At 44.6% G+C, this 128,376-nt stretch overlaps 10 protein-coding genes across 11 annotated transcripts; 3 read left to right on the forward strand and 7 right to left on the reverse strand.

The window, feature by feature from the left end:
* Window positions 1–3,833: 3,833 nt before the first annotated feature.
* LOC115409098 (serine/threonine-protein phosphatase 6 regulatory ankyrin repeat subunit A-like) lies at window positions 3,834–15,321 on the forward strand. The gene is made up of 29 exons (XM_030120089.1): window positions 3,834–3,989; window positions 5,594–5,677; window positions 6,382–6,460; window positions 7,071–7,141; window positions 8,067–8,267; window positions 8,378–8,465; window positions 8,543–8,685; window positions 8,840–8,947; window positions 9,030–9,134; window positions 9,546–9,624; window positions 9,701–9,815; window positions 10,046–10,128; window positions 10,218–10,281; window positions 10,410–10,478; window positions 10,567–10,707; window positions 10,820–10,931; window positions 11,025–11,051; window positions 11,335–11,409; window positions 11,942–12,143; window positions 12,229–12,316; window positions 12,418–12,535; window positions 12,617–12,836; window positions 12,926–13,013; window positions 13,105–13,188; window positions 13,274–13,422; window positions 13,511–13,593; window positions 13,705–13,787; window positions 13,859–13,950; window positions 14,034–15,321. The coding sequence occupies exons 1-29, from the start codon at window positions 3,834–3,836 to the stop codon at window positions 14,330–14,332; spliced, it is 3,306 nt and encodes a 1,101-aa protein (XP_029975949.1). The 3' UTR covers window positions 14,333–15,321.
* A 1-nt stretch (window position 15,322) lies between these two features.
* Window positions 15,323–18,348, reverse strand: btd (biotinidase). Its single transcript, XM_030120093.1, has 6 exons — window positions 18,029–18,348; window positions 16,935–17,084; window positions 16,634–16,785; window positions 16,381–16,558; window positions 15,752–16,312; window positions 15,323–15,670 (listed from the first exon to the last, which is right to left on the reverse strand). The coding sequence occupies exons 1-6, from the start codon at window positions 18,239–18,241 to the stop codon at window positions 15,398–15,400; spliced, it is 1,527 nt and encodes a 508-aa protein (XP_029975953.1). The 5' UTR covers window positions 18,242–18,348; the 3' UTR covers window positions 15,323–15,397.
* Window positions 18,349–18,635: 287 nt separating this feature from the next.
* On the forward strand, window positions 18,636–19,518 carry LOC115409102 (distal membrane-arm assembly complex protein 1). The gene is made up of 2 exons (XM_030120096.1): window positions 18,636–19,048; window positions 19,126–19,518. Exons 1-2 carry the CDS (start codon window positions 18,838–18,840, stop codon window positions 19,212–19,214), a joined length of 300 nt encoding a protein of 99 aa, XP_029975956.1. The 5' UTR covers window positions 18,636–18,837; the 3' UTR covers window positions 19,215–19,518.
* Window positions 19,519–20,986: 1,468 nt separating this feature from the next.
* Window positions 20,987–40,746, reverse strand: snx13 (sorting nexin 13). Of its 2 annotated transcripts, none has more exons than XM_030120091.1 (25): window positions 40,583–40,746; window positions 31,941–32,053; window positions 31,569–31,671; window positions 31,393–31,482; window positions 29,256–29,377; window positions 29,055–29,173; window positions 28,707–28,811; window positions 28,529–28,617; window positions 28,333–28,416; window positions 27,848–27,986; window positions 27,665–27,753; window positions 27,435–27,534; window positions 26,798–26,991; window positions 26,607–26,711; window positions 26,351–26,521; window positions 26,181–26,250; window positions 25,409–25,551; window positions 25,213–25,320; window positions 25,029–25,139; window positions 24,690–24,851; window positions 24,528–24,599; window positions 24,294–24,439; window positions 24,133–24,201; window positions 23,326–23,438; window positions 20,987–23,000 (listed from the first exon to the last, which is right to left on the reverse strand). In XM_030120091.1, the coding sequence occupies exons 1-25, from the start codon at window positions 40,628–40,630 to the stop codon at window positions 22,765–22,767; spliced, it is 2,901 nt and encodes a 966-aa protein (XP_029975951.1). In that variant the 5' UTR covers window positions 40,631–40,746; the 3' UTR covers window positions 20,987–22,764. The 2 variants fall into 2 exon arrangements, with proteins under 2 accessions (XP_029975951.1, XP_029975950.1); XM_030120090.1 differs by having other exon boundaries at window positions 22,765–23,000; window positions 25,409–25,587; window positions 40,583–40,601.
* Window positions 40,747–53,628: 12,882 nt separating this feature from the next.
* LOC115409505 (twist-related protein-like) lies at window positions 53,629–55,241 on the reverse strand. Its single transcript, XM_030120716.1, has 2 exons — window positions 54,512–55,241; window positions 53,629–54,096 (listed from the first exon to the last, which is right to left on the reverse strand). The coding sequence occupies exon 1, from the start codon at window positions 55,091–55,093 to the stop codon at window positions 54,545–54,547; it is 549 nt and encodes a 182-aa protein (XP_029976576.1). The 5' UTR covers window positions 55,094–55,241; the 3' UTR covers window positions 53,629–54,096; window positions 54,512–54,544.
* Window positions 55,242–57,225: 1,984 nt separating this feature from the next.
* On the reverse strand, window positions 57,226–57,742 carry LOC115409506 (class A basic helix-loop-helix protein 15-like). The gene has a single exon (XM_030120717.1). It carries the CDS (start codon window positions 57,694–57,696, stop codon window positions 57,226–57,228), a length of 471 nt encoding a protein of 156 aa, XP_029976577.1. The 5' UTR covers window positions 57,697–57,742.
* Window positions 57,743–68,074: 10,332 nt separating this feature from the next.
* polr1f (RNA polymerase I subunit F) lies at window positions 68,075–72,482 on the reverse strand. The gene is made up of 4 exons (XM_030120696.1): window positions 72,175–72,482; window positions 71,753–71,894; window positions 71,112–71,320; window positions 68,075–69,078 (listed from the first exon to the last, which is right to left on the reverse strand). Exons 1-4 carry the CDS (start codon window positions 72,471–72,473, stop codon window positions 68,622–68,624), a joined length of 1,107 nt encoding a protein of 368 aa, XP_029976556.1. The 5' UTR covers window positions 72,474–72,482; the 3' UTR covers window positions 68,075–68,621.
* Window positions 72,483–74,871: 2,389 nt separating this feature from the next.
* tmem196 (transmembrane protein 196) lies at window positions 74,872–79,814 on the reverse strand. Its single transcript, XM_030120944.1, has 5 exons — window positions 79,627–79,814; window positions 77,649–77,705; window positions 75,457–75,592; window positions 75,037–75,155; window positions 74,872–74,967 (listed from the first exon to the last, which is right to left on the reverse strand). Exons 1-5 carry the CDS (start codon window positions 79,789–79,791, stop codon window positions 74,896–74,898), a joined length of 549 nt encoding a protein of 182 aa, XP_029976804.1. The 5' UTR covers window positions 79,792–79,814; the 3' UTR covers window positions 74,872–74,895.
* A 20,982-nt stretch (window positions 79,815–100,796) lies between these two features.
* Window positions 100,797–115,568, forward strand: itgb8 (integrin, beta 8). Its single transcript, XM_030121174.1, has 16 exons — window positions 100,797–101,342; window positions 102,265–102,350; window positions 104,251–104,422; window positions 104,509–104,615; window positions 105,170–105,309; window positions 105,445–105,610; window positions 106,390–106,548; window positions 106,767–106,862; window positions 106,995–107,087; window positions 108,170–108,310; window positions 109,820–110,204; window positions 110,342–110,564; window positions 110,659–110,762; window positions 112,182–112,298; window positions 113,379–113,545; window positions 114,366–115,568. Exons 1-16 carry the CDS (start codon window positions 101,249–101,251, stop codon window positions 114,492–114,494), a joined length of 2,379 nt encoding a protein of 792 aa, XP_029977034.1. The 5' UTR covers window positions 100,797–101,248; the 3' UTR covers window positions 114,495–115,568.
* A 2,565-nt stretch (window positions 115,569–118,133) lies between these two features.
* Window positions 118,134–119,787, reverse strand: LOC115409780 (transcription factor Sp8-like). The gene is made up of 2 exons (XM_030121056.1): window positions 119,767–119,787; window positions 118,134–119,363 (listed from the first exon to the last, which is right to left on the reverse strand). The coding sequence occupies exons 1-2, from the start codon at window positions 119,785–119,787 to the stop codon at window positions 118,134–118,136; spliced, it is 1,251 nt and encodes a 416-aa protein (XP_029976916.1).
* Window positions 119,788–128,376: the final 8,589 nt, after the last annotated feature.

Raw genomic sequence — 128,376 nt, forward strand, 5'->3', positions numbered from 1 at the left:
AATATACGGATATTTTATGTACAATAGTCAGTTGAAAGATTTTATTTTATAATACCAAAAGTATATTCATGTGAAGTAGGTGATCATGATGACTAATCCACAATTTGCCTCTGAGTTCAAGCTTCTCAAATGATATAGCCTCAGGACTCACAGTTTTCCTCATGGTCCACTGTTTTCAGCACTTTGATACGCTCAAGTCTTTTTTTCCACCCACGAGTTTACTGCTGTAATCCACAGAGGATTCACGTACAGTTAAGAGCTGTAAAATATTCCTAAATAATGTGAGCAAAGTGCTTCTAGGCCAAACTGTTCTGAGTGTTGGAGCATGTAAATAGATCGCGTGTCAGCGTGGTGGGGTTGTGCATACCGTACGTGTCGCCTCCCGGCCGCGAGGCTCCAATATGGATCACCATCGCTTGATCTTTGAAAGCTCTGAAAACTCTAGGTGTCAGCGTCTTCATTGCTGCTGTCTATGGCAGTGTGTGTGCCAACACGCACACACACGCACACAGACACAGACACGTGCTGGCCATTGTGTTTCAGCACCGGGATTACGTTACACACAGTGCATCCTGTCGCAGGGTTAGAGCAGAGGTCGCGCAAGCCGGTACACTTTCACTCACACATGTGCTTTTTCACATCAGCTTCCCTGCTGTTACTGTGCAATTATTGTTTTATTGTATTCGTGATAATATTGTGACTGCATCTTGTTATTGTTGCAGTGAGATCAGATTCACCTTCTGTGGATTTTTTTTTTTTTTTTTTTTTTTTTATGCAAAGCCATTTCTCAGCATTAATGGAGCAGGCATTTATGTTCTGCTTACCGCACTGAAACCCAAACCCAGCACATCACTATCTCTCTCTTTTGTTTTTTCAGTTGTCATTTGTCACTGTTGGCAAATAAAACTCTTCCAGCTATTTCCGAAAGCTTCCCCAGTTTGCGTTTGCTGATTATGTTGTCAGACAGATACACAAAGAACTTGGAGAAAGACTCTTTTTGTTTGGCAAATTACAACAAATCTGCATTGTAAATATCTTTGGGCTGCGCTGCTGAGAGTATCCCCAATGCTAAGTGGGATAGACAGAGCATCGGTTGTTTGTTTATGTATTTCGCTTCTCAAACTACATTCTTTGTTTGTGGCTTTGATGCAGATCTGGACTGTCAACTCGGTTGCTGATTTAGGAGCAGAGAGATTGCAGCCCGTGTTTCATATGATGTTTCTAAATGTTTCGTCCATTTGACTCAGGGTTTAAGTTCCAGCAAAACGAGCCTCTCTCCGTCTCCTATCCCGTCGCTCCCTCAGAGTTAATAGGGTTGTGCGGCTTGGCAAGATGGCTCTTTTCAGGATCTGTGTTGAATATGAACGAGACGGAGACACACACACACACACACACACACACACACACACACACACACACACACACACACACACACAGACATGCACGTACAGACTGGTCTTGTTAGCTGCCCTCACATTCTCTGGCAAAGCCTGTTTGTTCCAGTTTTATAATGAGGAGATGGGGACTTTTGAAGTTATGCCATCGATACACTAAGTGATTACTGGAACACACACTTGCCTACACACACACACACACACACACACACACACACACACACACACACCAATCTGCTATCCATTTACTTTTATTCTTTTAAATTGAGAAAGAAAGTTCAATTTCAGAATGTGCGTACTATCTTAGTTTCATTGAGCAAATTCTAAAAACTGCTCCGCAGGGGAGCCCACGGTTTTTATTTTCACCACACTCTGAGTGAGTCACAGTTTTTTTTTTTTTTTTTTCTTCAGAAGCCCCATGCTTGACTGTTAAACTAAATATGAGGAGCCTTTCTGTGTGTGTTTTTTTCCCATCATCATAGTAATTTACAACAAACATTAGGGCTTTGTTGGATGGGCAGTAAATCTTTAAAACTGGCCTCCAAGCAGTCATATGATTCCAGTTGTAAACATCCGTAAATCCACAGTGTTAAAGCTTTCAACAAACAACACGGCACTGGTTTGTGGCGATAGTCCAGTTTCACATGGAGGAGGAGGCAGCGTTGCACCACCATTCAGTACTGGAAGACCATTATTTCACTTTTAATTTTTGTCATTACCGTCAGGTCAACTCTTGTGGTTCACTGCAGTCCGGCTCGTGACCTCGATGCAGTCGCACATCAAATCAGGGTCACAACTCTGCTTTCTCCCAGTAGGTCAGAATTAGTGCTGTGCTTGTATTTCAATTACAGTTTTTAAATTAAATCAACCCTGCACAGTGTTTTAAAACATATCCAGTTATTTTATAGTGAATTATTTTCATTGAACTGATAATTTCTCAGTATTTCTCATTGTTTTGTATGGCTATACAATGCCTAGATTTGATCAAGATGTTTCTAACTCATGGTGGTTTTAGACTGACGTTGTGTTGTGTTCAGGTTCTTATAAGTGTGCGAGCATCCTTTCTGCAGTGGCAGATTTCAGTCTTCTCCAGACGTTTTCAGGTTAGATCAGGTCAGGACTCTTTGTTCCGTGACGGTGGAGCAGGAAAACGAGGAGTGTTCTGAACTGGCCAGCACATGTACTATAGCTTTAGATGAATATAGTCTAATCTTTGCCTTGTAACCTTCAGCAGTGGGTTTGTTCTTTTGTTTTTTTTTGAGAGCAGCGTCTCTCTCTTCACAGACTTTGTCTGCTGTGCGAAAATTAACAAACATCCCTTTTTAGCGTGCAGCAATAATTCATTGATTATTTGTCACACTGAACATAGAGCCTTATTTTACTTGTGGAGCTGATTTAAATCTCAGATAACTGTCCAGCTGCATTTTAAAAAAATGAGGTTAAAAAGTGATTTATATATTAAATGTTGTTTATGTTGTACATTTCATATTTTGAATGTATCTAAAGAGAAACAAGAATATAGCACTTAAAAGTAACAGTGTGACAAATAATGATCAGCACAGTGTATTCTTTCTTTCATTTTTTCCACTCTTACTCTTTCTTTATTGTCTGTGTTGACCTCCTGCTTCCTGCCAATTGGCATTCTTTTCTTTTTTCAGCGCCGAGTTTATTTTTGCTGTGGTCCCCTGCAAGTTTTGTCGATGCGTAGTTCTTGCCGTGCCTGCATTCATTCTCTAGTTTCACCCCCTTGTATCCCTGTTTGCCCCTTTCCTTTCATTTTCACTGTGTCTCTCTCACTCCCTCTCTCCCCTCCCCTCCATCTCTCTCTTTCTCTCTCTCTCTCTCTTTCTCTCGCTCTCTCCTTTTTGAAAGAGCTGCCTTCAGCAGTCTGCATGAACTGAGCGATGCATACCCACGCATACATTGGGTGCTGCTGCTGCCCCCGTCCACGCTAACCACAGAGTCTGCGTGCGTGTGTGTGTGTGTGTGTTTGTGTGTGTGTGTGTGTGTGTGTGTTCCTGGCTGCAGCACAGCAGCGAGGATATGTAGCTTCCTGTGTGCTGCTAGGCAGCCCAGGCTCATTCTGCCGCATGCCTCGCACCGCCACCATTACGCAGAGGAATTCCCTGCCGTCTCGGCCGCCGCCGCTCGCTGAGAGTGTGAGTGCTGGTTAGAGAGACGGCGCCGGAGGAGAGGGGGACATGCAGCGCAGCAGCACTGGCTGATAAAGGACAGAAGTGGATTTCACGTTGGATTTTAAATGGAGATGAGCGGTGTGTGTTTGCAGGGAAAACACCATGTGAATGGGATTTATTTCTGACCCCTGCACTCCGGGACTGCGCGCATATGGAAAAAGGGAACACAGTGTATTTACGTGTCTGAATGAGTGAGCGCGGGAGTGCGTGAGCGACCGTGCCGCCTTGTGAGCGTCTGTTCCTGATGCGGTCAGAGCGGGCTAGCCGTGTGTGTATCGTGGTGCTGGAGGAGGTAGAGGAGGATGAGCCCTCCTCTTCATCCCCACCTCCTCGGCCTAAATATTCCCCAGACCGCAGATCCCATCATGCCTCTCGAAAGGCGGCCGCTCAGGATGACAAGGTGAGATGGGCCGTGCTACCGGCTCCTTTGTTGGTCAAATTCCAGTTTGCTGAATTTTGATGTGATGGAGGACTCGCCTTGCATCAAGGCTCACCCACAATGACTGTGGCCACTTCACGTTTCATACCTGGGGTTAAGTTTGAACCTGTGAAGTGCACGGTTACATGTTCCATTGCATAAAAATGCCAAACACTGCCAACACATGTTATCCAGCCCTATATATAGCAGCAGCATAATCACCAGCGTAGACCTGCTGTGTGGAAAGACTATTGGTTTATATAGCTTATTAGCAAGTCGTGGTCTTTGTAGTCTCCAGTGTTGCCTGTATGAAGGACAACCCCACCCTGTAGAGATGGGAGTAAGTCTTTTCTGTTGATGAAATTGGCTTTTTTAAGCATATACTAATGAACAGGAGGAACTGATGTGCTGTCTCCTCCAGTCTCTTCCTTTGTGTTCGTGGTCATCAGTGTAATAGGTCAGAAACAGATGCCAGCATGATGCATAAGCTCATTTATTTTTAGTTGAGGCAAAATGAAAGAGAGGATCGGTCAGGGAAAACAGAACAGTCTATGAAGAATGTGCGGGTCGACATCGCAGTGTTTGCATTACACATACTGTATGTTGGCACCACTTTATGGAACTAGGATGAATACAGTGTTGCTTGTTCAGTTTTTCAGTTAATTTTCAAAATCATTACATCTCTAAACAAAGAAGATTGTTTCATTGATACTGTTCTATTGCAAAAGTGTTGAACTAATTGCTTTTCAAAACATAATAAAGCCATTATGGTTCACTAATGGTCATAGAGATGTTTGTCAGATTCATGGTTCTGCTGTTCCTTGCTCATCATGAAAAATCAATTATCAGTTGTGCAACAGTACATCAGTTTTTAGATTATGGTGTGAAAATAGAGAAACTGGATAAACCTATGAAGCTGTTCTGTTAAGTCTGCATTTGATAAGTGTTCAAAAGTTTGTTGTGAACGATATATTTAATTACTTTTGACCGTATCAGCTGCTGTCAATATTGATCTGAAAATAATTTTACTTTTTGAATCAAATGAAGTGCTGACTCTTCGAGTAGTGTTTGTTTTTTTTTTTTTTTTTAGTTTGTGTTGACTGCTGTGTGCACTTTTTCTTCCCTCATGATTACACTGCACCAGTGTTTACAGATCCCACACAGTATCAGCACGATGCTCTTACGCTCATGCCAACTGTTTGCTTTCACGCACTTGAGCATTGAGGAAACATGGCCCAGGCCAGGGAACATGTGTTTGCAGTGCAGTTTGTGCCGGTCGTTCAGTCGCAGCGTCTTCTTCCTGGGAAAGTTTCTAATCGCTTCATGGACGTGCACCTTGTTTGAATTATCCGCATGTTGTGAAACAGAGGAAATGCCTCTGTTTACGATGCCCTCAGTAATTTTTTTTTCAGCTCAATATTTATATTCTGATTCTCTCTCCTGTGCTAACTGTGTGCAAAGTGGTCTCATATGTTAAAAGGCACAACTCTGGTAACACAGCTGTCGGCAGAGGCATTGACTGTCCTGCAAATTGAAGCTCATGCACTGAAAATGGTCTCCTTATCTTTTTTTTTTTGACTCCAAAGCCATCTCTGTTAAAAGCCATCTTCAACGTGGACCCAGATGAAGTTCGCTCCCTCATATTCAAGAAAGAGGATGTCAACATTCAGGTGAGTCACGGCCTCGCTCTATATTACTTTCTCTGAAGCAGCAGTCGGGAGTGCAGGCTGCAATCGATCCGGGCTCCTCCTGATCGATCACCTGTCTAAGTGCACCTCGTGTCAGCACACTTTATTTTTAATTTTATATAACTGTCCGTCAAGCAAGGCATGTGGATTGTTTATAACATTACTCAGCTGATTTTTTTTTCTTTTTTGACCTACTGTGCTCTCTCTGAATCAAGGATATTCTGAATTTCGTTCTCTTCTCTGGTTTCCTGTTGATGCTCTCTGCCTTTCTGTTGGACTTAATTGCTCGGGTTGACACACTGCATCCCACTGGAGTCAGCAACACTGGCCCAAGCGTATTGCAGTCACGTGACATTTGTTTATAGCCCCAATTTGCTGATTGCTCTCGGCCGAGCTTAAAGAGTACGGGGGTGAAGCCGAGGGGTGTGCTGGGAGTGATGGAGTGAAATGAAGAGTCAGTGTGAGCAGATGATGGACTTTTTTTTTTCTCTTCTTGGCACTAGTGTCATGTTTCCTGTGGTCTGCAACAGTGTAAGGTCAATAGATTTTGTTTTGACACGTCACGTGTTCTCTCTGATCTATGAGTCTGCGTGACCTGCGTTCGTGTTGCATTAAAGACGAAGAGCTGACACTAAGGATTCTGTTTTTCTGATTTTTTTTTTTTTTTTTTTGCGATGTCCTCTCAGGACAATGAGAAGCGGACGCCGCTGCACGCCGCAGCCTATCTGGGAGATGCAGAGATCATTGAACTGCTCATCCTCTCAGGTACACACTGCAACCTTTCACCTGTTTCTCATCAGAATGTGGAGCAGTCCATTCCTGGTCCTTACACAACAGCAAATCAAGCTGCAAATAAAGACACGAAATTAAAGCTTCTCTCCAAATATCATTCTCGCGTAACGCCAAGCTCCCTGCTCTCTCAATGATCTCATTATGCTGCTCGCTGTTTTACAACTGCTGCAGTGTCACAGCGACTCTCCCCCCTCCAATTCATCCGTCATCTGAAAGAAGTCTTTTTCTGTGTTGCGGGGGGAGGAGGGGCTCACTGCAGCGTGGGGCGGAACGCATGTGCGCGAGTGTGCGTTCAGTGTTTTTCAATAACGTGAAGGGCTTGCAACAGGTGCAGCTTCAGGGCTATTTTAACCCTCGAGCTGTGCCAAAGAGGATCAGGGCCGTTTTATATCTTCCAGGCACTGTCGGCTCGCCCGCGTTTCCCATAAGTCACGTGAAAAGCCCTTTTAAATGTTTGCCTTCAGGCCAGAGACGAATATCCATGTTGTTTTTGTTTTTTTCCTGTATCTGCTGTTGTTAAATTTTACATTCATAATTTCAGCATGTCCTCTCTGCTGTGTGTTTTTTTTTTTTTTATTCAAAGGAGCCCGAGTTAATGCCAAAGATAACAAGTGGTTGACTCCTCTTCACCGAGCAGTGGCTTCTTGTAGCGAGGTAACACTTCACACCAGCACACACACGTCTTAACGTCTACTATACTGGCTTCGCTGCAACTCCAAGTCACAAGCAGTGAAATCCTGCGGATGAGCCAATGCTCATATAAATAAATTCAAGGCCTTTTAAATAACCTTGAGTTATGTTTCCACTTTAAGAAGATATACTTCATAATCTATTTTATCTTTTGTGACTAGAGTAAGGGATCATTGTTGTGAAGCGTTCATAACCTGGATCCATGACCTCCATAAAGTATAAATAAATGTCTTTTAATTTGTATTTGTGCCTGTAGGTTAAATATGTTTACGTTGTGTGACATAACACTGAACAGTTCAGACACTGAGAAGACAAGAGGGCAGCTTTGGTTGGGATAAAATGGGAATTAGATGTTAAACTCCTCTCAGACAGGTGATGTGTCTAAACTGAATCAAAACACTTTTGTCCCAAGTGTCAACAACTGCCATCCAAAAATAGACAGACTGTAATTATATTATACACACACACACACACACACACACAAGCAAATATCTTTATATTGTACAACACACCATAACTCGGAGACAGAAGTTACAGTTGGGGTAGAAATTCGAGACTTGGAGCTTTGACAGCTTCTATGGATCCGTTTCCACGAATGCAAGTTAGTGAAGTTACCGAGTGTAAAGTGATCGCAGCAGTTCCGGCTGGAGCTACGAACCACAAAAGGATGTTCTTCATCAACCTTCCACATCTCTACCTGATCTTCTTGGTCCTGGGCGACATGCCCAAACCGACTGTGTCTCCTCTGTTGTTTCACCCGCTCGGTGCTATTTTCAGCCCGAACGTCCTCTAAGAATAGCAAAGAATATTTTTCGGGCATCACCCAGCCGCCTGCGAACACTGCCATGTGCGTTAAAGCAGTCTGACCCTGGACTCCGTGTCGGTGCAGGATGCGGTGGCCGTGCTGCTGAAGCACAGTGCGGATGTTAACGCTCGGGACAAGAACTGGCAGACGCCGCTCCACGTGGCAGCTAGCAACAAGGCGGTCCGCTGCGCCGAGGCTCTGGTCCCGCTGCTCAGCAACGTCAACGTGTCTGACCGTGCGGGCCGCACCGCCCTGCACCACGCTGCCTTCAGCGGTCACGTAGAGGTCGGTCGCTTTCTCTTCCACACACACACACACACACACACACACACACACACACACACACACAGGGATTCATGCATGAGCATCTATCAAGTTCCATTTTTTTGTGTCAGATGGTGAAGCTGCTGCTGTCCAGAGGGGCCAACATCAACGCCTTCGACAAGAAGGACAGGAGAGCCATCCACTGGGCAGCGTACATGGGTGAGACTGTGGGGATCAGTAGATCAGACGAGCGAACTTGCGTGAATTAGCCTCATCTCCCGTTTCTTTCGGATCAGGTCACCTGGAGGTGGTGAAGTTCTTGGTGGCCAGCGGCGCCGAGGTGGACTGTAAAGACAAGAAGGCATACACACCACTACATGCTGCCGCGTCCAGCGGCATGAGCAGCACAGTGCACTACCTGCTGGGCCTCGGCGTCCACGTCAGTACACACACTTAACGTTAATGTACATCAGTCAGAGGAAATGTTTATTTTTTTTTTTTTATTTTGGAAGGTAACCATAGTAAATGAGGGGGTTTATAATAGAAATGTTGTTCCTCACCACTGCTTAAACCCAGAGTTCCTCTCTGTGTAGGTAAATGAAGTGAATGCCTATGGCAACACGCCGCTCCACCTGGCCTGCTACAACGGACAGGACGTGGTGGTCGGCGAGCTCATCGAAGCCGGAGCCAACGTCAACCAGGTGTGTGTGTGTGTGTGTGTGCGCCGCTCTGCCGGGCGATGCGCTCGGGACGGCCGTGTCTAACCGCACCGGGTGGTTTCAGGTGAACGAGAGAGGCTTCTCTGCTCTCCACTTTGCTTCCTCCTCCCGCCAGGGGGCGCTGTGCCAGGAGCTGCTTTTGGCCCACGGAGCTCACATCAATATGCAGGTATGTCCTCACGCTAATGCACTCCAATAAAAACACTGAAACACGTCCAGATAGCTGAGAAACAGGGTTTCATTTCAAAGTGATGTGGCTGAAGTGAATGTTCATACAGTGAAAATGATTAAAACACAGTTTATGAAGCTCTCATCTCCTCACCAACATGCATCCTGCTCTGTGAAGCACCAACAGTGTGGTTAACACTTTTGGAGCAGTGATGGAAACTGATATTAGGCCCCCACAGCCTCAAGATGCAAGGCCATATGGAAGATGGGGGAGGAGATGGGACACCCTAAGGCAGCAAGCTGCTCACAGATTTTGTGTGTGTGTGTGTGGTGTTAGCTTTCATGTGACTATACATGTTATGCAGCTCTGATAACCATGCTTCCCAAATATTTCTTCCATCTATCCTCGCAGAGTAAGGACGGTAAGACTCCCCTCCATATGGCAGCTACACATGGAAGGTTCTCCTGCTCCCAGGCGCTCATTCAAAATGGTGAGCGCACACGTGTATGAATTTAAAGCAATTTCAGCTGTTTTACGGCTAATGTCTTGTTCTTGTGTCGGCGCAGGAGCCGAAATCGATTGTGAGGACAAAAGCAGAAACACTGCCCTTCACATTGCTGCGCGCTACGGCCATGAACTCATCATCACAGCGCTCATCAAGCACGGAGCCAACACCGCCAAGTCAGTCTCTGACATTTTACCATCTGTTTATCTTCCCACTTCGTCCACTTGGTGTCTTAGTAATAAAACCCGCAGATAAATATGCAGAATGTTGATGACTTGTCCATGTTTGGAGTCCCATTAAACTGGTGTTTGTGTCTCCCTGTCATTAGAGATGCCCCCCCTCACTCTCCCACCCTGATCCTCCTGTCTTGTAACGACTTGTCTTCCCTGCCGTTGGTTTCTTTCAGAAGAGGCGTTCATGGGATGTTCCCGCTCCACCTGGCAGCTCTCAGCGGCTTCTCGGATTGCTGCAGGAAGCTGCTGTCCTCAGGTGCGTTCACGCTTTCATGCCGAGACTCTTCCTGCCAGCAGAATCACCCAGTTGACATCCAAATTGACGCTCCTTGCATATTTGTGCAGGGTTTGTCATAGACACCCCTGATGACTTTGGAAGGACCTGTCTCCATGCTGCTGCGGCTGGAGGGTGACTATTTCTGGCTTACTGCTTTTACCGTTACTTTAATTAGGATCTTGCTTTTGTCTTTTTGTTTGCAAATTGTGAATTTAAAGTGTCAGTGTGTAATTGTAAATTGAAATCGTTCCTCCAACCAGAAATCTGGAGTGTCTGAACCTGCTTTTGAACATCGGAGCCGACTTTAACAGGAAAGACAATTTCGGAAGGTGAGTTTCATTGTCTCATCCCACTGCGATTCATCTTTCGACGGTGACATTTTGAAAAGGTTCAGATACTCTCTTCATCCCTCTGCAGGGCTCCGCTACACTATGCATCGGCCAACTGTAACTACCAGTGTGTGTTTGCCCTGGTGGGCTCCGGGGCGAGTGTGAATGAGCTGGACCAGCGGGGCTGCAGCCCTCTGCATTACGCCGCCGCTGCTGACATGGATGGAAAGTAAGCTCGCCGCTCTCTCTCTCTCTCCCTCTCTCTCTCTGTTCTCAGCCGATCTCGGATGTCGGATGAAAGCATTAGAGTGAGCCAGACGTCCCCCTCTTGTCTCCGTCAGGTGCGTGGAGTACCTGTTGAGGAACGACGCCGATCCAGCGGTGAAAGACAAGCAGGGTTTCAGTGCGGTGCACTACGCCTCGGCGTATGGACGCACGCTCTGCCTGGAGCTGGTGCGCACAGCAGCCGCGCCAAAAATAACCGCAGTTACATAGACGATAAACAAGTTTTCGTGATTTTTTTTTTTTCTTTCTTTTGTTTTCCAGATGGCGAGTGAGACACCTCTTGACGTGGTGAGAAAAACATAATCATCTACTGTAACATGGATTCCTCATATTGCATCTGATGTTTCAGTTCTGAGTCAGCTGCTAAGCAGATGAAGCTACTGTGAAATCTTGGGAAAAAAAAAACCTCAAAACTGAGCCAACTTTAAACTTTTTGTGGATTTTAAAGGTTTTACTCGTCTCTCTCGCAGCTGTTTCATATTTTCTTAATAAAAACCTCCAAAGAGGCTCTGTTGAAGTGAGAGGTTCTACCCCGGATCTGGTAAACGTGCGGACCCCCTTCTTGTTTCAGTTAATGGAGACATCAGGAACAGATATGATGAGCGATGCGGAGAGCCAGGCCCCCGTCAGTCCGCTCCATCTGGCGGTGAGTTCTCGGATTGATCCGTCTGCGGTGATGACTGCAGTCAGCACATTTCAGACCAATTCACTGTTTGAGCATCTTGGAACGGCTTTAGTCTTTATAACAATGATTTAAATGTGCCGGGTGCAAAATCTTTTTGTTTCTGACGTATGAGAGCCGAACAATGGGATTTGATCTCCTAAATATCACACATGGTGTTCATTCTCTATAAATTCATCTGTTCTACATCAGATTGACTACGGTGTATGAAGATGTTTTAAATCTAAAGTGTTTTTATATAATTTTCAGTAACTATTCCAGAACTTTTGCTGCAGGTTGACAATAAAAACATCTTCCAGTCGACAACAGTCCCTCAGCGTTTCAGTCTTATAGCATGAATAATTAAAAACCGATGACTTCATAGAAATTCAGTATGTTTGAGCAGCGTTTCTGCTTTTCTTTCATCTTATCTCCTCTTTTTAGGATGTGTCTTTACAGAGTGATCTCTTTAAACGTCAGCTAACACTTTTTTTTTTTTAATCTGTGCATCCTTCAGGCGTACCACGGTCACTGTGGAGCGTTGGAGGTACTGCTGTCATCCTTGCTGGACGTGGACGTCCGCAGCCCGGAGGGGCGTACGCCCCTCAGTCTGGCAAGCTCCAGGGGTCACCAGGAGTGTGTGTCCCTGCTGCTGCACCACGGGGCCTCTCCGATGACCCGGGACTACATCCACAAGAAGACGGCCATACACGCTGCAGGTAACGCGGCTTCTGAAACGGAAAACCCGCCGCCGCTGTGGAAAAGCAAGTCCGGCTTCAGGACGTGTGTGTCTTTCTGCTCCAGCTATGAACGGCCACCCGGAGTGCCTGCGCCTGCTCGTGACCAACACCGACCAACACATCAACGTGGACGCACAAGACACTAATGGACAGTGAGTGTGTGTGTTTGTGAACAGATGAAGTGTCTCCAGCTGGAGAGTTTTAATCAAGTTACTGAACGAAGTGAACTGCGTCGTTCAACATTTCCACACAGGACTCCTCTGATGTTGGCGGTGCTGAGCGGACACACGGAGTGTGTGTTCTCCCTGCTCGGTCAGGGAGCTAGCGTGGAGAGTCAGGACCGCTGGGGCAGAACGGCGCTGCACCGAGGGGTCAGATATAAAACACACACAATGACAAAACATTCCCGATTCGTTCTGCACGCCTCACGTTGTCGCTCTTTTCCCCTGCAGGCTGTGACGGGCCAGGAGGAGTGTGTGGAGGCCCTCCTCCAGCGTGGGGCCAGCGTGTGCGTGAAAGACATCCGGGGCCGCTCGCCGCTCCACCTGGCGTCCGCCTGCGGCCGCGTGGGAGTCCTGGGCGCCCTGCTGCAGACCTCCGGCTCCTCACACACTCAGACACACCTCACCGACGGCCAGGGATACACGCCGCTGCACTGGGCCTGCTACAACGGTACCAACAGGCCCACCTTCCTCCTCTGCGTCAAACCAAATCGTTATTTTTTTCCCCGCTTTTGACTGACGTTAATATATTGATTCTAGGATACGATGCGTGTGTGGAGGTGCTTCTGGATCAGGAAGTGTTCAGGAAGATCAAAGGAAACCTGTTCAGCCCGCTGCACTGCGCTGTGTGAGTCGCTGCAGGACCGATTCCCCGAGCGCCGAGACGGAGCGTCTGTTCTCGTGCTCGTCTCGTTGACGGCTTGGTCCGTGTGTTTCAGCATGAACGACAACGAGGGAGTGGCCGAGATGCTGATCGACTGTCTGGGTGCAGATATTGTCAACAGCACGGACTCGAAGGGCAGGTGAGAGCTGCAAGCGCAGTACACATGTGTATTTTTAATAATTAAGAAAACTGAGAGCTGTTGGTCTGCGTTGATGTGGACACAGGACGCCGCTTCACGCCGCGGCCTTTTCTGACCGCGTGGAGTGTGTGTCCCTCCTCCTGAGTCACGGAGCTCAGGCAAACACCGCCGACACACACACTCGCAGGACGCCGCTCATGATGGCAGCGCTGAACGGCCAGACGAACGCCGTGGGTGGGTAGTCGTACCGAAACACACCGAGCACGCCGGCCGTTCGTCTTTAGAGTGTTCACATGCAGCCGCCTCCATTCCTGTGTTCCAGAGGTGCTGGTGAGCAGCGCCAAAGCAGACTTGGCGCTGCAGGACACGGAAAGAAACACGGCTCTGCATCTGGCCTGCAGCAAGGTAACGGCGGCACACTGCTTCAGACGCATCTGTGTTTTAAAAATATAAAATGAATTACGTAACGGTAAATAAAAGTGTCCGTCTATAATCTGTGCCCTCTGCTCTCCTCAGGGTCACGAGACGAGCGCCTTGTTGATTCTGGAGAAAACCAGCGACAGGAATCTCATCAACTGCACCAACGCGGCGCTCCAGACGTGCGTAGCTCTGCTCCACAGCCTGAAAGTCCAAACCTGTTCTTGAGCTGACGTGTCTCCTCCGCTTGCAGGCCTCTGCATGTCGCGGCCAGGAAGGGCCTGACTGTGGTGGTCCAGGAGCTGCTGGGTAAAGGCGCCAGCGTGTTGGCGGTGGACGAGAACGGTGAGCTTTTTCACCTCACCGCTTTACAGCTGAGATTCAGACGTTCTTCCGGAGTGTGACGTGTTGCTCCTCTCCTCCTCCAGGTTACACTCCCGCTTTGGCCTGCGCCCCCAACCGCGACGTCGCCGACTGCTTGGCGCTCATCCTCAACTCCATGATGCCCACCTCGCCGATGGTCACCATCGCGGCGCTGCCCGCCCTCTCGCTCAACCAGACCGTCATCAACCACCACCCCACCTCCAACCACATCTCCAAGGGCGTGGCCTTCGACGCCCCGCCCCCTCTGAGGCCCGACCACGCCTCCTACTGCAGGCCCGAGCGCCCGCTCTCCTCCGTCTCCGCCGACGACGAACTGAACGACTCGGACTCGGAGACATACTGAGGACGAGCGCCGGACAAAGCGCCGCTACCCTGGCAGGCGAGCCAGACACTCAGGAGCCTTAACACACCGCTGACAGGAGACGACCAGCACGGCTGGTTGTTTTTAGGAAAGCCTGTTCTAATCTGAAAATAAACCTGACGTGAGCCACGTGGTCGTTTCCTCCCGGTGCAGACCCGCAGGAAACAAAAGTGTGTGCTAAACCTGTAGGACAAGGCGATCCGTTTCTCTCAGACTGCATCACTGTACGGTCACATGGCCAGTTGTCTTTTTAAACTTAAAGCAATGTTTTGGGTTTCAAGTCGAGCTCCTGTTTTCTGCTGACATTTTTCTGAAATTATGAAATAGTTTTGGGCCTTTTTAGAGATTTCAATTCAATTTACCAGAAGAGCATCAACTGGAGAAAAGCTCAGAGGACTGTCTTTTTTTTTTTTTTTTTGTAATTATTTTCTTTACATCATTTCTGAAGAAAAGCGAAGCAGCGGGACAATCGTAGGGACCAGGCAAGGAATTGTTTTTCCTGCTGTACTTCTCCAGTTTTTCTAGTCTGAGCTCACGGCAGGCTCGCCGAACTGCCGCTCGAGGACACTGGCGAAGCTGCGTCAGTGGCTCGGAGCCACCTCTCGATTCCCTGGGGAGAAAGTGATCATCGAAACCTGTGTATTTATTCCAAGTTCAGCTTGAATCCTCGAGAGGCGACTCTGACAGCAGGTGGATGTACGACCCGTTTTACTGTACAGCCGGCTCAGGACTGAGCGGGCGGCCCGAGGAACCGTTAACTTGCAATGCTGTAACTACTTAATGTCTGTGTTCTGTACTGGAGACGGGGGTGTGACTGAGGTGTGTGCGTGAGTGAGTGTGAACGAGTGAGAGAGAAATGAATGAATAAATATTGCCTTTTTAGGAATATGCAACATTCAGGCAGAGAATGAATGCTACTCGGTGCAATGTTTGTAAAGATTAAATAACAGATGAATAAAGGTATTTGATTTTAATTTAATCAGGCTGTACTTTCGCTTTGTTCGTGTTGATCTTTCATTTGTTCTGGATCCAAACCTCCCATGTCCTTCACTCGTTGTCCAGGTGGTACATCCGGCCGTACAGACAGGCAGTGACCAGGCCGCCCGTCATGTTCGAGTGCTTCATGGTCACTCTTCCCTCCGCGGTTCTCTCCAGGCGCTCTGGCTGCTCCAGAACCATCCGGCTGGCTAAGACTGATGGGTAGACGTATCTGGTCTGAAAGGTTCCCTCCAGCACAAAGTCCATCTTGGTCCGGGCTTCTTCCACCTCCTGCCCGCAGGTGCCGGGCTCCGTCCGTGCACAGCGGACCAGCGCACACACCTGCAGGGAACAGACGACGCTCAGAAACGGGACAGAAGACACAAAGCTTTTTTTTTTTTTTAAATTTCACCGTATTCCCACCTGCACGGCGTAGCGCCCGTTAACGACGTGCGTTCCGGCGAAAGCGCCGAGAGCGTAGAGCTCGGTGCTGCCGCTCTGCGGCAGCTGCCTGTACTGCAGGCGGCAGCAAAAAGCGCCGTCGCAGACTTCGAGTCTGCCCTCCGTCTCCTCCAGGAGGACAAACTTAAACGGGTCGTGCATCATGGACGAGGTGAAGGAGGGGTCCCGGAGGGAAGCGGGGACGGCGGACGGCTCGTCGCAGCCATCTGCGCGGCAGCATCCAGTCTCCGGAGCGTCCACGGCTACGCCTGGTCTCGCCCCTCCCTCCCACAGGGGGTCTAACCGTGGCACCCTGGCCACGATCAGCCGCCCCTCCTCTGGGTCGCCTTTGGCGGCGTGGTGGTAGGTGGCAGAGAAGGGGGTGTAGATGCCGCTTCCCGTCATGATGAGCGGGTCGCTACGAATGTTGACGCCCAGCAGGGTAACGTTGTGGCCCAGACTGAAGGCGCGCTGGAACTGGATCAAATCCAGCAGGGGGAGCTGGTTCATCCAGGCTGCGGGGAAGATCAGCTGACGAACGCCCTGAGAAGAGACCAGGGTCAAACGAAATGCGGACCGTTCCATGTTTCTGAGTGTGTGTGTTTTCCTACCCTCTCCACCAGGGTGATCGTGGGGTCATGGAACAGGATGTCGAAGCAGATGATGAGGCCAAACGTCCCGGCGAAAGGCGTGTCGAACGTTATGACTTCAGTCTGTGGCGGCGTGTCAAAGGCGTCCTCGAAGTAGAGGTTATTTTTATGGTAGCGCGCCACCAGCAGGCCGTCTGAGCTGGACGAAGAGAGACGGTGTGAGCGAGTCATTATTGATGGAAGTCACTATTCAAGGCCCAGACGCCCGCCACACCTGAAAACCACGTTGGTGTTGAACTGCCAGTGTCCATCAGCGGGACAGGGGGCGGAGGGCGCCGTCGGCAGGGGACAGGGCTGCAGGTCGGGCATGTTGGCCACCAGGTAAAGGTTGTGACGGCGGGCCATGCAGCTCAGCCGCTGGAGAACCTGTGAAGTCAAAACACTCAAATGTTTGATTTCTTTTTTTTAATATGAGTGGGACCACTCAGTGCTGTTATCGAGCTGCACAATAATGTGTCACGTAATGCTGCCTTAACACCTAATTCACATAATATCCTGAGAGTATGACTGGAAACCTCAGTGTTATTGTATCTGCCCGGCTGCGTGCAGGGATTCCAGCTCTCCCGCTGCGGGTCGGGGATGGTTTCCAGGAAGCCAGAGATGGACGAACGAGTGTAGTTGAAACCGTGCAGACCATCTTCAGGAAATACCAGGATCTGTGCGCCCTGAGAGGGTGAAAAGAAGCAGAGGGAGACAAAAATGTTGAGGATTAGCAAGATATGAATTAAGAAAAAAAATTAAAACAATTAAAACAAGGATCGTCTCTTCTTTGAACACAGGATCTCTGCAGCTTTCAGTCTGAATGTTTTTACAAACTCATTATTATCAGAAATGTATAGGCATACATAGCGCAAAAACTGTGAACTGCAATGAACCCTGTCTCCAAACACTCTGCATTCATGCTCTTCAGGTCATTTCACTTACAGGTTTGGATCATACCTGGAGGCCACAGGAAAGAAGACAGAAGCACAAATGACCAAATATAAAACCAACAACTGCTCCACCTCCGAAGTGCCAGTGAGCATGTGATCAAAATAAAAAAAATCAAAACTAAGTTTGTTCCAAGAGAATTGTTTCATTACAAAATGTTCCAAAGCACAAAAACACCAACATCATGTTGCTTTATGCTTAATTATTGTAAGTTACAGGAGAAACATCAATTGCTTTAATTGAGAAATGACACTTCTTGTTATTTTTGCAAAGTCATCCTGCAGCCTTAGTGATTAGGATTACAGGGACTAAACACGTGAAAATGTGTGAACATTAAAGATTATTTCTAGAATTTGACAAGTTATTCTGACTAGCCTGCTATATTATTTAGTTACAGCTACAGTACACGTTCCATGCCTATTTGTCATGACTTTATGAAAGGATAGTTGAATAATTACGGTATTAACTTCTTAATATATTACTACTTAAGTTGTACGAAAACAAAGACACATTTAAAGTTCAAGCTATTTATAGATCATAATACTGTTATTTACTGCTCCTGTCCACTTGAGCTCAAACTAAATTACTAAATCCAAAAAATATATACATAAATAAATATACAAAAAATATTGCTTGTTTGTTTTTTTATAACCAATCTTGAGATAAACTCGTGTGTCACCTGCAGCGCAGCTCGTGCAGCCTGCTGCTCGTAGATCTCCAGGTTCCGCTCCAGGAGCTGCAGGGCATCGCGGCGGGACAGGGGGACCCGGGGCTCCGGGTTCAGGACCACCCGGTGCTCGTACACGGCAGCGATGTACGAGGAGTCCGCCGCTCCACCGGCAGCCCAAGAAACACAACCGAGCAGAAACAACAGTCGTTCTCTGAGAGACATGACCGCTGCTGAGAGCCGCTGATACGGTCCCTGCGGACTCTGCTCATTTTCTGGTTAAAAAGTGACAAGAGACTGATGTAACATGTAAATTACACATGTGTAGGTTCTGAGGCTCCATGCGAGTTTTGGATTAAGTGGTTTCCGTGTTACCTGGTGACCTAGTTTAAGCCCCGCCCCCTCAGTTTACTGCTTCAAGATTAGCGAAAGGTAAAGACTCACGAAACACTTCGAAACTTCATTGTGAATAAAGTTAAACTGAGTTAACGAGCAAAGTCAAAATTGTTCCAGGGTTTTTAACATCTGTGGTTCACAAGGCGCTAAGGAAAATCGGTCACCACACAACAGGGAAACCATTCAATCTGAAACACCGGAAGTAGTTAATGCATGACCAGGAAGTACACAAATCCCGACCTACAACACGCAGGAGGAGTTGGAATTAACTTTGAGCGATTTTCTGCTCATTCGTTTATTTATTGCCTAGTAACCCTGACTTTCGAATAACCTTCAGTGTATTTTTCCACCCCCGTTTCTTGATCACACGTCCGATGGTGGTGTAGGTTTGTATCCGCCAGTGTTAGCATTAGCTGCGCAGCACAATGTCAGCAGCTCCAGAGCAGGGAGGAGGAGGAGCAGACGCCCCCCTGTCCAAACCCCAGGAGCTGCTGAAGACCTGCTGGAGCTGCCGGGTGATCTCCGGCGGGGGGCTCGTCCTGGCCGGAGCTTATGTCTACAGTGCAGCGACGAAAGTCATGCGGAGGGGAGGACCCGCCTCCATGGGGCTCGTGGCACAGATCACATTTGCTGCAAGTAAGTTGCTGATGAGTCTTTTGAGAGAAGTTTGTTTTGGTCTCTTTTCCACTCACTAACACTCGTGTTTCTTTCAGGCCTGGCTGCGTGGGGGATTGTAATCCTCACAGACCCGGTGGGGAAGTCACACAGGGTGGGAGAAGAGCCTCCATCAACTGGACGATGAGAGGAAATCAGCTCCAATACAGACTGAAACTGTGTGTGTGTTGCTTCTCAGAGTCATCACAAATCTCCTGCTGGATCCCTGCCTCATTAAATCGTGTATGCAGATGACTGCCTCTATTAAAATGTACAGAAATCATGTGTACTGCATAACACTGAACTGAACTGACGGTGTGTAAAATGTTCCAGTGCATGATCAGTGAAACCTTAAAATTACTTCTTGAAATGGGACTGCTTTTTTCTTTTCTCTCTGATTTTTTTTAAATTCCCTGTGTGTAATTTGCATGTTCTCCCACAGTCCAAAAACATGAGTTCAAAGCTGGTTTTGTAATCTGTCATGAGTGTGTGATCCTGTTTGCTCTGTGATGGACCGGGTGATGTGTCCATGGTGTTTTACCCAGAGTCACCTGCGGTCGGCCGCAGCACATCCAAATGACCCTCAGATGGATAAATGAATAGCTTAGACATTTTAAAATGAGGTCTATTGTGTTACACTGCCATGTGACAGCAGGGAAACCAAACATACAGAACCAGGATTAGACAGCTTCTTGAAGATGGTTACAAAGCACCATTTCACCACAAGAGGGCGCTGAATCTCTCTCTAGAGGTTCAGGAACTACTCTGCTGGAAAGGCAGATATCAGCTGATATCTGCCTTCTAGACTATTATGACAGCCAGACTATGAAATATAACTGGTGTTGACTGATCCACAATGTGTGAAAATATGACAATTATGATCAGCACTATTTCTTAGAACAAAAGTTGTCTGTGCAACTAGAGGCTATTTTAAAACCTCACTTTTGTCAGTATTTTTTCCACTGGCAAAAAAAAAAAAAAAAAAGGCTAGTTATGACTCCTAAAATGCATTGTTTGAAAACAGACACTGTCACTGTCACATTCATCATGTATTGTCAATCAGTTATCAAGCTTGACGTTACAGCGAAAAAAAAAGGTTACCCAATATAGACACTGGCTTGACAGAACATTTTGTTATGAACATCTAAAAGCTCCACGGACAAAGACACAGCTGAGGACACCATGCACACTGAGGGTCAGTTAGTCTGAGTTACCTTTTTATTATTAGTGTTATACTGATCTGAGCACATTTTGCTCACAAGGAAAAGTTTGATAAGCATGATGCAAAAAAAAACAAAAAAAACAAAACAAAAAAAAAACAAAACCACCCTTAAGTCATTTTCAGTCGCATAAAATGATCATGACATTCTGATTGATTCTTTTTTTTTAGGTTAAAGAAAAATATGAAAATAGAGTTGACAGTACATTTAGGCACACTATTAACACATACTGTACACAGATATGCACAAATTTCATTATCATAGATTCATATATACTGGGGTTAAAAAAACAAAAAACAAAAAGACAAGCCTTCCTGTATGGAGAGGTGTGCAGAAAGTTAAAGGTGACGTCTCCTTCTCCCAAAGTCTTCACCTCCCACTGAGCTCGGCCCGTCAGAGTACACCAGGGCTGCTCAGCGCGAGCCAATCACAGCAGGCGAGGGAGATCCATCCATCCATCCATCCATCGGGTGACAGCAGCAGAGTGGGGCTCCCACAGTCGCTACGGTTAAGTGCTAAATTAGCAGTGAATCCACCGGTCACAGGACGCGGCTCTTCTGTGGACCTGGTGGAGGTATCGAGAGGAGGTGGCGGGGGGGGGGGGGGGGGGGGGGGGGGGGGGGGGGGGGGGGGGGTAAGTGCGCAAAATGGGAAGAGAGGGTGGAAGAGGGGCGTGTCTTTTCCAGCAGTCACTTCATGATAAAGTCAGTATGAATGCATACAACGCCACTCATGAGTTAAAAACAAAGTAGTTGTTCGAGGCCGCCTCTCGGCTAGTCATAGCCCAGTGAGCTAAAAGAAAAGAAAAATAAAATCACTGCTGAATCATTGTGCATAACAAAGAGTGCGCAGGAGATGAGTGTAAAGTACCCCCCCCCGAAACACACCTGTAACAAAAAACAAACCGTGAGACTTATAAAACAAGTCTGTAAAATAAACATTGTACTTTTACAACAACGGAATGTCAGGTTGTTGTGGGTTGACGGGGAAACGGCTTCTACGCTCTCTACTGTTAAAACAATAACAAATGACTAGATGCAGTATACAATGATTCAGTTTAATGCACATGCATTAAAAAAATAATATATTGCACCAAATTAAAGACATTTTCTAAGAAGAAAAAAAAGTGATTGGGGACACATCTCCATCCTGATTTCCTTGTAAAGTTCAGTCGTGTGGAGGAGAGCTACCTGTAGCGTGCATGTCTTGGTCAGTATATACTGGATGTAGGTTTAAGGCTGGTTCACTAGCTCACACTGGCACAGTTTCTGACTGAAGAGGGACGCCTCCTCGTGCTACACACACACGCACTCACACACACGCATTCACACAAAAATCCTACAGGAGCCGCAGACAGAGCAGAGCAGGGAGTACATTCTTCGATAGTGTGTTTGGACAGCCGACACGTCTCCGTGTGTCGCCACGGCCTCGCCTTTTAGGCCGTTAAAGGTCGACGCCGCCTTTTTGTTTTTCTTCACATGATCAGCGGCATGAAGCACAGCAACAACCAGCCCACACACACACAAACACACACTCACACACACACACGCACGCACGCACGCATGCACGCAGACACACGATCAGCATGAGCTTTGGTCATCACAGGTGATATGACAGCAGACCTGCGGAGGGACGCAGGCCGCTGCTGAAAGGTGGTAGATATGATGATAACACTTCAGTAAGAAAAAAAATAGAATCTTATCTGGAAAGAAGCTAGGGACGAAAAAAAAAAAAAAAAAAAAATCGATGCCAAAAATAAAGAGTAAAAAATAAAAGTCATTCTTTCAATGTTTGTTCAGTCACATTTTAAAAACAGCGCCTCTGTAGCCCAGTGCTATTGACAGTTTTAGTTGCTATGATACCAGGAAGATGATTCACACGGTAAGAAGCTGCTTTTTTTTTTGCGTCTGAAGAGCAGCGTGAGGGGAAGCCGGGCTTGATCTGCGGGGGGGGGGGTCACTGAGGTGGTGGACCGTGGCGGCCTGGAGACATAAGCGGGGAGGTAAGGCAAGGTGTGGGTCTATTCTATCGAGTCCTGCAGTTTAAAAACAAGACGGCGTCCGCGGCGCCATCGAGCAGCCGCCAGACACAGCAGCATCGGCTGGACCGAGACAGACCAAACAAAACCAGGGGAGGGGAAGGAGGCAGGGTGTAGTGGGTGGACTAAAAGAAAAGACTGCTGTGATCAGTCTTGGTGCAAATTAGATTCATGTTTCGTGTGTGTGTGTGAGTGTGTGTGTGTGTGTGTGTGTGTGTGTGTGTGTGTGGAAAACAGCAAGCGCAGAGCCCAGTGTTTATTGTTCATCCTTCTGTTCTGAATAACTGGAGTGTTTTCACTTACGAGGGTAAAGGATGGACAGAAATGGACAAGCACACACACACACACACACACTCCCCTCCGCCCTCGGCTCTCAGGTCTCTGCGTGTCTCGAGGGCCCGAGTCCTGCTGCCGAGTCCTGCTGCCTCCGTCCTCTCCTGTCACCTCTTCAGAGAGGAGGACTTGAGTTTCTGGCTGTATCTCTGGATGCGCGTCGAGCGGGAGTGGAGCTTCACGAAGAGCTCCGGGAATTTGTACTGAGGGAACATGGTCTCCAGGAAGCCCTCCAGGAAAACGTAGACCAGGCGCCGGTTCATCGGTTGGTACTGGAACATGTCGAAGACGCGCAGGATGCCCTTCCTCGTCGTGTCCGCTCCGATGATGTGCTTCAGCTCGTCTGAGGGGAGAGAAAGCGAGACTAAAACATCCTCAAGAAGGGAAAAAAAATGACGCCCACGTCCCTCATGGGTTCTCTCCTGTGGCGCTCAGGAGCTCGGAGATCAATCAAACGTCCCTTTAGAGCAACAACGGTCAATAAAACCCGCTAGCTTCTCAACAGGGATAAAGAAGAGAAAAATAACTAAGAGGAAACTCCAAGAATCATCCTCATATCCTGATGTTTTCTGCCGTGTATTTGTGAGAACACGTCAAGGATGTAAGTAGATTGTGTGTGTGTGTGTTTGTGTGTGTGTATGTGTGTAGGTGTGTGTGTGTGTGTTCACCTGGCATGATGCCCAGCAAGCTGGTCTTGGCAGCCACCCGTGTCCTCATGCGGATGCTCTTGTCCCGGCGAGGCGGCGTCTCGGCCAGAATCCCGTTGGGCCAATAGGAATCTCTGAAGAGGCGGAAGCAGAGTCAATTCAGATTCTCCTGATCATCATCATCATCTTTCATCTCTTCTGTCATATTTGCTGCGACGGGGAGATAACGGGTTTGTTTATGGTCGCAGACACAAAACAAGTGAAAAATTGAATGTATATCTTCCTGACACATTTGTCGTAATAAGTTAAATTCAAACCGCCTTCGTTCATCATTTCAGATCTATAACGATGTGAATGGATATTACTCCAGCAGGTCAGACCTGTAAACAGCTGCAGTGTGTGAGAAACCTGACGTAAGCTTTATCTTTAAAAGCAAACAGGAAGTCGGGCTCTGAGCCGCGCTCTCATAACAAATGAGCGCTCTGAATTTAGAAAGCAGGAATGCTCTTCTTAGATTAGGCGTTTTGTAATTTTAAACTGTAAATCCTGCCTCTGCCTCCTGCATAACAGTCTAAATGAGGCAGCAGCCTCTCGCGGAGTGCTGCCAAGGCGCTGGCACAGGAACAGAGCGGTGTGTAAAGACGTCTGACCGGGACTTTAAGGATGGGCAGTTTAACAAATGGGAGACTTTTTTTTTTTTTTTTTTTTAAGGAAAGCCAACAGTTGAGAAGCAGGCAGATCAGACATCGACTCGTCTCGAGCCGCGTCTCTTTTCTTGTTGCAAGAAAATGTGTTAAGAAAGCCAGCGAACAACCTGAGACCTGTTACCTGAACTTCTTCACGTAGTCTGCCACCTGCTCCGGCGACGTCAGGTAGTCCACGTGATCCACGATTTTCCTGCAGAGACGGAAACCGGATGATTTAAACGGAGCACTTCGTGCAGCTGATGACTGACTCGGCCTGCTGCCAGGACTGCGAGCGCCTCTGACCTGTTGATGGTGTCTCCGTACGTGGCCCTGATGAGCTGCTGCAGCAGGTTCTTGATGTTCCTCCGGAGCCACTGGTTCTTCTCCTTCAGGTCGAACACCTCGTCCATCAGCAGCAGCATCACGCGGAGCGGGATGTTGTCGTCCACCTGGGGCAAAACGAGGCGCTCGTTAAAGTTTTCGCTTGAGAAGCACGACGACAAAAACAGCGGCGGGAGAAAAGGTGAGCTGGCTCACATTGTCATCCAGCTGTGCGGAGACCCGGCAGTGTTCGGGGTCGATGTCGGTCTTAGGCAAAAGCGGAGGCACCTGGGAAAGAAAAGCCGGAGGCTGGATGAATACTGAGCCAAACAGGAAGCTGCTTTCAGTTACACGAGAAAAAAAAAACGTGTTTCCGACCTTCAGTATGGACTGCTTGATGTCCTGACCAAGCCGTTCTGACATGCGGCCCATGTTGTCGGAGACTTTGGTCATTCCTTCAGCCAGGCTGTCCGGCAGAGCTTTGACTGCGTTGGACATGTTCCTCATGGAGCTCCGCAGAGGATTCACAAACGTGTCTATCTGCGGAGGCAGGAGGGACAAAAGAAAATCAATGTTGTGAAGCCAGACTGAACCTCAGCCTCCACAGTCCTGCTGTTTAAACCTCTGGTCTCAGCGGACGTCCGAATCTCAGCATACATACAAAAATGTCAGTTAAAACTTCAGGAGGACAAAAGAAGCAGTTCGGAAAACAGTTACCTTCCGTGCAAACTCTCCTTTGCCCTTGCTGTAGGCTTTGTTCTCCAGGAAGTCGTAGACGTAGGGGATCAGGGTCGGACAGGCCTTCACCATCTCGGGGTTCAGCAGCAACTGGAGCGAGCCCAAAGTGAGCGATGCAATATATCAACAGCAACGCCAAACAAACAACCAGGATAAACTATACCTGAAGGTAAGCGTTGAGGTCTTTTTTTCTCTTCTCCAGGAAATCTCTGTCCATGTTGTTGAAGGTTTTCTTTCCTGGCAGCTTGAGGATTGACGCCAGGTTTTCAAACTGGATTAAGAAAAAAAAAAAAGAATAAAAGACTTTTAGCCTCTTTAAACCGGATTGTGTTTGATCAAATTCTAAAGAAGGAACAAACCTGCTCAGTGATTCTCATGTGGAAGTCGTGGAAGTCCGAGTAGCGGCGGTACGTCTTCCAGCAGTCTTCGCTGCCGTCTTGATTGCGTCTGAACACAGTGATGGCGTACAGCGCGTAGGTCTTACCGTGGTCGTTGCAAACCCCTGCAGCACCCCAGAAGCCGGGGAGAGAAGCGTCAGCTAGCCCACCCGGAAATTCATCCACAGGGGAATGGATGATGAGAGGGGAAAGGAGCGACGGGAGCCGAAGAATAGAAGGGAGAAGATGTGGCGGGTGGAAAGGAAAGAGTGCAGCGCCAAGAGGGTGTGCAAGTGTGACAGCATGGCGGGAAAAGTGAAAGGAAAGGAGGGGGGGGAGGGGGAGGAAAAAGGAAAAACAGAAAAATACAGTGAAGGTGATGGAATGAAAGAAATTAAGAAAAAAAAAATACAGGAACAGTGTGAAGTGGCACAGCAGACACATGCAGATGAATGAACGGAGCTCGGAGGTGAAAACATGCAGGGAGGGACTAGAGGGGGTCAAACACCCCGTGACCTGGACACACTACACACACCATTAACATACAGCGTTAAACAAAGGGGATATTTTTACACAAGCCATCATAAAGCACTGAAACTCTCATTAGAATCCTTCCTTCAAAATTTGCATCCTCACAAATATTACACACAGCAAAAACAAAAAAACTGGTTTTCAAAGATTTGATTAAAATTTGCATTTGCACAGTGAAAAAACACCACGGAACGTTTGTTTGGTGAACACTTGCAGTTCGTACCTGTGTCGGAGATGAAGGCATGTAGGTGCATAGATTCGTCATGGCAGGAGTTGGACAAGTCGTCCAAAGACTGAAATCACAGGAGAGACGCCGCCGTGAAGTCACACCATCAGATCAGCCCCGCTCCAGCCTCTCCGCTTAAACTCAACACGGCGTCCAAACAAACGTACGAGATTAATGCTTCCTGTGGGAGAGCCGTTGAAGGACTCCCCATCGCCGTCATCGGACCCTCGGTAGCTCGGCTCTTTCAGCATGTCCAGCTCGGCCAGCATGCGCACGTAGAGCGGACTCTGCTTGAAGGACGGGTAGAAGCGCTCGTCGCGCAGCATCATGTCGTACACCTGTGGGAGGAGCGAGGGATCTGTCAGCAGCTGCGAAACCAGGAAAAAGTACGAAGCCCCGAAAACCACGTCGACGCTTTGGTACCATTTTCTGGATGTCATCGAAGATCTCTGGCGTGGGGTCGTCCTTCTGCAGCTTCTCTCCCAGCTTCACGACCAACGCCTCGTCCACCTGCACCCTGGGCGAAGCCTGTCGGAGCAGGCGGAGGCCGCGGCGTGAGTTCCCACAGAGATAAAAAATTAACAAATCCAGCCGGCTTGACGTCCGAGTCCCACCTTGTCAGACAGGTACTGCTCGAAGACGCCCAGCGCGGCGGCCTTCAGCAGCCCCTTGGTGGCGTTCGGCTGCTTCTTGCCGTCCTTCTGCCAGCTCTGCATGGCCTCCAGCTGCTGCTGCGCCGTCACCCTGTAGCCCTCCACGGTGAGCCAGAAGAACAGCTCCGCCTGGGCCCCCGCCGCCTGCATGAAGTCTGCGTCCACACACACACACAGGCGCACGGCGTCTCTACAGCGGCACTTCGGTTACACAGCCTCGCGTCACCAGAGGCCCGCTGCCTGCATGCTTCAGCGATTAAACCTTCTGGCAGCGCGTTGGTCCAAGATGATCTAGTTTCGTGTTTAAACCACTGGCTGATTTCCACAACAGATCTGAAACCACTTGGCTCGACTCCTCGTTCTTCTCGCTCTTTTACATAAACACGCGTACGCGCAAATTATCGTAATCTGATCTGTGACCTTTTTTAGATCTCTCACAAGGTCCCGTGGAACTGACAGGGAATGTATCTAACGAGGCTGGATAGGGTTACGAATTCGAGAGAAAAGGAGCAAGATATGGACCAAAGAGATGACTGTCTGGATAAACACTGTGACGTCTGAGAGATACGAGCAGTGAAAACGTGTCTTTTGGATTTACCCATGAAGAACTGCAGGGCGATGTTGTGGACCAGGATGTGATCCAGCGGGATGACGCACAGCTTGCCGAAATTGGCGGCCAGTTTCAAGGCATCGACCTCCTACACAACACAGGAACGGAATTAAAAAAAAGAAATAATTAAGTAAACAGGGCAAAGGATAAAGGCTTCACAAAAACAACAAATAAATCCAGCGTATAGGGTCTTTAAAGACGTGCTTCGGTTTCTTTACCTTCCCAGAGTGCAGCCTCTGTATCCTGGTCTCACACACCTTCTTCACAAACAAAAGACTGTTGATCTGGTTCTTGATCACATTGATGTCTAAAAGGACAAAGAGAGAAGCAATGCCTTCATTCCTCCACACACGGCTGGCGTGCTGACGGGACCAGGTGAGGGAGAGTAGCGTGTCGCCCACCGTCTCCGGCCGTGTCCAGAGAGCGCAGATACTGCAGCTCCTCCAGCACCTTGTCTTTGACGGACTCCAGCTCGGCGGGCTTGTCGGTTAACTTCAGGATGTTCATGAAGGCTTCGTAGTTGCAGCTCGAGTCCCGGATCTGCACACAGAGTTACAACGACCCGAATGTAAAATTATATTCGAATTGTGATGATACTAATGTACCTCAACTCACATCAACAACTTGTAAAACTTAAAAAAGCCTTCATTTTCAAAGCCAAAGAGATTGTTTTTGTCAGTCAAGCTCTTGATGATCCTGAATTCCTCTGGTAATGAAGCCTCCAAACAGATCATTTTGTGTTACTAAAATAGCATGGATGCCGAGGTCGGGCCCTTTTATTCAGCCTCAATCACAAGACATGTTTATTTATCAATTTTAACTATTTCGGTAATAATCTAGTTTCGTGTTGCTTCCTTAGTTAATGCTGCATTAACGGCAAACTCACCATCCAGATGACGAACTGGTTGATGTAGTCGGGATCGCTCAGCTGGTTGATGAGAGGAAGCAGCACGCCACGAGCAAGGACCTCCTGAGAAACAGAAAGCGAAACGATAATGATCGCCGTGTTCTTTCATAAGAGTCGTATTGGAGAAGATGCCAGAAGTGAACAACTGAACAGAGCGGTGTGTTCGTGAACTCACCCTGAGGAAATATCTCATGTTCTTGTTGTGGAAATCTCCAGGAGGTAGTAACAAATACAGAAGCAGCTCACACAAGTCCCGAAGAAAACCTGAGACACACACACACACACACCAGATTAGTTAAACCATTAAACAGGAGATTGAAATATAATGACATGAATGCTGAATATGTGTTTACCCTCTTCGTCTTTGTGCGAAGTACACACTACGTCTCGACAAATCTTCCTCTCCATCTCCACCTCGGCTTCGAAGAATGAGTCCACCAGCTCCTCCGTTATGTCCCCTGTGTTCACAAAACACTCTTCGCGGTCACTCGCTGCACTACATTTAAAATGGTAACGATGCATTTATCATAAACTTTGCAGACGACAAAGGGCTTGCGGCTGCAATTACGGTTTAATCCTCCTGAAACTCAATTTCGTCACAATATTGGCAACTTTTCAATGATAAAGAAGCTGAATCAGCTCTGGAGGAACGCCAGACACACAGCAGTTAGAAGGAAGAGTGTAACAGCGTGTGCGCATACTTTGCTTGTCCTCCCTGTCGCCGAGGCGATCCTGGGCTTTTCTGAAGACACGTAAATGGGTGGCAAAGTCGTCCACCAGGCGAGTGGTGAAGTAAGGCTGCCAGTCCACCTCTTTGGACCTGCACACACAGAATTAATACTTCCTTTTGTTTGAAACACATGCTGTGGCGGGGGAAGTGTGTGTGTGTGTTTGTCCCGTACTGTGTGGAAAACTGGACGAGGGCGTTCTGCAGCGTCTGTCTGATTTCCAACAAGAATGACTCATCTTCGCTCAGAGTGTAGTACCAGTACTGGATGTAGTCTCTCAACGCAAACTGGATCACCTACAGAGAGGAGGCAGCAGGGGAGACGTGAGAAGAGAAGGAAATTTGTGAAACCACCGCCTAAAAAGAAGCTTGACTCCTGGACATCGGCTTGTTTCAGTGATGATTGTTTTTAAAGTGCTCCAGAAATGAGGTAGAGCAACACTGGACCGAAATGAAAGAAGAGCAACAGGCAATACACGTGCATAAAACACTTTTGAAATACGTAAAGGAGGAAAAAAAAAAATTGCAAGAATGAATCTATTGTGAGTGTCACTTCTGTTTAAATGTGAAGAAATCGCTTCTTTAGTCCGTCACTTCCCGTGTTCGGTTCGCTGACGGCTTTACGGTCCTGAAGCGTTCAGACTTCCTTTGGACATGCATGCTTGGTCTGCTTGGCAGGATTCACACTTCAATAAACGAGCCGTACTGACACAGTAACCATGTTAAGGACAAGTTCGAAAAATCTCTGAGAGCCTATTCAGTAACTATTCGCAAAATCTAAATCTGCTTTATCAATCTCTAAACACTCAAAGAGGAGATGCGATTAGCTGAAAAGAAATCTGGATAAACCAATCCTCCGACTGTATTCTGTTCCAGTAAATTGAAACGTAGCCACGTCTGATTCGATCAGGGCAGCGTCTGAATCAATTTAACTGCATCAGCTGCGGGGAGACTGAAAGAGAGGTGAGCTTGTGTGTGTGAAAACAGCAGGACAGCGGAGCCGAGGGTTTTTCTCTCGGCCGGCCTGACGTGGTCTCCATTTAGCTGTGGCAGACCTTGACGTTCACAGGCTGCTGAAATGATAAGTGTGCATTCCCAGAGCGAAGGGACCACGAGAGCAGCCGGTGTCATCTGACCGTCACTAAGTGCTGCGTCTGCACTAAACTCTGCCGACCAGGCTGCTTTGCTGAGGACGGCCGGCTTAAAACGTGGTTTCTTTACAGTAAGCGCCGTGAGGACAGGAAAAAAAAAAAAAAGAAAAAAAAGAAAGAAAAAAGACTGTGACGATCAAACCAAGGCCACAAGCTTCATCTTCCCTCTCTGCAGTGCTGAGGAAACATCGACCGACTTGTCGAAGTTCACAGTAGTGCCTCAGAAGAAATGAACAATCTCAGAAGTGCGGCTACTCCTTCCTTCTACTTCAGCCTGATGATGGAAACACTGTCGCAGCACATTTTTTTCACTTCCACTTTCTGTTTGGATCAATTTCAGCAACTCGAAAATGTGTTCATTGAGTGGAAGCTACAGTGTGACGCAGAAGACCGAATAAAAAGAAAAGCCCGTGTTATATTTATATTTATACTTCTGCTTCTGTAGTTTCATGATTTCTGAGGGGTTTTTTTCTTGCAAACATTTCATTGGCCTTCTGTAAACCGTGGTTTATTGATCGATTTAAGCCTTTCATGTCGTCGTCGTGAAGAATATTTGGCATCAAACAATAAAGATATGTCATCATGAATCTTTCACATGCCTCGTCTGCTTATAAATAACAACGGTTGAGTGAGGAACGGTGCCAACAGTCATCTACACAGGGACATAGCTGAGATTCTGAAACACGACTTCCCTCCTTTTAGATAATAATGACTTGCATGATCAGATTTCTCTGTTGTTAGTCTTTTATGTGTTGAGGGGAGAACTTCCCATCAAAAGCTGACGTCGATCAGCTGACAGACATCCTGCTCCAGACTGATCTCCTGACACACAAAATACAAGGAGCAACCTTCCTGCGAGCACATGGCACCGAGGCTTCTGGGAGTCATGCAGCCGCTGACGGTGAATGCTCCTCTATGGCTGGAGGCCAGGAAGCCGCTCACGTGGGCCGGCAGACGGGTCAGACAATGACCCGAGTGAGCCAATGTCCAACAAGTCTGGAGCAGCCACCATTAATGCTGTTATGGTGTGTGAGCGTCTCTCTTTAGTTGCCATCTTCTGCCTCTTCAAATGATCCCAAACAGACTCCAAAAAAAATAATTTCAATGCTTTTCAATTTTCACAGACAAAGTTAGCAGCAGTGCAGCAGCAGAGACACACACCTGCTGTAGTGGTTCATCTATAAAACTGGAGCCCGTCAGCCTCCTGTCAATCTTTATGGGCTTCATCTCCAACTTCATCTCATCCAACGTCTGAAACAGAAAACACAGAGTAACACACCGACAGTGAGTTACCAGCGGAAAGGAACACGAGTGTGTGTGTTTCAATGTGCTTTTACCTTCAGTATACCAATTTGCGTTGGTGGCAAATACGAGTGCTCGCACTTTTCCAGGTGTTTCTCGGAATTGATCTTTCCATACAGCAAAGTGACCGCAAAGCCCCTGGAACAACAGAAACGTTACAACGCTCATCTGCTGGGCTTTTGGTTATGTTGAAGTTATAACTGTGGAATAGTGAACTTAGGAAAGAAAGATATCAAACATTTCAGTGAGTAAACTAGTTTTCCTGAAGAACATATTCTCTAAGTTGTAATGCTGCATTCAGTGGGGGCTGCTGGTTTATGTTACACAATGTAGAGCACATTTTAAATAAAAACTGTTTAAATGGAGTTTATGAACAGAAGGTGTGATTTTAAAATCGTGATGCTCACCCTCCAATGAAGCAGAAGATATAAAAGGCCAGGTAGAATATGGCAAAGGGTCCAAAGGTGACAAGGAAGAGCACAACTCCAAGACCCCCCCATCCCCAGATGGAAAGACTGGCCTGAAACACAGAAGAACACACATGCTGAGTGACACACATTCATTTATATCAACAGATTATTACCTTCAGATTAATACCATCAGATTAATACTATCACTTGGGGTAGAGGAGGGCTGGAGTTAAGGAACTGAATCCTGCAGTAAAAGTGTCCCTGACCAAGGCCAATAACTCCAAACAGCTCAGGCTGAGTTGAGAAGAGCATCCGGCATCAAACTTCAGAGAAAGAATGATCTATTTCTACATTTGCAGAACTCAAGAGACAGACTCCATCAGATTAGCGCTGATTACACAGTACTCATGAAACATGATGGCATTAGCAGAGCAGAAGGAGGTACGAATTCACTCCTTTGAGCTCAGGAAGCTAACGCTAAAGGCGAGGTGTGCTGTGTTTTTTTCTTTTTCATTGTTAGAGTAACAGATGAGTACCGTGTCCGTGTGTGTGCATATTCATGTGTCACATTCTACGGTCTTCCTGTTATTGTGAGTGCAGGAAACCGTGCTCTCATTTCGAGGCAGCAACTCTGTCCCACTTTTCAAAGCGAGTTGGTCAAGCATCGTCATGGTTTAACCTTCTTCTAGGTCAAAGTTACAGGGCCAATTATAAAGCAAGGGATGATTTAAAACTCAAATAATTTTCAAATAAATGTCTTACTCTGTAATCTTGCACGAATAAGCAACTTGTTGATTTATTCAATTACCTGTGGCATAAAATTGTTACTGGAGTACTTTCAAATCAAATTCTGTCCCTTTTTCTCCCTGGAAAACCATGTAAGATGAGTCATCCTGCGCTGGAGGATGTTTCCTAATTCTGCATCCAATAGAAATTCGGAGAGTCTCCTCTGCACCAACAACAGATGCCGACCGTAGTGGCTCAAAGTGACGGGAGAGTGTGACACAAATCTTTAAAATCTTTTCACAGGAAACACATACGCAAAGAAATCCAATATCACTCGGGCATCATTTCACAGTCTCTTATTCCTTCTGACAGGATTTCAAGCATATTTATTCACCAAAACTCCATGACTTTTTAAGTTTCTGAAAATCCAGGAAGCACAGAAGGCAGAAGATTCATAAAAGATTGACCGAGATGTCACACATTAGTAACGGGACCTTCTTCAGTACCACTGGAAACACAGTGATAATGAGGAAGTGCATGATATTGAAGGCTGAAGTTATGCTGGAAAAAGGGCCAGAAGAACTCACTAATTACACATTTGACAATTCTACTGCTATAAAAATGAAATACGTGCAGGACCAGAAGATCTCAATGTGCTGTAATATAAAAATGAATGAACCGGGTACCAAACTTTCTTTGTGAAACCACCAGACAGATTCACTGAAAGTCTTGATGATCTGCGGTGGTGATCTTCGGCTGGCCTACATTCAGACCAGAGTTAGTGGATAAGCAGCTCCAGTGATGGGGCTTGATCGGGACGGACAGAGCCTCCCCATGACACCGACACGTTGTCCTAGCTGTCACTGTCAACTACAGCCAATTGGATGACACACATTACACAAACTGCCAACTGTGTCACATTTGGATGCATGTTCGAGCCGTGGCGCCATGTATGTCGCCACGACTAGCTAAACACGCTACTGAGAATCAATGCCGCGAGCAACGCATTTTTCAAAGGAGCAACGAAAAGAAAAGACAAAATGGTTGCTTACTGCTAAAAGGATTGAAACCTCAGAAAAATAATGGCTCAAGACCTCAGAACAGACTCTGAGTGCATAAAGATTCTGCTGTGAGAGACAATAATCAGAAAATCTGCAGGGTTTCAAGAACCTGTTCATCAGTTTTTCCATCAGAAAACCCATTTTAAACACTATGTTTCCATCATTTTTAATTCAAATAATTGCACGTTCGTTATTCAATAATCTTATGTTACTCTGAGCTGCGGGCAGAGAGCACAAAGGTCATTCCCGAGACATTTTCTTAAATTAGACTCTCATTCTGGGGCATTTATTGCTGTGTCTGCTAATATCAACCGCTTGGACCCATACCGAAGCACAATGTTAAAGACCGCATAGTCTGAGATAGAATATGGTAGAATGAAACAATAGCTGTTCTAGACCAGATCCACATGCCAACACTCCCGTGGTTTGAAGCAGGGTCCCCACACGAAGGTTAAGCGTTAACACAATGCACCATCATGCATCATTCTCAAAACCTTGATGTTGTGAATGCATGTGATGAATGACAACAGACAAAAGACCTCTGTGGCGTCAGGTTTCATAAAGCCGATGACGGCCAACTAGAAAGGTCTCCACAAACACTGGTTCAGATGCTGCAGATCAGCTGGTGGCGTCCACAATCAGCAGAGGTTAATGTCAGAGTCCACATTTAAAGCCTGATGGCTGTCGAGGAAGTCCTGTTGACCCCGTCCCTGTTTACTCATAGTAAAAGCTCAAGCGGCTCGACAGGTGCTGTCAGAGTGGAGGCCGGGAGAAGACCGAGCATGCAGGTCATTACTAGAACAGGAACATCCAACCTCTGAGCTCGCCTGGAAATATACGACACATAGCAGGCTGTCGTCGAGTGTATAAACCCGTCTGTGGAAAAATTTCACCAAGTAAATATTAAAACTTGTTAACATGCACTGTTATAAAAGGACCGTTCCAAGCAACTTCTGTATATATAACTGGGAAATAATCAGTGTTGTGCCGCATACGTACACTTTTTATGAACCGAACTTATCTGAAGTTATGTAAGACACTGCTGCTGTTATCCTTTGGTTAAAATATTGCGAGTGAAATTTTAGAGACAAGAAGAACACGGATCTTTTTTTTAACTCAAGGTATCGAAAATGTTATTCCCATAGCTTCAAAATTCTGAATAACTGTCTGAATAACTAGAAACACAGCAACAGTTTCCTTTCAAAGCTCAGTGGTGCTGTCCTGTCGGCAGTCTCCGTCATTCACATGCACACTACCAACAGTCTGGTTAAACTATATCAGGTTCTGCTGTTTTTACAGGATTCGGGAAGACAGGAAGCTAATGCTGAAAAGATGACAGTAAATGCATGTCATTAGGAGTTGTGAGCACCTTGATGTCTGGACTGCAGAATGTGTCCAAACTGGCTCTACTGCCCCCTCTTTGTCAAGTCGCAACTGGTTTGAACAGAGCAAAAGCAGGCAGGCTTGGCAAGTCAAGAACATTTTCTCTGTTCAGATAAGATTTGGAGACACCGAAGGAATGCTATTCAGAAAGAAACGTAATGCTACACACTTTATATATCTGTCCTCGTGTGTCCTTCTCTCAAAGCGCCTGGAACAAATAATCAGAAATAACGCTGTCCCTAATTCTGGGAAACTCCACAAAAATTCATGTGAGCAGAAACTAGTTGTACTGTGGTGTCATGTCTACAGTGTCTGATTTTTCACTGCTCAACAAACACAAATTATTACAAAAGAAGGCTGTCAATTCATTTTTGGGAGTGTTCAAAAACATTCATTCAGTCAGTGTAGTCAGTGCGTTTATTGCCCTCAGGCCTGAGCTACGTGCCAACAGGTGACTGTGTTACACACACACACGCACATACACGCACACACGCACACAAGCCAACAGCATGATAAATAGTACTGTGACTGCCTGGATTTACTGGAAGCAGCAACTTATTTGCTCTGAAGGATAGCAGCCCTTGGAAAGCAAACAGGGATGGGCCACTCTGATCACTGTGAGCGCCACAAAAAACTCACCCACACCAGCAAAAGGTCAAACTGTGACCGAGCACTTGAATCAGGGCATATGAAAACTAATACCACTCAGCTTCTTGCGTCTGCATCAGGTTCATTAGATCAAGTTGTGTGTTTTTGATATTGTTACACCCCAAATAGCAAGACAGCATAATTGTCTGTGAAATTCTTCGGGGATTCCGTTGGAGACAACACAGAAACGTAGCGGCAAACATGTGGCAAGCGAGCCTTCAGCTGTTTGAAGTTATTCATCTTTCCTGTACAACTTCACAGACACGGCTTTTGTGATAAACATCTAAACAACAAGCAGATATAGATAAAAAATACTTCCGGTCATGTCAACAAACTGGAAGGAAAATATCCTCCTGGTAACTTTGTGTACATGCAGCAGGGAAACGGGACTGTTACGAGCTGAAGGTCCTATTTCCCAGTTTGAAGCATGCATTGCTAACATCAGACTCCGCAAATGAGACCAACTCGCCCATCATCACATATGTAAACTAAGAGGGGAATGACATTTAATTTCACCTTTCACGCACATTTCATGTACATCCATCACTTCGTTTACTGCTTTAACAATCGCTGTGACTGTCACTATTAAGCTTTATAATTAGGGAATACAAGTCTCTTTCTTGGAAGCAGTGAGAGGACGTGTTTTAGTTTATGTATGTGTGAAAAGTATTATGAGCAAAAATTTGAAACAACTTATTTTATGTGAGGAGCGAGCAAATTTTGAATTTTCCCCATCTTCCACTATAAACACACATTCAAATAAGTATATCTGGATCATGGGGGAGTCGAGACTGGCTCCAGAATTCACAGTTCACAGGCCCAATTTGACTCCCGGCTATATTAGTATTAGTAATGTAATACAGCTCCAACAACTCCCTGTGACAATACCTTGAAATGGAAAATAAATACAGGCACCGTGAGCAAACATTCACGGAAAACTGTCACTGTATGTGCTTGAAATGGATGAACTGTGTTCAGTCTGATGCGACGGGCGCCAGTGATCAGCGGTGGACGTGAAGGCCATCCGCGGGCCTGTGTGATGAGGTGGCTGTGGAGGAGAGATGATAACTGACACTCTTGAGTCATTACAGCTTACAGGGGGTTTATAAGATGAACCATCTGTTCCAGTGATTAACACCCGACCCAGCGGATATATGCACACATTTACAGTTGTGGGCAGCTCCTTATGCAACCCATGCTGGATAGATACACAATAGCACAAGAGAGACAATACTGGTGTCCCACTGGGAGGGCTGCACATGCAGAGCGGGAACAAATCAAAGCCATTTAGTTAGTGACATTTCACCAAGACTGGGGCATAACATTAAAATTCAAATGCGCACATTGTTCAACTGCACAAATCAAATGACAATTAATTCAATGTACACTCGACTTGATTAGAAGCTTTTTCTATCGAAACACAGACACATCATTGGATAAAGAAATGGTCACTGCAAATTAGCATAATGTCAATAACTTCTTTTTAACTTTCTTTTTTACTTTCTTTTTTTTCCCTCTAACTCTGCGCTTTAAGGGACATAAAAGCTTTATAATCATTCCTGGAGGTTAAAGAATGTGACAAACACTTCATAGCTGCAAGAATAAATAAGAATTACGATAGTTACTGAAATGAAAAGAACTCACTGCATGCCTCTCAATCAAGCAAGTTAAATAAGGCACTCTGTGGATATTTTTCACAGATGCATTTAATGCTGTGGTAATTACAGAGTAATTAAAAATGATGTCTAGTTTAAATGTGGTGAAAATGACCTTTCTCCTCTGATCACCTGTGAAACCAATAATTTAATTTTAGGAAATTGGCTTGCGGGCCACAAATAATGAGAGCAGAGGGCCACATGTGGACTGTGAGCCAGCAGCAGCCCGTGATTGTTCTGTGTTTGAGAGAAATGCACCCAAACTTGCTACCGTGGCGCTTGATGCCACACATACACTATGCCTCTTATCTGCATTCTTCAGATTACCACTGTATGCATTTCCTGAGCAAACTGACAGCAAATCTATGCACACCGCCTTGTACATACACTGAAACACAGGTGCTCAGAAAACTACTCAAGGGGTAAGTATATTTCTATTTTTGTGACCAAGACGGGTTCACAAGCGCTTAGCTCCCACTAAAACCGGTATGGTCATTGGGCGAGAGGTTAACTCAGCCCATTAAAGCTCTCCAGTGGGAGATCTCCAGTTAATGCCTGAGAGGAAGAGAAAGTAAGCGGTGCTGACTGATCGTGTAGGCCTAATCCGCCGGGACCACCATGATACAAACTACCGCCACACAAGCTTCAAGAATGAAAAGAGGAGACAGAGTATCGTAATAACAATGAATAATTCCCAGAAATGAGAGCTGCTGTTGTTTGAGTGGCAACAAACTGTTTAACTCTTTAACTTCTTCAAACTTCACTTTCACAAAGTCTTGTTAAAGTGTAGCTGTTGTTTTCTTGTCAGTCTGGACTCTGTGACGACCTGTCAGTCAAATGGTGGTAATGGCAGGGTTTGATTGATTTGTCTTCCTTGGTCCCTTCTTGGGAAAGTGACGGTCACATTATAATGACGTTGAAAGCATATTCATCATGATGTTCTGTCGAGTTGTAAAGGATGGATGAAATCTCCTCCAACATTTCAAATCTATTTCATCACTGGAGGGCGGCTCTGAGGCCACACAACCTCCACGCCCCAAAGGAGCAGATTCAGTGAAAAGCTGCTACAAGCCCACGACTTCTCATTATATATTTTCCATCCAGATTGTTACACCCATCTCTCGAGTTGCAGCTTGATATTGTTACTTCCAGTGTTACCCTGGGGAGGGTGAAGTCAACCTTTCGCCTCATCTCGCATAGACTGAGTCCCAAGTTGCTTATTTTTTCACCTTTTATGAAAACAGTATGCGAGCAGGGCGTAACTGGGAGATTTCAATACTCACGCGAGACCCAAACCAGATTGTAGCAGCACCCTAAAGTGACCTTTAACACAAAACCACGTAGGAGGAGGACACAGCAGGAGTTGAACCCCGTTATGTGCAAAGTTTAGCAGCTATGGCAGATCAAAGAAAATGTGCTTCTTAGTGGAGGTGTCACGTGTGAACTCCACTCTGTCTCAGCATGGCCTGGAGTCCCAGAGGATATATCTGGATACAAAGCACAGGTCTGAACAGGGCTTAATTCTTGAGAGCTGTCGGCTTGTTTGGCAGGGCTACAACCTCTGCATAAGAGTAGGAAGGAAGGAAGGAGAGGTGTACTAGATGACAAGCAGGCCTGATGTGACAGCATGCAGGCCTTACCGTCTACCAAGCTTTGATTAAGACAGCTTAATGAGGTTTAGCCAGGGGGGGAAAGCACTCACATAACTTTGTGTGCCTGGAGATGATAAAACTTGAGTAGTCATATCTCCTACACAACTGTACAGAACGTAAACAGATACATCTATCAAGCTGATGTGGGTAGACCTCCTTCTCAAAGTACGTCACACTAATTAAAACAATGCATTCCAATGTAGACAACAAAACAGCCCGATTAAATGAATGCACAATAGGATGTGAGGAAAAAGTTAAACTGAGGAGGCGAGGTTGGAAATTCAGCCCAGGATTATTGAACACAAGTCTGTCATTCATTTCAAATTAAGGTTGGCAGAGAGCAGCATGTCCACAGAGCTACTTAGCTGAAGTTTAACACCTGACTGTGCATTACACAGAAATCAGTGCTGCCTGTCTGACAAGCCGAATACAGGGCAGTGGCAGCTGGAGCCTCATTACAACGATAAACCTCTACTTACACTGTTGGAGAGATGATACCTATTGAAAGCAGAAGAGACACTGTTCTGTTTGTTCACCCCCACAAATCCACTTTCACATCTATACGCACTTTTTCCGATTTTACATAACAATACTATATTACACTGCACAATCACTGTACTTACAAAATATGCCTTCCATCCTCTGGCAAGATCAAAGCACAGGGTTTCAAAGTTTCTCATACCTCTAACTGATCATATCAAACCTCCAAATGAGTCAGATCAGCTGACTGGATCTATAAATAAGACAGGGAGTAAAAGGTTTGGCTTCAATGTGCACCTTGGTATGTGTGGAATAATCTTAATAATAATAATGCATATCTGAATCTGTTACTGTGATGAATTGCATTATACACACATAACAATACTTTCTACTATAAATCACTTCTGCACAGTTTTCTCAAAGTAGGTTTTGATTCTTGCAGCATTATGACATAACTATCTTTATACAAGCTGATTGCTCTGCATTGTTTTTGTTATCCATGCATTTCAATTTGGGACAAAAATCCAAACTCAGCAAACCAAAACTTTCCATCGAACATCACGACTTGAGTTTAAGCCAGAAAAACCAGCCCGCGTCACATGAAAACTGCCGTCAACCTACAAGTCACGTTGAAAAATCTCCACCACCACTATTGACCGGCTACAGTGGACTACAGACACCTTATTAATATTTCAAGGCCAGCCTATTTCAGGCCATTTGTGTTTGATAGGAGACTGACAGGCTGACTGGCCGGCTGTCACTGGAAACATCCCCGGCAGAAAGATGCATACGAATGTCTTGGACTTTCCCCATTAGTAAAAGCAGCCTTGTAACAAAATGCACCAACATCTGTATGGCCCTCAAATAGCTGCTACTGCATACAGACCAGCACAAAGGTGTAAACACCTGCACCGGCAGTGATCGTCGACTTCAGTTCTATTCGATCTCATCCAAAACAAACAGGTAACTTTCTTTCCCCGTCCACGTTTGGATTTAGCCCGTGTAGCCTGTCGGCCAGCTAACGCCCAGCTCACCTGTGATTGTTGTAATGTAGAAACTCGTTGTTGAGAGACCTTACTCATAATCTAAACGCATATTACTGACATTGCCTGTGTCGAGCTAATTCCAGCGCGGTGTTGACAGTGCGGATGTCCTAAACCCATCGTATTAACATGGCGTTAAACGTGTAATCCCGGGCTGACTGCCACTTATAGCTGACAGCCCTCCTGAAACACAGCGGCTGCGTGCCGTGTCCGTCCTCCCTCCCTCCCCCTTCCTTCCTTCCTCCCTCCCTCTCTCCGGGGCAGAGCTCAGTGTTTACCTGCGGGGCTAACGCAGGGGCGCTAGCTGCTCCTAGCTAACCAGCCGTAAGTGCCAGCGCAGCGGCACGCGCGTCCGCTTCACCGGCGCCAACTCACCTCTGCAAACATCGTCTAAAAGGCTGTGCGCGCGGTGGCTCCGGCTAACCCCACCACATCGTAGCATGCGAAGAGGAGGTTATCTTCTCAGTTAAAAACGGACGTATTTCCAGCCTCCGTACTCTCTTCGGAGCGTCGCCATGTTTGCAAGGTTTACGTCTTGGCTGACCCGTTTGTGGACGTCGTCACGCGATTGGCTGAATGCGTGATGACGCAGGATGTAGCGACGATCACGATTGCTGACCTAAATAAGATAATAGTTCACAAACTACCATTCCAGCACACATGACAGTCCTCATGCCAGACGGAGGAGTAATGAACTAATATTCACAGATGCGATACGATTTAAATAGATGGACTAATCACAAATTCTTTACATTTTCTCTTCGTAATATTGTTGTTACACTATTCAAACGCATCCCCCCCATATCTTCTGTAATATAATCTGCTTTTATGTGTACACCAAAAACGTGTCCCATCTTTATACAACATGTTTTCAGAGCATTTTTTTTCTTCATTTGACTATATTTTCCTGTCTGGGTTTTTGAAATGTACAGATTACAGAAAGGTTTGTATGAAATACTGTATAATATGAATTATTGCAGTGATTCTATCTAGGTAAGTCACTCAAAGCTGCTTTTTTTTCTTTCAGTAAATGACAAATAGAGCAATTTTAGATTTATTTAAGGACTGTACCTTGGCAAGACCTATAATTGTAATTGTATCATGCTCGTCACTTATTTTACACAGACAAGCTAAAATCTAATTAAATATAATCAGCTAAATTTAATAGTGATCATATTTAGTGACTGATGAACCAATGACCTTTCCATCACACCGGAAAACATAAACGGGCACTGACTTCAGTCCCTACCAATGACGCCATACAGAAGATGGATGGATGGATGGATGATACTATCCTCATGAAATGTCTGCGATAAAAATCAATGCTAAGCACTTGTTTTTATGAACAAAATTCCTTATGCCCTTGATTTACAAGTTATTTAATTAAAAATGATCCATGTATGTATTAATGTCCATGTTGTTCTCCAACTGCTTATAGATTTGTGATCAAATAAATAAAAGCAAACATGAAAATAGTTGCAAAATAATATTAGAGAAACTTCACATAAATCCAGTCATTCACCCATCGTCCATTCTGTTGTATCCAGCTCAATGCAGCAGTCAGGCAGGGTGCACCCTGGACAGGTGACCTCATCGTCACATGATAAACAACCACACACATCCACTTTCACTCAGGTTCAATTTAGAGTTATCACTTAGCCTCAAATGCGTTAGTTTTGTTGCAGGAGGGAGTCAGAGAATCTGAAAACACTCAGAATATGTCCAGCAAGCTTAAGGCAGACTTGGTCCAGAGTAATAATCATTCTGAGGCAAGGAAAGACTTAACATGCCACTGCACCACTGCGTTGCCCACACATACCAGGTGTATTCTGCTTAGTAGTGCAGTGTAGTGGTGCTGGAAAGTCATTTACTGCAGTTTTAGGCCACATGGACTTTGCCCCTGCCGTCATAGTTACTTACTTAAGACAAGAGAGCAACTGGTCACAAGCTTGTCATGAAAAAGACTGTGGTAACAGCAAAATTATGGCCAATCCTCTGCACACAGCTTATAATTCTGGATCTTTGATATCTCAGTCATATCGAACTGTGTTGTCCTTTTTGTCAAAGTGAAGATAAATACTTCCAAATTCTATATTTTTTGTTCATAAGCTCCCCTTTGACATCAGTTTCCCTCATCAGATGAACAAGTGTCCTGTTTGATTACATGGTTGACCAGTGGCTACCTGCCGTCCTGGTGTTCATGCATAATTCAGAGCCAGAGTGGGACCTTCATTAACCTGAGCTGTACCTGACACTGCCTGGCACACACACAAGCAGTGGAGGGAAGGGGCAAAGAGCCAGAGACAAAAGCATCCCAGAGTGATTGTAAAACACTGTAAGCTACAACAGAGATCACTTTGTTTCTCTCAGTCATGATACCTGTCTCCAAGTGAACACAGCCCCGGTTGCGTTTCCAAGCTGGTAAGACAGAAATGAAATCAGCTTGCTGGCTCGTCCCTGTCCAGGAGTGCGGCCTGCACACATCAGGCTCCCCATGCTTTCAGTACCCAGGTGACCACAGAAGGCTGTTTCCCTGTCCTCTCATGTTTCTGGTATCTTTGTATATCTTCCTTCTTTCTGTCTCTGTCAACTTATGTCTCCTTCCCTCTGTTACACACATACACACAAACACACTCACACTCAGGAAGGTTGTAAACATTAGACTTTAAACCCACAGTTTATGGGTTGAAAGCCTGTTCGAAGCAAAGCACGTGACAAGCTTACTGGTGTCTGCATCAGTTTTGAAGTCATATATTTTTGTCAGCGAGAAGAAAACACACCCTGGGTTTGCCAGGTGTGTTCAACCTGTTTTGGCCTATTTGGCACTGTTTTTAAAAATCATCGATACAAATACAATGTTCATTAAACATAAGTTGAAATGCAAGTTTCTCTGATGATTTGAACACTTTTTCAGAACGTTCAACAGAAAATATTCAGTAATGCAGCGTTAGTGCCACTAGAGGTCGCTGTCAACTCATGTTTAATTCCTGGGAGGCCGAATGAGCTAAAATCTAATGTTTGAAATTAATTATCTCCATTGCAAGTTTGAAAGAGCAAAAGCTCATGGATATGACAAGTCACCCAGAGGAAAAAAAACAAAACAAAAAAACAAAAACAAGCAAACAGAAAATTAAAACCAAACAGAAATAAGAAACTGAGAGGTCATAAAACATTAAAGTAGTTTACTTTGTAAGAAAAATTAAAATAAAAAGTTGAATGTATTATGATATTTGCAGGTTGGAGTGAGTTTAAGATTTCATATATAAATTGATTGAAAAGGTAATAGGCTAATCACCAAAATGAGATAACACACTGAGAGCAGCATTGTCATGCAGTCACTCTCTCTCCTGTACAATTATCAGAGCTTCAAAATAAGATTTCAGGTGATGTGTTTGTCCACAAATATCATATTAATTCTTGAACTTTGTTACTAGCTCATATTAAGTGGTTTGTTTTCTCAAACGTGATACGAGGTGCTCATCTTTGGTCTCATTTGATCTATCAATCTTTATGAGAAAGCTGGAGACCAGAGAGGCTTTTTGCCGGAGCATTTAATCCGACAGTGCATTAGGAGGTTTTACAGGCGCACTTAATTTCACTGCTGTCACTGTAAATAAGAAATCACTGTTTTAATGGCTTTTGGGTTGTTTTTTTTTTTTTTTTGTAAAGTAATAGAGTTCTGTGCACTGTCTGAATGGATTACATGCTTAACAAGGTTATTTCATTATTTAAAGGAATAGTCATTTGCTCTGTTTCACAAACCATCAAGTGACCTGAGGCATGGTGATCATGCTGCTTTGGCCAGGAGGAAAAAAAACGGTGTGTCATAGTTCAGAGGTCGGGAGGTGGAATGTGCCTGCCAGGTCATTTCAACAATTAAGGGAATTCATAATACAGCTGGCGAGATATCTAACATTTAATGAAGCCTGGGCATTGGACGCACCACATGTGGGCCCCTTGATGACTCTCGATTGGCTGATAAAAAGCTAATAAGAAATAATGAATCCAGTCAAACTAAGAGTACATAATGCAGACAATGCAGCTGCTTTGTTTATATTTTGAAGGTTTTGGCTTTATTTGTTTCAGTGTAAAAAGTTTGTGCTTATGGGATTGCAGAGTCAACAGTCTGGACCTACAAATGTGTTGGGTTTTTTTTTCATTGTCAAAAAACAATGAAGTTCAATACAGAATGTGGAAGTTCCCAATGAATTTCAGTTTGAATCACCACCACCAGTCATAACATCTCTGATTTAGAACCAGTGTGGGGCTGAATCCATGTAACAAGCTGCTTTCTGTTGAGAGATTATTTATACTAAGCAGAACAAAAGTGAATGTGTAGCTCAGTCTTTCACAGCAGCCACAGTTTCTCTTGTCTCCCCCTTGGAAAAATGACTTGCCCATCACTGATTATGAGGATTTCGTTTTAAGTGCTTCATCTCTGGATTTTATTGATTAGAATCTCATCATTTTGCTTTCAGCATAGATTCAGTTAAGAAAAACAGACACTGATATCCAAAATATTCCAAACTGTCCGGTAGAAGTAAAAGCTTTATATTCCCTTCCTACTTTTTAAAAATGAAATCAAACCTTAATCTCAGGCGTTGCTACCTCCAAAGATTGAGTTCTTGTTAATCCCAAGTTTGAAAAATGACTGAATTTATGCAAAGCACCAAACAAAACACCCCAGCAGTGTTTTAGGTGAGCATTCACACAAAATACAACATTATGCGTGAAAGATGTATCACCTCTTCATTTGTTATATATGTGTCATTCTCCTCCACGTACGACTGGGAGTTTTGCCGTCGCCTGTCGCCTGTGGTTAACAGGGTGACAGGAGGCATATTAGGGGTGACACTGGCTAAATGTTTGCAGATGAGGGCTCCCAATATTTAATCACCGTGGTAATAAGGGTCACCAGGGTGGGCCAGTGGGCCAAGCAGCCTAAGGGTGGTATGGGGAAGGATGTTTATTTCAAAATTGTGGGGTACGCGGGTGCACACGCAAGGGTGAGTGTGTGTGTGCACATGTGTGTATCTGCCCCCGATTGTTCCCTGACCGCTCGCCCGAGGGGAAAGTGTGCTTGGTCACTGCTCTTCCAAACTTCACTTAACACGGCCCTCTCCCCCCCTGACCTCAGCACAAAACACACAACAGTGGCAGCATTGGCGAGACGGGGAGACGGGAGGCAGAACCGCTCTGTCACCGGTGCTGTGTGCACATTCCGGCGGTACAAAAGTTGCCTAGTCACACATGCACAGCGTAAGCGGGACAGTTTACTGCTCTGCGGTGGACGTATTTCTCACTGATTAACACTTGGTTGACGTTGCACGAAGAAAGAATTATAAACCACATGCTGCTTCAGCACGAGTCGTAGATTCCAAACTTTTATTAGAGGGATCCAAATGTTGGAAAATCACCAAAAAGTGCACAATGGAAAAGAAAAAAAGAAAGACAGAAAGGAAAGACCAAAAGGCCAGAAGGATTTTACCTGACAAAATGAAGTCAAAGTGGCAAATCGTGCTGCTAAGTTGGATTTGTATAGTCACGGCACTCTGATTAATGTACGAAAAGAAAAAAAGTTCACCGCATTGAATAAGCAAGTGTTACTGAGGAAAACTTTACACAGCCTCCCATCCCAGGGTTTCTAAACAGGAATATCCAATTCACACTGGTTACACTATACATTATTCTACAGTGTTTACTGTAGTCAGTTTTATCTCATCGGCTCCTGCTTATTTTCGTGTAAAAGCTAAACATAGGTGGAGTGAAGAAGAGTGACCTTTGACCTTCCATTTCTTCTTAAGTGTTTTCCTTGTTGATTGCACATACGTGACAGTCTTTTACGTCAATAAATCAATAAACTATGAACTATGTCTGAACAAAACATTGCACACATGCAACCTAGTCTAATACAGACTCTTTTGAAGTTAGAAATCGGCAAGTGTAAGGCTTTCCAACGTATTTCACCAGGTTACATGGCACACAAGGTTGTTTTACGCTGACTTTTAAGCATTGAAACTCCCCCGAGAAGAGTTTAAATGAATATTCTAACAGCTTGATGAAACTGCTGAGATGATCCCGGACGGTAAAACAAAGCTAAGCTCCAAACTAAACAAAAGGCCAGCAAAACCTGAAATGAATCCAAGTAATTGTGAGGCAGGTGACATTAGGATGTAGCAGGGATCCAGGATTTATCAGCAGGAATTGAACAAAAAAAAAACATTGCATTCAAAAAGAAAAGTGGGGCGATCACTCTCATGAGGTTTTACTGGGTTAATCATCCACATTTTGTGTCAAACTGAGTGTTACTCTCCATCAAACTTTTTACAGTTGATTTTATTTGAAAAAAAACCCAATCCAGCCGAGGAAGATAAGGTACACATGGTGGAGATAGGGTAGATCTGTTTTCACTCTTCAAAAAGATTTAAAATAAACCTGCTTTTCATCCATTTAGGAAATTCCACAAAAGTGTTGTGGGGATACTGTGGGCAGGAATACCGCAGGTCTTCAGGGAACACCGCCGGAGAATATTTCCCGGAATTTGGAGGCCTGTACAACCGCAGCAGCAGCTCGTTCCTGAGCCCCGACGCAGCTCAGCTTGAGATAACGCAGGTAGCAGAGGGCTTTTCGTCTCAGCGACCGTTCCCCTCTGGAGGACCAGAAAAATGAAAACAATAAATGGAGAGAAGAAGACAGCATGGGTGGAGGAGAATAGAGCTGACAGAGGAGGGGGGGTCGGGGGGTCGGGGGGGCAACGCCTGATTCAAATGGTGAATAATTTGTACCCCTTGACATGATGCTGCGCAGGACCGACCGTTTCCTGTGGCTCAGGTTTCAGTGTGTGTGAGTGTAAATGTGCTGCTGGGGGAGGGTCCACTTCCTGCACCGACTCCTGATTTTGGGGACCTTCGGTTTGAAGAAAAGACCGAATACCAGGATATGAAGAAAAAGAGCAAGATCTCCGAAAAGATTACAGAAAAAACATTAGTATTTGGAGTAGAGGTTTGTAAATCTGAAGCAGTTAGAATAATTAATTGACGAATGCTAGAATTAGTCCTTTCTGGACCATTCACAAAAAGACCCAGAATCCCAGATAAAAGACAGACAATCCTCGATAATGCATGATGGACCTACTGGTCTTCTGTTTCAAGCAGACAACAGTTCAATAGTTTTATGTAGATCTTGACCAAAGCAGAGTCATAATCTTGTGAATTAAGAGTCTTTTCAAGTTAATTATCAGGCCCAAAGAAACGCTGCCAATATAGAAATGAACAGAGCATAATGTTGCACTTTCATGCAGTTTTCACATAATCCAGAAATTCTACCTGAGCAACAGCTGTTTCAAGTGGTTTCTATCTATTTGTCCCTTCTGCCTCATCAATTAGTCCATTATTAGTTTGTAAAAAATGTGGATGTTACTTTTCTTTTATCTGTTTTTTTTTTTGCTGGTTTTAACAGTTTTGGGCTGATATCAGCTGTTACACTTTCTCACCTGCATTTTGTTTCCATGTAGTGCAAATACTTGCAGTCGTGACACAGAATACAGGTGCTGATCATGCGTATGGCCTCAGGTTGTCTTAATGGACAAGTTCTAAGCTAAACAACCCTGTTGACATTGTGCTTTCCCTCCCTTTGAATTTACATCAGGCCCAGACTTTAGGAGGAGATTTGACCTCCTTTTGGTGCCTTTCTGAATGAATTCTGTATATCTAAAAGCTATAATTGATCACAGTCAAGTTGTTTTGTTGTGTAAGGTGCAGATGTGCAACACATTTTTAATTTCAGTGCTCTGTTTTGCAGTGAATGTGCGTGCGTGCGTGCGTGCGTGCGTGCGTGCGTGTCCTCCTTGGGGCCGGCCAGTGTCTGTTCTGAGGTTTCTGAGGCTGCAGGTAGCGGACCTGTTCACTTTAACACTGTACCTCTAATGTGCTCCAGATGATACAACTATTTATAACTCTCCCACAAGCATGTGCGCACAGGCATGCATACACACACACACACACACACACATGCATGGCCATCAATTCTTGAGATCACTTTGCTGAAAACACACACGTGCATGCTCATAAATACAACTGCAGCGACATCTCTCCGTGTTGACACTCCTCTGCTTTTCGCCTCTTTTTAAAAGACTTTGTCTCTTCACACTTTCCTTTCAGTCGACCATGTCTGCAGTTTTATGCGTGTCGGTGTGTATGTATGTGCATGGGAGCGAGTTCAGAAGCTGGCACTGAGCTTTACCAGGCAGCTGGGGGAAGAAAGTTATGGGGCATTTTGGCCAGTTTTACAGGACTTGAAAAAACATGCAAATGGTTCATATGACACCAAATGCCAAGCTTATAAAATCACACAACTGACACCTTCGGAGACAGAAAAGAAAGTGAGACGTGCACAAAAAAAAAAAAAAAAAAACACCACCCAGAAAAGCAAATACAGTGTTCTAATATTACACTTTTGGCATAACAAGACAAGAAAAAAAAATCCCCTAAAATGCACACGCACACTCGAAGCACAATTGGCAGAAAAATGAAGGCCAGCAGCAATCACTGCATCAGCAAGACTTTGTTTTCTTTCAGTCGCGGCATCCCTTCCTTTGTTTCAGCTCGGTTTTCCTTCACTCCTTCATGCACGTTCACACTCTCCAGAGCTGCACACTGACCGAGCAACAGTGTGGCTTGACGTGTGTTTTTGTATTTGCGTGCTGAGATAAATAAAAAAGGAACGAGAGGGAGTGAGTTTGAAACAGTGGAGGAAATGAGAGGGGAAATATTAAACAGAGCGAGGGAGATTTTATGATAGATAAAAGAGGGTGGGTTGGGAGGAGGAGGGGAGGGGAGGGAGGGGGGGGGAGGGAACTGGGCTGGGAAACAGGGAGTATGAACGAGGTGGAAAGACGCAAACAGACCACCTCAAAAGTAATGAGACTGAGGAGATAGAAATAAAGAGAGAGAGAGAGAGCGAGAGAGAGAGAGAGAGATAGACGAGAGAGAGAGAAGAGAGAGGACCACCCCAGTTAAGGGAAGCTGCAGATTTGAAAGCCTATTTCTCTCCCAGCACAGCTCCCCTCAGAGCAACATGGACCAAAGCCACTCCTGCTGCCAAGTCATCCCTCACTCTGCCCTCATGCACTCCAGTGTGTGTGTGTGTGGTGTGTGTGTGTGTGTGTGTGTGTGGTGTGTGTGTGTGTGCAGACCGACAGGAGCCCCCCCCCTTAACGTCAGTAAACTACAGTTGGGCTCCGCTTACACGCTTTCAACAGAGCAAAGCTAAAAAGTTATATAACCCAGATGATGCAACAGTTTGTTTGTGCGTCTGCGTGCATCAGATGGATCCCATTCACAACAAACGGAGTCAAGACAATCCTCTGCTAGCATGACAAGGAAGCTTACGTTTCCCCACTGAAAGCCACATTCTCATCAGTGTGAATGGACCTAAAGTCAGGTCAAACAATGCCCTCTCTCTCTCTCTCTCTCTTCTCTCCTCTCTGGAAATCCACACGGTGCGTTGTGTGTGACCTGGGCTTTTCGATCCCGATAGCCCGGAGATCTCTGCGAGATAAGAACCAGTGTGGTTTTATAAGGTAACACAGTAAAAACCCCTTTAACCTTCATCAACAGACCTCCTAAGTTCCCTGTTTTCAGCCAGCATTAATCATTTCAGAAAGCTTAAATTTAATAAAGGATCTTTGTATAGGGTGCTCTAAATTAGGTTAGGAGAAGGAGCCTATGTGTTTGAATGAGCCGTGCCAGTCTTTGATAAAGCGCCTGTGTTTATATTTGTAAAGCGGGGGCCACTGTGATATTGTCTGGTATGTGGGGAGTTATAAGAGGCTTGTGTTTAACTCAATCTGCAAGATAAACAGCCCTGGGCAGGGGAGCTGAGAGGAATCATATAAGTTTTTCCCCTCTTTCCGGAATTCTCTTCCTTTTTTTTTTTTTTTTTTTTTTTCTTTCTCCAGTTTATCAGCTCGTTCAGTTTTTAACCCTCCGCACCAAAACCTCTTCCGAGCTCACGCTCCGTCCAGGGGACATTTTCTGGAGGTGAATGCAGTGGCTCGTGGTCCAGCTGGGGGTCACCTCGCGGTGGGGACGAGGTCAGTCTCAGAGGTCGAGGGTCAAATGTGATGGGCGCTGTTGGCACCGACCTCAGGGAATGTGTGCTCATTATGTGGTCCCAACTTCCTCTGTCACTCTGCTGCCACACTGTTAAAACAACAATACCGCCATTATTTTCTCAACAGAGAGATTTATACTCTTTCTGTGTGATTTATAATGTTTCATGGAGCTGAAAGCTCAAAAAGGTTTTTAAAAGCTTAAAACTGATACAAAGTCTCCACACTTTTATGACTTGAGTTCCACAGCGTTCCATTATGTAACAATCTTTCGTAAGACCTTCCTTTATCCTATAACCACCCACACTTTTAGATTTTAACACTGAAAGAACCTCAAATCTGATCCCCCCCATGGGTAGTGGGGTTATTCTTTCCAACTTAAGATATTTCCCTCAAGAGACAAACAACCACAGAAATTTACTCAAGACATACATGTTACGATTTGTCTGCTTTCGAGAAGTGAATGTAACCTTATTTGCAAAAGCTAGTACAAAAAGACAAGTGGAATGAATACATAAAGTGATGTTTCATAACGGAATAAAAGACTCATGAACTGCAAGTTCAAAAAACTGATTTTGAATCATTTAACAAACTCAGTAAAAAAAAAACAACAACAATAACTTTCATTTCAGGTGAGAGAATATCCTGAGGTATGATTATCTTGATATGAGCTGTATAAATTGAAAGTAACACACAGACACACACAGCCGTGCACACACACGCACGCACACACACGCATTGCCTATATACACCTATACACACAAACTGCTTCAGGTTGAGATGAAACACAGATAATTAGCTTTAATGGAAACCAGACTTGCAAATCAAGTCTCTCTCTCTCCCTCTCTCTCTCTCTCTCTCTCTCTCTCTCTCTCTCTCTCTCTCTCCCAGTCTGTCTCAACCTGACTTCCTCTCCCCCCTTTTTCTTTTTGTGGTGTTGAGGGTTAATGTAAACCAGGGCTTGTTACCCCATAATGGAGAACTTCAGAGGGAGATGGAAGTGAGGCAGACACAATGCTGAAAGACGTAAAAACAGACAGGTTGACTTCTGTTATAGTGCTTTAAAGAGATCGGGAGGTTCAACTTCTGCTTAATTCTGTCCGCAGAGTCAAAAATCAGTGTTCAAAGGATCTGTGCGTCTGGCATCATTCAATTCCACACACACAGGCCTGCACCTTTGGCTTTTAGATTAGTTAAAGGACCAAAGACCCAAAACAAGGAGATATATAAACCGTGATTAATGAGCAGGAGAGCGTGTGTGTCAGTCATCAAAGAGTCTATAAATCATAGCACACTTAAAACTGGAGCGCCAGATTCCTTCACACTGATAACAAGCGGTCATCCCATTACTTTCAGACATCAAAGGAGGGCAGAAGCTGAGTTGCAGGAGCCCTCTTCCCTTTCTTTCTCTCTCCCTTCGTGGAATGTATTTCCCTGTTTGGTAGGCGTGAGAAATCTCCCCGTGTGTGTGTATAACCTATATGTGTTTATGTGTGTGTGTGTGTGTGTGTGGTGTGTGTGTGTGTGTGTGTGTGTGTGTGTGGTGTGTGTGGTGTGTGTGTGTGTGTGTGTGTGTTCTGAAGCCTCAGAGGTGACATTCCTCCGTGTCAGAGCAACAGCCTCAAGTTTAAGATAACACGGCCACGGTGATCTAAGGGTGGGAATCGATTCCCCCCGTCGGCCGGCGGGGGCTTCGGGTCAGAGCTGATGGCTTTACCTTCCGCACGCAACCCATGATGCAAAAACACCGTAATGCCGCCACGATCACCTCTTAACAACCCTTCGGAGACACGCGGCAGTCTGTAATGAGTGTGCATTGACGTCAGCACCTTTCATCTTTATAACAGACGCTTTTAAAAGGCTTAGTTCTCATCTATCTTGATTTTATGTGAAATAGTAGCTTGGAAAGTTTGTTCAGGACTCTACGTTCGTAAGATAATGCATAAGAGAGCCTCGTCAATAAATGTTATCAATATTGCCATTCCGTCAGCACTGTTGGACATACAGTTGATATTGTGTGCTTATTGTTTGTTCAATGGGTCATAAACTGAGAGAAATGAACTGCTACACAAAAATAAAGTCCCTGTTTAAGAATCATTGCGTTCGTACTTTTTCACTTGGAAAAAGTTACATTTTTCTGGAATCACCTCTGATTTGTGCCAATTAGTTTGAGGAGGAACAAAAAAAAAAACACATGAAAATAAAACATTACATTTTAAAAATAATTTGGGGGAAGCTTTCTAAATCAAAGTACTGCCATAGCATTATGTAACAAGTTCATTTTATCGAAAATTGTTTCATCATCGATTCTGTTCCCATGGGCCACTCGTTATGAGACATTGCTGGCTATTCATGGTGTCTTTAAGTGGATAGCCGCTTCATTTTCACCAGATTTGCTGTTATATGCAATTACACGGCCTATAAGTTAGCATTATGACCCATGCCCACTCCATTTATCTGTGAAAGCTCTTGGGGTGAAACTGCCGCAGCACCTGCAGAAGACTCCCATGCTGACCTGTGGCTCAGCAGACATCTGGGAATATCATGCATGCCTCCCTCAGCTCCAAATTCACCTTGTTCAAACAGACCACCAGCTAATTATGGCTTTCCCAGATCCCCGAGCTCAAGAAATCACTGCAGAATAACCCACCGCTATGAAATGTTTTCTTTTGGGCCTTCCACTGTGGTTTAGTTCACTTGAAATTCACCAGCAACCAATGAAAATAAACTCAACTGCTGAGGCTCAAAGTACTTATACCATGAAAGATCAGTTTGTTTTCCAAAAATTTCAGGTATTTAAAAGACTTAATGTGCAAAAATACACTCATAACCTCGGCTGAATCATTGTTGATACAGACTCGGGCTAGCAATTCAATGAATATCCAGACAATTACGAAGAATGAAAGATAACTTCTTTTTTTTTTTTTATTCAAGACATTATCAAATATTTACAAGACTCCGAATGCTCAGACTGTTATTCCCTTCAGCAATCTGTAACATTACAAAAATAAATAGCTTTTATTTGAGAGAAGGAAAGGAATTTAGAGCGTGTGTAGAAAAATAAATACAAAAGACTTCTTTTTCTGTGAAACACTGTCACAGGGAATGTGGAATGAATTGTCAGGTTTTTTTTTTCCTCTTGTTTCAAAACAGAGCAGATCTCCACTGCTCCTTTTGTTTTCACAACATTCATAGTCGCAGTGGTCTTTCTTCATATCCGTCCTGTCTGTCCTAAGTGCTCCCTCGCAAACTTTACAGTCCTTGCAAAGGAAAATATGCTGGTTTCCTCTGAGGCCTGAAGCACCACGGCTGAGCTCCAGACTCAGCTGTCCTCGGCCTGTTTCAGGCTATCCCAGGAGTTTGCCTTTTCCACCGGTTCTTTGGTTCGGGCAATCTGTGGAAGAAACAACCATGAAGTTTAAACAAACATCATAAAATATGTTTACTTCTTTTCTAATGCACATGAAGCCTAGTGCAGCAATCAATCTGATGTACAAATTCAACTACATAATAACTTTCCTGGAAAACAACAAGTAATTGTTGATATTTGGGTTTGTGTCTTTTAGTTTTTACATGTATGAGCTTTAAATTCCCCTGTGATCAGGCCTGTATGACAGAATCAGAGTGACTTCATGAAACCGAAGGGAGCGCCACACAAAGAGGTCAGTTAGAGCATCCTTTTTTGGTAATATTGTACCTGTATCGTTACTTTTTATCTGCAACCTGTGCGTAAAATGCGCACGGGTTAAGTTTGGCACAGTCTCCCCTGCAAAAAAAAAAAAAAATATAGTGAAAGGAGCTCAGCGTACCGTGCTGTCCCATCAGCAACAGCTCTGGACCTGCTAGTGGGAAGTGGTGGACAAGGACCACGCGCCCCCCATCCTCCAGACCGAAAACGCGTAGCTCAGGCGCTCGTGCGCCACGTAGCTGCAGCTGGTCCCTCGCGCGTCCAGCTCGTCGCTCTGCAAGACTTGACAGAGGAAGTCGATGTACCGGGCCGCGAGCTTCAGCGTCTGGATCTTGCTGAGCTTGTCGGACGGGAGGGTGGGGATGATCTTACGTAACGACGTGAATGCCTCGTTGAGGGACTGCGTGCGCTGCCGCTCGCGGATGTTGGCCATCACGCGCTGCGTCTGGAGGTCATCGAAGGAGCGCGCGGGGCTGCTGCTGGCCTCGCTGCCTCCGCTGCCCGCGCTGCCGCCTCCCAGGTCGCAGCTCTTCCTGCACTTCTTCTTCCCCGGGCCGGGACTCTCCGCCTCTCCCTCTTCCTCCTCGCCCGTACTCCTCCGCGTCGAGCGTCTCTTGCGCGCGCCTCTCCGAGGCAGCTGGCGGTCGGTCTCCTCCTCGCTGTTGCCCGCGCTGTCCATCGGGGAGGAGTCGTCTTCCCGCATCGCCCTCTGGAAAACCCTTCAGTTGGACAGTTCTAACCCCTGACCCAGATCCACTGAAGCGGGCACAACATCAACAAACACGGCAGGTAACGAGGAGCGCGGCCTGCAGTGGGTGGAGGCTGGTGTTACGGTAAATCTGGTGCGCCACGGAGGAGGAGAGGTGTCTGCCAGACTGGGACGAACCGGGTTCTTATAGCGGGGAGCGGGCAGGAGGATTTTGGGGCGCGCTGTGATTGGGCGAGGAGGGTGTAACATAATACTGCAGGAGAAGGAGAGCTATAATATTAGGCTCAGAGTTTAAGACGTGCGGGCTTCTTTACATAAGATTGAGGGGATGTGGGGGCAGTGCGAGGTGTGTCTTTCTGCAGCCACTCTCAAGGATGAATTATTTTCTCTCTACTCCATCCCACATTTCTGCAATATTTAACATGTATTTAAAATCCAGGGCGTATGGCCTCTGTTTTGAAAGAAATAAGTTTATATTGGGACTTTTACCTTCACTGTAGCGCTTATGATCTTGTTTTTTTTAAAACATTTTCTTTCAAAATTGTCAAAAATAAGAAGTGAAGACCGTCCAACATACTTATGTTTTTACAGTTACCTCCTTTACGCTTCAGGACCTGTCCCTGCATTCATCTTTTGGTCTCTGAAAATAAATCAGACACATCCCAAAATCTCCTCCGTGAGTTTAGATCTATAGTGTCTCAGCTTTCGACGCCTCAGATGGAGCAGCGGCGATGGGGAAAAACATCAAGACCTACTGAAACACAGGAGGCTGCCACAGCAGGGGGCCGCTCCTCGTATAAGCGGACCAAGGTGTTTATTTTCCCGTCAGCAGCCCCGCGATGAGGTATGCACTTAAATGAGTCTGACTCCCGCAGGGATCTCGGCACCTCGGCTCAGGTTTAAAAGACGATCCGTCGCAGGGAGCTCGCAGGGCGGATCCGTGCGCACAGCGGGGTCGCTGAGGGCGGCGCACCTCTGGAGCTCAACGCAAATACAGGAGGCGATAAAGATGAGCTGCTGCGGGGAGAGAGAGAGAGAGGGAATGAGACAGCCTACCCACCGCTACAATATAGCAGCCCAGCAGAAAGAGTTTTACTTGTTGAAATGAGATAGAGCTGGCCACTTTTGGAGGTCTGCAGTGTGAATGATGAATGTCAGGGCCTCCCATCAGGAGGAGTGAGGCCACAGCAGGCCTCTTAACACGGCCGTGGCTCAGGTCTTTCGTTTTTGGGAATGATCCGTCAGGTTTATCTCTTTGGAGCGTGTCTCATCCATCTCATATCTCTGACTTAATTTGCACCTGGGTGTCAAAGTTCTTGAGGTTCACGCAGAGGGATTTGGATTTACCTTTCAAATCGAAGGCATTCTCAAATCATTTGACAACCAGACGGCTGCTTAAGCAAATCTTTGAGGCCTGGCAGGGGGAAAACAAACAAACAAACAAACAAACAAACAAAAACCCCTCCTACAGCCCTCCGTCTTGTCACACCTGTCAGAATTCGGCATTCGGCCAGGTGAGGCGCGCGGCTGCTGTCCAAGGTGCTGAAAAAACACACACAGCTTCCTGTCTTCATTGCATCCTCAGTATAATTATTAACAAAAAAGTTTTCAGTGATGAGATTCCACTGAATCCTTCAGATTTAGTTTTTTTACTCGGATGCACCACCCTAGTGCTGCAAATACTTTTAAATAGCGTCATAAAATACATAAACAATTTGGTATTCTCTTAGTTTATTTCAAGCAACCCACATGGAAGTTCAGTCCATCGTTCTGCTTCGTGCACCGTGTCGCGGTGAGTTGGAGGCGATGTCAGCTGACTGGGAAAGACGCAAGTGACACTTAAATATGAAATATCTGGATGTTCTCATCTCAACAATGTTCGACTATGTATCGATTTAATTTTGTTATTTGTAGGGCTTTAAAAAAACATACTTTAAAAACAGTGGAAAGCGCACATTTCTTGAAAGTTTTTGCTCTGTTAATTTTTTTTTTTTGCGTACAAAAAACATTACAGTCTAGATAAATAATGAAAGCGATCTTAAAGCAGTCCGTCCATATTTGTGCAAAGTGCAGACCAGCTGTACGGGCTCCTTGGAATCCGGTTTGTCCGGACATGCCGCTGCGTCTCAGGTGTTTTCCAGCAGGTCCGTCATGAAGGAGATGTAGACGATGGCGAGGCGCAGGGTCTCGATGCGCGACAGCCTCTTCTCGTAGGCGAACGTGGGAACTTTCCTCCTCAGCTCGTCGAACGCCTCGTTCAGGCTGAACATGCGCTTCCTTTCCCGCACGTTGGCGGCCTGCCGCTGGACCACGGTGATGATCCGCCTCCGCTTGGACTTACTGGCGTGGCGGTGGTAGCACCGCGGGGGCTGCGCCACCAGGCGCTCTGCGCGGAGGTGCGCGGTGCGCGCGCCGTCCTCCAAGCCGCGACCCCAGGACGGGTCGTTCAGACGCACCTGGCGGTCGTGAGGACTGGACGGGGTATCATCCACCTGCTGTTTGGGTGGCAAGGCGTACTTACCACGGAACCCCATCAGGTCCATGTCGGTGACAAAGTTAATTAAGGAGGGGTCCACATAGTGGCCTTGCATCTCCATATTCAGTCCCAGGATGCAGTTTTGCTGAGATGATGCCCGTTTTGTATTCCTAGTATTGAGTCATGCAAGAAAAGTCTGCTCCAAAGTTGTCAGACTGGCCCAGGCAGTTCATCTGACACTGAAACCAAAGCAGAGCAGCATAAGTCCAACTTTCTCCAAATCCGGTCAGTGCACAGCAGGGTCAGATCCTCTTTGGCTCACATCCATGAGCCTTTCCTGCTGTTTCAATAAATCCCCCAAACCACCTTGCAGTGTGGCATCTTTCAAATCTGCCGCAGCTCTAAATTGGCTCCATTTCTGATGTTAGTCCGCTGATGAGTGGCTCGCAAGTGGCTTAAAAAGGGCGAGAGGAAGCTGAAGGGCCCTGTCAATTGATGCGCTGTCCTCACGGAGGCCCTTAATGAGCTTCTGAAGAACACAGGCTCTTGACAGAGGGTCACACAGTCGTGTTTGCACTCTCCGCTCTGCCTCAGAGGCTAAATAATGACACTTTTATCACTTAAACCAGCCAGGAGAAGACCAAATAGGACATTCCCTAACAGTCACTACACACCACAAGCTTTTCTGTTGCAAATTAAAGCAAATAACTGTCCGTTCCCATGGCAGGTCAGTGTCCACAACGCAGGGACAGAACCACTGGTAAAGCAGGCAGCTTCGCTCCGCTGATGAGAGAGATAAGCCAGCTTTTATAATCAGAAAATATGGCAGATTTTTGTGCCATAATTTAAAAATAACAGGTAATCTGTCAGTGTCACTCTTGAATAATGAAATTACATCCTTAAACATTTTATTGTATTGACTCTCTATGGCATGCAAAGTATTACACATTTCATTATGTCCTGACACTATAAATCTAGAAGCTGTTGAAAGACACAAGAAGGGATACAAGACATCAGAAGTGACCTAATTGGTCACTTGTTTATTAGCATGATCACATTTAATACACACATTTAGAAACCAGTCTGACAGTGCTGCACTGGAAGTTTCGATATGCAGATGGTTTTATAACAATCTCACACAGTGGAAAATTGTCCCAGAGACTTAAAAAAAATATTTTATGTCTTTTACAACTTCTGTGTGAAATAGCTTTTACTGATTAAAGCCAGAACAACACATCTTTGTTGTTTGTCTTTTCTTGATTAGTATTTTTAATGTAGAAAATTGACATTTCAATGAGATTTTCATTGTGATTTAAAAGCCAGTTAACCTCTGATTCCTCAACAGTAAAAACACATTCCTTGAAGTCATTACCTTATCCATTTTCTTCCTCCTTCTTTTGAAGCAGGTGTAATCTTTTATTTTGAAGTGAAACAGGTACACTGTAAATGCAAACGATGACATGACTTAGGTGTAAATAGTATATTCAACTTAATTCATGCTAGTTTTTTTTTAAGTTTACTTTGTTTCTCCAAGTTTTCTGTACTTTTTCCATGCTTACTTGTTCCACTCAGTGATATTTACTTGACTCTTCTGAGTGTGTGGCACAGTTTGTGACCATTTCCGCTTGGCGCGCGTTTACCAACGAAGAAGAACGAAGCATTAACATGCAAGCTGTTGAAGCGGCGCAGACAGCCCCAATACGACAGGCTGGCGTTGATTTCGGCTTTTATTTGTAATTTGAAAGTACGGACTCCCGATGAAGACATGGTGTTGGGGAGGTTCTTGTAAAGCCACCATGCTTTAATCTGGAACGTTTCAGCCAAAGTCGACCTCTGATGACTGTTGTTGCTGTTTGCAAATACGGACACACACACACAAAAAAAAAACAAACAAATAATGGTTTTCATAAAGCTATTTTTGGGAGTTATTATTTTTAATTAGCTGAACTAAGGTATATAAAGTGCAGTTAGTGCTCTTGCCATACAACCAGAAGGTCAGGGGTTTGATTCCCAGACCGTGTGACAACTTGTTTGGCGGAATATGTTAATTTCACTCAAGGAATTTTAGTTCAAAAAACTTGGTTGGAAGTTAACATTAATCAGATGCTTTCAGAGCTCACAACTTTAAAAGAAGAAGCTCACTCAGATATGATAATTTCACTCTACTTGAGACAGTTAAGTTCTTTTACTTAAATTTCCCAAGGTAATCGGTTTCCTAAATTCGTTTGAGTAAACTTAACTTGTTAGAATTTACAGTGTATCTGTGAATTGAGTGAAAAATGTGTGTACTATAGCTGGGTTTTTCGTGCCTCCACTAAGCAGATGGGCAGCATTTTGGCTCTTTTATTGTTTACACAATGAAATTTACAGGAAAAAAAAAAAGAAATGTGTCTGAGAGAATGAGCCAGGAGTAACACAGTTCCAGCAGTTTGTTGATCCAACTCCTTGTTAATTAAAAGAGTATCAAGAAACAGAGGTGGAAACAGTCCTGAACACTCGTCCTCAAGAACAACTGCACTCAATTTGAGCAGTGCAGGAGCAAAACTAAAACATAAGAATATAAAGTGTCCTTATTGTAAACTTATCAGTGTTTTTACTAAGATTTACCCTCAACCACATTAAATTGCATTTTCAATGCTAGACATTCAATTTAGTTTACTTTTATAAATATCTTTAAGGGACATTTCTCGTTTCGTATTTCTAAAAATTACACAATCCATATTCATCAAAAAAATAAAGGTAAATGTATATAAAATTGTAGACCAAATTAGTAAAATAGATTACATGGCATCAAGTTTACTTGAGTGGGATTAAAATGACATCCTAACGAGAATGGCCCAAAAAAATGCTTTTTTGTCATTTGGGTGCACCCACCTCTAGAAATAGCTATCAAGCAGACGAGAGGTGAAGCATCCTAAAACGATTCTTGCTGTTGTGACCGTGAAGACTGAGAATCCTGAAAGACCCGTTTATTGACGAGTCATGTGAAATCATGTGAGTGCATTGTTTTCTGACTTGTATACACCCTCCACACTCGGCGTATCATCTCCATCTCCCTCGGCTGCCTCCTCTTCCTCTCGCTCTTATGTTTTCCTGGCAGGCGGATAAACATGATGAGACATTCCTCCGGTCGCCGTGGAAACGCTGAGAAAGCACAGCTGGGGCGGGGGAATATGAGGTAATCTCACCCCGGGGCTGCTTAGTAAATATTGGTCTTAAATAAGGAGTAAAACCCCAAAAGAGCCACACACACACGCACACACACACACGCACACACACACACACACACACACACACACACACACACACACACACACACACACACACACACACACACACACACACAGGGACACATACACCTTTAGGGGTTTGTCCCAATTTAGTCTGAGTCAAGACAGACCTTCACACAGACACTCATAATGGCCCATTTCCTGATCTGCTCTGTTATTATTTGTTACACAAAGTGAAATTAATGATAGTTTGTGGTGTGACTCAATGTTTGTGGAGGTAAACAGTGGAGGTTTGAGAGCTACAAACACAGTGTGAAACCCAAACCTCGTCACAAAGCGAGCGTCCGGTCACAGGAGGTGAACCTTTAGCATTAGATTAGAAACTTTTTTTTTTTTAATTTGTTCTATGCTTGTGAAAGTATGGTGATCTACAAACAATGATAAAGCAAAGAATGTATGCTGAGTGACTGTACAAGAAAGCACTAAATGCATTTCGTAAGAGTGCCTCAGAAGTGGTAGCCAGCTTTTAAAGAAAACATCTTGTTTTCTGTGGCTTGGAAGAGATCCTTTGACAAGTCTCATGTGAGCGAGGCAGAAAAAGAGGTATTTTTAAATGTGCTTTCACAATTTTTACACAGGGTTTCTGTCATATATTTGTGTTTAAAGGCAGAACAGCGTGTGTCCGCTGGGCTGCTGGGGCTGTTCTCACCATGTAAATCTGTCTCTGTGCTCCTCCTCTGGCTCTGTCCTCAGTGAGCAACAGGTCCGCGGCCAAATCTCGCCCACTACTCCTGTAAATCTGAAACTAGACACTTCTCTCCCCTTTGGTTTCTTTCTTTCGTTCTCCCTGCTTGATGCTGCCTCCTCCCCAGGTTTTCCTCCTCTTAACCGCCTCTCACCACACCTCATTTTCATTGCTCCACAGCGGATTGACCTGCATTCCGTCTCTCCTTCCTTTCTTTCTTTCTTTCTTTCTTCCTCTCCCCCTCTCTCTTTCCAGGTTTCTCCCCGATGCCACGAAAGCACATCAGAATCTGAAAACTGGAGAGGGAGGGGAGTCAGATAGATAGAAAGGGAGTGAGGAAGATGTGTTTAACTCCTGACCTGTCCTCCTCTTCTTCATTGTGTCACTCCGACTCTCTCCTGCTCCTTCCTCCTCTCTCCACACCCTGACGCTGCTGAGTCATTGGCTCGCCTGTCCCACTTCTCTGTGACACCTCGCCCTCCGATTGGCCGGACGCTTCAGCCGGCGGCCAGTTGTGGGATGTTTACACAGCTGGGTGGCCATGTGAAAAAGATAGGACCCTCGTCTTGGAAATACTCCAAAGCCACATCATATATCTTCTTAACCCCCAACCCCACCCCGCCCCGCCCCGCCCCTCCATCCCCACTTCCACTGGACCTACACCTCCAGTCTGCCAAACCGCTGCGTGCTTTCAGCTCCTCCTTCTGTTAATCCCACCTCAATGAAAAAAAAAAAAAAAAAAAAAAAAAGAAGCCCACCACGTGGCTCCTCTGCCCACCCTCACTCATGACAGCACCTTTCTCTGAAAGCCCCTCCTCTTCCCTTCTCTGTTTGAATAAAGTCTGTGTTTATTTTGTGAAAGAGGGTCACTGTGTCTTTCCTGTGTATTTTCAGGGTGCTGTGTTACATTTGTTTTTTCAGCTCCGACGTCTGAGTTTGACTTGCACTGATGCCGCGGAGGAAGATGACGAAGACTGAGGTCATAAATCACCAGCATCATTTAGATAAACCGCAGCAACTGATTTGAGCATGGTGGAGCAGCGGTTAACACCTTCAACTCAAAGCAAGACTTTTGCATGTCTGTGTGTATCTTTGTGTGACTGACTGCCTCTTGGTGTGAATGGGTGTTCATGTATGGACTGGCCGAGCGCCCTGCCTTCTGCACAGCCTCAGCTTGGATAAGCTTACCGTGACTTCGGAAAATTCAAATGTCGAAGGAGGAAAGAGGGTTTGCAGAGAGCTGCAGACGATCTCAGTTCAAAGTGGGTTCAGTCCTGAGTCAAGTCTGCGGTCCTTCTGTTCTCCCTGCTCATTCCTTTGCCTCGGTCCAAAAGTGTGTTTAGTTTCAACTGGTGACTCTAAAATTTCCCAAAATTGTGACTGTGTGTGACTGGGTGGTGACCAGTCCCGCCTTCACTAATGGTCAGCGGCGATCTGCTCTTGAGCAAAACGCTGAACCCAGTGGTCGCCAGTCAGCAGAGCTGCTATTGCCACAGGTGTGTGTGTGAAAGTGTGTGAATAAGACAGATAAAAAGTATAAAGTACTTTGACGCTGAAGCAGTGACAGTATGTGAAATGTGTTTGCCATTTAAAAACACTGATGGGTAACAAAACGCCCACACTGTGACATTAGTTTACTGCGTCTCCTGCTGATTGAAAACAGCCTCAGGTGGATGAAAATCACCCACCTTAACGAAATTAGAGCTTTTGATGCAAAAGAGCACATAAACTTAATGAAGTTTTAGTAAAGAAAAAAAAAATCAACCACGTGACAAGCTGTTTGTCTTTAACATGTCACTCAAGGATCAGCAAATGTAAGAAGAAACACTTCAGTGTTTCTCCAGACTTCCGAAACGTTGGAATTTAACCATTTACAGAATTTATTTGTCACTGATCCTCTTTGAATTTATTGTATAGATTACAAATGAAATTATTACTGTCACAGAATACACAGCTTTGATTGACACATGTTACAAGTTCAGTGTGTAAATCTATGACAGTGCATCACATTTCTGCTTCAAACATTTCTTAACACTGTTCTATTTTGGCTCTCTTCTTTGGAGTAGAACACTCAATTTGTATTCAGCTCTCAGCAACAGATTGATATTTTCACTTTGAAAATAATTTTTAAAAATGACACTGTTTTTGTTAATAAACTATGAGAATGTCAATTTTAAAAAAAAACTTTGTAATTATTGCAAAAGGGTAGAACTTAATAAGAAGACGTGGAAAAATAAATGTAAACCTTCCTTCCTGACTTGTGATACGTTGTAAGATTCTAAGAATAAGCTCAGTGATTTCCAGCTTTCCCCTCTTTCTGGTAAACTACACCGTCTTCATAAAATGTGTGAAGATTTTGGGATGGGTTCAAAATGAAAGAAAAAAAAGAAGGTTTCAAAAAGTTAATGTTCATGAGAGCTCGGCTTCCAGAAGTATTGAAATATGATCGTTATGGAAAGCTTTTGGATTCATATTCAGTTAAAGGTGAATTATCTTTAAAAGGAAAACGAGTAACGTTGTGAGAACTTTGTTTTCATGAAGCGTGTTAGTTGTGTGTTGTAGTTGTTCGCCAGAGCGAGTGGATGGCCCACTGATCAGAGAAGAGTGTTTCGTCTCTGTGTCAATGACTTTGTGAGTACTTTTCCAGAAATCCACTCTCATGTACACACCGTCAGCAGTATTGGCCACCCACGTCTCGCTTCCTTTCATCTCTCCCACTCTCCTCCCCGCTGTGCCCATAGGTGCCGCCAGCGTCTCGCTGCAGTTTGACAGGATCATCATAAAAATATAACAACGAAGTATTAAGCTGTGTCCTGGGTATTGTCCTGTAAAGCTACATGACCAAACATGACGTCATTCTTTCCAGACCCAGAACTCTTTTTTTTTTTTTTTGTTCCCCCTCTCCTGGCTTATTTATTTTTCTGTGGTTTTGGGAGGTTGTGGCTGTAGGTCTGATGATATGCTGAGTGCGTTCATGTCTTCATCCCTCATAACTCCTCTCCCCACTCTCTGCCTTTCCCTCGATTTATATGGAGAAGTTACAGGGAGTGATAAAAATACATTTTTCTACATTAGCTTGTTGTTCCACCATTAATCACAGCTTTGGGTTTAACTCTTGCGCTCGTGTGTGTGTGTGTGTGTGTGCGTGTGTGTGTGTTGCTCGCATTCCTTCGGTGTTAGCCTTGTTCCTGCAGATGAGGTTACTATCAAAACAGCTTCAGAGAAGATTAAAAGTACATATTCGTTAATTGTTACCTTTTGTCCTTTCCCAGCTATGTTTCCTGTGTGTTTTGGGTGTAGGAGTAATGGTTTGGGCTGAACACTGTCTAGACGCCTGTGAGCCTCCCATTACCTCTTGATTATACTGAGCCCTTATTAATCTCACTGGGCAAGCTCGCCAGGAGACACAAAGCAACCAACACACGCAAATAAATACAGTCGGATACATACACACACACAGAAATTAATTCAAATAAATGGGCAAGGCAAATAATGTACAAAATAGACATAAGCAGAAGACATAAAACGCTGCATATTTGACAAAATGCTTAATGTTGAGATTATAAAATACAGTATATGGCTATATGTTTGCTCTGTACTCTGATTTATCAGCATGAATTCTGAAAACGGGTTCAAATCCATGCAATTAATTGTAAAAATAACCAGTTGTATTTGCTGATGTGCATTGTGAGACACACAGAGGGGAAGAGTTGAGATGATGAAACCGTTTGGTGATTTCCAGACTGATTCATGCAGTAATGACCTGATAATAAGTGTGTGAGAACTGGGAGAGCGAGCACACACTGGGGGCCCGGGGTCTTATTCCCTGGAGCAAAACGCCGTGGCAGGAAAACACCCGTCCGTCGTCGCCAGGGTTACTGAGGGGCAGGAGAACCGTGGGTGTCGGGTGCCAGGGAAACAAACTAACTATGGGAATCCAGCTCGCTGACCAAATGTAACGTTTACACTCCGGGGTTAATAGTGTGTGTACACATGCGCTTGAATATGTTTGTGTCCAGACAGCGATCCCTGGGGAAAGCCTTTCATACCTGATCCTGTCTGACTCCGTGTGAGCGCGGGCCGCTTGCCTACCTGAGTGAGCATTAAAAAAAAATACAAAAAAAAACAAAGGTGCAATGCAGAAGTGCCAGAAAAACCTCCAGCAAATTCCTTTGAAAACACCATAAAGAGATTTCATGGATGTCAGCGGGCCTGTGAGAGATGGGCTTTGATACAAGTCAGCCGTGCTGGGAGAATATACGGCCAGAGCTGCAGAGCTCTGACTGGTGGAACACTTAACATTTTATGACTTGCTGCCATTTGGGGCTCGGGGATGGAGCGGCGCGCTGACCACATAACTAATTAGACTTGGCCAAAGGGGGTGTGTGAGGATGGGGATTTGTGGGTTGCGGGCTGTGAATGTGGCGTGTCTGCATGGGCGAGAGAGCTGGTGGACGTGCACCGTGGGCTGTTGCTGTGCGCGTGTGCGTGTGTGTGTGTGTGTGTGTGGAACCTGGTGAATTGCATCAGGGCGCCGTTTGTTCTCCATAAAGACTCCGCGGACTCTTTCATGTCGGAGCTGCCAGGTCTGGAAACTCTGACAGAGGAGATAGAGACCCATCGCCAACCTGACGGCGAAACACACACACTTAAACACACGCACACACACACACTCTCTCTCTCTCTCTCTCTTATCGGGGAAAACAGAGGTATATGAAAAGATAGTCTGGCCTGCTCAACAAAAACAACACTCCTCCTATTGTCTCATCTCTCCAACCCTCCCTCTTCTCTCCATCCAGGGATCATGAAGATAAACGACCATGTTCAGATATGAGAGTCCAGTTGCAGGAGGGGGGGGGGGTTGGAGGTGGGTGAGTTGGGTGGGTGTCAGAAGTGGAATGTGTGTGAACTGCACACCGCCTCCTATAAATCAGGGAGACAACTAGAAGGACGAGGGGGGAGGAGGAGGAGGAGGAGGAGGAGGGGGACGGGGGGGGGGGGAAGCAGGATCCAGGAGGAGGAGGCAGTCTGCATGGGGGAGTGATAGGAGGAACGACAAGATAAATGAGCGCTGATGGAGGGAGGGGGGGCACAGGTGCAGGAGAAGTGCGCCCAGGCTGGGGCTGGAAACGGGCAAATGTTAGCGATAAGACAGAAGGAAGGTCAAAGGAGGACGAATTACAGTGAACAATCCCTTCAACTTTTCACATAATTGTTTCTAATTCTCTTGGACATTGTGTTTTTGGGGTTTTTTGTGTGTTTTAGTGTAGCTGAGCTGTTGCATAACGAGATGTGATTTACAGCTCTCCATAAACAATCGGAGTAATTTGTAAAAACTAACTCAATGTTCCTGTAGTAAAGGATAAAATATGCATTAAATGAGTCTGTCTCTGTTTATATTCCTTTATATCTGTCTTCTGCTTCAGCCGGTCAATGTAATAAATACCAGGGTTTATTTTTGTAAAGCAGGCCGCCTCTCATCAAAGCTTTAATTATAATTGATGTTTTTCAAGATCTATAAATTCTTGAACATTTTCAAGGCAGGGTGTGAAAAAAAAAAAAAAAAAACCATTTCCTTGGTGATGGAGCCATAACATTAGGACCACTTAGAATCACCTCTTGATATACAAACTTTCTCTTCATTTTGGCACCTAATAGGTATAAACTCGGCTATGTTAGGCAGGAGGTCATGATGCCATTGGTTGACCGGTTTAAATACTGATGGCTTTATCAATAGATGTTCTGAATCAAAGTTTTTCATTTCATTGAAATTTTTAAGGCTTGACTTACGTTGAAAAGGTTAAAGATGATTAAGGACAAAGTCTCTGCAGTATTTTTCTGTACTTTTTCAAACTGGAGAGACAGAATCAGTTCCCATCTAGTTTTTAAAATAACTTATTTTCTCTTTTTAATCACATTTGTGAAGACAGCGTTGCAACGCCGTCTTACTGCTTAATTTTTTGGCAACAAATGGCAGTTTATATTATTTACCTGAACTTTAATTAAAAAAAAATGGCACTTTGAAGTGAAGTCCTATCTGCACTACAAAAAAAAAAAGAAAGATAGGAGTGACGGTTCATGTCGTTGACAGAAATAAGATGAGGTGTGTGTGACGGAGATGAGTCCAGTTAATTGCAGCTCCTTATCCGTCTTCTTCAGGCAGCTTCTGATAAGCTCTCCAGCTCTTAGCACCTAGCAGCTAATTAGACTCTTCAGTCAAAGGGGGGGTGGGGGTTCTCTGTGTGTGGAGGAGGGAGGGGGGATGAAAAAAAACAAAACACAGATCTTTAGGCTGTCTTTCGGTGTTTTATCACCTGACACCCCCTGGTTAGCAGAAAACAGCTTGTGGAAGAAAAACAAGCAAAGTCAAGACGCGTTTCCTTCAGAATAAAACAATATTGATGCAAGTTTGTTTTTTGATGCAACTCAACAACATATGGGTGTCTCAAAAGGCTGTGACTTCAAAGCCAAAATTGAAGAATAAAGGCTCACGAGCCACGGGATTACTCAAATTCATTCTTTATTGCCTTTGGTTGCAAAGTCACCAACAGGTCCAGAAAAGAAGGAGCAGCACTGTCAGTTCATGAGTGCCTTGATCGTTCACTGCTGTGCTTGAACTCAATGAACTGTACACAGTACAAGTCACATCAATACGGTATCGGCTGGTATTGTCTGAAGGCACAACTGAATGACAGCCTGAGCAGCGGATTCACCTGTTTTTTGTTATTTTATGTCCAAAAAAGACGAACCTTCAACAACAAAAAGCAAAGTGAAAAAGTCCTAATTTTTTCACATTAAATCTGAAGGAGTCGTCTCTTCTGGCCTGAACCAATGAAATCCAGAAGCTGAAGGTTTGAGTGTGTCCCTGCCTTTATCATATGAAGCAGTTTCACACCACCAGCAGGCGGTGCGCTGCAGTTACAAGTCCAGTCAGAAACGACCTCAAAAGTCTGTTCCTAGTCCGTTTTTGAAGTCGGGTCTACTTCACAAGGCCTCTCAGCACCTCTGCTGTCAATGAAATTTTCTGACAGACTTCATCAGATTTAGAGCGTCAATCCACCCTCATTTCTTTCATGCAAACTGCTCGACATCATGTTTTCTCTTCTTCTTTGATTTAGGGGGTTCCGCCTCTTCACCACCAGCTTCGTGCTTCCTTTTCTTGCTCGGCTTGTCGCTCTGGTAACCGCTGGAGTCGCTCCCCTGCACCTCCGTGGGCAAGATCTCCGTCTCTTCCTCCTCTTCCTTTATGTGTTTTTCCTTTTTCTTTTTCTTCTTCTTCTTCTTCTCAGCAGCTTCCCCTCCGTTCACCTCGTCCGTCGTTCCGTTCAGGTCGGGCGTTGTGCAGCTCATCTCCTCCTCAATCTCCTCCTCCTTTACCCGGTCTTTCTTCTTTTTCTTCTTCTTCTTTGGGGTGTCGTCGGGAGACTCCTGGCTGGGTTCTGTTGTGGGGTTTGTGTCGTCTGCGTCTGTCTGGTCTACAGGCACGCTGGACTCTCCGCTCTCACCCTGAGCCAGCATCTCTTGGACTCTGAAAGACACACAGAAACACGATTAGGATGTAATAACATAATTAAGGCAGAGGGGAAGACATGCAGGTGAGAGGGGAACAATTTGATCGCTGCCACCATTTTATTCAAAAAGGTTGGTGGTTTAGAGAGCAAGGGGCAGGAGAGAGAGAGTAGATAGGATAAAGAATGTGAAGGTGGACATACTCCTGACTGCTACTGGTTAAAAAAGGAAAAATGTCATGAGTGTGAAATGACTGGACGCAATGCTTGAGTGTGTTGCAATAATAAAAAGTCAACTGCAGACAAAGTTGACAAAAGACCCAGAGAATGTAAAAGCCACTTCACACAGGAGAGAGAAGGACACTATTAAGTATGTAACTTCAGCCCCTTTCCATCCTTCATCCAAACGGACTGGCTGAGAGAGCAGTTTGGACCTTGAAGCAGGGGGGGGAAGAGGAAGCGAGGAGGAAATGAAGCAGAAGTGTCCAGACTGTTGTTTAGTTCCAGACTCGCCCCTCCACAGGCTTGTCCCCTGATGAAACGCCGATGTCCTGGAGGCCCAGGTCTGGCTCTGATCTTTTATTCTTGGACATTATTAATGGAAAACAAACAGTGGGGAAAAAAGACACTTGTGCAAAGCTCAGATGCTTCTTCACCAGGAAATCCACTTTTTTAAAAAAAAACTATGGATGTGGTCCTAAATGGATCCCAGGAACAGCTGAGTGTGGTGTTCCTCATATTGATCTCAGAATATCAGATCTTCAGAACCAGTCCAGTCCCCTGAGGCCCAGGTCCCTGATGCTCCAACCCATGTGGAGGACCGACAGTGACCCACTGATGCAGGAGGAGTCCCCACCTGTATCACAACAGCTAACACCACCCTGAAGGTGCTCTATCAGACGTAGATTATTTACAGACCTTAACCGAACAGACAGACGGAAATAAAAACAACACTGGTTTATCATCTCAGCAGAGAATATTATTACTGATCAAATTTTCTAGACTGTTTTCTAAATGTTCCATTTAAAGTGTACAAACTTGTGTCTGCGTTTCAAGCACCTAAATTTCCATTTGCATGAACCTCTTTTTCTTGAACTATCTGGCTTTTGTGTTGATGTGATGGGATGGGGTGGGTTAGGGGAAAAATTGTGGAAAATGTATGCTTGAAACTGTTACTTTTTCCCGACATATACAAGGTGTGTAAGTTTAGTATAACGTTTGCAGGGTTTATTACTGAGAATTCCAGTATGACAGTCAACTCACTCAGACCTGAGATGATGAGAGGACATATATAACCTCGTCTTTCCATTGAGACAGGGTTGTTTTAAAGCATAACTCTGACTGATAAAATGTAGTGTGATTCAGAGAAGTCACTGTTGGAGAAGGTGAAATTAAATCCCATCCAGCTGTGGAGGAAGAATCACACTGAGGGGTTCAGGCTCAGCGATGAAGATCTGTCTCCCCCTTCTGCCAGTGAAAGCAATAACAAAAACACTGCGAACACAGACTAAGGTCAGAGGCCGAACTGTGCAATTATGCATAAACTGTGATGTTTTTATCAGCTGCGTACTGGTAAGAAACAAGACAACACAATCAACGGGACATGTTTTGACAATGTAAGCAAGATTACCGTTGTACTTAATTCAATTTTAGCAACCCTGAAAACACCACCGTGTTCTTTACTACAGTCTTCCTAAAGCATATAAAGAGCCACAGGTTCCACAATTCAAAAGACACCAGTTGTCTTCAAAGAAAAAAAAAAATTATTGGGCCACTAGATGGCAGAGTTTCATACTGCTGCACATCAATTTCTTCCAGAGAAGGAGCCTGTTCTCAGGTGAACTAAAGCTTCTCTGAGCATCAACACTTCAGGCTCACAAGCAAACAATAGCAAAACTATCAAATATAAAAAAAAAAAAAAAAAATCAATATAAGTGTTGATACTTTAGGCCTTAATCTGAAACTAACCCGAAAGAAATATATTTTTTTAGCTGGGTTAGTGTGATTTCCACCCGCTGTAGCGCTCGTCCTCAGCGGTCGGCTGCAGACTTGCCTGGTCTTGCTGAGCCGTCCTCTGATCAGCAGGACTCCCGCAGTGTCCGCGTCGAGCGCCATCACCTCGAACTCCAGCTCTGCCCCGATCCTGGGCCCAAAGTCCCTCCACGTTTCCACGGTGACCAGGTTCGGTTTGGGGATGCTGGCGTTGAAACAGCCGTGCACCAGACAGCCCACGTGGCTTAAACCCAGTTTATTCACCATGCCCTGAGAAAACACATGACAAGACTTTGTTTATAGTCCTACAACATGGTTCATTATAAAGTAAGAACAATCCAAAAAGTACCTGTTACACAAAGGAACAAGCAATCTTTTTGTCTTATGAATAGATAAATTAGGTGACCAGTTTGGCAATTTTTCCCTACTTACTGTACATGTTCATTTCAAATTTTCAGGCAAATCAGAATCAGAATTGTCTTTATTGTCATCGCAACAAGTTACCGAAGTTACAAGTGCAACGAAATTGCATGGGTTTTTAAGACGACCAGGCAGCCAATTACGGCGCTCCGACAAAACACACACACACACACACACACACACACACACACACACACACACACACACACACACACACACACACACATCCTGTCTTAGAAGTTTCTCTGGAGAAGAGATTCCACTGAAAAAAGTAAGTCTCACCAGCAGTTTCTGTCCCTTTTGGGGCTGAAACAGGATGAAGGAGGCTTCTATGTCCATGTGAATGTAGCCGCTGTCGTCGTAAATGTCTCCTGCTTGGCCCACTATTCTCACGTTGTCATATGCTAATGGCACACCGTTCAGTCTGCAAGAGAAATCACCAAGGTCAGTGGACTGAGCCTGACAGTAGAAAAAAACACTGCACACATGAAATATGTACAAATCCTTGAATTTTAATTATCAGATGCATTCATAATTGAAACTAAACTTGTTTCATCAATCACCAGTGAGCAGGGGACACACTTGATGAGGGTAACCAACTTTGACAGCACCCCTGTCTGCCGCGTGCAGCGGCGCTGCCGTCCTCCGCTGCACTCCAGCGGCTGTAAACTGTTCCGGTAGTAGAGCAAACATCTGTCCGTTACCTCTGAGAGAACTTCAGCAGCTCCGTCTCCAGCTCCTCTCGGATACCGGTCTTCTTCTTCTTGAGGTACATCGGCGGCAGGGCGAGGTGTCTGCGGTGCGTGTTCATGACCAGGCACGAGTACGGCGCGGACAGCAACTCCGAGGCGGCGGCGAACGACGGGATCGAACACGTTACCGCGTCCGCGGGCTTGTCCGGGACAGAGGACAGCTGGGCCGGAGGGGCCGGGGCGGACACAGCGGGAGACTCACCGGACATATTCACGTGTTTTGGGTCGTCTTCATGCTCGAAGTTTGCCATGCTGTTAAGGAGGACAGGAAGAACGAGCTCGTTTCCGGGAAGAGAACCTATGACGCTCGTGAGTATCGCCCCCTGCTGGCGAGGATGTGCAATGCTCTCATTGAAAAAAGTCATTTTGGTTTGATTTTTAATAATGCTTTATTTATTTATTTATTTATTTATTTATTTATTTATTTATTTATTTATTTATTTATTTACTTATTCATTTATTTATTTATTTATTTATTTATTTGAGAGCACCCAGATTGCAAGAATCTTTCCACTTCTGTCTTTTTATCCTGATGGCTCACAGCATTTCTGTATGTCATTTTTGAAAAGACGAGGCTGAGGAAGAATTCTATTCCTTCAAAATGAATGGAAAAAGGTGATTTAAATGGGTTTTGAAGAAATCCATCCCTGAGGTTAACCTAAGTAACAATATACTTACAGTGTATTTGGATAGGAGCGAAATGTACATATTTTCAATCAAGAAAAAACAATATAACTCGTAAGGGAATATGATATGTGATATATTTATATCCTCTGCCAGTGTCAGACAAGATTTACAAAAAAAGGTCACGACAACAGAAAACTGGTCTTTGCAGTCATTTCTCCCCCTCTGTTTAGTTTTTGTTCTATTGTTCTTGTTTTCACACTCAGTTACATCTGGGTAAAAATCTGACTTCTAATATTTGATAAAGTATTTACCACAAATAAATCATGAGCATAGCCTAATCACGTGTTCACTGTAACTACTGAGTCACTAATAAAAACAAGGGAAACCTAAAAAGTTATTTATTCGGGGGGAAAGCAGTGAACATGCCCTTTGTCCCGTGAAGTGCGAGCTGTGCGCTGACGAGCGATTTGTCCAATGAGAGACGCTCATTGATTCTGTATCCTGTTTTTACCTACAGAGCCACATTAAGATCATTAGGGTGACCTAAGGTGTCAATTAGTGCTTCGCACGCATGCTCACACACACAGACACACAGACACACACACACACACACACACACACACACACACACACAAAAACAAATCCTGACACAGACACTGACAGAGAGAGATCCAGTGTTCCTTCTCTCTAACAGAGAAGCACCATAGGAGGTCACATGATTCAGCACTCCCTTGCTCTCTCTCTCTCTCTCTCTCTCTCTCTCTCTCTCTCTGACACACACAGTGGGATTGTGGGTCTGGTGCTCTCTGGGGCGCCATGGCCCGCTCCTGTCTGTTGTCACAGTGATAAATCGTGACGTGGTTACTTAGTCAGCACAAGCTCCCAGCAGCCTTTGCTGCTGTGGGCCTCTGTTAAAGTGCACACACACACACACACAAACACACACACACACACCTCTCCTGTTGTGGTTCCTGGAGCAGGCAGATGCCATAATGAGGTATTGAACAGCACGCTGTGGTGAAAGCCAGTTGCATATCTGCACTAGAGGTCACTTGTGTCTGTGAGTGTGCAACATACCGGCTTTACTGCTGTTTCTCCTTCTGCTTTGGGAAGCATTTTATACCTGTGGGTTTGACAGATTTACTTCATCAGCAAACTTTACAATCACTGTATGGACCTGTGTGCGCACAGGACTGCACGGACCTCCTAAATCTTGTTGCTATTGCTATTGATAGCCTTGACATACAGTCAGTGTTTAACATTTTAAGAGATCCTGCATTGATTAAAATAAATAAAAGAGAGATACTTTGTGTGTTGAATAAAATAAGTCCACGTCATTACACCACGAACAAACGAGTCCTGTACGACAATCAGGGTCTTTATATTTTATAATATCCACATAGTTTGAATTGTTCTCTGTGAAAGTGAAGCATTACTTGAGTCCACATCTCAGAGTACTCATACTTTAATTGAATTAACTTTATAAGAAGCATTATAAAAATATGTCTGATTTATAGATACCTGATATACAAGCATGGACATACAGTACAGTACATTGCGCATCACTGTATTTTCATGTCGAAGCATTCTATTATCCGATGATACATACAGATTACTGTAGGCGATCTCGTGAGCTGCATTCCATAAACCAATAACAAGACAGAGAGATAATAAGGACAACGAGACTGAAATAGCCGTAGCTCTTCGAAACAAGTGAATCAGCTGCATGCTCAGTTTGTGCTCGTCACTTTCAGCATCTGACCGGGTGAAACACATCCTTCCTGCTGATTCGTTTGAGGACCAGATGGCGTCTCGGAGATTTGTTCGTCACCTGAACTGCCAGCTCGCCGTCCCGGCTTTGGTTTGACTTGAACGGAGGGTCTTTAAACCCGGGTTTGCATAATAATTCAGAGGCACGAACGCCTTCGTTATGCTGTTCGTAATCATTCGAAACGCTGCCAAGGCAGAAGACCTGCTTCTCTTCCTCTGATCAGGACGCAAGTGGAGAAGATGCTGTGCTCAGTTTGTGCACGTGGCTTTTTATCATCATGGTGACGCTGTGGTGTGTCCATTGTAGGAGATCTGGGGAATGCCATTGCTGGAGTTGTCCAGGACCTCCTGAAACAGGACACACACACTTAACACTCTGACTTTTTAAAGCTTGGTGAAGCCTCCTCTTGCCCTTACCTTCTCGGTCATCTCGTGCGAATGGTGCAGAGAGTGTTCCCGCTCCAGGAACATCCTCTGTTGTTCAGAGCTCGCCAGGCGACAGGTCAGCCACGTGGACAAAGTACAGGATGAGATCCCTGTGCAAGACAGAGAACGAGAAACCGAAGGAGGAGTCTTTTAATGAAGGGCAGAGTCGGAAAAACCTTGAAGATATGAGCTGGAATTAAAAAAAAATTCACAATGCAAATCACTCATTAGAAGGACATTGAATAAGATGCATTTGATATTTTAAAAGTAGTGAGAGATGAGTGAAAGACAAACAATCCTGACATTATTATAACTTTCAGATTCCGCACGCCTTAAACATTAACGATCACTTTCAGTTGTGTCTGTGTGGCAGTAAATAAGTGTGTAGCGTCACACGTTGTTTTAATTTACCCAGACAGGCCAGAGTCATGGCGGCCAGGTGGATCGACTGCGTGGAGCCCGGGCGTTTATTCAGCGCTCGAACAAACTGAAAGTTGAGGATCCCACCGATCAGACCACAGATGCAGCACGCCGAGAAAAGGATCATCTGAACGAGAGAGAGAGAAAAGAGAGAGAGAGGAGAATAGTTTACGTTGAAGCAAATAGCAGAATTGATACCCTGTCAACATAACTGTAAACCAACTGACGTAATGTGATGAAATGGGAGATAAACCAACTACTGTGAAGCGTCCACCTCCATCATTCTGCTGTTTTCAACAATGGCTGCAGTGAGGATGAATGAATATCACTCAAAATCAATCTAATTTCCAATTAGAAAATTGGATTGCTCTCAAGGCCGGCGAGCTTTTTTGAAAACATTGCACAGTGAGTAAATATGCTGGCATCAGTCACTTCCTGTAATTGTATATGCATGTGTGTGATTTGGACGGCGGACAGTCGGTGAGGTTTTTATTAATTGTATTAAATCAAAAGTCACATTATCTGGCGCTTCCGTGGAATCGTAATGAGGAAAACTCAATTTCAGTTTGAGAATCGCATTTTTATCCCGGCAGAACCTGGAAGAGAAACGCTCATTCCTTCACTGTGATGCATTCCAATCAGTTCAGTGCTGCTTCCCGTTGGGTGCAAATGCCTGTGCGTGTGTGCGTGTGTGTGTGTTTATCATGCTGGGAGTGCAGGTTCCCTTTCATCCCTGCCAGTCCAGATGCCGTTAGTGTCTTTAACTGCATGGAAAGAGGCATCTCCAGTTTCACTCATTACCCGGTGAAGTGTGGAAAGCGGCTGGCAGGGGTCCGGAGCCAAACCGACCTAATGCAATCATCGCCCCACGGGCGGAGGAGGCAGATGAGGAGAGGAAGATGGAGGGAGGAAGAGCACCAAACTGAGAGGATGAGGGCGAACAGGGAAGGGTTCGGCAGACGGAGTGAAAGAGGCGTGAGGAGAAAGAGGTGGAGGCGCAGGGAAGGCAGGGATAAGTAGGGGGGGGAGACGGAGAGAATGAAAGGTTGAGAGATGTCTCTGTTACAACAGATTGCGCTGACATTGATCCATCATTAGCGCCCTCCCTGCAGGAGACAGAGAGTCACAGAGAAACACGAGGACTGGGAGACACTGAGGGACTGTGAAAAAGACGGGAGGAGCGACAGAGAGAGCAGAGAGGTGACTGCCTGTCTCCTCTCATTTCCACAGACATCACTTCTCAGATCGCTCTGTTTGCACCTGCATTTCGAAGGACCACACACACGTGCACACACACACACACACACACAAAATCACTTTTTATCAAGCTCATAATTACCACCTCTGACTATATTCAACCTTAAACGGTGGTATTAAAACAAAAATCCACCTAGAAACTCAATTTTTGCCAGGGATTTCTGTCAGGTGTTTGAGCACACGTGGGTTGCATGTCAAAAACATGCATTTGAGACGAACATGTGTCTCAGATCTTGAATTTACCTGTGGATGTGACACTGAACTGGATATTGAAGATGGATTCAAATTCTTTTGACGCTTAGCTCTGGCTTTAAGACTAGTACTGTATATGTGCTTCACGATTGTTGTGAACTGGGAGCATTTCCAAGATGTACTCTTCCCCGCGCGCAATGTTGGATGAACCCACTCCAGATAAAGCAACAGAAGATAGATACCTTGCTCGTTGCATCTTCAGCATCTTCCAAAGTCACTTTTGCCACACAAAAGACAAAAGCCCGTCATGGCAGAAGTTTTGTTCCAGATATGTATTCATCTAATTTACAAATGCATTTGTCAGCATGGTTTTCTTGGATTTTCTTTAAAAGTGTAATTCTGAAAACCTCAGAGCACGAAAACCCTCGAGCCTTTAATCTCTGGTGAGCCTTCAGTTTTTAGTTGTGGACCCCAGGATCAGGACATGTCCCTCCTTAAAAGTCTACATTTGCATATTAAGATTTTATTTTTTGCACAGTTGAAAGACATGAGATATGATTTCGTTAAGCCGACTTGTACGTTGGCTTTGTGTCTTCAGAATCGTGCATCATGTTTTTGCTGTTTCGTGCAGCAGAAACTTTCTGTATTTTCATAAACCAGTCTAACAGGATAAAAAGCAATTAGTTGTTCCCTGAGAAAGAACTTATTCTCTCAAAAATTCAACATGTACTTACAATGAGTCCCGTCCTCTTCCGAGCGCACAGCACTCCACACATCCCACAGACCAGAAACTGAGAAAAGAACAAAAGTGCGAGTGAACAAACGAACAGCCGCAGAAGTTAGAATTAGTGTTATAATTAGTTTTTCATTAGGAAAAGTACTGGTTCAGAAACAATAAAAATGCAAAATATTCTTTTTGACTGGCTCATTCCCGTCCTGACAACAGGAAACGTGAACGCTCGGTTATTCAGATGCAATTTTCTTCCTCTAAAAATAGCGCGTCATCACAGGCTCCATGGAGGGAGCCATATTGTTCTGGATGTCAGTAATTCAGACTGAACTGGAACGGCATGGTGGTGGAGTAAATGCTCTCAGAGTGAGCTCAGTGGGCACCAAGCGGCGTGTGTGTGTGTGTGTGTGTGTGTGTGTGTGTGATTTCCTCTCATTTCGAGTATCAGTTTCTGATCTTAAAACCATCAGATTCCCGGTGCTGCATGATGATTCCTGCTTCTTCTCAGTATTTCGCTGCATTTCTGGAACATGTTCACTGACTGGATCTTATCTGACATGTTTGCAGCCCTCATCCAACATTTTCAACTGTTTAAGTGGCACCTTGAGAAAACATTGACAAGTGGATATGAGACTGAAAATATTCCCGTCCTGTTTTGTTAATGAACATTTTTTTTTTTTTTTTTACCTGTTTTAACTTTTGTCCCCATCAGTCACAGTGTCCAAACACCGAGTCCTTTCATTTCTGATGTCAAGCTTTTAAGTGTACTTTCATACATTTGTTTGGAAGCTCTATTTTTATCAGAAATGATTGGGTTTAAAAGAAACTTTATCACCATCTGCTACAGTACCATCTGCTGAAACTCATTTTATATCTTCCCCCCTTGAAAAGTCTCAGCAATCCAGTCCAAGAAGATACTTCATGTCCTGGAAAATAAATTACATTTATTTCACCAGCAGCCTAAATTTGTAATCAGTCCTCTGAGGCCAATCAGCATCAATAATCTGATCTGAACCTTGAGGTGATCATGAGAGGAGAAGGCCTGACGCAGCAGCTCCCTTCATTTATGTCTCCACAGAAGTAAATGAATGACAGACTCTGACCGCTCCCAGCAGCTGAGTCAAGGTATGTGGCTCAACTTTTCACGGTCTGTACCGTCGAGGGAAAGAGAGCGGTGGTGTAACAGGAGGAGAGGAATGCTGCACGAGAGGAGAATGATCGGGCATTAAAGCTTTGACCCTCCTGAGTGATTCAGTGATTCAAGCTTGAACTGACGAAAGTCATCATTAGCTTTAGTCCAGCGTAGTGTGTGTTTCTCTGATATCGGAGGAACAACAACAGAGAGGACGATGGGTTCTGGATCCCTCCCTTTTGTAAAAGAAATCATTTCAAAGCTTGAAATTTGAAAAGAAATACATCATTTTAAACTACACAACATTAAACTCTGAAAGCAGTTGAGCCAGTAACATACACAAAAGATGTATTTGGGAAGTGATGAGTCCAGTTTCACAACATTCTTGTTACCTTAACAAAAAAAAAAAAAATCTAATAGATCACTATGATCTATTAGATTTTGTTGTTGTTTTTTTGTCTTTACTAGACATTTTACTAGACTTTTATAGACATTGAAGAAGAGGAAAAACAATCTAGTAGGAGTAAATTCAAAGTTATTGGAAAAAAATCTGAATGGCCCCATGATTTTTCACTAGAGGTAAATTGAATTATTAGTTGGGGATCCTAATCATAGTTTGCTGGAGCATGAACATTAAACACATTAAAAAGTCCGTATCCATTGGCCACTTTAAAGCAAATATAAACCAATCAAAAGCCAGCATGCAGGACTGGTAAACACAGCTATAGAGGGCAGTTAATTAAACTTCTTGTAGGATCAGACTGTACCGTAACCTGCCACACCGTCCTTGGGGACACACATGCACCGCCGTGGAGGTAAACAGTGGAAACAGTAGGAGCGGGGTTCGTACACAGAGTCCGCTCCAGACCGGGGACGCGTCGCCCTGCTGCGGCTTGTGCTCGCCCCGGACCCAGCTGATGCCCACGGCTCCCAGGACGATGCTCGCCACGCCCAGGCCCACCTCCACCACGGACAGCAGGAGCAGGCTCCACAGGATCTTGCGGCTGGAGCACATCCCGCCCCGGGCATCTCTCCAGCTTTATGCCGGAGGAGGCGGCGGGAAGCCGGGAGAGGAGAAGCGCGAGCGCGTCTTTACCGCTTCATGTCCTCCTGGAGGGAAAGAGAGAGACTTCCTGTCCGAACCGGTAAATCCAAGAAAGGATGGAAACAAAAAAAGAAAAAGCAAAGAGTAAAGTTGAGGATGCCCAACTGTGTGAACTGGAGGAGTGAGGAAGATGCCTGCTTGAGCTCGAGGAGCGCTCAGATGAACTTCCTCCGCGCGCAGAAGTGAGTCTGTGCCGCATGGCGCTGTCCACGGTCCTTAAACACTGCTGCGCGCGCGCACACACGCTCACACATAATACGCACACACACACACACACACACACACACACACACACACACACACACACACACACACACACACACACACACACACACACGAGCCAGAACTTTTTTTTTTTTTTTTAACATCAGGGTATCATAGTTTATACATTAGGAGCTGGATTTTTATTTTTTTTTATTTTTCTTTTTCGAAAATATTTTCAACATCTTGAATATTCGTGAAATTTGTCAAGCCTTCATACTGGTACATTTATAAAAGCTTTGAAAAATGTAATGAGTTATTAAAACTGACAATAACTTCTATTCAAAAATGTGTGTTTTGGTAATAAAATAACCGCTGAGGCTGATATGGGAGGCAGCAGAGCCTTGGATCCGTCCTGCTGCTGGACCTTTCATTTCTCTGGCCCTTGTGGAAATAGGATAACCTGGAGTGAAACAGGAGGAAACTGTACCTGCTGGAATGTACTGGTGACTGGTTCAGGGTGTACGCTGCTGCTGTGGCCAAAGGTTGGTCAGAACTTGAAAGTCAGCTGCTTTGAGTAAAATGGGCAGAGGTGAAATTTTAAAGATGAAAATAACTTATAGTACAGAACAGAGTCGTGATTTCAGAATAACTTTCAGAACAATTCATAAAACATAAGAAAGGGGGTGAAGATGGCAAACAAAACCTGAAAAACCCTCCAGTAAACAAACTTTATTTACATCACACTTCATTGCACTAATCCACCCATTCAGAAAAACACACTAATGACAGTAATTATATCCATGCAATGTCCTCACACACCAGTGGAGCTATATTTCAACACAGTCAGAAAATAATTGACAATGCATCCACTTGTAATTATAAATACTTATTATCAGACTTTTTGATGAATCATTTCCACTTCTGAAAAATCTTTAAGCCGAGCAGTGAACAGCAGATCTACTGAAGCAGAAGTAAGACGCGGTGCTTGGTGAACATGTCTGTACTTGTCGGTTGCCTTGAGTTGGAACTTTATAAATTATGCAGCACTCCTGATTATTTTAAGGCCAGTTTGATTTTACTTGTGCTGAGTGTATATAGTCTATAAAGCAGCGACGTTGACACAACATAGATCATTACAAACGCTACCTGGATGTTACTCTGAATAAATCTTGTCTATTGGATAATAAGTTCACAGGACTGGTTTCTATTCAAAGCCGTTTGTTTTTGCTGTTTCACGTCCAAAATACTGAATGTTTTATGATCAGCTGTAGTCAATAAATCCACTGTAAATAAATGGACTTGACATCAAGTTTTGACTCAGCTGATGTGTGGAGAACATTTTCTTCCCCTGTAGTCCCCACAGTTTGCTGCTATGAAAGGATAAAGGCCCCAAAAGCATAAAAAAGAAAAGGTGATAACCAGCAAAAAACTACGCTGTGCTGCTGAGTTTGCTTGTACGACCACATGGTTTGAGAAGGAAGAATAGAAAGAAAGGATCAAGGTATTTGACTGTGTTCCTACTGAATGTAAATAAGTCAGGTGAACAGATGTACTGCATACATTAGTGAAAACATTCTCCATTTCCCATGTTTGTCCTTGTCATGATGTTTTTCGATTGTATGGGTCAAGGCACAGCAAGCAAAACGTGTTTGCTAAACTATATGCAGAACCAAGAACCAGACTTCAACTCTTTTCCGATTCATTCTCACCTGTTCCTGATTATATTTTAGTTACTATACATTTTTTGATATCGGGGGAACATATAATGTGGATTTAATGTCTGAAACAACCTCATCACAGGCAATATTTTATTTGTATAGCGCCAAGTACAACACAGTCATTTCTAGGCACTTTTACAACCTTAAAGGTGCTGTAGGCAGGATTCCGCGTCTCCATCTAAGATGGCGATTTGAAACCCAGCACAGCCAATCCTGTCCTGTTTTCTCTGACATCACGCCCTTACGCAAGTTAAGCCCCTCCCACAAGAACGTGCGACGAACGCCCTTCGACCAATCACGGTTAGAGCCTCATGGGCTCTTCTGATTGGTCAAAGATACCGGGAGCGGTCGAGATTTCTTTTCAGCTCAGAACAGAGACAGATGGACTAGACAGTGTGCGGCAGTGCAATTATGCTACACTCCTAAAGGATTATCAATGGATACTCTAACATTTAATCCAAAGAAAACACAGAAAAATTAGCATTGACTTGCAAAATCCTGCCTACGGCACCTTTAAATGACTTTTTTTTTAATCTTTCAAAATGCTCAGATGTTTAAAATATTTTATGCACAAAAGATTACAATTGAAATGTTACACTGCAAAAAAGGATAACCTAAATACAAGATATCAACACTAAATTAAAGAAAAATACTCTTAAAACTAGTGAAATTATCTGTCTATGCAGCAAGTGAATTTTACTTAAAACGAGATCTTGATATAAGAATATTAAACCAAGAAATAAGTCTCTGTATCTTAAATATATCTTAGATCACGTGAGATGAGACATTTTGATTAAAAACAAGACTTTTGAACTTGGTAAGATTTTGAATTTTTGCAGTTTTTGCAGTGTACATGTGACATTTATGAAAAACCCACAGATGCTTCATTATAGTATCAGTGTTGAAGGGAGTAAACTAAGTGTTTGGAAACATTGCAAATGCTTTTGCCTAAGATCATATTTCCATGCTGGTTTCAGTAGTTGAGAGTAGTTGACGCTGATGACGCTGTTATGCTTAGATTTCTTTTTAAACCTTTGTCGTCTTGTGGCGTGACTGTATCAGGCTTTATTAAAGAAAAATTATTAACGAGTGGCCAAACAGAGATTTCTTCCCATTAAATAAACAGAGAGAAAACCTCTGGAGGAAATCAGACTCAGGCGGTGGGAGCTGCAGTAAATCCTCATCCGGCCGGGTTGTAAACCACAGGAACGTGTTTCACTTTGTCAGAAGGACTGATTAAAGAAAACATCAGTGACGGGCTACTTTAAGTCATTTTGTCCGTCTGGCCGTGCCGCCGTCGCTCCATCATGGCGGTGGGACATTTGGTTACGTAAGAATGTTTTACAGCAGCAGCTTTGATAGAAAGTTGCTGTTGACTGGGACCAGCAGACTCTTATTAGTCTGGGATAAGATGCTGCTTTTGGCACGACGCCTAAATGATACAGTAGCCTCTGATCAATGCAGAGTTGATGACACACTGGATTTCTCCCCTTCTCTCTCTCTCTCTCTCTCTCTCTCTCTCTCTCTCTCTCTCTCTCTCTCTCTCTCTCTCATATAAACCAGGGCCATGCATTCAAGTTGCCTTTTTCATCTCTTTTTATTGCTTAAACCAAATCAAAAGGAATTCAAAGCTTTATTTTCCATCTTCACCACTGAAGCAGGACTCTCGCTTTTCACACTTTTCTTATTTTCCTTCTTCCTTAAAGGCTCCCCTCACATAATTCAGCTCTGGAAATGTAGTTGAAGATGATTACCATTGCCATTATGGGAACAAATAACACTGTGGATTTTATATGAAATAGATAGAATTGTGAAAGATATCTGCTGGAATCCGTACTGAAAGGCAATACTTGAATAATGAAATTTTATTCCTTCATATGAAGGAATGATGTCTTCTCAGTTTCTGTTGCCCTCCTGCTCCTGCAAAAGCATCTGCACATGTTAACACACAGATGAAAAAATCATTGTTCTATCAGTTGTATTTAGAAATCATATGATGGCAGTGAAGCATGCTTTTCTCTATTGAAACATAAGGAACAGATCGATTCATAAACACATATAGGTGGAAAAATAGAACAAAATATTCATTCCAGTTTTTCCCAATTACTTTTATTTTATTTAAATATCAAATAATGTTTCCTGCTAAGCTGCTTTGTGGAAGCCTTACTGAGCTGACATTACACTGTCCTGCACCTGCCAGGCCGTGGTCAGATATTTCAGCTCCCAACCAAAAAGCCATCAGCAGACATGTTTCTTAGGTTATTGGCGACTTCGTTTTCGAGGAAATGCATGTGACTGCGGCGTCTGTCTCTCTGCATTCGGCCTGTGATTGACGGACGGCCCGTCCAGGGCGCGTCCTGCCCGTCTGCTGAATGGGAGCTTCTCCGGGTCCATGTGACTCCATGTATGACGTGAGTGTAGATGACAGACGCATGGATGGATTGATGGGAGGTAGAGATAGATGTGTTTGGGATTTGATGAATGAACGCCAATTGAAATTCACTTACACATTGTTGAAGTGTGTGTGTGTACAGCTATGTTAAGGCACAGAGACACGATAAGTGGAAGTGCCTTCCTCGTGTGAGCAGCAATCAATTCTTCACAAGGAGAACCATATATTTTAGAGTATTTAGAAAAGCAAATGTAAGTCGATAAGTGAGCGTAGGAACTTGGAAGTGTGCTTGCTTGCATGTGTGTGTGTGTGCATTGAGTCCTACTATTTTTAGAGCCGTTGATGTTTAGTGCCTGGCTGTTGTCTCCTTCCTGTTACACTCTCAGAGCTTGAGGAGGTGAAAGTAATTGTGTGGCTCATTCATGCAGAGTCCCATTTTAATTTCAGTGTCAACTTATTATTCTGGAGAGAGAGAGAGAAAAGAAATGTTGAAACTCCAGGAAAAGGGTGACATATACCAGTCCTGTTTTCCCACTAGTGCTGTTTTGTGTTGACCCAAGGTGGCAGCTCAGAGGAGATATATTAGATATATAAACTTCTTTCCAGCTAACTGGATAAAGAGAAGAGATATCAGGAAGTGCCTGGAACTACGCTGCCCCCAGAGCCCCATTATACACTTCTCAGTGGTGCCATCCGCTCTCCTCGTGGCTCTGAATCATTAGGAGATATATGGCTGCCGGCCCGTAATGAGCGCGGGACTGGCCAAACGTCAATCTGTCATCGCTCCTGGGAGACGAGATAAGCGGGCGGGATCGAAACGCGCCACAGGCCACTTAGAGATTGCCTTTGTACCTCAGATGCTTCCGTGTAGGTGTGACAGGATGAGCTCAGACGGCGGCTCTGCCGCTACAGGACCCTCTACATGAGCCAGGGAGCTGCACCGACTCAGCTGAGGAATAGATGGAGATCTGACCCAGCGCCTCCGCATCTGTCAGCCCGTCCCCAGATTGTGCTTGTTTGGCTTCATCGCGCATGAAATCTAAACACCGTCTCCTCACGATCGCAAGAGTTATTCTAATAAGAAGTGTTTCACAAAAAAAAAAAAAAAAAAGTTGGCCCTGATGGTCTGGCAGAAAAAAAAAAAGGAGAGTCTGAATTTGCAGAGTCTGCAGGAATGATAAGCCAGACACCTGGAGGGAGAGAACTCTGGTCTCAGGGCTTTCTGCTGAGAGGAGTTTTGCAATTTTGATAAAAAATACTGTAATATTGGTTTATTAAAAACTGTTTCCGGGACCATGGTCTGCAATGTTGTTTAACCTTTATGGATGGATGGACAGAAAATGACATCTCCAATATTAAAATTGAGATTTATATGTGCTTTAAACTCCCTCAGTGGTTGGACTGTATTTGCATGTTGCACTGCTTCGATGCCACAGGGGTGAGTTTTCTTTTATCACAGCTGTGAACTTTCTGTCTGGAGTTGTTTGGTTCAGTGAAACCTGTCAGATTTTCACTTAGGTTAATTAAGATGTCGCACTAATAAGCTTCACATTCCTCTTATTACTTTTTTTTCCCCCCAGCAACTTGAACTCACCCTAAATAGGTTTCTCTGCACCACTTTGTTTAATAAAGAAAAAGAGGAGAACCTCATCATTTTAGAGGATTACGATAAACATTAGATGTTCCATGTGGTACAAGTAAAAAACAGTTTTAGGAACATACAGATACCTAAAAAAGAAAGATAAATAAATAAATCTGTTGAACAGAAATACTTAATTGCCACCTCTGTAGACATTTCACTAAAGTGGGACTATTCTCTGGCGTGATCAGTGCATCTGTGCAAGACAAGAAAAACACACCGTTTAACTGCAGCAAAGTCTGTCACTGAATTAAAAAAAAAAAAAACCTGTTTCTGTCCTCCACTCTCCACACAGTGTGCGGCCTTTCCCCTCTCTGTTCCACTCCAGTGGAGTCTGCAGGAATGTGGCAAGCCGGTCAGCTGGTGCAGTCCTGTGCTCCAGATGTTACTGTACACCCACTCGATCACACACACACGCACACACACACACACACACACACACACACACACACACACACACACACACACACACACACACACACAGAATTTAATGAAATCTTTCCTTCCTCTTTCAAGGATTAATTAGGACGCGTGAGTTTTGTCGTGAAAAGTACCAGAACCTGAAGGAAATCCTGCACGTCTGCATGTGAATCCTGCTGCCAGCAGAAAAGCTGAGAGAAGCTGAAGGATGTAATAATAAGAAGAGAGATTAAATAATTTCACTCTCATTATTTCTCGATTTTGCTCCTCCGGTGCTTTGTTTTCAGTGTCTCTCTTCAACTCCGCCTCCAGTCATGCTCTAGTGTGTCTTCCTCTCCCGTCATCAGCCGCTGGCAGGATGCTCAGAGGGTCAAAGGTCACTTGAATGGTTACCTTAATTAATGCCTGCGTTGTAAAGAGAAGGTTAACAAAAAGGGGCCTCTTTAGTGTTTGCGAGTCGACGTGTGGAGAGACTGGAAGTGGTTAACCTCTCCGCCTCCAGTGTGACGTGACACGGGCTTTTAATCACTTGTCACGTCTGTCAAAAATTGCAAAGCCTTCCTGTTTCATAATGCAAGCCAAGCACTTTCTTATTCTGTATGTGTACGGGTGTGTGTGTGTGTGTGTGTGTGTGTGTGTGTGTGCAGGCGTCAAGCGGTGGGCACACACTGTGAAAATGTGCATTTCTTCCAGCAGCAGGGCATGCTGCTGCAGTCAGTGCCAGGAGACTGGAGGGGGAATGCCCTTGAACTGGGTACAAAAACAACACACAGTAAAACACTCCACACTCAGGCGCTGGACTCACTCAGTGGCCCAGAAGAAAAAAAAGAAAAAAAAAGAAAAAGGTTTGGTCAAGAAAAGAGAGGGACCGAGTCCCTCTGAGTGCCACTCAGGAACACTCGCGCCACAAAGGCAAACATTGGGTTTCTTCTTCACCAGAGCTACAGAATGTTCTGTCCCACTTCCATCGTGACCCGTCACAGAAACAGTGGGAGGACAGAAAAAAATAAATAAAATACAGCTTCACCTCACAGGAAATGCTTCCAAAACATTTGGAAATTTGCTGTTTTTACCAATGCTACCACCTCCACAATTATGATGTACAAACACGCTAAAAAATGTGTTTTTGCGTCCTGTCAGCTGACACCAACTGATTTGTCACTAAATGCTAAATTCATACATTTCTCTGGTGTGCATTTTTGAGAGTTTAAAAAAACTGTTTGAGTTCTGTTTCTGTTTTGAAATGTTCAACCTAAGTCACTCGCTTTCTTCTTTTATGAATCTTTGTTGTCTTAGCATGTCCACAGATATATCTTAATCTAATATCGAACCTTAAAAGATGAAATGTCCATTTGATTTATGAAAAGGTGCAGGATGTAACTGAAGTAACTAAATGTTTGTACATTCAGTCATTATATAAGCAACCTTGTCAGCCTAAGTTATAGTTCAAATCTCACTGGATTATTAGCTTCTGACCTTTAACCCCAAAACTGCTCAAGTTGCATCAGAAAGTGAGCCCAGAGCTAAACTTTTGCCGAATCAAGATCTCCTGAGTCGACCACAGAAAGAAACATCCAAAAGCCTTTCTCTCAGCCATATACTGTACCTTTAAAGACACTGGGGTGTTTTCTTCCATGTTCAATGTGATGAGTCGACCTAACGTCCCAGACATGCTGCCGTCTCATTTATCACCTTGTTAGCAGCAAATTTCTTTGCTTTTCTCTCTTTTTTTTATTAAGACTGTGAAGCCTGAAAACATCAATGGAGCCTCTGCTGACAGGGTGGATAGTGGTGGATATGATGTGGAAAATCTTAAGAGTAGGATATAAATCTGGACCTTAAAGAGAAGAAGAAAAGCCACAGGAGGGGAGAGCAGAAAATTCAGTGATGGAGTTTTACACTCCCAGGTTGGAACAAATTAAAGTATTTGGACTTTGTTCCTGACAATTCAGAATTACAGTGAAATAATCAAACAGCTGATTGATACCCAAACACTGAAAAAGTGAATAAAATAAAGTTGTTATTAATGGAATTCAGCGTTCTACCGTAATGTGAATTTAAGTGCTCATATTTTCTTTTAAAAGAGAAAAATATTTAATTTATGATTAAAAACTATGATAAAAGATGAATTATTATCTGAGTCACTGCTGATTCAGTCAGTTTATCCATCCTGACAAACATTGTATTACATTAACATTAATTACATAACTACATATGCATCCATCCATCTCTTCTAGTTTATTTTTATATTCACCTCAGTAAAGCTGTTGATTTGGTCTTTTTTTAGCTCATTATTTATTAGTCCTTTATAAGTGTGGCATATAGGTTCATATTTGCACCCTCTGCTGTGTCTGCAGGCATTTTAAAATCCCACATCGTGACTTCCTTCCCCCCGCGGACAGACAGTCCAACACCTAACAAGACACAGAGGATATAAATGTGGTCATTACAGCAGAAATCAATACTGCGGCTAAAACTTGTCACCGAATTACCCGATTTATTAAAACCATTCATCAAAAAGAAAAGTTACTTGTTAACAGTCAGATATGTGGTAAAGAGTCAAAGGTGGAGTCTAATGAAGCAGCTGTGCTTTCTGTGGCGAGCTGACATATTAATGGCGCGCAGTAATAAAACAAGGGGCTGCAAAAAAACACTAGGGGGGAAACACAGGTTTTAAATGAACTAAATGTCATTATGAGTGGATTTGATGGACTAAATATAGCAATAGTGTCGCCATATCCCCTGATGTGTAATGATTATTAAAAAAACATTTCACTGATTTATCTGAATATTATTTTACTATAATCCAAAAGCTTGGAAGTGTGAGGCATTCAGGTTAAAATACAAGTTGTGGCACAAAAAATGTCTCGTGAGCAAACTCCAGCGGCTTAATGTGGCAAGTATTGTAAAATGTTGATGCCGAATAGACATCTTTTTTCATTATGACTGTCTTTTACACACATATTAGTCATTGGGGTTATGGTGTGAATCGTATTGTACCTGCATGTGTGATAAAGTGTCTTGATGTTGAACTTAAGAAAACCATATGATTATAGCACGAATTCTACAAATACATACAGAAGCCAGGTTTGACATGCAAAATACACACATTTGTGAAAATAAACAGTAAATAGTTGCCTAAAATGAATGTCAGTGACTGCAGAATACATAGAAATAATGGATAAACACTCCAGTAAATACTTAAAACCCTCCCACCAGCCTGGCCGTTTCTATTTCTTCATTCCTCACACCTTTTGTTCTTGTTTTATTTTCTGTCTGGCTATGGGCTAACTGTCATTCCTGTGATTGTTTTGTCACAATTACTGCATTATCCGTCAATATGAAGCAGAGCAGAGGCAGGAAACAATGAGGCCGTACGTCTCGCGTCATCCTGAAATGACCTCAGCTTCTGTTTTTAATCAGCGCCGGGCATTTATGACTTTAATTTATCACCGCTGTTGATTAGTTGAGTCCTTCCTCCACTCTGCATGTGGAGGAATAATTGTTGATATTAAAACCCTCCTGGTGTGAGATTTGTTATCGGCAAATCATTTTAGCGCGACGATGCGATGTGAGATAAGAATCGTGTACAGAGCTTCGGTTCTGTAAATCTGTTTGCATATTTGTCCGTCTGTGATAAATAATGAAAGTGTGTGTGAAGGCAGACGGCCTCAGCGTGCCGTCTCCCCAGAGGCGACTCTTTGGGGAGATGTATTGATCGAGAGGCCAGATGATGAGGGGGGATTTGTTTTCCTAGGGTCTGCATTTGTGCACATTTGTGCATTTTGTAGTATTCTTTGCAGTTAACCCACTCTGTCTGTGTCAGCTCTGCTTTAAAGCCACTTCATCTCGTTTCATGTGATTTCAGCATTACTCGAAGCTTTCTCAAGTTTTTTTCCTGCCGGAAAAGGATCGATTAAGAGGATCAACGGTGATATGAAAATGTGCTGTTTTCTGTCTGGGGTTCATTTATGAAGTGAAAATACTTTACATTTTCCACAAGGAATATTACACACATTCTTGGTTGATACTTTGGTTTTTCTTACTTTAATAACCAACAGGAATATTCTTGAATGTGCAGAGCAGCTCCAGGCTGGCAGACAGCGAGGGCTGTTCACCGTATGCTGGTCTGTTTGTTGAAACTGAATTTATTTCCTGTATTTCTTAAGTTGAATCTCTCAGCAGTTAAGAAGCATCTGCTGTGTGGGCAGCAGCCCTGCCAAGTAAACAAGGCCCTTATTAACTATTAAACACTTCACAGTAGGGACTGCAACACACACGCGCACGCGCTAGTGCAGAGAATGTGAGTGTGTTAGAAAAGTGTGTGACAGTCCCACTGCAGAGTCAGAGCCCCCCCTTTTTTCTCCAGTCACAGTGAAATTGGATCCCTCCCTACATCCTCTCTGAAAAGGTTGTACGCTCAAACACCGGGCCTCTAATGGACGAGCAGATGAACGACTTGGTGAGCGCAGCGTGAGCCGGCCTGATTCAGCTCTACGGCCGACACACGAGACGGTCAAACATGCTCTGTCCAGTGTGTAATATGCAATCATGCGGCTGACCACAGAAACCATTGTTTAGCTGAGCTGAGGAGCTGGCATGTCAGGAATCGCCGAACTGTGCAATCCGACCTTTGACCTGCTTTTAGCGAAGTTTCAAATGTATGTAATTTTATCATTATATGAATACAGAAAGATGGACATTATAAGACAGAAATGAATGTTCATGTCATTCTTTCTGTCTGTTCTCAGAGAAGTGTCTGCTTGGGAAAACTTTAGAAAAAAACGCTTCACATCCTGACTTCTGTTTACATGAGGACACCACGAGAGGGCGCTGTCACATAGTGAGAACAGCTGTGTGTGTGCAGTGTGAGTGATAGAGAAGGAAGGAAGCAAAGACACGTGCTATGTCAATATTTGCTGATTGCACCACAAAGCATCAAAGGCTGAATTTCAGGCTCATATAAACTTTTTTTTTTCTTTTTTTTTTTTTTAAGATTAAAAAAACATTTCTCCTCAAATTATTTGCTCACAGCAGGCGGAGTTTCTGTCATTTTCACAGGACTGTATGAAGCACGTCAGACAGCTGTGAAACACAAACTGCTGATAAATGGCTCCGTTGAAGGATGACATATCCACCATGACGCATGTGGGGTGGACGGACACTCACACACTCACACACACACCTCATCAACTTGGACAAACAAATTTACAGTTACAGACACTCACACGGTTGTAGAGATGATGCAATGGCTTCCTGGAGCTGCTGCTTTCCCAGTGTGATTGAACACTCGAGCTTGGACTGGATACAGAAACAGAAACAGCAGACCTCTCTGACCTGGTTATTTAAAGACTACTGTATTTTGTGACTTACTGTTAACCAGAGTGACTGTCATAAATCTGAGATGATATATTCGTTTTTTTCTTCAGGTCTTTGGCTTCTTTTGCAATGGAACCATTCATTCATTCATTCGTTCATTCTTTCCTTGTACGTCCTGCACTGCCAGTTTGTACCAAATCAGGTCATGTTGTGAAATGAAAAGCTGCAGCCTGAGGCCAGCGGGATCAGATTAGCTCCTGCGTATGACGATCATGTGAATCATTGTTATTAATATTAAATGAAGAAAGCAGGTGGTGATGCCATCCTCCCCTCGTCATCTGTGACTCAACTCACCGTCCAGGAAGAACATGGGCAAAAGAGGAGACAAAGCACAACCTCGAGTCCAGCACTCAACTTGAACAAGTCCAATTAGTGCTGAGTACAGAGAAACAACTATCTCAGAGAGAAGATTTCCAATGGCAGTGGCTCCACTCCTCACGCCTCCCACCTGATTTTCAAACTCCAGTATTCCCTCAGTGATCTGTGAGAGGGTGAAGAGCTGGTCTCAGCTCCACAACCGGCACCGTGGCATCATGTGCTTGGCTCTGCCGGGTCTGGTCTTCCCCGCCATCAGATCAAACTCACCTCCAGATAAGCTGACAGCTGCGCCTCTCTTCACCCGAGTGTCCAGAAACACAGAGGCCCAAGGAGCTCCGGTTCCAGGAATCACTTATGAGCAGGCTGGCGTTTGAACACAATGTTCGTTATGAACAATCCCTGGTAGGAACAGAGGTCCAATATCTGTTTACCACACAGGTTCAAATGAGGAAAATCAATTTTTCCTGATCATCCTTACCCAGGTTGCCCATTTTTCAATGAACATGAGCGTCAAAGTGTCAAAGCGATGCTGCACTATTTAGTGGAACTAATGTTACATTTCTTAAGCTTCAGTAAATTGCTCCTTCCACTTTTCCTTCTTATATTTTCTTTATTAAAGTAACTCCTCTTAATTACAAGAAACTAGTGCTCTTTTACCTCAGTATCAGAAGAAGGCTAAAGGGATGAAATGAGGCGGGACATGTTTGCATCCTTTTAAGGCATTCCTTCACTTTGACCTGACCTTATTATCTGCCTCTGGACTTGTGTTCTTCATCATTATCAAACAGCTCGGCAATTAATGTATTCCTGCTCAGCTGAAGCAGTAAAAGTGGAAGGAGCTGCCTCTCTTTCTCAATGAGCTTAGTGTTTACAGTACTGACCGTCCTTGGTATCAGCTTGCTCCCATGTGATGTTGCTGGAATAGCTTACTGACAGGAAAGGAGGAAAAGTGCCGGTTGGTGAAGCAGAAAACTAGTTTAGATTACAATGTGATGAGTTTTACTGCGGACTTCCCCTGAGAGTCGCACTGTTTTGGAATTCCAACGCCTTCCTGGGTGATCGGAGGATACAATTGCTTTGTTGCAACTGCTTTGTTGTTATGATCTTAGAATAGGGCTGAGGGCTAGGGCTATCTTTGCAGCACTATGAATTGGGATACCCCTTGGCCCTTTAAGCCCCGCCGCACTCCTATAACAACAAAAAATTATGGATATTAGAAATGATAGAAATTACTTTAGAAATTACTTTTATTTTTTTAAAAATGGTATTATTATTTACCTTATATTTCTTTTTGAGGTTCTCCCACTTTTTTGAAGCTTGCTGGGCTGTAACTTCCCCTTCCAAGCCATTTTCTTTTATGAATTTCCTAAAGTAATACAGATATATTTATACAAACACGTTTTATTACTGACATATTATAGCTTAGACGAATAATATAATTTACTCCCAATGTGTTTTGGCGCTGTATTTTGATTTCAAAAACTTTTCTTCCTTTTTAACCTTCCTTCCTTCTCGGGCGATACCGAGGACTGCCGAGCAGTGCGGTGCGACGGAGTGCGCTGGACACGCACAGAGCGGCGCGGTGCAGAACGGTGCTCACACGGAACATGGAGCGTTTAAAGAAAGATTTTTTTTTCTTTTTTTTTCTCCATACATTTGCCCTGGGGCAGCAGCGAGGTGTGCCGCGGTCCGGTCGTGGACCGCGGTCCGCTAATTGAGGAACCCGGCTCTAAACTGAATCAGCAGTCGGGTTTCATCGGGGGTCCCTGTGTCTAACATATTACGTTAAAAACATGATAAAGGATGACGTTAATTCAGTGATTAGTGCTCTTCATAAGTTACAAATTCACGATTGGAAACGGTGCTGCGCAGCGCTAAAACGTTAATCCATGACTGGGACACTGTCACGCTAGTTTATCTATAAATTCAGTGAAGCAAATACACTTTTTATAGCTTTTTAAATAGTATACAGAAAGAAATCTTACATTTGTGCGACTCCGTGGTGGGCGCCATGTTGTTTTTTTCTGGCCAATGTGAAACTCCGCCTACCCCTATAGAGAATAGGGAGCATCGATGCAGACTTCGCTGAAAGGGGTGAAATAGCCCTTCCCCTTACCCCTACCCCTATTCAAAAAGGAGAATTGGGATAGCCCTTAAGCCTCGTGAACGCGCATATCATAGGGGTAGGGGTAAGGGGTAGGGGTAAGGGGTAGAATTGGGATTGGCCCTAAGTGTTCATCCACTTTGAGGTCTTCCCAGCAATTCAAACTCTTATCAGAACTTTGTAACTATCACTCTGTTTTTCTTTTTTGCCTTTCACACATCTTCAGCAGCATGTGGCCTTCTCTACAATGTTGTATCATCAAAGTAAGAACTCTACAAATGATTTGTTATCAGTTGCATTATTGTCCATCTTCACATGGGTTCATTAATCACTCCGGGTTACACTCAGTTTGTTGGTTCTAATGGGCCTTCACGTCTCACCCATTAATGCCAACCTTTAACAACGGCCGCGATAAAAACATTGAAACCGCATCAATCGTCCACAGCTGAGTTTCACTGCGTTTAATCAGAGGGTGTATCACCTGAAAGTCAGATCCCATTTCCACATGAAGCCGGGTCACCGCCGCACAGTTGTGTCAGGGAAATATAACCTGGGTGGAGATAGAAAGGGGCTGATGTGTGTGTGTGTGTGTGTGTGTGTGTGTGTGTGTGTGTGTGTGTGTGTGTGTGTGTCACACTGCAAACCGAACCGCAGGATGGCATATCATTATTACTCCTCCCTGCTGCAATCCTGCAAGCACAAACTGTGTTATTCCCCCGAATATAGACACTGTGGCAGAAAGTCCTTGAGACCAGTGACCTTTCTACCTTCTTCATTCACTTGCTGCCGCCCTCTCTCTCCCTCTCTCTCTCCCTCCTTCCTCATACTGAGGTTGGCACTGAGCCGGCGCAGAGCTCCACTGGCCTTCATGAAATTACAGTTACAAAGTGCAGCGCCGCTGGCACCCAGGATGTGGGTGGGAAAATCCGGGACTCTCCAAGAGTCCCCTGTTGAGCAGAAATGGGTTTAGAAAAATATCTGCCAGAGCTTCCCGAACGGCCTTCATTCATCTTTCACTTTCGCGTTTCAAATAGTGTTTATTCTCCCCCCACCCGGCACAGTGGAAATCAGTGACAGGTGCAGAGACTAAAGTAGGGGGTTTTGTATGTTGTGGTTAATTAGTGACAATAAATAGGTGTGTGTGTGTGTGTGTGTGTGTGTGTGTGTGTGTGTGTGTGTGTGTGTGTGTGTGTGTGTGTGTGTGTGTGTGTGTGTGTGTGTGCGTTGCCCTCTCCCATAGTCAGTCCTATGATCTTGAGCTAAGTAAGGTAATTTGATGTATTTTATCTTCCTGGAAGTGGAAATGACAAAAATTGAAAGTTAACATTTTAAAATCTTCATTCTAAAAAAATTGTAAAAATCATCTCTCGAAATTACAGGATGATAATACTCGAAAAATATCTACAAAATTTTTTTCCCTGGTCAGTTTCATAACATATTTTAATGCCCTTAATTCATGCCCACATTAATTTGTCGGCTTTTAATGACCAAAGACTCAAACATCATTTCACATTTACTCCACCGTTCTGTTAAATGAAACTGAATGCTTTACGATACCAGCAATGAAAGTATTCTCACTATTATTTTAAAAATCAAGACTGAACACAAGCGCATCCGTCTTGAACCGATTCTTGAAACTGATTCACAAAAACAGCACAAAGCCATGTTTCCTAAACTTTAATCCTGAAGAATTGAGTAATCTGGGAGATTTGATGTCACAACCGGTTCTTGAAACTTGCTATTCCATGGAAGAAAAAAAACAAAAAACAACAGGCTTTTTCTGGGGTTGTTACTGTGGTTGTGGATGGTCTGTTATGTGCTGACCGTCATGCTGGTGGTTGAAGCGTAGGTGTCCGTCCGTGTGTGTGTGTGTGTGTGTGTGTGTGTGTGCGCGTGCGCGCGAGCATTTAACCACAGGGCCTCCGATGGTCAACGTAAACGTCGGAGTGGACATGGTATGAACCACGGGGTTTCCTTGGTCGCCCATGAGGTAGCAAGCGGATATTTTTTTAAACCTTAACTGCAGACAGTCATTTCAACCATAAGACCACAAGCTTAACATCTCATTCTTTGTGCTCTTTCCTCTTACATATACATCCCAAGTCAAGCCTACCATGACGCATGACATGATGATCTTCATGAGAAGTCACATTTTCAAGTTCTTCTTTACTGTGTTGTGGTGCAGACTGAAATTTCCTCTGAAAACACCCCTTCTGTCACATCTGGAGGCTCCATTAAGAGAAAAAAATGTTAGAGGAAGTTGTTTAGATCGCATAATCATTTCTTCTACAGTGGCAAAAGGGTTTATTGGCAGTCTGGTCTAACTGGAAAAAAAAAAAAAAACCCTGGAAAAAAAAAAAACCCTCAGACAAACAGTGACAGTGGGTGAAGGGTATTGTTTTTTAACAGCATTATTTCTTATCTTATCTTGTCTTTTTTAATACTTCCGAAGAAGGATGTTGCTCTGCGAAACACTGCCGTACACTGTTTCACACTTCTATTGTTGTCTGTGCAACTAATATAATGATTAGTTAAAGAAATTAAAAAAAACCTGAAATAGTTTTCATCTCTGATTGAATGTTTTAGATGTGAAATTGACTTCTATACTGATCTGGACTGTCGATAGTTTGTACAAACAGGCTGTATGTTAAAAGCAATATTCCAGGATAAAATAAGTTGAAACCTGAAATGTTTTCATTGTTGATATGACCATACAGCATCTACATCTTTGTTGCAACAAAATCTTCTTTTTTATGCTTTCTCTTGGTTCACTGCTTTTCACTGAAGGACAACAACTGCATTATTTATGAAGAACAGATGCGCATCTCCTTTCTAAAAGACAAAATAGATCTGGTGCTCACTTGTTGTATAACCGCATGATATATTTCATATTGGCAACTCAAGCACTTTTTCATATGTAATACAATAATTATTATTCCCTCTGAGATTAATAAACTATTATATTCAACTGTTCCTTTTACCGTCATAACAAAACACAAGCAGTTAAATTTAAGTAAGCCAGTGGTTACTGAATAACAGGTTGAAACCAGATAGAAATTAGAAACAGAATATCCAAAAACAACAATCTAGACACAGGATTTATCTGGTTAGTACACTAAACGCTGGAAAGCACCATCAGTTTGGGCTGTTGTAGCGCGACAAAATCAGTTGGTTTTACTGTGGTAATCTGTGTGACTCAACTTCCTGAATAGTAACATACGTCTGAAGACAATATCTTATGCTGCAGTCTGATTCAGTTGAGCACTGAATCTGAAAATTTACAATACTCCCAACTGAATGTATTTAACATTTGCATGTTCTCCCTGCTTTTGCTCTGTGTGTTTTTACCCTGTGGTGGACTGATGATCAGGATGCGTCATGTCCCCGCCAATAGTTAGCTGGGCTTCTGGGTACTGGATAGAAACAGCACAGAAATTGGATGGATGGATAATGATCCCTCCTAAAATCAGCTTCCTATTTATTCAAGTATTACATATTCAGTAGTTCCTGCAGTGGGGGTGGAGAGTTGACTCAATGATCCAAATCTTGTCAATGTTAAAGGGATTGAACTTATAAAGCACTTTTTCCAAAGCACATTACACGTCAAATATCACATGCAAGTCCATCCCCTGGGACCAGTTTTGGGGTTCAGTGTCTTGTAAGACACTGCCATGTGAACAGATGGGGCATCGAACCTACAACTTTCTGATTCAGACACAACCCACCCATATCAACAGGTTTGGGGCCTTTCTGTTTGGTGTTCGAATGTAGTTTTTTTTTCAGGGCATTCAAACTTTATCGCTCTGAATTTCAAAATGTTTGTAAGGTTAAGTCACAATGCTAAATTATCTGTCTGTGACTGTCTCTGAACAAACATTACCTTAAATAGCAGTTGTTCTCTCGGCACCCGGCGCATTAAAGCTGCCTGGATCTTATCTCTGCAAAATGTCAGCTCACCACATCTGAAAAGTATCGTCACCACAAACCTTATTTTTCAGCAGTAAAGAAATCAGGAAGTAGTTCCCTGTTCAGTTTAATGAAACAGTGAAGTGATCGCAATAGAAACAAGACTGCACAGACCAGACAGTGTGACAATGCAATTCCTCTGAAAGAGAAAACGTCTCATTGTGACATAAAAGATTTCAGTTCTTCCTTGAATTTCCATGAGGGCCAGTCTTTGAATGACTACTTTTTGTTAGATATACACACTCGTGCACAAAATAGAAGGAAGTAAATACTTCACTATTGCTATTTTGGGACTTATGTTCCATTTAAATGTCTGTGGTCTGTCCAGTATTCAAATTTAAACCTTCACTTCACTGATATGCACCAGACTGCATGTGAGAGAGTGGGTAGCGGTGATATTTTAATGTTTAAGGGGGATTTATTCTGCTCTGAAAAGGCAGTCTGAAAGGGGAATTTGTATTGCCGTCAGCAGCTGAATCAGACTGAAATTGACGTTTCGAAGGGAAATGTGGCGAGCGCTCTCAAACTCTGCAATAGTGAGGTTATTTGAACAAAATCAAACCCATGATTTTAGGCAGAAATCTGTGAATGTCAGGGTGACTCTGAGCCCTTGCGATAGTTGATTTGGATCTGGCCATGGGAATCCCCACTTGGTTCCATCTCACCTTTGACTCCTACTTTGTCCTCGCATCAACTCGGCTGAAGAATGGGAGGCTGAGAGAAGAGTGTGGGAGACACTTCACAGAGAAAATCAGCGAGATGACTAAGCTTTGAACAGAGACCCAGAAATAAATAATTAGACAGGTGTCTGAGGGCAAGTGGTTTAAAAGCAAACGCAAACTAGTGTGGTGTGTGTGTGTGTGTGTGTGTGTGTGTGTGTCTGCGCGCGCGCGCTTGCGAGTGTGTGGTTAGAGAGTGATGAGACCAGAACAGCGTGATGGAAAGCCCAGCCGACTGCTAACACAAACATATGGGGGGGGGAGGAAAAAAAAAAAATCAGAGGACGGAGCAGGGGAGGGTGTGGAGGTCGGAAAGGTGGGGGAGGAATGATGCATTGGAAGAGTGTTTTCTGTCACGTTTACCGCAGTGACAGCTGTCATTAAGACGCTGATGCTGGCCAGTATTGACAGAGGCCAGGGAAGTGTTTACACAAGAGTCCATTATCAAGTTAACTCAGCCCAGAGAACATCCATATTTTGCCCTCCAGACAACCTCCACAAACCCGCTCTGCCACCCTCAGTCCGGAGAGGAGAGACTTGGCCAGGGTAGAGAGAGTTTCTCAGAGATCTTTCACACAGTTGGAAAACAATGCGGTGTGTGTTTGCATCATTACCATAATTGAGAGCGACCGCTCGCGGGCACGGAAAGGGCGGAGTTGACACTCCCCCCCCCCCCCCCCCCCCTCTAAAAATCCTCATTTGTGGATTTATATGAATGAATGGGGAAAGAGGCATAGCTGGCTCCGCTCTGGGCTCCCGAGGGACAGATGGGGTCAAAAAGAGTTGATAAGGGCGAGGAGACCGCTGTGTGGTGCTTCTGACTGCTGGCACGCTCACTGTTTAGGCAAAACGCCAAGCAAAATATTTGCTTTATCTTTTAATGGGCAAATTACTGATGATTAATACTCGATCGGGTATTTATTTCTATTCCTGAAAAACTTAAAAAACTACTTATCTCTTTCAGCTGGAATGTCTTATTAATGTGCCCTCAGTTCAATTACTGTACTTTTTTGGTAGTGTGGGAGCGCCTCAGGACTGATTCACTCATTCCATTGAGTTGATACTGCTTCTATATGAGGAAGGTGCTCTATTGTCAAACCAATTCATTTTATTATTAGGACCTGAGATAAACTGCAAGCATACATGCAGCACTTATGGAATTAAACAACTGATAGGTCACAGATCATTTTATGGTGACCTACTATCACACACGTTTCAGATTTCTCTCAGAAACACATGAATTAATTCAGGACGAATCTGTCCCTCTTCTTCCCGTAAACAGGAGTTTGGTGAAGCAGTAACTGTCGCTTCAGTTAATGCTCAAATTAAGAGTTGGCTGTTGGCAGGATGGAATCAGCAGTTCCCAACAAAGCAACAAGCTCACTGAAACTTAAATCACTGTAATTGCACAACTAACATCTCAGCAGGTATCCGCGAACAGTCCCACTTTGTTATCTGGTAGACCTCTACCTGAGACCCGTACTGGATCAAGTCAAAGACGGTAAGCCTCTGTGTCTTTTGTCCCCACACTGGCTCTCTCCTCTGTCCCCCTCCGGCTTAAAATGCTGAGTTGTTTGGTAAGTATTTGGCTCCTGCACAGGGGCGCAGCCAGCTCAGCGAGGCGGGGTTACTCCATGTCATTGGAATCTGTGCACAATGAACCAGACCCCCCCTCCTCCGCCTGTAGCACCAGCCTGTGAACCCCTCTGTGAGAACTCTGCTTTAACTGGGGCCCCTCCACCCCTGCACACACCCCCCCACTCCACCCTACGCCCCCAATCATCCATCTCCACGCGCCTCAGGACCCCCTCCCTGCTCACAGGAGCCCTCCGCGCGGCTGAACGGCTCCCTCAAGAAGCCATATAAACACCCGCGTTCAATTCAAGGCCACGTCCGTCCGACTTGGAATGCACCGCGCCACAAACTCCACGCAGCCCACGGAGAGTAAATGTCTCTCTCCCCCTCTCTCTCTCCTTATTTGTTGCCATGGCACCGCCCGTCTGAGTCAGTACAGCGGTCATTCTCCTGGATGGCTGTGCGCGCGGACCGGCCGCTCCACCACGCTCTCCACCGCGGCACCGGCGCGTGAGGCAAGTCTCAACTCCTGAGCTACTCCGTCCCGGGATGGGACTCCTGTGAGACGAGGGGTCCGCGTCGCTCACCTGAGGCTGGTTGGAAAGAAGAAGAAGAAGAAAAAGAAGAAAAAAAATCGATGGAGGGACTTGAGGCGCACGCAGCCGCTCTCACACTCCTGTTCACCTTCACTCGCGGTCCGCGGGGGAGCGCGCTCGTAAGCTGATTTGACCCGGGGGACGTGAATACCTCCCCGGGATTAGAGGGTTATTGGGTGAACGACAATGTCCCGCGGCTCGGTCCGGCACTCCCGGCTTTTGTTCGCGCGGCGGCGGACGCACGGTCCGTGTCCTCCACCGGTTCACCTCCTCTAGCTCCCCGCGCCTCCTCCTCGCTGCCTCGCGCCGGTCAGCCAGCCGGTGCGGACGGGATAATATGACTTCCTGGCTCCTCGCTTACGGCAGCGTCCCCCTGTGTCTCCTGCTCGGCTGTCTGACGGTCACGGTCTGCGCTGAAGCCTCCGGCTCCGGTGAGTACAGATGCTCATTAGGGTCAATTACACCGCGAGCCAATTATTATCCTCCTGGATCACGTCAAAATCACCACCGCGCCGCGCGTTTCTTTACATTGCGTCCTGTTTAATGCGCTCGTGAGCATCTTTTCATCAATCACAGCAGTCGTGCGCATTAATTGGCTCCTGGAGAAAACACCACAGGCAGTGGCACACTGGTAATTGCTCATGTTCGACCTCCAAGCTCTCAATCAGGACCCACTATTTGTATGAACAGACATTAATCGTTAGTAATTACAAGTTAAATGCTTCACCTATTCAGGAACTTGCTAATTGGGTCAGAGTGGCTTGATAATAGAGTGTGTTAGTGCAAAGACCTGCAGCCTTCCTCTGTCCTACATTCCGGCTTTGTACTTCACAGAAACGGCTCAGGAAAATTAGATTCCAGTAGATAAATTACTCCAATAAATCATTAATTCCTCTGAAGGAATCCTAGCGCTCTACCTCCTTGCTGCATTTTTCTGCAGACTCTGCATAAAAGTATCCGATGTATGGCTGCCTCTGTGGTAATTACATATGGAGCATCTGGTTATTGACTCATCAGATGTCCTGAGTGTTTACATGCCTGTCTGTTTGTGTGCGCCTGTGTGTGTTTATTGTGGGCATTCTTGCGGTTAATAGTCCATTGCACCACTCCAGCAACTCAAGCACCTGTTCCCACACCCCCGCACGCCGGCTGATGCGGCCTGAATAGCCTCATAGGAGATGCAAAGTGGTGCTCTGATCGTCAAAAATGTGCATGAGATCCCTAAATATCCACAGGGGGTTCGCCTGCATGGCTAATGAGTGTTGACACGCACATGCTTTCATATGCTAATCTGAAATTCTTCCCTTCTCTCCTCTCTTCTCTTCGAATCTTCTGCCTTCTTTCCCTCTGCAGGTGAGAGTGTGTGCAAGTCGCCCGCGGTCTCTTCTTGTGCAGATTGTCTCAGACGTGGTCCACAGTGCGCCTGGTGTTTCAAAGAGGTAGGATCGCCAACGAAAAATCTGAGTTTGTGTGGAGCTGACTGACATTCAGCAGCACTCCTGAAGCCGAGGCTCTGGTGCCATCCAGAAATGTGGAATATAACGTGTGTGTTTAGGCTCAGCGGCCTGCGCTCTGACCTTACTCGGGGCATCAGTCTGTGTGTGAACGTTTTCCCCACATTTTTCTCATGCGGCGGAAGAGACAGAGCCACTTTCTGTCCGTGTGTTTAGTCTCAACTTCACACATATCACAGCATCCGCCCCGTCTGTGGGTCAGTATCTGTCTTTGCGGCCTGCGTGTCAGTCTGTCTCATAAAGAGCCCACCCTGAATCAGACTTCAGAAGTTGTAAAACCTCCCAGTGCCACACAAGTCACAACGCGCGCGCACACACACACACACACACACACACGCACACACACACACACACAAACACCGGGAGAAATTACCCCGGCTAGACTGGACTGTCAACATGTGTGTATTTACAGACTTCAGGTGCTTTCCAGCCAGGTCGGGCCGTACTCGCTGGTGTGTGACTGCTTTCAGAAATCACCTCCCCAACCGCCTCCCCGCCATGCTCCTTCAGGCTTTAACAAACTAAAGTGCTATACGGTGTCTGTGAATATTCATGTTCACACGTGGCTGTTGCTCGGTAAAGAGGCTACAGTGTGTAAGGAAAGTCCCTGGAAGTGAGTGTGAGACTTTCTCGCTGTTCAGAACTGCTGGACTGAAAATTATAGCCACAGGGACGACCATAAATAAACAGAAGTCAGTCAAACTGTGAGGTTCAGTTTATGGCCAAGCGTTCATCTATAGCCTGGGAGCGTGTTATTAGAAACTTGTTAAATTGCACTTTCGTTTCTTCATTTTCAAAGCAGCAGAAGTAAGATGAGTTGCGGTGGGGATCGAAGACTCGTCGAACGTGTCGCTATCTTCAGATTTACTCGTACAAATCAGGTCCATAAGTTGTAGCAAAGATGCAAAATGGCCTACTTTTAAATTATGAAACTAGCTCTGGTCAACAAGCACTGAATCACCAAAGGTCACTAATCCACTCCAAAGCTAGGAAGCATGACACTGTTGCTTCTGGGAAACTTGTAGTTCAGCTGCACAGCAAATCTGCTAAATATTTACTGAATGAGAAAACATACCAACCAGTTCCTTTTCTATTCCAATTTAGATTTCTTTTAAGTTCAGACATGCAGAGAGTGATCTGAACATGGATGTTGAATTGTTGAGTAATTTCAGAACAAGAGTAATATCAAAACATCTCTTGTTATTGCATGAGAAATCACACCAAACACAATAAATAGTAAACGGCCTCTGTGTTCCTATCTTGTTGCCTGTCACAGGATATAGCATGTGCATAACCGTGATTCCTAGACTGTTGGTGATTCTACAGACTTCAGAAAGCCATGAACTGGAGCTCTGTGCTCATCTACCTACATCTCACTGCCTCCCAGGACTTTTGCAGTGTTACGGCTCACAAGCTGGGCTTCAAGGACGGTTGAACATTCCTCCACATCACAGATATGATTACAGTAAAAGTGGTCACATCCACAGCTGCATAAAGCCAAACTACAGCACTGATAAAGCTTATCATATATGCACCATGGTCATAAACATGTCAGAATCTGTGCCTCTGGGCTGTGGGGTCATGTGGGACAAACAGCACAGCTAGCTTGACCCACTTCCTTCTGTTCTTAGAAGAGATTATTGTGAAAACAGTTTATTCTGTATATAGGTCTGTTTGGAAATGCTTCTTTTGTTTTATGCGCTGCATTTACATCCATATAATCCAGTTTAAGATAAATCTTTGTACCAATAGACTGTTTGTAAAGCGAGGAAAGGTAATTTGTCCTAACTGGCCGTTTTAATCCCTGGCCCGCTGTGACCACCAGGACTTTCTCCATGGGGCAGGCCTGAGCCGGCGCTGCGGCCTGCCAGTCAACCTGCAGAAGCAGGGCTGTGGCCCGGAGTTCATGGAGCACCCCGACGTCAAGGTGGAAGTCAACGCCACCATCAGCAGCACACAAGTATCTCCACAAGACATCAGCGTAACCCTGAGGCCAGGTAGACTGTCACATGCTTCAGTGCAGCGTGCTGTTCCATCGCTCAGCGACAATTTTAAACTCGCCGTCGTTTGTCGGTGCTTTTAGGTTCAGAGGCCAGTTTCATCGTGGCTGTGAAGCAGCTGGAGCATTATCCTGTGGATCTTTACTACCTGGTGGACGTATCGGCCTCCATGCAGGAAAACTTGGATCATGTAGGTGCTGAAACACACAGTTTCCATTTAGTCAGTCAATGCTAATGCATTTCACCCCCTTTTTTTTCCAATAAACCGTTTGGGTCTTATCCAAGATTTAAAGCCTGACTCATCACAACCTTTCTTTATCAAGGTCAGTGCACCAAGAAACAGGGGGGCAGTAGCTTCTGTCCATTGTTTCTGTCAGGAATAATAAAACATATTTTCAAATAAAATGCATGCTTAAAAATAGATATTTACAACTCCAACAACAACCACATTTTGAGTGAATTCAAAGGGCTTGATAAAATTGGGACTGTATAAGGAATAGAAAGGAAAGGATTAAGTCATTCTGACTTAAAACGAAAGCATTTCAAACAGCTTAAGAAAAAAAGTTACTTTTAATTTCTTTTATTTTGTGCTTCTCTCATTTTGTTTGATCCTCAAATAATTTATTTGCTCACAGATCCTCTTCTCATTTCCTCTTTGTCTTCTACAACTTCTACAAATTCCTCTTTCTATTCCCAGAATATCCTCACTGTTTTTGTCTTCATCTGCGTCTGTGTCTGTTCCAGCTGAAGACAGTGGGCGTAGCTCTGTCCCTTCGCATGACGGAGCACTCGTCTGACCTGTGGTTGGGTTTCGGCTCCTTTGTGGACAAACCCGTCTCACCTTACATCAACGTCCATCCTTCTAAGATCAATAACCCTTGCAGGTAATTTTGTTAATATTCTCACAAACAGCTCATTTATTTATGGTGCAATTTAAGTCAAGACATATTCACTTGCTAAGGGTTGTGATGATGAGCCAACAGTCACTCTAACCTGTCTGTCCTCACTCTTCTTACCAGCGATTATGAGATCCGCTGCCGCCCGGCGCACGGCTTCCACCACGTCCTCAGCATGACCGGAAACATGAGCGAGTTCACGCGGGTCATCAAACGCCAGCGGATCTCTGGAAACATGGACACACCTGAGGGAGGACTGGACGCTATGCTGCAGGCAGCCGTCTGCCAGGTGGGTGTGTGCGCGCTCCTGTGTGCTTTCACATTAAAGTAGGCATTTTCAGTTTCAAAATTTGGTGGTGAGCCGGAATTGCAGTGAAAGAGGCGTTTATTCAGGGAGGAATGATAGCACTCTGACTCGGCAATAAATATTGCGACTGGAACTCCGCGAAGCAATGACAACATTGTTGGGGTATGGCAGACAGACACACACACACACACACACACAGTCACAGTTGGTTACTCTCTGGCTGCCGGAGGGCTGTGACTCACACCATGCAGGGGGTCTGAGTAACTAGCATGCAGGGAAACACCACGGTGGTCAGCGGCCTATAAATAGACTCTCCATTATGTCAGACCTACTTACTACATGCTTGGTAAGTTTCTTTAAATACACACGTGTGCACACATTTTCTCCCATTGTCAGTGATGAGTCACAGACATAAAGACAGAGAGGCTTCTTGGCTGATAAAGGGCTTTCTTGCGGTTTTTTTGCTGGAGTTGGGGATTACAGAAGGACCCGATCATCACAAAAGCTGATACAGTTCAGATGAGTAAAATGTTTGGATGTGCATTTTTTTTTTGCCACACTACTGAATATTGAATTATGTGTCAAGCACTTTTTTTTCCACATCAGTCCGAACATGCCAGAAACTACTGATTCCAGTGAATCAGAATGTGGAAGTAATCTAAACATGGGTCTGTGCTGGTGTTCGATTTGAATAAAATAAAATTGATTTTCAAACGCAAGACTGACTATGAATATTTGATTTCCTTTTGGTCTCCTTTCAGAGAGCAATCGGTTGGCGGCCAGAAGCAAAGCGTCTGCTCCTCCTGATGACCGACCAGCCCTCCCACCTCGCCCTGGACAGCCGACTGGCCGGGATTGTGGTGCCACACGACGGCCTGTGTCACCTGGAGAACAACGTCTACACCGGGAGTACCACCATGGTGAGGACCAGTGACCCACACAGGCTCAACGTGTGGATTTGACTTTTAAAGCCTCTTCAAGTTTATCTGATAAATTTATGAGATGTATAAGTTACTGTATAGAAGCTTGGTTGTTGTGATTATTACAGTCTTCAGATCCAGCTGTGCTGCACTTTAGTTATACACAGAAACATTTAGATTCATTAAACAATATATCCTTTATTTTGTCTGCTTCTTAGGACCATCCAAGTTTGGGTCAATTATCTGACAAACTGCTTGAAAACTACATCTACTCCATCTTTGCAGTGGAGAAGCAGCAGTACCAGTGGTACAAGGTAAACCGTGCAGAACGGATTATGTCAATGCAGAGCATGCACAAGACAGTGATTGTTTTTTTTCTATCTTCACATTCTTGTCCTATAAATAGCTTATCATTCAGTGTTTCTAATCTCTTCTCCCTGGTCCAGGATTTGGTGCACTTGCTCCCGGGCTCTTTCCTGGGAAAGTTAGGGCTCTTCCAGGCTCCTAACCTCATAGAACTGGTGGTGGACGCATACAAGGTACAATACGTTTATTCACCTGTGCATCTTGTTTTTTCCTTGTATATTGTATATATTATATACAGTGCAAGAAGCACTATACATTTTTAACTCATATGTTTTAGGGCATCATACTGTTGGAGTCACATGAACAAGGTTTTCTTTTTGTGAAATCAGTTTAATCGTGCAAGTGTAAAAGATAGTCCTCTGCAGAAAAAACTTGGGAAGCAGTGGTATTGTATTCCTGAAAATATGTACAGCCTAAATATACCCCAGGAAATTAAATTTGGCTGCAGAGTGTTGGAAAAAAAAAACAAAAATATCACAAGCACAAAGACACGTCTCATCTAAACCTGCAACAGCTTGTATTTTCAGCTATTTTAATGTTTTGAAGTTAGGAAAACAAATTATGTAGGATAGTTTTCAGTTGCTGGAGGCTTAATGCAACACACACACACACACACACAGACGAGAACGGGATTTTAAGGAGGTTAAGACCTCATTTGTGTGTGTGATTGTGTGCATTGTGCATGTGCTAGTCAAGGAGTTTGTTCAGTTGGCAGCGTTCTGGGGTATAATCTTGCCTCCGGCACAGCGCTCCATTGTTTGCTCCGAGAATCTGCCGAATCCACAGATCTGGTTGTGCAGCCACGCATATGTGCGCGCACACACACACACACACACACACACACACACACACACACACACACACACACACACACGCACACACGCACAAAAGCAGCACAGCCTGAACAGAAGCTGGCATTATAGCTATCAGATCCGCGCGGAAACCATGTGTCCCAATCAGGGACGGATACAAAGATGCTATTTCTGGCCCCTCCTCCTTGTTCCCATAAACCGCCCAGCAATTCAGAAACAGAAAGTACAATACTGGCTTTCTGGCGACATGTGAGAATTTTAATTACGGTAATCAGTTACTTGTTTCAAGCTCTATTTGCCCCCACCCCCCCTTTTCCTGCTTCTTTAGCCTCATTGACTTTGTTGGTTTAGGTTTTAAAGTGCCGCTGTTTCATTCCTCTCTTATCCAAACCACGTATCAAAATGCAGCGTTGAACCTGTTGTCCTTCCTGTCCCGCGTCCAGAGGTTGCTGTCGGAGGTTGCAGTGTCGGTGTCGGTGGAGGACAAAGCCCTCAGCAGGTACTGGGTGTCCGTGTCTCCTCTGTGTCCCGACGGATCCACTGCGAAGGACCAGAGCTGCTCCGGGGTGCAGCCGGATCAGACGGTAAACACAAAGGCTCACTTTCAACATGCAGCAGTGTCACACAGCACATGATTTCACCCAGGATTAGAGTTTAGCTAAACTGATACTCTCAGTCTATGCAGAGATCACTGAGTTAAGCTCCCTGAGATGCCACGGAACAGAGTTTCTTGGTTGGGTCGGATTACTCTGACACATAACAAACACGCTGACATACAAGTCTGAGAGATTTACGTGACGGAAAAGATTTGGTAAATAATCCCAGCTGAGCGGATTACAGACTGTATTTAACAGAAAAACATTTCCATGTGATTCCATGACCTTTTTGTCCCAAAATCCTCACCCTGCCCAATTTTAAAACATGTACCAGCAAATGGGACATTTATATTTAGAAATGGGTCATTAGACATACTTTGTTTGACACCTGTGTCATTATCCAGCTGATGAAAAGCCTGAAATATCTCCACCGCTGCAGAGAGCACTGTACAGGAGCTCCTCTGCTGCAGTCATGACAATTACACAAAAAGCCACTGTCGAAAGATATTCATCTAAAACCTGAAAGAGCTGCTATTTTTGCATTAATTATAACATTTTTCAGCACATTTGGAATCTTTGTTTCTGTTCATTCATTTGGAAGCCTTTGAGACGTCCTTGCTTCTTCGTTTGGGGCTCTTGACTCTCACCAAGATAGAAAAAAAGAATCCCACCTCTATAGATACTCCATTGTGCATAGAAAGTGAAGCTAAGCCTTTTAATCCATGAGTGGATTAAAGAAAATTATGGAAAGCACCGGCACTTACCAGAATGGCGATGAAGATCAAGAGAAAAGCTTGACTGTAGATTCGAACCAGGCACCGCTCTCCCACATCAATAGGATGATTAAGTTAAGTAGCACTTGAAAATCTGCTTCCTCATCTAACTATTCAGAGCCTATTAGAGGTTTCTGTGATCATGCAGGAGGAGGATGTTTGTGTAATGTCATTCCTTTCAGATTTACAGCTGGAGTTTTGTCAGTGTTTCATTCTTATATTTATAAGCAGATGAATCTCTGTTTAATAGTCGATATCAGCATATTAATATGCTCACAGTGGCAACACTATCGTACACAGTGATTGAGCCTATATTTAACAAACAGCACCAGTGTTTATTCTTGACTTTGTGGTATTTTCCACCTTTTCCCCCTTGTTCCCAGACTCCTGTTTCATGTCTTTTCTACTCTACTTGTTGGTTTTTTCCGCCCTGTTAACTTGTCAGGCTGCTGTGAACTTCTCTTCTTTAGTTCTCAGCACTTTTTTTGTTCAGTCTCGGTCTGACTGAACTGAGAATCTCTCGTCTTGTCACATTTGGATCTGAATCTCCTCCTATCCAGTGTGTACGTGATCCTGCAACCCTCATGTTGAGCAGATTTTGCCAACTGTGTCTCTTTTTCCCCTCTACAAAATAGATTTAACTGCGATTCTGTCTGCTATTTGGGCTTTAAAATTCTCATTAGCGGGCCAGAGATGCTTAAGTCGTGTCTTTTTTGTCTCGCAGGTCTACTTCAACATCACGATCGGCCTGCGATCCTGTCCTGACGATGGTGAAGATGAAGACGTAACAGTGATGGTGCGGCCCATAGGTTACAATGAGTCCACCGTCGTCAGGATCCGCTCAAAATGCCGCTGCAGTTGCGGATCGACCGGACGCTGTCGTGATGACAATCAGTCACCGTGCACGGGGAGCGGCCTGATGAGAGACTCCAGCACAGATGCAAACCGGGGCTGCAGAGCAGATGGCGCCGATGTGGACTGCAGCGGCCGAGGAGTGTGTGAATGCGGGAGATGTGTGTGTGATCACAGCAGACTCGGGACGGTTTACGGGAAATACTGTGAGAGGGACGACTTCTCCTGTCCCTACAAAGAAGGGCTGCTGTGTGGAGGTAAGGAATAGATGATTTGCATTTGTTTCAAAGAGCTTTCCCAGGAATTTGACTACGTGCACTTTTGATGCAAATTACAATCCGTCTGTGTTTTCTCTTGAAAACCTTCCTCTCCTGTGTCTGTTTCTTCCTTTCAGGTCGAGGTGTGTGTGTGTCGGGCGAGTGTGTGTGCGAGGACGGGTGGACAGGCGATAGCTGTGGCTGTCCCGTCTCCACAGAAACCTGCCAATCACCAGACGGCCTGCTCTGCGGTGGGAGGGGCAGGTGTGTGTGTGGGAAGTGTGTGTGTGACGACCCCCAGCACTCTGGAGACTTCTGTGAAAGATGTCCGGCTTGCCAAAGCTCCTGTCAATCATACTGGTACCCGTCAGTCTCTCTACCACATCAGTCCAGAGGACAGGGCTGCACATTTATAGCTGACACTGTTTTTGTGTGTGTGTTTTCTCTCTCTCAGGAAGTGTGTGGAGTGCCACCTCTCTCATGGTCTCACACAGAAAGAGGGGGGACACTGCAACAACACCTGTGCGCCTCTGGTCGGCTACAAGGACGATGTCTCAGGTACAGCGACTGCTGTCAGTAGAATCTTCTTGGGAACATAATTTCACACATTTGCGGTTTTGTGGATCCTGTGGAACAAAATGCCGGAGAGCTGTGACGCAGTCTCACTGTTTTAAATCAGGCTGTGGAGTTATTTGCATGACGGTGCAGTTGTTATTTCTGTTGCCTTCTGGGAAACTCTGCAGTTTGTGTGTTCTCCCCTCACCTCTGTAGGTTTACTTTAACTTCCATTATCAATCTAAAGACATCATATTTAGCGTGATTTGTCTAAAGATTTGTGTGGTATAGTATTATGTGCTCTGTTTTTAGCACAGTGTCAGAGGTTCTCTAATGTAGGCGGTATAACCCCCACCCCCGACAACCACCGCAGCCCCCAAACTCACACAGCACATGCTACTTATTTTTGATTGACTGCTGACCGTCGAGATGTTTTCACATTATGCGGTGATATTGTTGGGAGCCTTTGGGATGTGGAGGCAATAAATAAAATGCATAATCCTTCTGGTGCTCGTTAGATGGTTTCAGTTTGGAATATTTGTTGAACAGAGATGGCAAATCTATCGAGTAGAACTACAGATACTTATTTTAATGAAACACTGCTGTAAAAGTTAAACTAGTTTTTAAATTTTTGTCATTAAGTAAAAATAAGATATATGTAGGTTCTTAAATATATTCCAAATATTAAAAACCTTTATTTTATTGACACACGTTGCCTTTTTAATGCATCTTCAGCCTTTTTGGGGGGGGCTGCTGGGTGAAGATCATATATACATAACTCTATGCACACATCATAACCATTTGCATAGTAATTACTGCAGTTGCTGTTAATATAAACTATTATATAACAGCAGCTGTTATACTGCAGCTTTGTTACTATTAATATATAAGATTGTCAACTTAAAGCACTGTTTTTTAGTCTAACACTAGATCATTTTAAATGTAATAAAACAGAAATTCACCGAGAAGGAAAACAAAACACTTGGATTCCATTTAAAATGTTTGTTCTGGAAAAAGCTGAGAGGAACTGTAAGGTCAGACGATGCATCATCCGTCTTCTATATCTGCTCCATCTAAAAACACGAGTCCGAAGCCCAGCCCAGCTAACAAAGGCCAGAATAAACTTTAGTAGTGTGTGTTGCCATTCCATGAGCTAAATACACGTCCAATGCAGTATATGAGTGTGTGTCTGTAGATCAGTTGAATGAATAACATTTATGTTTGAAAGGACACAGCAACAACAGGGAGAACATGCAAACTTCAGAAAGATCCTGCCGGTGTTGAAGTATTTGTGTGTGTGTGTGTGTGTGTGTGTGTGTGTGTGTGTGTGTGTGTGTGTGTGTGTGTGTGTGTGTGTGTGTGTGTGTGTGTGTGTGTGTGTATTTGGTGTATTTGCTCACAGCTTTCTTGTTGTGTTTTCAGGACAAGCGGAGGAGATGTGGATTCAGTGCATGTACATCAGTAATGACAGCTGCCGCTACAGGTTTCAAACCAGCTCACAGTCGGGTCAGACCCAGCTTCACATCAGCACAAGACCAGGTATAATTTTCACACACACACACACACTCTCTCTCTCTCTCACTTACTCACACACTTTTATTCGAGGTCACTTCCGCTGCTACCATGGCTGCACCACTACACCCTCGTGTATTTGAGTCAGCAGGCCTGCTGTCAGTGTTGCAGCTGTATTTCACATTTCCCCTCAGTTCCCTGCTCACTTTTCTTTATTTTCTCAGCCAAACACACACACACACACACACACACTCACACTCACACAACCTGGGTTACACACACACTTTATTGCACATCCAAGTGTTACAGTTCATCCCCGCTTTCCCAATTTTTTGGAACAGCACCACTCATTGTGCGTCTCCCCCATCTCCCCCCATCCCCTCGTGCTGCCCCCTCCACCCCCCCTCCACCCAACGGGACGCTCTCTTCCTGCTCACGCCCACTCCTCCTGGGTGCAGAGGGAGCCAGGTCTCCATGGTTACCATGTTACCAAATGTCAGAGCCCTTCTTTGGGCTCTTTGTGCGGCGCGATCGGCCCGTCATCCACACATGCTCCCCAGCAGACACACAGCCGGCTAACTGTTCGGAGCAGCAGCGCCACTGGCACAGCTGCCTCGGGCCCGGCTCGACGTGCATGTTCAAAATAACTCACAACAATCGCTTTTTACCGCTGCGCTGCTGTGCAGTCCAGTCCCGAGGTGTTCACTTTTCCTGAGGACGCCACTTTTCCTGCCGCTTCCATCAGCCACCGTCAGACATTTGACTCCTGACTCAAATACATTCACTTCCAGACAATTTATACACATTTAATTCTCCATACTTGATATTGTGATCAGAGTATTAAGCTGTTTTTTTGTGCTGTGATTTTTGGATGATGTGTTAGAAGCTCAAAAATGTAAACACTAAAGAGAGACGGATGCTGTTGCTCCACCTTTTGGACGTTTTGCTGGTTTTGACAGAGAGGCCTCGATGCAATGCATCATATTTTCGGGGTGTTAACAGATAAAAAGCATATTATTGTTGTTCATCATGGTGTAGTTTAGATTGTTTCTGATTGTTTTTTTATTTTGCAGTAAATCAGATTTTTGTGTGCTGGTGTGTTCACAGAGTGTGTCAGCAGCAGTCGGCTCGTAGGAACCTTCCTGAGTGTGTGTGCGCTGACTGTGCTGTGTGGGCTGGTCGTGGTGGCCATGTCCCGCCTGCTGATGCAGAAGAGGAAGAGCTGGTCACCAGGGGGCGCTGCTGAAGACCCGGACTACCACTGCACTGGAAAGGTGAGCCTCCAAATGTCAAGCGTGCAGGAGGTAGTCATCAACCCAGCAGAGTTTTAATGAAGAGGGGCCTGGAGCACTCACAAACATTAGGGACCCTGTAATTCTTTAGGATATTTATGTTAACAAGCACTGTCCGCTGAAACCCCAGAGCGAGAAATATGAGGCTGCTCTCAGAGGTACAGCTGTATTTTACATTTCCTCTGAACTCCCAGCTCACCATCTACAGTTTCCTGATATGTGACCTTACAGAGCCGAACACTGCCTCTGAGAAGAGGAACAGGATGGAATTTTGTAAATGCGGGTAGGCTGCTCGCAGAAATGTGCACTTAAATTTCTCTGCATGGCTTATAAACATTTCAGCCCCCCCGGTTTATTGTTCGCGACACCACTGCATATCATTTTAACGGTTAAACAAATTACAGACTGTAAAGAGAGTGATCTGTATGAACGCCAATCGAAATCCTACATGACTGCAATTCCCTGCTGATCATCCACTGGCAACACATCACTCTCGGGGGAGCTATCGTACACATTGACATAATTTGGAAATCTGCATCAAGCTGGGCCGACTTCCTCAATGAAAGTGTAATGCGACGAATGTTAACTCTCCACTTCTGAAAAAGAAGTAGGCTTGACTGCTGTAAACTTGGAAACCTTTTTTATTTTTAAAGAAAAGTGATAACAACAATGCTCTCCGTTTCCATTGTGCGAATCATAGGAGCTATTCCGTTGTCTTGTGTTAAATTGGTTCTGATTCAGCGGGAGTCTGTTGAGTCATACGTGTGGTTTTTACTCACTGGGCTTTTCTCTCACTCTGCAGGATCTGTCATACATTCCTACAACCAATGAGAAGACCGTCACCTACAGGAGGGACCGTCTGCCGGACCGCCCCGTGGAAATGCACATCCAGGTTCCCAAGATGCCCTTCGGTGACCACTGGCAGTGCTAGGCAAAGGTGAAAGGTCAAGGTTTGCGAAGGAAAGAGGCTGAGACATGAAGAAAGCGCACTGGACTAAAAGCTTCTTTTCTGCCTCTAACCTCCGTAAAGCGTCGCCTCGCCGCGAGTGGAGACTTTGATGGTGAATTAATCAGCGAAAATCTTCATGGAATTACATTTTATCAAGTGAACCAACGAACTCATAGAGCTGTGTGACTAATAAGGCCAGTACCGAAACAAAGAGCACAAGTCCTCAACCTCTTCTTCCTCTGTAGCAGCAGGGAGGCTTCTTCTTCTGCAGGGTTAAAGATGATCATTCCCAGCTTTTCTAGACAAGCAGCAATTACTGCTCTAACTTATGCCTGCATGTGTCTGCGTGTGTGTGTGTGTAGGCACATGTCTTTCTATTTTAGTAGTATCTATTTAAATCGGGCCTGCAGCTGAAGGACTTTAGGCTGGTCCTGATGGTTTCGCAGCCCGACGTGGAGGATGAGTTTTGAGTTTAGGGTAGAGGATTCGGAGTCAGGTTTAGGGCAGGTTCTTGGGAATACACAGTCACCGAGGAGCCTCACAGAGACAGACAAGTGTGTAAGTGCGTGTGTGTGCGTGCGTGTGCATGGAAGCTTTCTATTTATAGTTTTTTTATAGTGAAAACACTACATGTTATGGGTTTGAAAGACAGAGGCGCTCAAACTGAACTCTCTTCCTGTCTTAGTCTGCCCCCATGTGGCCAGCATCATGTACAACATTTTAACTCAAATTATGCACATTCCTGACCTCAGTTGTACTGCCTTAGGTACACCAATGACTTAATCTGCCTTTTTTCCTATTTTTTAATTTTTTTTTTTTACTTTAATCACATTTCCAGTAACGCGTGGCATTCCCTGTCTTTTTTTTGTGGTTTTAAATGTTTCTTGGTTGCATCATGTTTTTGACCATCAGTCTGCATTGTTAGTTGTTGTTTTGTGACTTTTATTTTCTGTCATCATGATCAGTGAGAGTATAGTTTCACGTGATTGTCTGTCGTTGATAATCTGGTTAGACTTGCACTAGAGCAACTATTTTGCATCGTACTACTGAACAAAGCAGGGTCCCCGGGGCGGGCGAGCTGTAACAGCGAGCAGAGTTTGAAGTGACATGTTGGGCATTAAAAGGTATCTGAATGCATTTCAAGCTACAGTACGTAACAAAAATCACTGGAATACTGGAATAATGAAGGACTGAAACACTGACGTTCAGAAGGAAAACGCTCCATCTTGCATGTGACATGAACTGCTGGCATGCACCTGTTAATCATTCAGCAGTCTGTGCACACAGGTTTAAACTCCAACACTCCTTAAAAAACGGTACAAATAATTTCCCAAAGGTACGAGATCCGTGCTAGGATTTTACTCGTCACACACTCCGTGAAACGGACAGCCGCAGGTCCTCTGATTCCAGACTGCCGGCTGCAGAACATGTGAGGCTTTCCCTGCCCTCCCCCTTCCTTTTGAACTGTATTTAACTATGTTGTTTACAGCAATAGCTGCTCATCTTTACTGTAAGTTTGGAACACTAATGATTATTTATTATGATTTTATTATGTTTCCTTTTTTTAAGAAAAAAAAATTGTTGTTAATTGTATTGTTTTATGAGAAAGCTACTGGAGGTGGAGGTGGAAGGTACTGTAGGTGGTCTATCTCTAACCAGGAGGTTAATTCAGCAATAAGGTATTAATCATCTCATCTGACCGGGCATTGAGTTCGGAGTAACAACAGCACTTTTCTATGTAATATTGCAGCCAGTTAATGTGACAATTGTGTAGCATGACTGTTTTCACCGCAATAAACATGGGCAAGACTTGTTTTTTTTTTTTTTTTTGTGAGCTAGATTTATGTCTACTGTATTTAAATCTGTTCATCTTTACAGCTGATCCCTGCTGGGCAAAGGCAGCGTAGATCACCAGAAGGACTCAGTTTACAGTCACCAGTTAATCCGCAACCCCAAACAGAAAGGCCCCAATCAGACTGAAACTAGGGATGTTTTCAGTGTCTTCTCCTGTATTTAAAATATGAGAATTTGTTTTATGACCCTCTTCAGGAAACACATTCTCATGTCTCATTGTCAACTAGATAGTCTGTTTAGTAATTACTTTATTATTTCATGGTGTTGAGTGACCTCAACAAAACCTAAAAAAAAGGAAAATCATGCAAAATGCATTTGAAGACCAGTATTGTAAACATTTGTCCACATTCATGAGAGAATACTGTGAGCTGTGTGTAAAGTGAACACTAGGTGGTGATGCACACACAGCAAATTTTCCAGTGTTGAATTAACTCTGAAAGTGTTAAGAGTGGTCTCATATATACACTGTTGTAGTGTTAAATGTAAGTGTTAAAATATACACTTTAAAGTGTTCATTCTAAGAATTAACACTGTATAGAGTTAAATAGGAACACTAGTCAACAGAGAGGAATATTATTATAACTCTACAGAGTGTCAGCATTAGAAAATTCAGCTTTTCAATATTTTTGAAACCTTTATCAGTCAGAATTATTTTCACAAGTCATCTTATCAGTCAAGTTATCTCCTCACCAGCCATGCTATCAGGCACTCCAGCACAATAATGTCATCAATATTGTGAAAAGAATGAGATTCAGATTTAGTTTTGACTATGAAAGATTTCTTTTTAGTTTGACTGCATTGTTTGCATTGTTTCTCTTTTATTTTGGTTGCTCTATCAAAATACTAGAATGAGATACAGCTTAACACCCCATGACGATCTGTTCTGATCAATGCCACCGAAACTAAAATCACAAAAATCCACAACCAGCAATGTTAAAACTGAAGCAGAATGAACATGACATTTGAAAAGGTGGGATTCACGAAAAAGCTGTTGCACCTCATCACATTAAATTGCATTAAAGCAGGTGTTCAGAGTTGGAGGATCTACCCAAAGTCAAATGAAACATGATTTCAAGAAGGAAGTTTCTCCTTTTCATTTTGTTCTGATGGGGTTGCAAAGGAGCATCCCAGAACAGCAGCAAAAAATAAATAAATTCATAAAAGCATAAAAATATGAATCAGAATAACAACTTTGAAAACACTAAATCAAAGAAATGCCAAAGTCCTGTCCAATGCATCTGTCTGTATATACTACTGACATATATATGAGTCCATTCATATGTACATTTCAAATATCCACTCACTGAAAAAGAAAGTTTTTCTGAGCAGCTTTTGTGGCCTAAATGCTTTTTCTAAATGTTATGGCAAACTTGAAAAAAGATGGAAAATAGATTTTTTTTTTTTAAATCATCCTGTTTTATTAAATCCAGTTAAAGTCACGATATACATCTAACGATTTTGACAGACAACCAAAAAATGTCTGAGGATAACTACACAACCTTAAATATTTAAATGATGATGCCAAGAAAACCCCCAGAGATATTCTATATAAAGCTACTTGTAAAAAAAAATAATAAAATAAATTATGTGCACAGTCTTCAAATAATTGACAAATTGTATTTTTATACAAAAGGCTACAAATAAGAGATGAGGTAAGGAGACTGTTCATCCACAACTGAAGATAACAATAAAGTGCCATTTCAGCTTGTAAGTGTCCAAGGAAACATATTCAGGCTGGCACAGTGTGACCACTGGACTTTCTAGACTTTATTCCACTCTCGGACCCTCTGCGCTCTTTGCGCCCTCGCGCGCTTGCGGTGCTGGAGACTGGCTCGGGCTCCCGGACACGCTGTTGTCCGTGTCGCTGTGCCCCCTCCCGAGCCCCGGTTCCCCTCCGTCCCCGGAGCCGTCGGCACTGTGCGTCCTCACGTGCTTGCTGAGGTGGTCGGAGCGCATGAAGCGCTTGTGGCAAACGGAGCACTCGAAGCGCTTCTCCCCGGTGTGCGTGCGTAAATGCCGCTGGAGCTCGTCGGAGCGCGTGAAGCGCTTCCCGCAGAAGAGCCAGTTGCAGACGAACGGCCGCTCCCCGGTGTGCCAGCGCAGGTGAGCCTTCAGGTGAGACGTCTTGCCGTAAACCTTGCCGCAGCCCGGGATGTGGCAGCTGTGCAAGCCTCTCCTGCGGGGACTGGTGGCTCCGTGGCCGAGGCTCTCCGCCTCCTGGCAGTTCGGACAGTCGCACGTGGCCCTGCCGGAGTAGCGCCGGGAGGAGGAGCGGGAGGACGGCGGCAGGGAGACAACGGGAGCGCCTTTGAGCGCGGGTGCTGCTGCCGTCTTGGACTCGGCGTAGGCCGCCGGGCCAGGCGGTCTGAAGCCGTCAAAGAGGTGCTGCGGCGAAGGGAGGAGGTGCTGGGGCCCGCCGGGGCTGAAGGCGGGGCTGTAGTCGTTACTGTAGCCGCTCAGAGGAGAGGCCAGCCCGGGGGGGCTCTGCGCGTCCACCCAGCCGGTGCCCATGTCCCACCAAGCAGAGGATCCGCTACTGACCTCCCCTCCGGGCTTGAACCACGAATCATACGGGTGCGCGTGCATCCTCGGATATATCCCGGCGATGCCCTCCACCGACGAGGGGAACTTGGTCAGGAACACGGGCCGCTGTGCGTGCGCAGAGTCAGAGACGTTGTTGTCCGATGGCACCGCAGTGGAGTACATGGCAAAATCATTTCCCAGAGGAGAGGTCGCTGCTGTGACCGAGAAAGCGCTCGAGGCCTCCGTCAGTCCCGCGCCGCCGGCCCTGGAGCTGCCTGCGGAAATCCCCAGCGACGTGAGACAGGTGCCAAAACTGCCCGCGCCCTGCGCGCCCCTCTTCCACGGGTGGAAGCCCTTGATGAGTCCCGGGGCTCCGTCCGAAAGAGCAGGGGAGCAGGAAGGACCGGGCTCCCCGATCCTGCTGCAGGTGGCAGCCAGCATGGCCAGCGGGGTGCTGCCCAGCCGGGGCTCCTCCTGCGGGGGACACCAGACAGGTCGCGGTCAGACTCAGGTGAACTTCGAGTGCGTAAATACGCACGGAGTATACGTTAAACAGTCTAGTCGGTGAGTTACGCAAACTAAAGCTGAGGACCCTGACTTGAAAAGGCTTAATCTAGTCTTCTTTTTGAAGATAGAGAGTGAAAAAACTTAAACTTCAGATAATTGTGGCATAAAATACGACCTTCAACTTCTAACTTTCTTCTTTAATTGTGAGAAAAAAAAGCAACTGGAAGAAAACTGACGAGTGAAACCTCTCATAACACGAGTTATTTGCAAAATATAGGTTTTGTGATTACTATAGCATCAATTTCCTTTTTCCACAACCTTTTGTTTCCTCGAAAACTCAAACTTTATCCTGATAAAGAATTAAACTTACCCCTAACAGAGTGGCAGCCATGGACTGCGTGCTGAAATCTTCTGACAAGGTGTGAGTGTCAGTGTGAGTGTGATCAATCCGTCCTTCCTCTTTGAATGCTTTACTAGTTGTGGCTTCGTTGTGGCTTTGAGGAGCTGCAGAGGGCCGGATGACCAATCAGAGGCCAGCTCAGACTGTCTCCAAACTTGTGCGCTCGAGGTGGTCATAAATTCAAAACGTCAGGGCCAAAGCGCCAAAGACTTAACAAGTACAGAAAATAAATAAATAAATCTGTGATCCTTAAGACAAGAAATTCTTATGGGGAAATGTTTGAAGTGCTTGAAATGAGATACTGCGCATTTATTGATTTGATTAGATTAGGACCAACCTTTTAAAAAAATAGAAATAATCAATTACATTTGAATTTTAACAGTTGTATCTCCACTTGTTTGATTATTTGCAGCGTTCAAACAGTGGAAAACATCATTACTAACCATGCAGGAGTAACAATTTTTAAGTGTTCAGTTAACTTTGAATTTAACTAACTAACTAATGATAATAATAATACACATAAGATGATAATCTCCAAAGGTTAAAAAAGTCAATATGATACTACTACTTAGTTTGATATGTTTGTTATGCGATATTTGTTCAAGTTATATTTCAGAATGACTCTTTCTTCTTTGCTGTTCAGAGCTTTCATTAAAAAAAATCTCCCTATTCGTGACAAATTAGACAATTTAGAAATTAATCGATGTCTCAACATCAAATGAAATTGTCTTTTTAACTCGGCTCCTTTTGTCTTGTTTTTAGGATTTCTCCATGTTTTTCTTATTGATGGCTGAATAACTCAACTTATTGACTTTATTCACCTGCCGGGAAAAGAGCCGGACAGGTGAGCTGCGACGCGCAGTTTCATTAAAACTCATTTGAAAGACTTCCTTCTGATCAATATAATTTTTTTTTTAATCTACATAATTTTGCGTAATTGTGAGCGAGGTTTTAGGCCGACCCTGCATGGTTCAAATCTTCTCGGAGTGTTTTTTGATAAATAGTGTTGGGTCGGGTATAAGGTGAGGCTGTGAGGCCACGCGGAGGGGGGGCTTGATGAATGAGAGGCTGGTCAGGTTCGTCCCATCCTGTCCTCTGGGCGGATCCACTCAGCCTGGGGGAGGGAAGGGAGGACACCGTCACTGCCTCCGCAATTCCATCTCATTCAGTACAAAACAAATGTCTTTTTTCCCCCTTTTTTTAAAGACAACTCCTCTTCCTGAGGCTTTCACCCTTTTATAAATCACCTCTTGCTCAATCCCAGAATTGCGCACTTTGGTGAGGAAAGTTTTTTATTACCTGAACCTGTAAATAGATAATTCTTTCCTCAAATCAGGGATGGTTAACCAATATAATGACGGGGCATGGAAATAACCCAGCCTGATCTCCAGCCTCTTAATTTATGTGCAAAGGCACAGAGGGAGCATTTCATTTGAATTTCAAATTTAATAAAACAGCGGGATTTAATCCATTTCCTTCATTTGTTTGGTATTAACTGCTTCCCTGCCCTTTCTCCTTCTCTCTTGTTCTATGATCAGCCCGAATGAAGTCAGCTGGACACACATAGATGGAAAAGTTAATCACATTCCTCATCCACTCAGACGCTCCCCCCCCCCCCCCCCCCCCCCCACACACACACACACACTCACACACACACTCACACTACGACCCACCTTTTACACCACGTGATTGATTGTGTGCATCATGATTTTGGTGATGTTATGGAGATAAACAGTTCATTCATTCAGGTTCTTTACATTTCTAGTTTATTTCTCACAATGTTGGAACATATGGGGATGCATGTTTTAACCCTTCATTAGCCCAGTGACCATATCTGGTATTTCTACAAACACGTGACATGTCCTCTTTAGGCTCTCTCATTGCAAATAGTAGCCTATATTGTATTTTTAGATATGAAAGAAGTCCAATCATTTATTTTTAGCCAGTAATAATTAAATTTGAATAACTTTTTTCAGATTTTCTAAATATTATTATCTAAAAATGTCATTTAAAAAAATAAACCCATTGCATTTGAGTTTCCAGACATGATTACAACAACTCTTTAAATGTAACAGTTTTTATTTTGCACATTTAAAGCTGGTACATGTATCTTAAACAACTGTATGCCTTTGACTAAAGCAACATTTTCATTTTAGTATTGCTAAAATCATTAATTTTCAAAGTGGTGGGGGGTCAGGGGAAGCCTTTTCCCACTGCTTATTATTTCTTGATTTCTTGAGGTTTAATCATTATTTAAAAATATTAACTGAAGTGTTTAAACTATTGATAATTTTCTTAAAAGTCACTTTTTTAGGTGAAAAATTTAGAGATAAATTAAAACGAGTTCCTTGGAACAGTTGCAACAGTTGCAAACTATATAAGAACTCGCCAGATATTTCTAAAAGCTTCTAACTAGCAAGAAAAAACATAAGAATTTTAATTGTTAGTAATATATCGATGTTAAAAACAATAAGTCCAGTATTGAAATTATTACTTGGTGGAGACAAAGCATAGGGATTTGGGCTCTTTCTCTGTTCTGGATGTTGATTTTATCCCTTAAACTAATTTCAAACTAATAATTTAAGGAAGCAGCATTGTAACCACTGACACAACTGACTAATGATGCCTCTAAAACAAATTCCAGTCATAAACACAAACTGCGATTTGTCCAAACTTAAACTGCAGCCTACAGTTAAATAATCCATAAAAACTCTTCATATTTCAGATCATGATATTATCAGAGATCCCATTTTCAGTAGACCGGACAAAATTCAAGTCTGGTGCAGTGACCTCTGACCCCCCCCCCCCCCCCCCCCCCCCACAGCCTGAGGCACGGCCATATGCACAGGTGGAGTTTACAGTACGCCATCTTCACTTCAACCTGATCACCATCCTCACAAGCCCCCGAAACAGCTGTCCCCCTTTCAGAGGCATTCTTTTCCCACACTGAGAGAGAGTGTGTGTGTGTGTGTTTGTGCGTGTGTGTGTGTGTGTGTGTGTGTGTGTGCTTTAAGGGCCTCCCCCCCCCCCCCCCCCCCCCCCCCCACCTCCGCCCAGTGAAACCCTGTCTGAGCCTCAACCTGTTCCTTTAGCGATGATAATGACCACATTATCACGCGCCATCGAACGTCAACAAAAAAGATTGTCGTGTGCTTTCCAATCACTTTGTGGGCGCTGAGACAGAAGAAAAGCAGAGAGAAAGGGGTGAAATAAAGATCTGGCACTTCTCTTCACGGGGAGAGGGGTGGGTGAAGTGTTTTATTTCTCCTGGGTGTCCCCCCCCCCTCCTCCGTCCGTCTCCTCTCTGGAGAGGAGTCGGCGGGGGTTCGGACGGCAGGGCGGCCATCTTGGTCCGCTGCCCTGCTGAGACAATTAGCAGCAGAATCGCAGAGTCAAAAGGGAAGCTGCTAAACGTGACACAGAAATATTCAATGTAACCGGTGGGGGGTGGGGGGGGGGTTTAAGCCAATCAGTTTGTGTTAAAGGAATTAAAAAAAAAACACACTCAAAGCTACAATCAGTGCCACTCTGTGGTGCATCAGACGGATGACTCTTCTTCCTGTTATCAAATTTTATCTGATGATGCCCTTGAAGCTCAAACAGTAAAATAAATTGAGGTTTTTTTTGAGCTTGCGGCGGAGGGGAGGGCGAGGAGGAAGGAGTCATCCAGGTGAGCCGTGTGCCAGGATGTGCCTGGAGCAGCTCCTCCGCGGCTTCCTGTAATTACGGCGCGGAGAGGGCACGTCCGCTGTCTGTCAGCACGCGGCTGATGGACGGCTCTGGCAGCACAGTCGGGAAAATCTGCTCTCTGATGAAATGGTAAGCAACTGACGCGGGTTCCTCTTATGTGCACGGCCAATACGGAATCAATAAGTACCTGCACAAACTTCTTTTTTGTGTTTTTCCCATTTACTTTTTGCAAGAGACGCTACTTTTTTTTGCTCGTTGCATGCATGCATTCGCAGCCAGTTGGGAGGCCTCACCATTCCCCCCTGTTTGTGGAAGTTTACCCTCACACACATACACACACACACACACACACACACACACACACACACACACATCCGTAATCCGTAACGTGCAGCCGGTCACAAAGGGCATCTCTCATCAGCCCACGCAGCCGACTGTGGGAATTCAGGCCAGCGTAATTACGCCGCTGAACTGCTTCATTCGCATTCATGTATACAGCACATCTACGTACAGCCAGCAGACACACCCGCTCACCAAATGAGTGACACAAGAACAAAAAAGGAAGGTGAGCGAGGAGGAGAGGTGAGGAGGGATGAGATTGCCTCCGCTGAATGCTCGCTAACCCTCAAGTTTTGAGCTGAAGTTCAGGTGAAATCAGGCTTCATAAGACAGCAGCTCTCTCTCTCTCTCTCTCTCTCTCTCTCTCTCTCTCTCTCTCTCTCTCTCTCTCTCTCGCTCTCAGCTCCTCACACACACACTCGGGCTTGTGTTGATGGATGCGTGAGGTTTGTTAAGTCGTACATCACAGAGGTCATTTAACCTGCCAACACATCTGCCGTCTCTGCCCTCACAGCAAGAGGAAGAGGAGGAGCGGCGGCGAAGATTTATAAAGGCCGCGAGGAGAATTATGCAGGACGGGAGAGAATGAGACTGTGATTAGTAAGAGAAGTGGATGAAAAGCTCTCATTCAGTCTCACTCATCTCACATGCGCACGCACACGGGCACGCACATACGCATATTGTGCTCTGAAGTGGTGCCGTTCCAGCAAATCTCTTCACCAAAACTGCTCGTGTTTTGAGTTCCTCTGTAAATGAAGCAATTTAAGGGATTAAAATGGCAAATGATGGGAATAACTTCACAGCTGTATCATTGTTTTTGTATGTTTTGACACTAAAATATGAACAACCGAGCTGCGACAAATGCAGTCAGAGCCTCGCCCCTGCTGTCGCTGTGACGTCCACTATAGTTTTGATCAAATGTCAAGAAGCTGACACGACCTGTTTGTCGTAGCATAAATAAATGAAGTGGCACATTCCACGCGGCTGTCACGGATTAACGCAACGGTTTCCTTCAGTATATATTTCTCACAGGAAGCTCTGAGATCCACATTAGGACACCTTCAACCAGCAAACATCCCCATTCCTGACGTACTGAGAGTGTAGAGTGAGAAAAAAAAGCAGAGATGAAGACGTCGTCACACAGCAGTGCAGTGAAATTCTGCCACTGGATTCACTGCATTCAACCAATTCGGAATCAGCAGAAAGCTGCCACTGTGCAGGAGGGGAAGAGGAGGATGGAAATGCAGCATCAGTAAGCCTGCTGCGGCCATAAGTCACATGTTTGAGCTGTATTTTTTTTTTTAAACAGCTGTGTCTTTCTTCAGCTGGAGCGGGCGATGGTGGTCCTCAGGTGGAGCTGCTGGAGAAAGACAAGCCTCACTGCGCTTCCCCTCACGTTCACAAACTTGCTCCCGGTCTCTCTCCTTGATTAAATCCTGCTCTGGTCGTGATCTCTGTTCTCCTCCCCAATAATGCTGTTCATCCTTCTTTATGCTGTACACACACACACACACACACACACACACACACACACACACACACACACACACACACACACACACACTTCTCAGACACGGAGATTAATTTGCCCGTGTTCATTTTTCAAGTTTTGCGTCCTCTCTGTGTTTAATGTACGTGTGTCCATTGATTGATGCGCAGGAGCCCGGGAGCATAATCATACACTTCCAGACGTCATTTTTCACTTTCAGTCTTGATGGATGGACTTGATGCATGTGATCAGTGCTACCTCAGCGTGGGGGGTCTAGGTCATCTTGTGCTTGTGCCTGTGTGTGTGTGTGTGTTTGTGTGTGTTTGTGTGCTGATGTGTCTTTTTGGCCAGCGGTCTTTCTGTCTGTCGGAGGTAAGTAAATGATGGAGTGGACTCACCCAGCCCCAGGAGGCCTGTTTGTGAGGTCTCTTCTTTCCGTCTTTCCTTTGTGTGGACTTATTCCTGAGCTCCTGTGATTTGGAAACAAAAATATTTGTCAGTAAGGATTAAAGCCACGGTTATATTCATAATCAAAGTGCTCTTCAGAAGCTGCTCCGAAACGGAGACTCCGGAAATTCGGGCTTCTTGATGATTCAAATGTCAACCATCCCACTCCTTTGTCTTCAAGTCAGATGTTAAGCAATCAGAGAAAAGCAGCGCTCCACTTATTGACAGATTGATAACTAAAGTCTTTCACACAGTCTGTTTTGGATGAACACATCAATTCCCACAAAAATAACTCGCATACCTTCCTGCATAAAAAACTGTATCTTAAGATGAAGAGTTTTCTTTATTTTTTTTTTCCTCATCTGAAATTCCAATAGTAATCCTTTTAATAAACTTCCTTCCAGCGTTATATTTATTGGGACATGCATTATGTCCCCAACAAGTCTTTAAAAAGTGAGTGTTTCCACCGACTGAGATCCCCAGAAGAGTCAAATCCTCTCGACCCGCGCTATGTTCCTGGTTAACCGGCGCTCCTCCCACTCACTGTGCGTCTCCTCACCCAAAATGCCAACCATAAAACTCAAGGGTTGGGGGAGCAGAAGGAGAGAGGGTTAAGAAAAGCTCTGAGAGATGGCTTGATGTTAAATTGACTGGAAAAGAGCTCCTTTCTTTTTCATGCTAATTGCCATGCAGCAGATTGCTAATTTATTCCACAAAGAAATGCTCAGCCCCCCTCGGGTCTGGCTCAGCGTTTGTTCAGTTTATAAAACAAGATTCGATCGAGCATGTCATCTTTGCATGTGACAATCAAATCCTCCCATATACACACACATGCAGTCACACGTATATTCACACACACACACACACACAAGTCAGACTTTTGTGGTCATCAATCAGGGCAGGGTGGCTAAAGGAATGAAGCACACAAAAGAAAAACCACAGGTCAACACCCGTCCTCTAATCTCCTTCTTATTCTGTGTCTTTCTCAGGCACACGCACGTGCACGCTCCGTGCTCTTCCGAGTTTCTCGGACCAGGTTCAGGTGGTTTTTGGGTGATTTCATGGCTGCTGTTTTATTGATGGTTCCCGTCAAACATGAAACGTTTCTTCTTCCCCCCCCCCCCCCCCAACAAACCACACACACACACACACACACACACACACACACACACACACACACACACACACACACACACAGACCCGCGCACTGCCTCTGGGCTGTCATTCAGGACATACACAGACAGCCAGAAACAAGAAGTTGGCGTCAGCTCCACCAGGCCCGCAAGTCATGTCAGGTCCTGCACAACCTGTACTACACACACACACACACACACACACACACACACACACACACACACAACAACTCACAGACACACTCATTTACACACTTATCTTGGATCTTTATAGTGTGCTGCACCCTCCACTTAGCGCCGCAGTAAAGGTCTTCCTGAACTCATACAACAGTGCCATCTTCAAAGAGGTCTATGCACGCACACACAAACGCACGCTGGAGAGCCGCGCAGACTTCTAAGCGGACTTAATCATTTCACATTTAGCTTCAAAGAGACTGTTTAAACACACTCTTGCTCGCTGACTGAAAGCGCAGCGTGGGGCCCGTTCTCTTTAATAGTCTTTCAATTCAGCCGAAATCTGCATCCTCCAGTTCCGATGCGTCTCGGCTGTCAAGTTGGAGCAACGAAAAAAAAAACCAAGCCAGTCAACAGTTGGTTCCATTCAGAGACGCTCAGCACTTCTCTGGAAGCATCTGCTGTAAACAAAGATCAATGTTTGACTGCTTTCAACATTAGCAGGAAGCTTTTTGAAGGATGAAACTGTCTAATGTACTTTATTTTTCAAGCGTGTTTGTGTGTGTACACATTTCTTCACTTTTCTCACTAAACAGCAGATCTTTGATGTTTTTTTTTTCTCAATTTTTGATCTCAATGCATGATATGAAGGGTCGTAGTTAAGTCCAGAGTTCACTCCCAGTTCAAGGTCTTGCTTTAACCCGTTCCCAAATGATGTTATCTCGCAGCATCTCGTCTCTGCTGAACAGGAGCTCCTTCTCGTGACCTTTGAACTCTGAAGGTCATTCAGATGTGCAGGCTGACCGCAGGTTGACTTTTACCCTTTCTCTGTGCATCTGGACTGTCTCTAATGTCACCTGTGTGTGTGTGTGTGTGAGTGTGTGTGTGTGTGAGTGTGAAGCAGGGCATGCCCGAGACGGACTGCGAAAACATAACACGCTCGGATAGATGAAGGAATGAGCAGAGCAGTGACGGACTGCAGCCGTCGCCAGCAGACACATTCTGTACATTCAGGCCAGACTTTGAAGGTGTGCTCTGACTCACAGGACTTGTAATTACTGTACTTTCGGCTCGCAACCTCGTAGTTTCTGCGAGAACAAAGACAGGTGGACGAAGCAAGAAACACTCTGCATAGTGTGTTTACACGCAAACCCATGAACGGTAGGAGTGTTTGTTGTTGGTCAATATTTCACTAAAATGACCATCATATATGACGGTGTTGGTTTTAAGTACAAACCAGGTCAGCCAATTGGTCACGAGCGAAACAGAAATTTCTTCCTTCTTTAATGACTGGTGAACGATAGTGAA

The sequence above is a fragment of the Salarias fasciatus genome, chromosome 22 (assembly GCF_902148845.1).
Source record: "Salarias fasciatus chromosome 22, fSalaFa1.1, whole genome shotgun sequence".
NCBI lineage: Eukaryota > Metazoa > Chordata > Actinopteri > Blenniiformes > Blenniidae > Salarias > Salarias fasciatus.

Coding starts and splice junctions, on each gene's coding strand:
- LOC115409506 (XM_030120717.1), bottom strand. CDS start 57,696: ATGGAGATGCAAGGCCACTATGTGGACCCCTCCTTAATTAACTTTGTC.
- btd (XM_030120093.1), bottom strand. CDS start 18,241: ATGTCTCTCAGAGAACGACTGTTGTTTCTGCTCGGTTGTGTTTCTTGG. Junction 17,085..18,028: donor CTGCACGAGCTGCGCTGCAG/GTGACACACGAG, acceptor TCACCCTCTCAG/GGCGCACAGATCCTGGTATT. Junction 16,786..16,934: donor GCAGATACAATAACACTGAG/GTTTCCAGTCAT, acceptor TTGACTTCACAG/GTTCTCCAGCGGCTGAGCTG.
- itgb8 (XM_030121174.1), top strand. CDS start 101,249: ATGACTTCCTGGCTCCTCGCTTACGGCAGCGTCCCCCTGTGTCTCCTG. Junction 106,549..106,766: donor ACACCGGGAGTACCACCATG/GTGAGGACCAGT, acceptor TCTGCTTCTTAG/GACCATCCAAGTTTGGGTCA. Junction 113,546..114,365: donor ACTACCACTGCACTGGAAAG/GTGAGCCTCCAA, acceptor CTCACTCTGCAG/GATCTGTCATACATTCCTAC.
- LOC115409102 (XM_030120096.1), top strand. CDS start 18,838: ATGTCAGCAGCTCCAGAGCAGGGAGGAGGAGGAGCAGACGCCCCCCTG. Junction 19,049..19,125: donor ACAGATCACATTTGCTGCAA/GTAAGTTGCTGA, acceptor TGTTTCTTTCAG/GCCTGGCTGCGTGGGGGATT.
- LOC115409505 (XM_030120716.1), bottom strand. CDS start 55,093: ATGCGGGAAGACGACTCCTCCCCGATGGACAGCGCGGGCAACAGCGAG.
- polr1f (XM_030120696.1), bottom strand. CDS start 72,473: ATGGCAAACTTCGAGCATGAAGACGACCCAAAACACGTGAATATGTCC. Junction 71,895..72,174: donor CTGCTGAAGTTCTCTCAGAG/GTAACGGACAGA, acceptor TTTCTCTTGCAG/ACTGAACGGTGTGCCATTAG. Junction 69,079..71,111: donor GGACGGCTCAGCAAGACCAG/GCAAGTCTGCAG, acceptor TGTGTCTTTCAG/AGTCCAAGAGATGCTGGCTC.
- tmem196 (XM_030120944.1), bottom strand. CDS start 79,791: ATGTGCTCCAGCCGCAAGATCCTGTGGAGCCTGCTCCTGCTGTCCGTG. Junction 75,593..77,648: donor GGAAGAGGACGGGACTCATT/GTAAGTACATGT, acceptor TCTCTCGTTCAG/ATGATCCTTTTCTCGGCGTG. Junction 75,156..75,456: donor CATGACTCTGGCCTGTCTGG/GTAAATTAAAAC, acceptor TGTCTTGCACAG/GGATCTCATCCTGTACTTTG.
- snx13 (XM_030120091.1), bottom strand. CDS start 40,630: ATGAGTAAGGTCTCTCAACAACGAGTTTCTACATTACAACAATCACAG. Junction 28,812..29,054: donor CGACAGGGAGGACAAGCAAA/GTATGCGCACAC, acceptor TTGTGAACACAG/GGGACATAACGGAGGAGCTG. Junction 24,440..24,527: donor CCGCACAGCTGGATGACAAT/GTGAGCCAGCTC, acceptor GTTTTGCCCCAG/GTGGACGACAACATCCCGCT.
- LOC115409098 (XM_030120089.1), top strand. CDS start 3,834: ATGCGGTCAGAGCGGGCTAGCCGTGTGTGTATCGTGGTGCTGGAGGAG. Junction 5,678..6,381: donor AAGAGGATGTCAACATTCAG/GTGAGTCACGGC, acceptor ATGTCCTCTCAG/GACAATGAGAAGCGGACGCC. Junction 10,282..10,409: donor CATGCTGCTGCGGCTGGAGG/GTGACTATTTCT, acceptor TCCTCCAACCAG/AAATCTGGAGTGTCTGAACC.
- LOC115409780 (XM_030121056.1), bottom strand. CDS start 119,787: ATGGCTGCCACTCTGTTAGGG. Junction 119,364..119,766: donor TGGCTGCCACTCTGTTAGGG/GTAAGTTTAATT, acceptor TGTCCCCCGCAG/GAGGAGCCCCGGCTGGGCAG.